The 140,126-nt window shown below is 51.4% G+C and overlaps 5 protein-coding genes, 1 long non-coding RNA gene, 1 other non-coding gene and 2 pseudogenes across 13 annotated transcripts; 5 read left to right on the top strand and 4 right to left on the bottom strand.

Moving 5' to 3' along the window:
- Positions 1-17,536: 17,536 nt before the first annotated feature.
- NFILZ (NFIL3 like basic leucine zipper) lies at positions 17,537-40,791 on the bottom strand. Of its 2 annotated transcripts, none has more exons than XM_043911761.1 (3): positions 40,639-40,791; positions 22,522-22,619; positions 17,537-22,195 (listed from the first exon to the last, which is right to left on the bottom strand). In XM_043911761.1, exon 3 carries the CDS (start codon positions 22,178-22,180, stop codon positions 21,323-21,325), a length of 858 nt encoding a protein of 285 aa, XP_043767696.1. In that variant the 5' UTR covers positions 22,181-22,195; positions 22,522-22,619; positions 40,639-40,791; the 3' UTR covers positions 17,537-21,322. The 2 variants fall into 2 exon arrangements, with proteins under 2 accessions (XP_043767696.1, XP_043767697.1); XM_043911762.1 differs by having other exon boundaries at positions 40,643-40,662.
- Positions 40,792-67,362: 26,571 nt separating this feature from the next.
- Positions 67,363-69,821, bottom strand: LOC122700721 (proline-rich proteoglycan 2-like). Its single transcript, XM_043913791.1, has 4 exons — positions 69,771-69,821; positions 69,239-69,529; positions 68,047-68,493; positions 67,363-67,416 (listed from the first exon to the last, which is right to left on the bottom strand). Exons 1-4 carry the CDS (start codon positions 69,819-69,821, stop codon positions 67,363-67,365), a joined length of 843 nt encoding a protein of 280 aa, XP_043769726.1.
- ADAMTS10 (ADAM metallopeptidase with thrombospondin type 1 motif 10) lies at positions 68,231-90,008 on the top strand. 3 transcript variants are annotated; one of them, XM_043911738.1, is made up of 26 exons: positions 68,235-68,357; positions 70,424-70,504; positions 71,942-72,128; positions 72,340-72,686; positions 73,297-73,453; positions 74,609-74,826; positions 76,252-76,335; positions 76,447-76,592; positions 77,003-77,046; positions 77,199-77,304; positions 77,396-77,542; positions 77,712-77,853; positions 82,101-82,277; positions 82,537-82,682; positions 82,776-82,839; positions 83,546-83,648; positions 83,876-84,009; positions 84,104-84,227; positions 85,180-85,260; positions 85,346-85,509; positions 85,625-85,751; positions 85,849-85,978; positions 86,324-86,528; positions 86,787-86,963; positions 87,057-87,216; positions 89,201-90,008. In XM_043911738.1, the coding sequence occupies exons 3-26, from the start codon at positions 72,041-72,043 to the stop codon at positions 89,308-89,310; spliced, it is 3,381 nt and encodes a 1,126-aa protein (XP_043767673.1). In that variant the 5' UTR covers positions 68,235-68,357; positions 70,424-70,504; positions 71,942-72,040; the 3' UTR covers positions 89,311-90,008. The 3 variants fall into 3 exon arrangements, 2 of the variants coding, with proteins under 2 accessions (XP_043767673.1, XP_043767674.1); XM_043911739.1 differs by having other exon boundaries at positions 68,236-68,357; positions 82,101-82,208; XR_006342641.1 differs by lacking the exon at positions 89,201-90,008 and having other exon boundaries at positions 68,231-68,357; positions 86,371-86,528; positions 87,057-87,197.
- LOC122699600 lies at positions 85,972-91,700 on the bottom strand. Its single transcript, XR_006342643.1, has 3 exons — positions 91,572-91,700; positions 88,339-88,400; positions 85,972-86,043 (listed from the first exon to the last, which is right to left on the bottom strand). It is a non-coding gene; the product is annotated as an uncharacterized LOC122699600 (long non-coding RNA).
- Positions 91,701-91,836: 136 nt separating this feature from the next.
- MYO1F (myosin IF) lies at positions 91,837-131,762 on the top strand. The gene is made up of 28 exons (XM_043911740.1): positions 91,837-92,115; positions 102,949-103,086; positions 103,544-103,633; positions 103,719-103,813; positions 104,184-104,271; positions 104,393-104,482; positions 107,383-107,514; positions 107,681-107,815; positions 108,081-108,213; positions 108,426-108,622; positions 110,324-110,404; positions 110,498-110,584; positions 111,534-111,620; positions 112,105-112,272; positions 114,083-114,168; positions 117,731-117,812; positions 119,365-119,471; positions 119,966-120,064; positions 120,266-120,410; positions 127,574-127,688; positions 127,784-127,953; positions 128,252-128,397; positions 128,731-128,877; positions 129,071-129,219; positions 129,666-129,749; positions 130,341-130,536; positions 130,617-130,786; positions 131,330-131,762. The coding sequence occupies exons 1-28, from the start codon at positions 92,113-92,115 to the stop codon at positions 131,404-131,406; spliced, it is 3,297 nt and encodes a 1,098-aa protein (XP_043767675.1). The 5' UTR covers positions 91,837-92,112; the 3' UTR covers positions 131,407-131,762.
- On the bottom strand, positions 99,685-99,792 carry LOC122701111. The gene has a single exon (XR_006342959.1). It is a non-coding gene; the product is annotated as a U6 spliceosomal RNA (small nuclear RNA).
- LOC122699599 lies at positions 105,557-106,842 on the top strand (annotated as a pseudogene).
- LOC122701155 lies at positions 109,241-109,328 on the top strand (annotated as a pseudogene).
- Positions 131,763-135,572: 3,810 nt separating the features above from the next.
- On the top strand, positions 135,573-139,247 carry ZNF414 (zinc finger protein 414). 4 transcript variants are annotated; one of them, XM_043911757.1, is made up of 8 exons: positions 135,573-135,699; positions 136,391-136,703; positions 137,034-137,141; positions 137,256-137,361; positions 137,906-138,252; positions 138,335-138,385; positions 138,802-138,975; positions 139,072-139,247. In XM_043911757.1, exons 1-8 carry the CDS (start codon positions 135,697-135,699, stop codon positions 139,143-139,145), a joined length of 1,176 nt encoding a protein of 391 aa, XP_043767692.1. In that variant the 5' UTR covers positions 135,573-135,696; the 3' UTR covers positions 139,146-139,247. The 4 variants fall into 4 exon arrangements, with proteins under 4 accessions (XP_043767692.1, XP_043767693.1, XP_043767694.1 ...); XM_043911758.1 differs by having other exon boundaries at positions 135,580-135,699; positions 136,136-136,703; XM_043911759.1 differs by having other exon boundaries at positions 135,595-135,699; positions 136,248-136,703.
- The last annotated feature ends 879 nt before the right edge of the window (positions 139,248-140,126 follow it).

Raw genomic sequence — 140,126 nt, 5'->3', positions numbered from 1 at the left:
ATCCTGTGATGATCCCACTAACACCCTAGGCTGACCCCTGTGTTCTGATTCTCCAACAGCCTCCCCAAAGACACTTTTCCAGGGCTGCCCCATGGTGAGCCCCAGAACACCCACCCTGGGGTTCTCAGGCTCCCCAGAACTCACCCCCAGGACCACCCCCGCAAGGTCCCATCCCTTTAATTGAGACACCAATGGCCAGTGACATTCACAAGAGCTTCCCAGGACAATGTAACCCTGAGGCAGATGCTTGGAGGGGGCCTCCCCCTGGACCCTGGCTCCCTCCTGCCACCCCCATACAAGTCTGCAGGGGCCTATCATCCTGGGCTGTCCATTCCCCATTCCTTCCATTCCACTAGTAATTCATTCCAAGTTAACTCCATCTCGCCAAACCTCTTTCAACCTATTCCTACTATGCCACCCCAGGGACTTTCCAGGGGCCTGCCTGAGGACACCCTAGGTGGTCTCTCATACCCCAGCTGCGGGGGAGGGGTCAGACATTCTCCCCAGAGGGTGTCCTCAGTCCCCTCACTCCACCCTGTCACCCTCATCCTCAGACACCCAGGCCCCTGCTGGAGGCAAGACCCTTTGCCTTTATGCCATCCAGCCTGGTGAATATCAGGACCCCTGGACACACCCTCCCAGTGTATCAACAGAACTAGGCCTGAGCTGCCAGAGCTTTATCCATGTTTACGTTGGTTCCAAGCGATCATTCATTCATTCCTTCAACCAATCATTACTTACTGAGCATCACCGCCTGTCTTTGTCTCTCCCTGAGTCTTTCTGTGAGTCTCTTTGTTTTGGAGTTTTCTTTGCAAACTGGATGTGTCCCTCTGACTCACCGCCCAGCACTACTTCTGTGGTGTTTTTTTTTTTTTTACAGCTTAAAAAATTTTTTTTTACTTATTTGGCTGCACTGGGTCTTAGTTGCAGCACGTGGGACCTAATTTGGGATCGAACCTATGGCCCTCTGCTTTGGGACTACAGGCAGTCTTAGCCACCTGACCACCAGGGAACTCCCAAGAGGTTAGGAAGTGGTGAGGGGAACTGCTCATTCTTTCCACCAGGGGGCAGCACGTCCAAACACAAGGCTACTGGGGAGCGCAGCACGGAATTTAGAACCACAATGACTGCAGCAAACCTGGCACCTTAGACCCACCCACACCACAGTATCAGGGCACTGCCAGGCACAGAGAGAGAGAGAGAAGGGGTGTGGGACAGGCTGAGTATCAGAAACCACAGAAAGTGATGATGCAGAAATCCCCACGACCCTTGGGCTGCTGGGAAACCCAAAGGATTTTCTTTTAGACCAGACTAAGCTTCTCCCAGCTCCAAATCTTCCCTGGGACAGAGATTTGCTCTACAACCCTCTGGAAATGTGCCCCTCCCATTTGCATACTCCTGGGAATGGGGAGCTCACTACTCCAAATCTGTTAGAAATCACAATTCCTCCCAGGAGTCTTAGGTAAACCCCTGCACTCTGCTTGCCACCCTCAATCCAGAGCACTGAGGGCAACAGAGACTCTGAGTTCCCCCCACCTCAGGCGCACAAGCACCCCTGGAGTCTACTCTCTCCCAAACCCAACATCATCAAATTTTCCCACTTCTGGTTTTAAGTCATTCATGCATCCAGTCCAGAAACATTCACTGGCCACCCACTACATGTCTGGCGTTCTGCTCAAATCTAAGGAAACCACAGTGAACAACAAATGCAGTCTCAGCCTACCAAACCCTCCTTGGAAGGTCCTACCAGAGAAGGTGGGTTGATCACTGTCCATCAGTTTCCCACTGACTGATATCTGTTCCACAAGTCCTTCCCTTTTTTTTTTTTTTTAAGTAATTTATTTATTTATGGGTCTTTGTTGCTCTGCGTGGGCTTTCTCCAGTTGCAGCGAGCTGGGGCTGCCCTCAGGTTGCAGCACATGGGCGTCTCACCACAGTGACGTCTCTTGCTATGGAGCACAGGCTCTAGAGCAGGGCTCATAGTTGCAGCACATGGGCTCTGTTGCTCCAAGGCATGTGGGATCTTCCCCAACCAGGGATCAAACCCCTGCCCCCTGCATTAGTGGGTGGATTCCTAACCACTGGACCACAAGGAAAGTTCCAGTCCTTTCCTTCTTGTGGCTTCAAAACCACCCACTTCCTTCCTTCGCACCCCAGCCCAGGTCCCTTCATTGCTCACTTGGAAGATCAGGGGAGCCTCCTCACTGGCGCCTCGCTCACCCCTCTCACCTTCCAGAAGACCCTGCAGAGGAATTTTGCAAAATGCAACTTAAAACACTCTGGTGGAAAACAAAAAACCAAGTTCTCACGACAGCTCTGAACCCTCTGCCAACCTTTCCAAACTTTTCCTTGGCTTTCTTTCCCACCAACTTCTCCTTCTAGGCTTCCAGTTGGCACTAGTGGTAAAGAACCTGCCTGCCAATGCAAGAGACACGGGTTCTATCCCTGGGTCAGGATGCTCCCCTGGAGGAGGCAACCCACTCTAGTATTCTTGCCTGGAGAATTCCATGGACAGAGGAGCCTGGCGGGCTACAGTCCATGGGGTTGCAAAGAGTCATACATGACTGAGCACATCTTCATCGTTACCACACCAGTCACATTTTTGTTCTTCAAAGGTGGTACTTTGTGGCCTGCAATGTGACACCCCCCACCAGGCAAAGTCATATGTTGGAACCCTAACCCCAGCACCCCAGAATATGACTGTGTTTGGAGATATGACCTTTAAAGATATAATTAAGATAAAGCCATTAGGGTGGGCCTTAGTCCAATATGGCTAGAGTCCTTAAAAAGAGGGAGAAATTATTATACCACTTGGAGAAAAGAGCCTGTGAGGACACAACGAGAAGACAGCCATCTTATAAGCCAAGGAGAGAGGCCTCAGAAGAAAGCAGCCCTGCCAACGTCTCAATCTTGAATTCCTAGCCTCCAGAATTGTGAGAAAATAAATGTCTGAGGTTTAGGCCACATAAGCTGTTAAGTGTTTTGTTACGGCAACGCCAGGTGACTAAGAGAAATTTGGTACCAAGGGTGGCTCGGAAGGTAGCTATAAATATCAGCTACAACCACATGACGAGTTACACAAGAAATGACTATGATTGTCATGAGAATTTCTCCCCTGTTTTGTTATGAATATGTGTGGATAGTACAAATTTACACATATAATTGCTTCCCAGGTGGCTCAGATGACAAAGAATCCAACTGCAATACAGGAGCTGTGGGAGAAGCAGGTATACAAATTAAACAAATACCTTTGTTTTCCTCCCTTTTTTATTTCCATATCATGCAACGTAGATGTGTTGACTTTATAACATAGTGTTTAAGTGTCATTAATTTCACATCGTAGCATTTTTTAATTATTCATTTATTTTTGGCTGTGCTGTGGATTCGTTGCTACGCACGAACTTTTCTCCAGTGGTGTAGAGCAGGGCTTCTCTAGTGGTGGCATACAGGCTTCTCATTGCGGCAGCTTCTCACTGCGGACGGGCTCTAGGGCATGCAGGCTTCAGTAGTTTCAGCTCCCAGGCTCCAGAGCACAGGCTCAGTAGTAGTTGTCCATGGGCTTACTTTCTACACATCATATTGGGATATTTCCAAACCAGGGATTGAACCTATGTCTCCTGTCTTGGCAGGTGAATCCTTTACCAATGAGCCACCAGGGAAGCCCCTACATCATAGCTTTAAATTAGGAAATCAAACAGAAGGGTAAACATCACTCAAGGACTTTATCTCCTCTTCTGAGGCAAAGGTTAGCGTGTTTTCAGTCATTTGCGGGACAGTTTTATCATACTAGGTGGAAGTATTATCTTGTTACTGCCTTTCTTTGCAGATTAAGTATGGTTTAAGGAGTTTGTGTGTATCAGGTTGGCATTGGGTAGATTTGTGATGGCTTATTTTATGTGTCAACTTGGCGAGGCCATGATGCCCAGAGGTTTTCAAAGACCAGTCTAAATGTTGCTGGGAAGGTTGTGTTTTTAGATAAGATTATCATTTAAATCAGCAGACTTTGAGTAAAACAGATTATCCCCCCCAATAATGTGGGTGAGTCTCATCTAATCAGTTGAAGGTCTAAGGAAACAACGACTGACTGCTCCCAAGAAAGGAGGAATTCTTCAGCAGACTGCCTTCAGATCAAATTGCTGCTCTTCCAGGGTCATTAGTCGGCTGGCCCATCATGCAGATTTTGGATTTGTCAGCCTCCACAACTACACGATGAAAGGGCAGAGTGAAAAAGTTGGCTTAAAGCTCAACATTCAGAAAACTAAGATCATGGCATCTGGTCCCATCACTTCATGGCAAATAGATGGGGAAACAGTGGAAGCAGTGGCTGGCTTTACTTTTTTGGGCTCCAAAATCACTGCAGATGGTGATTGCAGCCATGAAATTAAAAGACACTTACTCTCGGAAGGAAAGTTATGACCAACCTAGATAGCATATTAAAAAGCAGAGACATTACTTTGCCAACAAAGGTCTGTCTAGTCAAGGCTATGGTTTTTTCAGTGGTCATGTATGGATGTGAGAGTTGAACTGTGAAGAAAGCTGAGCACCGAAGAGTGGATGCTTTTGAACTGTGGTGTTGGAGAAGACTCTTGAGAGTCCCTTGGACTGCAAGGAGATCCAACCAGTCCATCCTAAAGGAGATCAGTCCTGGGTGTTCATTGGAAGGACTGATGCTGAAGCTGAAACTCCAATACTTTGGCCACCTCATGCGAAGAGTTGACTCAGTGGAAAAGACCCTGATGCTGAGAGGGACTGCGGGCAGGAGGAGAAGGGGACGACAGAGGATGAGATGGTTGGATGGCATCACCAACTTGATGGACATGAGTTTGAGTAAACTCCAGGAGTTTGTGATGGACAGGGAGGCCTGGCGTGCTGCGGTTCATGGGGTCACAGTCAGACACGACTGAGCGACTGAACTGAACAACCACATGGGTCAATTCCTTAAAATGATGCTCCATCTCTATGCACACATCCTATTGGTTCTGCTTCTCTGGAGAACCCTGACTTACATACCTCAGGATCTTTGCACCTGCCATTCCCTCTACTCAGAATGCTCCTTTCCACCTCCTATCTTATCAAAGGAAGGCCCCCCTATCAGTATAACACAAAGCTCCAATGCCATAAAAGGAATAACTAAAACAGTTATCTCATGTAAACATCAAAAAAAAAAAAAATCTGGTAAAAATCACCCTGAACAATGTTAAGACAAAGGACAATTCAAAAATAATAAAATCTTAAAAGGCAAATGACAAACAATAAACAAAGGGACGTAACACAAAGGGACAATGTCCTTAATATATAAAGAACTCTTAGAAACAATAAGAAAAATATTACAACAGTCCACAAAAATGTTAACAAAGGATATGAACTTTGAGCTCACAGAGGAAGAGAAACAAATGGTTCTTAGTCACAAGAGAAGATTCTCAACTTCATAAGGGAAGTGAACATTAAAACTACACCACAATACGATGCTTAACCCATCAGACTGGCAAAGATCAAGGGGTTTGATAACACCTCCTGTTGGTGAGGTTCTGAGGAAAGTGGCACTCTCTTATTCTGATGATGAAGAAGGAAACTGGTACAGACTCTATGCAGAACAACTGGTAATATCTACCTAAATGACAAATGCACACACCTTCCAAGCCGGTTATCACGTTTCTAGGAATTTCTCCTTCAGATACAATCACTTGTATGTGAAATGATGCAAATGCACTTGTCCATCATACACTGCAGCACTTTATTGTGGCAAAACATTGGAAACAACATCATGTGTTGCCAACATTATGTGAGCATCCATGAGAACATAAATTTCATTCAAACATGGAGGAATACTACATTACTCTAAGAAAGGGACCAGCAAGCTCTGTTCACTGACATGGAGTGTTCACCAAGATATACTCTAAGTGGAAAAACAGAAAGCCGCAGGATGGTTTGTGACCATTTATGCTAGAAAAATAAATCAATAAAGAAGGGGCTTTCCTGGTGGTCCAGCAGTTAAGAATCCACCTGCCAATGCAGGGGTCACAGGTTCAATCCCGGGTCCAGGAAGATTCCCACATGCCTCAGAACAACTGCCTCCATGAGCCGCAACTACATGAGGAGCCCATTTACCACAACTACTGACGCCGTACAAGAGCAGCGATTGCCACAAGAAGCCTGCACACCCCAATGAAGAGGAGCCCCCACTTGCCGCAACTAGAGGAAGACCGTGTGCAGAACAAAGACCCAGCGTGGCCATCAATCAATCAATCACTCTTTTTTTAAAAAATGAATAAATGGAAATGTAGGTATTTGCTTGAAAATGCCTAGAATATCTCTGGAAGTTCTCAGAAAAAAATCTGAGTAGTGGCTGCTACTAGATCAGAGGTGCTCAAACTTTATTTCATTATTACACGTTAAGGAGCAATCATTTTTAGACATTTTTTAATTGCCCTGTATAAAAGTTTAATGCCTCAGAACCAGTATGTATCTACTAGATCTAAACATAAACAGTCTATGTATGTCTGTGCACATATCCCCAAACCACTTTTCACTCCTTTGAGGATAATATCAGGCTGCTCAGATGGCTCAGTGGTAGAGAACCCGCCTGCCAATGCAGGAGACATAAGAGATGCAGGTTCGATCCCCGGGTCAGGAAGATCCCCTGGAGGAGGGAATGGCAACCAACTATAGTACTCTTGCCTGGAGAAGCCCATGGACAGAGGAGACTGGCAGGCTCCAGTCCATGAGTTCCAAAGAGTCAGACACGACTAAAGTGACTCAGCATTTCACAGGCCAGAGACGGAGCCACAGGACACCTGGATTTGATCCCCGGGTCTGGAAGATCCACTAGAGGAGGAAATGGCAACCCACTTCAGTCTTCTTGCCAGGATAATCCCACAGACAGTGTTCATGGGGTTGCAAAGAGTCAGACACAACGTACTGACTGAACAACAGTCTGAACAACTGAAAAATCGCATCTTAAAATTTGACACCTGGTCTATCATGGAATTTTTTTGCATTAATGTTGATTTTTTTACATGCATTGATGCTAGGAGCTGAGGGTAGGGAGGGATACAGAGTGATGTCTATGGGTATGGGGTTTCTTTCTGGGATGATGAAACAATTCTGGAGGAGACAGGGGTGATGGCTGTACAACCTCATGAATATACTAACAGCCTCCGAACTATACACTTCTAAAGGGTGAATAGTATGGTACAGAAAACACTCTTAATTAAAATCATTGCACTGGGACTTCCCTGACAGTTAAGACCCTGCTTTCACTGCAGGGGGAGTGGGTTCAATCCCTGGTCAAAGAACTAAGATCCCACCTGCCACATGGTGTGACCAAAAAAAACCCAAAACAAACAACAAAGAACATTGCACTGAAATATTATTTACTTGATAAGCTCTAGAGATTTAATGCACAGTCTAGAGCCTATAGACAACCATACTGTAATCATTAAATTTGCTGAGACTGGATCTTTATTATTCTAACCACTAAAGAGAAATGATAATAATGGAACAGAGGTGATAATGATAGTGATGTGTGTTTGTGCTAAGTCACTTCAGTCGTGTCCAACTCTTTGGACCCCATGGATTGTAGCCCACCAAGCTCCTCTGTCCATGGAATTCTCCAGGCAAGAATATTGGAGTGAGTTGCCATGCCCTCCTCCAGGGGATCTTCCCCACCCAGGGATCAAACCTGCATCTCTTAAGTCTCCTGCATTGGCAGACAGGTTCTTTATCATTAGTGCTACCTGGGAAGCCCCAGTAATAGTGACAGAGGTATAAATATTACTACAATGGCAATCATGTTACAATATAGCAATATGTCCAATTACCATGTGGTACACCTTAAATTTACACAATGTTATATGTGAAACGTATTTCGAGGTTTATTCACTTTGACTACTGAGTTGTCAGGCAGAACACCTCACTCACCTCACCCTAATCTCAGCTGTGTGGATGAAGACAGAGGAGGCGGTGAGGCACTGAGACAGTTTGCATGAGGCCGGCCCAAGAAGGAGAGACTGGAAGATCAGGCTCCTGGAGACGCTGGCCACGGGGCGTGCTTCCCATGGAAACCAGGAAATCACCGACACCACCGGCCCTACCCACGGTGGGACACCTGCAGCTGCTTCTCGGCCCCCGTCCAGCTCACTGCCCCAGGATTAGAGGGACACAGCCAACACCCACCCCATCCAAGCACAGTGTGATTAAATTCTGGTTTTAGCAGGACTGTTCACACAATCACACATGTATTCTCACCCCTGTTACCTGGGGTCTCTTGAAACTTTGCATGCATAGACGTGGCTGCCAGATGGGGGTGGGGAGGTGGGGGGTGCTGGGCCAGGTGACAGGTTCAAGGTCAGGGGGACTTTCCCTCCACCCCAGGACCTTTGCACGAGGTGTTCCCTCCACCCAGAGCACTTTATTTTCTCCTGTCTTTCCCAAGTTAATGCTATGCCCCTGCTTCAGATCTCAGCTCTGGGAAGCCCTTTGTGACCACCCAGGCAGGTCAGGTCCACCCAGCACCAGGCTTCAGCCCAGCCTAACATGTATCAGGATTAAACATTATGTCTGTCTGAGCAGATGACACAACTCACTTCAGCCTCCCCCAGCGAACGTGGCTTCTGGGAGGTCTGGACACCGATACATAGTAGGTCCTCAGCCAACACTTACTTAACAGTTTGAGAGCTTTCTGCCCAGTGGAAGGAACAGATAATAAACATGGAAAGAAATAAGACGCATGGTAGAAAATGCCCTGAAGAAAATTAAACAAGGTGATGTAGGACCTCCCTGGTGGGCCAGCAGTTAAGACTCCTCACTATCAATGCAGGGGGCCCAGGTTCAATCCCTGGTCAGGAAACTAGATCCCACATGCTGCAACGAAGACTCGCCACAACCAACTAAATACATATAAATAAATAAGAAAAAAAGAAAATTAAACAGGGTGATGGGATAGGTGATAGGAGAGGAACCAAGAAGATGAGGGAAGAGCATTCCAGACTGAGGGACCCACAAGGACCAGCTTGATGGGTTTGGAGATCACAGAGGAGTGGGTGGGAGGGAGTAAGGGAGGGGTGAGGGCAGGTCATGCAGGCCCTTATGAAGCACAACAATATTAAACTTGACTGAGGCTTCAATACTAACAATATTAAACTGCACTGACGGTACAGTGGTTAACAATCTTCCTTCCAATGCAGGGGACATGGGTTCGACCCCTGGTCAAGGAATGAAGATCCCACATGCTGCAGGGCAAGTAAGCCCACACACTGGGAGGGAACTAGAGAGAAGCCCAGGCATCACAACAAAGACTCAGCACAGTCAAAATTAAATTAAAAGCATGTTTTAAAACAATATTCACACATTATAAATCAACAATACTTCAATGCAAATAATTAATCTTAAAAAACATACTTGGCTGTATGTGGAATAGAACATACTCCAAAACATGTAAAATATTTTTAAAAAAATAAATGTTACCAAAGCTTTGTGATCTTGGGAAATGCTGAAGATTAAGAATCCCCTCCCCAACTTCACATGTTCCACCTTTCATGGTTACTCTAAGGAACCACCCTCCCATATGACTTGGAGGAGTCCCAACAGATAACATGCTCTGATGGTTAATTTTATGTCTCAACTTGACTGGGCCACAGGGCCCAGATATTTGGTCAAACATTATTGTGGGTGCATCTGGGAGGGTGTTTGCATGAACTAACATTTAAATCTGTAGACTGGGTAAAGCAGATTGCCGTTCCTGGTGAGGGTGGGCCTTGTCCAATCAGTTGAAGGCTGACAAGACCAGAAAGCTGATGGTCCTCCTACTAAGACAGAATTCCACCTGCCTGAAAGACCATCTGTTTTCTGGCCTTGGGGCTTGACCTGAAACCTCACTTCCTCCTGTTGATCTCAGTTTGTGCCTATAGATCTTGAGATGTGCTCATCTCCATAATCACACAAGCCAACTCCTTATAATAAATAGATATTCCAGGCTACAGACATATATCTAGAGCTATAGGTAGATCTATAGACAGATATTATATCAAAGTGGATAGATACCTAAATAGATACAGACATACATATGTAGTATGAAGTGAAAGTGAAAGTGTCAGTCACTCAGTCGTGTCTGACTCTTTCCAACTCCATGAACTGTAGCCCACCAGGCTCCTTTGTCCCTGGGATTTTTCAGGCAAGAGTACTGGAGTGGGTAGCCATTCCCTTCTCCATGGGATCTTCTCGACCCAAGGATTGAACCTGGGTCTCCCACATTGCAGGCAGATTCTTTACCGTGAGCCCCCAGGGAAGCCCTATATGTAATATATAGATATATTATGGATATGGGCTTCCCTGGGGGCTCCATCAGGAAAGTATCTGCCTGCAGTGCAGAAGATGTCAGCAATGCAGGAGACTCAAGTCTGATTCCTGGGTCAGGAAGATCCTCTGGAGAAGAAAATGGCAGCCCAATCCAGTATTCTTACCTGGGAATTTCCATGAACAGAGGAGCCTGGCTAGAATGCAGAGGTATATATAGATATCTATATTAAGATTTAGACAGATCTCTAGATATCTCTAAGATCTATAGATGTCTATATTATATAGATATTATCTATATATTTATAGCTATATGAAAAGTGAAGTGAAAGTGTTAGTCACTCAGCCGTGTCCAACTCTCTGTGGCCCCATGGACTGTAGCCTGCCAGGCTCCTCTGTTCATGGAATTCTCCAAGCAAGAATACTGGAGTGGGTTACCATTCCCTTCTCCAGGGGATCTTCCCAACCCAAGAATCAAACATGGGTCTCCCACATTGCAGGCAAATTCTTCACCCTCTGAGCCACCAGAGAAGCTATTATAGCGGTGTAGAAATAGACAGATAGATAGAGATATATATAGCAGATAAAGAGAGACAGATGAAACTGTAAATTGATAGAAAGATGATAGACAGATAGGTGATAGACAGATGATTGATAGACAGATAGATAGACTGATCCACTCTATCGGTTCTATGAATAATTCCAACACAGATTTTCTTGTGTGCCTGTAACAAGACCAGATGCCAACCCTCCAAATTCCCATTCTTTGCCTCCTAAGTGTGTAGCTGGACAGGGTGTCCCCACTGACCAACTAGAACAAAATGCTTGCCAACCAAACTTTGATTAACTCCTCTCCTTCCTTCAGGTCCCAGAACTTAGCCACCAGCAGACAGCCCACTGAGAACAGGCTGGTTCCAGCACAAAGCATCCTCTCATCTGGTATTTCATCCTGACACCCTCTCATCCCCTCCCTACAGCTGGTCCTCTCGGCCTTGTTCATTGTCTTCATGAAAAGAGCACCCTCTGGCCTCACTCTTGGGAGGCTTGCAGACTCCACAGTCAGAGCCTTCTCCCCAGGGCATCATCTTTCTCCTTTCCCCTTGCCATAATCCTTTTGAATGAAGGCTCTCCTTACTAAGTCTGGGCTTTCCTGGTGGCTAAGACAGTAAAGAATCCGTCCGCAATGCAGGAGACCCGGGTTCAATCCCTGGTTCGAAAAGATCCCCAAGAGAAGGAAATGGCAATCCACAACAGTATTCTTGCCTGAAGAATCCCATGGACAGAGGAACATTGTGAGCTATGGTCCATGGGGTCGTAAAGAGTCGGACACAACTGAGTGACTAACACTAACTAACTTACTGAGTCCAGATTTGGGTTTTTTTTATTGACAGCTGCAGGGAAGACTTCAGATTTTTTCTTCTAGGAGCAATAGGGCCCCATGAAAGGCTTGAGAGCAGGGACGAGGCACCCTTGGGACAACCAAGTGGATTCAGGGAAACCATGAAAATGCTCAAGCTGTAGGTCAAGCTGAAGAGTGAACAGATTTAAGCTGCATTTTGGAGGGCAAGTGGGCAGAACTAAGAGAATTAGAGGCAAGTCTCTGGAGGTCCCCAAACCTCCAGCAAGTTAAATTCCAGGAGTTCCACTGCTTGTGGCAAGAACAGCCCAGGAAGGCGGCTTAGCATCAGAAGATAAGAGTAACCCTGAGGCAGGAGAGTACAGGGTAAGGGTGCCCACCAAGGCTGTTCATCAAGGAGGCTCAGAACCACAGAGCATCAGAGCGCACGGGGAAAACAGGCTGCCCAGCGCGCCCTTGTTAGAGCCGGGATTCGAACCCGGGTTTCCTGTCTCCCGGATCCGGCTGGTCCCACAGCTCGCGCTTATTTCCGGAGAATCTGAAATTTGAATGATTCCTAGGTTTCACCCAGGAGACAGGAGAGAGACATTCTGGGTAGGGGACCACCAAGCTTCGGTGTGGAAGCTGGAGGTGGCGGGGAAGTGGGGCGGAGCTAGGGGCAGGAAGTGGATAATAATAGCCTCTAGCCCTTCCTACCTGCCAGACTGCTGCGCTTACCACCCAGTGCGAGTCACCGCCTCCACCTGTCCCTCTGAGGTTGGGACTAACTGATATTATCTCCGTTCTACAGAAGAGAAGACTAGGGCCCCCGGGAGGGGATGCCAAGGTTCCGGAAGCAGTCCAGAGAGCCGCCTCCTCTCGGCCTGGGACCCCGGGGCTAGGAGGGCGTGGCTCCCGGCCGTTCCCCCTGACCCCCCTTTGGAGCCCCCCACCCAGGCCCCAAGACAGGAAGACAGTGGCCAGGGCAGCCCTGCTAGAGGGCGGGGGAGGGGCCGCGCCAAACCGCGGACAGGATTTCTCAGAATTTACAGTAGGATGGGGGGAGGGGACGCTGGGGCTGCCCCCAGGGCCTGCGCAACCACAAGGAGAGTGGGTGCTGGAGAGAGGGGTGATGGGGGTGGGGAGGCCCAGCTCAGGCCTTATGAAAAGGGCCTCCTCTCGCCTCCATCCCTCCACCTCACCCCCCACATAATGAGGAGACTTGCGGGGCCCCCTTTACACTAGGCATTAGCCTGTGTGTGCATGTATGTTCATGTCTCCACGGTGGCCCCGGTACACAGGTATACACGCATGTCATGTCACACATGCACACCCATGTCAGAGCGTGTAGGTGGGTGTGTGTGTTTGCACGCACGCACGCACACGCAAGCGCGCACCTGCTCAGCGAGTCAACTCAGGTAGACCCAGGCGTTTCACCCCCAGTCACCCAGGCACACCACAAAACCCAAAATAGATAGGCCCCCAAGCTGCGCAGCTGCAGTTCGTCCCCTATGGACAGAAACTCCAAAATAGCAGAAGCTAGAGCAGAGTTGAGCCTTGCCCAGATAAGAGACAGAGACCACAGATTTCTCATTCTGGAAGTCAAGGAGACCTTCCTGATCACACAAGTGCAGAAAGGCGCCTTGGAGGTCAGAAATGGAGTGATGTCAGCCTACTCATAGGCCTCTTTGCTGGAATCCACCTTGGCGAAGAGATGCGCAGGCGCACAGGAGGACCCTGAGATCACCCAATATGGGCTCAGAGCCAGGAAAAGCAAGGTGGGAGGCCAGAGGAAACCCGGAAGACATGCCCCATAAAAGTGATGCAGACTACCAGCAGGGCGCGACTCTTCTCTCCACGCCCACCCGTGTGTCTATCAACACGTACCCTTTTTCCTCCTAATAAACACTTTGCTTGTTTCACTACTTTCTGTCTCGGTGTGGAAATTCATTTCTGCACAGCTGACGGGCCAGGGGCCTGGTCACTGGCCAGTGGTTCCTGGTGGTTTAGTGGTTTGGATTCAGTGCTCTCACTGCCCTGGCCTGACTTCAGTCTCCAGCCGGGAACCAAAACCCTGTTTCGAGCGGCTGCTGGATAAGGCCACCGGAGATCGCCCCTGCCCCCATCTCCCTGGGACCAGACCCAGGGCCATGTCCTTCCTTCCACATCCCCCCTGCAGGTTGAACCCAGTTCTCTGGCCAATCTCTTCCTTTCCATCCCTCAACCGACCACCAGTCCTCTGTGCAGGGCAGACTCCATGGTATTTTTTTTTAACTTGAGGTGCAATTCACAAAACAAGAAAAATTAACATTTTAAAGTGATTGATTCTGAGGAATTTAATGCATTCACCACCACCTCTATCTCAGTCCAAAACATTTTCATCACCTCCAACGGAAACCCCCTGCTCAAGAAGTCATCACTCCTGACTCCCCCCTCCCCACACCCCAGCCTCTGACAACCAACCATCAACCACTATCTGCCTCTGTGGATTGGTCTATTTTGAATATTTCATATAATGGAATCATACAACAGTTGGCCTTCAGGGACTGGCTTCTTACACTTATGCTTTCTAGATCTCAGATCAAATGTCACCTCCTCCAAGGGACCTTCCCTGCCCTCCCCTGTCCCCAGACACCTCGGCCCACAATCCTCAGCAGCATCTGACATGATCTTGACCTTCTAGTTCTCTCAGTGGTGGTCCTTCTCCTCAAAGGCACAGGCTCTAAAGGACAAGGATGGGTTTCATCCTCTCTGGAAAGTTGTCAGTGACTGAATGAATGACCCGTGTGACGCTGTCCTTTCCTGTCTCTCTCTGCCCAGTAACATAGCCTCAGCTTCCTCGTCAATCCTCAGATTCAGTACAATAGTATTTAATCATGTACCTACTGCTTGAGAGGTCCTGTCCCAGATACTGGGCTCCCCCAGGGGAAACAACAGATGGAGTCCCCTTCCCCACAGCACCTTCATCATCCAGATGGAGGCAGTCCACCTGGTGTCACCTTAAAAACTATTCACAACCTGAAAGTTGAGTTATGTTTTATTCAGTGGAAATTTTTAAGACTTTAAATCCAGGAGACAGCATCTCAAATGACCCTGAGAGAACTGCTCCGAGGAGGAGGCAGGGGAGGAGACAGGTTATTTAAAAGTTTTACAATAAAAGGTAAGTGGTCTGAACATCAAAAGATGATTGTTAATTAAGGAAAACCAGATATCCCAAGTTAAGGAATTTAGCACGTCTCTATGTATGGGAAGATGCAAGAGCCTGGGGTCACTGAAATCTTTCCTTTCTTATGTATCTCAGCTCTCCGGGGCCAGTATCCTTTGTTTTCACATCTTGAGCTCCCTTGGTGCTCACTGTAGGGAGTGGCTGCAGTCACTGATGGCTGCTGAACACGTTAGTTGCTCAGTCATGTCCAACTCTCTGCGACCCCATGGACTGTAGCCTGCCACGCTCCTCTGTCCATGGAATTCTCCAGGCAAGAATATTGGAGTGGGTAGCAATTTGCTTCTCCAGGGGATCTTCCCAACTCAGGGATGGCTGCTAGACTGCAGGTATTCTTCTCCTTCCTGAGTGCTATTAGGGCTCACTGGCTCACCTTGGAGGGCTGCAGTCGCTAATGAACTATGACATCATTGTTTACTGATATGGCATAAAATATTCCATTTCTCACTGCCAACACAGGATTTAGCTGCAATCAAAGTTGTTACTAGGAGGATCAACTGTTCCTATCCAACTTGCTTATACATTCAACAGATATTTATGGAAAACTTACTGTGTGTAGGATTGACATAAATATTAATATCTTGTATTTTACAATGGGTGTTGAGGGATAGTCTTTCCTAAGAGGGCAGTGTTTGGGACTTCCCTGGTGGTCTAGTGGACTTCCCTAGCGTCTGAGATGCTGCACTCCCAATGCAGGGGGTGGAGGTTCAATCCCTAGTCAGGGAACTAGATCTCCCATGCCACAACTAAGAGTTTGCATGCTCCAACTAAAGATCCCACATGCTGCAACCAAGACGTGGACAAGCCTAAGTAAACAGATAAATAAAATTTTTTTCAAAAAAGTAGTGTTTGAACAAAGAGAAAGTCATTTAAAGATTGAAGATAAATAAAGCATTATAGGGAGAAGTAATAGAAAGGACAGGGACCTGAGGATTTCAAGGAGGAGAAAGTTGTCTATGACACCACTGCAGTGATGAGGGGGCGAAATGGCCCATTCACTGCTGGCTGTTTGAGGTTAGGCAGCATACAGATAACTGCCCCAAGCCTCAGTTTCTCTGTCTGTTCATGAGGATATAACAATGAAGCCTTTTGCAGAAGATGAAACAAAATCCAGTGCACCAGGACCAGCTCAGAACAGGCAGCCAAGAGATGAGCCTACTTGTCCTGGGTGACACACTCCAGGGAGGTCACAGCCATTGGAGGGTAGGTGTAAACCTCTGCCTGCTCCACCCTTTGGTCTTGCAGAGCCAGCCTCCCACTGTTGCCAGCTGGAGCCAATTATCTCCAGCTTATCTCCAGCCCTTCCAATTTACCTGAGCCCCCTCCACCTCAGCTATTCCTGCTCACCACCTTGCTGACCTTTCCCCAGCCTCAGCAGGTCCTTCATCTTTCTGGCATTGCACCCCTCCCCCCACGCCAACACACACACACACACACACACACGCCTGATAGCCCACCCTCTCACACTTGCCCTAAATGGGTTTTTGTGGAAGGCAGTTTTACAAAGCAGAAAAGAAAACCACATGCATTTCCCTTCCATGAATCCTCCTCATGGAGCAGCTTTACCTGCTTCACCCCCTCACAGCTCAGAGAGTGTCGGAAACAGGGATAGATGAGCAACTTGGCAGGGGGCTGGGGGGGAGGGGCAGCCTGTGGCCACTCGTGGGAAGATGAGTCACAGCAAGGCTGTGGTCAGTCACCCCCTTTCTCAAGATGATGAGCCAGCCAGCTCTCCTGTGCTTGTATGGTGGCTTTATTTATTTTCACTCAGTCTCACACACCACAGGATGGAGTGGGGTGGGAAAGAAGGACAGTTATAGCAGAAATACACTCAGAAACTCCCCCGGCACCCCCACCTCACTCAGAGAGGAAACCAGAGTCCTCACCTCGACCCACAGGCCCTGCATGACCTGTCCCCCATCACCTCCCTGTCCCCACCTCCTCCCACTCTCCCCCTCCATCACAGCCTCAGCCACATGAGCTTCCTCTATGTTTCACCAACTCTCCCAGCATGGTCCCATCTCCAGACCTTGGCGCAGACCGTTCTTTTCACCGAAGGAAGGGGTCTTCCCCCAGTACACATATAGCTTCCTCAAGTCTCTGTTCAAATGTCACCTTCTCAGCAGGGCCTTTCCTGATCTCTCAATTTCAATTTTTATAACTCACCCAATGCTACCTCTCCCAATTCCCTTACCTCTTTGTTCTCCATGACATTTATCACCACTGACCCTACTATACATTTTTTCTTGTTTATTTCTTTTATATGTCTCCCTCACTAGGCTGCTGGCACTACAGAGTCAAGATTGTTCATTGCTCTTTCCTCAGTGCCTGGAACATGGTATCCAATCAATAAATATTTCCTAAATGAGTAAAGGAATTTTCTAAGTGAATGAATGAATGAACGGTTATGATGACTGAGCTGTAAGTTTAGCCCCAAGCCCCCTGGTGGCCAAAGCAGAAAGGGAAACAAGATTAGTTACATTCTCTGTGAGGATGAAGGGCTTTCCTGGTGGCTCAGAGGTAAAGAATCTGCCTGAAATGCAGGAGACCGGAGGTTGGATCCCTGGGTCAGGAAGATCCCCTGGAGAAGGAGATGGCAAGCCACTCCAGTATTCTTGCCTGGGAAATCCCATAGACAGAGGAGCCTGGCAGGCTACAGTCCATGAGGTTGCAAGGGTCGGACATGACTTAGGGACTAAACCACAACCCAACACAAAATGACACACACACATACACAAAGAGATGGATTAAGCAAAACTTGTAAACATTTATGGGAACATTTAGGAGACTATCTTCATGACCTTGAGGTATGGAAGGATTCTTAAACAAGACAGAGATGTACAACTGCAATAGAAAAGAAGGATACATTTGGCAACATCTGATTTTAGAACTTGTCTTCAACAAAATCTGCCAGAAAAAAGATGAAAAGACAAATCAGGCAAGAATGCTGCGATGTTCACATGTGACAGAGGATGTATATCTGGAATATATAAAGAGCTCTGAGAAATCAACAAGAAAAAGGTAAATATCCCAGCAGAACAGGCAATTCATAGAAGAGGAAACCCAAGTGGCCAACAGATTTTGGCAAAGATGTTCAGCAGATGAATGCAGGTTAAATTCATTTTACACTCACCAGATTGACAAAAACCAAACAGTTCAGAAAAATCATCATATGTCAGCACACACGGACATCCTCTGCATGCAAAGGAATATGGATTGGTAATACCACTCAGTGGAACACTTTGACAATGTCAAGGATGAAGACAAACACCATGCAGGTCTGCAATTTCTCTCCTGGGTATATACCAACAGTAAACTATGGCCCTTGGGCCACTTCTGGCTACACCTGTTTAGGGAAATAAAGTTTTATTGGAACACAGCTATGTCCACTTATTTACATACTGTCTTTGGCTGCTTTCATGCTACAATGAAAAGATGGAGTAGATGCAACAGCAGCCATCCCACAAAGTCAAAAATATTCACTCTGTGACTGCTTCGTATAGGAGGAGTTTGCCAACTGCTCTGGGTCACTGCTTCTCCAACTTCAATGGGCATACGGGTCTCCTGGGAATCTTGTTAAAACACAGCTTCTGACTCAGCAGTTCAGGGAGGAGCCTGGGACTCTGTATTTCTAACAAGCTCCCAGTGATCCTGATGATGCTGGCTCATGGATCATGACTTGAGCGTCAAGGATCCAGGTGGCACAGTGTTCCGCCAAGATGTGTCTGTTAACCCTTGCAGACAAAGCAGAGAAATGCAGCCTCATCGACATCTTCAACTCATTTTATCTCTGCCCCCAGCATTCACCAATCAGGTGGGCAGAAACTTTCATTCAATATCCGTTGCACATTCGATATGAGCCAGGCACACCCGAAGCAGGAAGGGAATCTCATGCATTGATAGCCGAAGAAATCTCCCCAGCCTACAAGGATGGGTGGAAGAGGAAACATAACATGTGGCTGCACAGTGTCCTAAAATCTGGTCCCCAATTCAATCCCGTTGTTGCAGACATGACCCAAGGGGCCCATGGATGCCCCAGGGTGGAACATGGCACTGGATGGTTCTTACAGCAGCAACTCCCAGGCAGCCACATGGAAGGCTGCAGCCGCCCACTGGTTGTCAGAGGGTAGAGGCCACACCTATGGCCCCAGAGCCCACCAAATGAGTAATTGACATGTCTTGGGTGAACAGTTTAGACATTTGTGCAAGTTTCCACTTGCAAACACTTCAGTGTGGAATACTTCTTCCCTCATCCAGTTCCTGTTTGACACACAGTAGGAGATCAAAAAAATATTTATTGAAAAAAAAATATTTGATGAAGAAATGATTCATATTCAGTCCCAACAGCCATCATATATAAATGGCATTGACAAAAAAAAATAGTAAAGAGCCAGGTTAGGGTGAAGGGAAACAATTTTGAAGAATGAGAGGACATTTCCCCTGAAGACAGCACTACTCTGGGGTTGGGAGCATGAGTGCTTTCTAAAAAGGAAAAGAAGAGAGAGGAGTTAACATCTGTCAAACACTTGTGTATGAAGTGCTATGCACACAGTAAATGAGATTTAATCTTCTCAGACCATCTGAGGTAGGTGTGGTGGTCTCTACTTTGGAGAAGAGGAACCGAGTCTCCACAGGCCACCTCCAAGTAGAGGGAGGGGGCGGGGGGGCGGTCTGAGTGGTCCCCTGTGGTAAGAATAGGATCAGAGGTAGAAGTTTGCAAGCAGTGGGTTCTGGCTCTAGAGAAGGAATGGTAATGGGGTTTTGAAGGGAGTGAGTTCTCCATCCCTAGAGGAATTCAGGTAGAGACTGGATAACCACTCATCACTAGATTCTTGGAGCCCCTCCTGATGTTGAAATTCTATGACCTGTTTTAGGCAGATCCTTCTCTGGGCTTTTCCAACTGGAGCTGGAAGGTTAAAAGGGACTTGAATGATCCAAGGGCCGCCAACCCCCATTTCCCTGAGTACACGAGGGGTGAGTGAGCTGGGCTCAGACACTTCAGACACACCAGGTGAGTGGACTCACCAAGAGGAAGCACCAAACTACCCACATCTCCCAGAGGTGGTATGCTATGCCCTGACTTCCTTCTTCTGTCTGCTTGTTAGCATTTTTTAACATTTCTAGGGCCAAGCCTGCATTTAAGGCCTCTGTGCATGATCAGCCACAACTATGTGGCATCTTTGTGTTGAGAGCCAACTTCTCTGCACCCCCAGTCTACCCCTTTCTAACAGTGGGCTCTGGCTAAGAAGGGAACGGGCTAGAGCTGCCACTTCCAGGCAGCCCTCCTTCCTGCCTCCTCGGGATCTTCTTGGGAGATGTAAGTCTCCAAGCCCAGGATGTGTACTGGGGCTGAGAGGTCTTCTAAGGTACAAGTAGCCAAAGAGAGAGAGAAGACTAACATACACACCCTTAGACACTGAGGGTCTGTTCCAGAGGCTCAGGCCGTGATTCAGTGAACAGAGGGAGCCACCTGAACTGGGTAAGTCTGACCTCCACACCAGGTGGTAAGTACACACACCCGCCCCTGCAGGAAGTGAGGAGTCAGACATCCTAAGATGTTACCTCCTCCTTCAGTATGGCCCTCAGTATGTCTGTTCCCAGTACCCACCATCCCCCTAGAATAGGAACCCCAAAGCCAGAAATGTGTTCTCATGCTTGTTACTAAGCTGGGCACTATGAATTGTAAATAAATGAGTGAGAGAATGAATGAATGATCAACTGAGCACATGAATGAGTGATTAAATGTATAAAAGAATCAATGAATGGATAGACATATGGGTAGGTAGATGAATGGATGAATGGATAGGTGTGTAGACTCAGAGCAAAGTGATTGGGTGGATGGATCAATAGATCTAAGGATGGATAGATGGGAGGAAGGGAGGGAGAAAGGGAGGATGGGTGGGTGAGTTGATGTGATTAGATGGCTGAGTGTTTAGATGAAAGAATAGACAGAAGGATGGAAGGAAGGAAGGATGGATGGATAGATGGATGGACAAATGCATAGATGGGTGGATAGATGAATGGGTGGGTGGGTATATGGATAGATTGATGCATGAATGAAAGGTAGGATGGATGGGTGGGTGGATGGATGGGTGGACAAATGCATAGATGGGTGGATGGATGAGTGGACAGATGGACACACGCAAGGATCAGTGAATGGATGGGAGGGTAGACAGAAGGATAGATGGGTGGATGGATTGATGGATGGATGGATGGATGGATAAATGGAAAGAGGAAGAAAAAGTGCCTACCCAAAACATATTTCAGGCAGAATAGGAACCATGGTATGACCCAAGGTCCCACAGACTCTCCTCTTAAAAATCTGGTCTGGACACTAAAAAGTGGATTCTACCCCCAGCCTTGCCCAGTATTTGGAGCTGGGTCAAAGCCAAGCCACTCATACTCCCAGACAAACACATGATCAGTCCCCACTACACCCTTGCAGGCCTGGCCTTGCCCAGGGGAAGCTTTCAGATGGGGCTCCCATCACCTTCCCAGCCCCAAGGTTCTCTGCTGGAAGCTCGGGACTTGATTCGCAATTTGTGGGGCAGGGAGGCCTGAGCCAGATCCTCCTGGGGATGGTTCTCCGGGACCGGGCAGGCCACTCTGGGAGGCAACCCCATGGGATCAACACCAGGTGTCAGCAACACCTCTGAGGACCCTGAGGCCCGGCACGCGGTGGGTATGGGTGACCACAGCCCCCAGCAGGGCCTGAGCTCTGGTCTGGGGCCCCCATGCCTATCCAGGAGGTGACAGCTAAAGAAGGCAGCTGGCAGGGCAGCCTGCAAGGCTATGTCCACTCTTTTGGAGGCAGGGTCCTGGAGGGACCTGGGGGGAGTGGCCAGGCTAGTCCACCTGTGAGCCACTAGGCAGCGCCAGCATCCCGGAACGCCAGCGTCCAGGGAACACGGTCTCAAGAGGCAGCCGTGGGAGCCAGGTAGAGTCGGGGTCTGATCAGCCCTAGGACTGGGGTCCCCAGGCCAGGGGGAGTCCCATAGCAGAGTAGGCAGGGTCCGGGTCCCACCCGTGGCGGGAAGGAGGCCAAAGCGATGCTTGAGCGCCCGCAGCTCAGCCCTGAGCAAAGCGTTCTCCTCGAGCAGGGCGGCCAGCCGGCCCTCCAGGGCCGCGTCATTGAGACGGCGCTTCTCGCGGGATCTCTTGGCCGCCTCGTTGTTCTTCCGGCGCTTCTCCCAATAAACCGTGTCCTTCTTCTCTTCCGGCATGAACTCCCGCTGCCGGCGCACGGCCGGACCTCGGACCCGCGCTCCCGGCAGAGTTTTGCGGTGACCCTGGGGTACGTCCGGGAGGACCAAGAGACCCACATCCATGGTCGCCTGGGAGCCCTGGGGGAGGAAAGACGAATTCTTGGACTGGAAGCAGGAACCTGCCCTGAATGACTCCTTCCTCTAATTTATCCCGTATCTCCACCACCCCCAGGGGAGGGGCCCAGGATAGAGTGGAAATTGGGCTGGAGAGCTGGGTGTAGGCAGAAAGGAGTGTAGCAGAAAGAGTGGGGAGCTGATGGGATGGTTTGATGTCTGAGGGAGAAGTGGGTGAGGCTGCCAGAGAGCAGAGATTTCTGGCTTAAAAGGAAGCCCCTGGAGTCAGGGGGAGTAGGTTGGGTCCCATATCCTCAGGAAGGCGGAGGCTCCTTCCCAGGAGTTCTTACCACTGAGGAGGTCAGCACACAAGCCGAGGGCTCAGTTCAGTCTGAGCTCCAGGGTAGGATTCTTGGAGACCCAGAGAGACATAGGAGGAAAGCCAAACCTAGAAAAAGAGAATGTGTGTCCGTGGAGTTAAACTGAGCCAAGGTGGGGTCAGAAGATAAGCCACTACTCACCTGAAAAGTGCCAAGGTTGTACACCAAGATCTCCATCTGCAGCCAGAGGTTTCCACCTGCCCATCCACCCTCCTTATATATATTCATAAGGTCTTCTCTTCACCCACCCACTCAGTCATACACCCTTCACCGACCTACCTAGCCAACTCCCATTCCATCCATTCATCCCTTCATCCACCAACCACCATCTATTTATCCATCCATCCCGGTCCCATCACTTCATGGCACATAGAAGTGGGGGGGGGGGGTAGTGAAAACAGTGACAGATTTTATTTTCTTGGGCTCCAAAATCACTGCAGATGGTGACTGCAGTTATGAAATTAAAAAACGCTTGCTCCTTGGAAGGAAAGCTATGACAAAACTTCACAGTGTGTTAAAAAGCAGAGACATCAAAAAAAAAAAAAAAAAGCAGAGACATCACTTTGCCAGCAAAAGTCTGTATAGTCAGAGCTATAGTTTTCCCAGTAGTCATGTAAAGATGTGAGAGTTGGACCATAAAGGAGACTGAGTGCCAAAGAAATGATGCTTTCAAATTGTGATGCTGGAGAAGATGAGAGTCCCTTGGACTGCAGGGAGATCAAACCAGTCAATCCTGAAGGAAATCAATTCTGAATATTCATTGAAAGGACTGATACTGAGGCTGGAGCTCCAATACTTTGGCCACCTGATGAGAAGAGCCGATTCATTGAAAAAGACCCTGTGCTAGGAGAGATCGAAGGCAAAAGAAGAAGGAGGTGGTAGAGGATGAGATGGTTAGATAGCATCACTGACACCATGGACATGAATTCCATCTTCATGGATATGAATTTGAGCAAACTCCAGGAGATAGTGAAGGACACCCATCCATCCCCCATTTGACTGTACAATCCTCTGTCTATTTCCTGCCCACTCACTCATCCATCTGTCAATTCATTCACTGTTAGCTTTATTTTTAAAGTAATATTGTGCCTACAGGAAAAACAAAAAATAGACAAATTGGACCTCACGAAAATGTTTAAATTTTGCACAACAAAGGACACTATCCACAAAATAAAAAGGCAACCCACAGAATAGGATAAAATATTTGCAAATCATAAAGCTGATATAATTTGCAGATTACATAGGTATTTGTATCCAGAATATATAGGAAAGTCCTAAAACTCAACAACAACAAACACCAAACAACTCAATTCAAAAATGAACAAAGGACTTGAGTAGATCTCTCCAAAGAAGCTATATAAATGGCCAAAAAGCACATGAAAAGATACTCAGTATCACTAATCATTAGGGAAATGAAAATCAAAACCACAATGAGATACCACTTCACACCTCCTCAGATGACTACTATCAAAGCAGCAGAAAGTAGCAAGGGTTGGCCAGGATGTGGAGAAATGGGAACTTTTATGAACTGCTTGTGGGAATGTAAAATGGTGTAGCCATTGTGGAGAACAGTATGATGGTTCCTCAAAAAAAAAAAAAATAGAATTACCACATGATCCAGCAATTCCACTTCTGGTTATACCTGCTAAGTCATTTCAGTCATGTCTGACTTCTTGTGACCCCATGGACTGTAGCCTGCCAGGCTCCTCAGTCCATGGGATTCTCCAGGCAAGAATACTGAAGTGGGTTGCCATACCCTTCTCCAGGGGATCTTCCCAATCCCAGGTATCGAACCAACCTCATCTCTTACATCTCCTACACTGGCAGGTGGGTTCTTTACCACTAGCACCACCTGGGAAGCCCACTGGATATATACCTAAAAGAATTGAAAGCAGGGTCTCAAAGAAACATTTGTACACCCATGTTCGTAGCAGCATTATTCATAATAGCCAAACGGTGGAAGTAACCCAAGTGTCCATCAACAGATGAATGGATAGGCAGTCCATCCAAACTGCAGAATATTGTCCAGCCTTTAAAAGGAAGGAAATTCTTAAAAGGAGACCCTGCTTTCAATTCTTTTGGGTATATATCCAGTGTATAAGGCTTCCCAAGTGATGCCAGTGGTAAAGACCCTGTCTGCCAACGCAGGAGACATAAGAGATGTATTTTCCGTCCCTGAGAGTGGCTTGGCAACCCACTCCAGTATTCTTGCCTGGAGAATCCCATAGACAGAGGAGCCTGGAGGGCTACAGTCCATAAGTCACAAAGAGTAGGACACGGCTGCAGTGACTTAAGATACACACGCATAAGTATAACCAGTTCACTTAGTTGTACACCTGAAACGGACACAATGTTGAAAATATACTACAATAAAAAGAATTTTTTTTAAAAAAGGAAGAAAATTCTGACACATGCTTCAATGTGGATGCAACTTAAAGGCATTATGCTCACTGAAATAACCCAATGACTAAAGAATAAACGCTCCTTTCGTGTGGTTCCACTTATTGGAGGGACTTAAGGTAGTCAAGAACTGTAGCCCACCAGGCTCTGTCCATGGGATTCTCCAGGCAAGAATACTGCTGTGGGGCGCCATGCCCTCCTCCAGGGGATTTTCCCAACCTAGGGATTGAACTTGGGTCTCTCTCACGGCAGGCAGATTCTTTACCATCTGAGCCACCAGGGAAGCCCTGAATAGTCAAAGCTGTAAAGACAGAAAGTATTGATAAAATTGTGGTTGCTGGGGCTGAGGGAAAGAAGTGAGTTAGTGTTTAACGGATACAGAATTTCAGTTTTAGAAGATGAGAAGAGTTATGAAGAAGGATGGTGATGATGGCTGCACAATCCATGTCAAGTGAATGTATTTAATACCACTGAATTGTATGCTTAAAAATGGTTAAGGTGATAAATTTTATGATATGTGTATTTTACCACACTAGGAATATTTTCATAATAATAATTTTGTGCCTTTACTAAGGGCCAGGCGCCTTTCCATCCATATATCCATTTACTGGTCCCACTCACCCACCTTCTCTTCCTCCATTTTCTCATTCATCTAACACATCTTTCCTATGTGCCAGTCATCCTTCCACAAATCCATGTATTCATCTATATATCCTGCCATGAGTCCACCCATCCATCCAACTAATAAGAAAGCAATTGATAAGAACTTCCCACATGACTAGTGTTGAAGAACTAGGATGTTAAGAATAGGAGCAGGAGACTTCCCTGGTGGTCCAGTGGTTTAGAATCCACCTTCAATGCAGGGAATGCGAGTTGGATCCCTGGTCAGGGAGCTAAGATCTCACATCCCCTGGAGCACCTGCTGAGCCCATACGCTCTGGAGCCCAAGTGCCACAACTCGAGAGCCTCCGTGCTCTGGAGCCCCGCACCACAGCTGGACATCCTGCATGACTCAACAAAGGTCCCACGTGTCACAATGGAGGCCAGATGCAATCAAATAAAAAAAATTAAAGAAGAGGAGCAAATGGGGACTTCCCCAGTAGCTCAGCAGTAAAGAATCCATCTACAGCGCGAGTTCAATTCCTGGGCCAGGAAGATCCCCTGGAGGAGGAAATGGCAACCTCCTCCAGCATTCTTGCCTGGAGAATCCCATGGATGGAGGAGCCTGGCGGGCTACAGTCCATGGAGTGTCAGACACAACTAAGGGACTGAGCACAAGGAGCAGACAGAAGCAGCAAAGTCGTTAGATTCCCAACCCCCAGAGTGGAACTCAGAAAAGATGCCCCGGGGACACCCCAAGGATGGGGAACCACCTCCTTTACCATAGCCCATTTTCCCATGTTGGTTTTCCTGAAAATTCCGATACAAAGATCTGGTCTCTACTGAACCCCTGGGTTCCCTGCACCTAGAATGTCATCACCTTCTATGATTCTGATGCAAAACAGGGTGAGAGGAAAACCAGAGCAAGGTATGAGCGTTCTGACTCAGAATGGGCTCAAGGGAAAAGTGGACATTGAGGGCTGACAATTTTGTTCTAAAAAACCACTGAATAACCTCCATGAGGACAGCATGTGCCTTTTTTTTTTTTTTTTTTTTTTTGGTTTACCATTGTATTCCTGTGCCTGACATTGGGTTCATAGATCAGTTCAGTTCAGTTCAGTCGCTCAGTCGTGTCCGACTCTTTACAACCCCATAAATCGCAACACACCAGGCCTCCCTGTCCATCACCAACTCCCGGAGTTTACTCAAACTCATGTCCATCGAGTCGGTGATGCCATCCAGCCATCTCATCCTCTGTCGTCCCCTTCTCCTCCTGCCCCCAATCCCTCCCAGCATCAGGGTCTTTTCAAATGAGTCAATTCTTCGCATGAGGTGTCCAAAGTATTGGCGTTTCAGCCTCAGCATCAGTCCTTCCAATGAACACCCAGGACTGATCTCCTTTAGGGCTCATAGATAGTAGTGGGTAAATAAATATTTGTTGAATGAGTGAATAGACACATAAATGAATAAAAACAGAATCTTGTTCACACATAGAGAATGTTTGGCCCTCCTGCTGAACCGCCAGTCTAAAACTGTGAAATCCACTTCATCAGCCTCCTTGCTTTGGCCACCAGGAAACTCAGCACTGGGTTTTGAGATGAACTCTAGTGGCTTTCTTGAGTTGGGAATGCAGTTTTTCTCCTCTAATGTTATTGTTTGAAGTTAAATCTTTTATTCTGTGCTCTTGGCCATGTTTGAAAAAGCATGGCGGCATAAACAGTCAAATAACAACAGTCCTAGGAATTCTGACCATAATCCTAGACCCACATTTTGCAAAAGTTTATTCTCAAGAATCCCAGTGGCCCAGCTTCCCTGATGGCTCACGGGTAAAGAATCAGCCTGCCATTGCAGGAGACAATGGGTTTAATCCCTGGTCCAAGAAGATACATGTCGCAGAGTAATTGAGCCCATGCATCACAACTATTGAGCCTGTGCTATAGAGCCTGGGAGTCGAGATGCAACTACTAAGCCCACTCGCCCTAGAGCCCATACTCTGCAACAAGAGAAGCCACTGAAATGCGCAGACCAAGCACTGCAACTAGACAGCAGACTCCACTCACCGCAAGTAGAGCAAACCCCGGGCAGCAACCAAGATCCAGCACAGCCACAAATAAATAAATGAAACTATTTAAAAAAAAAAAAAAGAACCCCAGTGGCAACAGTGGTCTGTCAAAAGAAAGAGGTACAAATATATTTGAAAAATATTGCATTCTTTGTTCTTATATGAAAATCACAAAGACATGAGAATCATTAAAGGCCCTGACGAGTCCTGCAAAAAGGTTTAACTTGTGTTTGACTTGGAAGTTCTCAAATGTATTTGGCCATGAAATATTAACTTCACAAAACACCTTGGGATATATATTCATTCACTCATACAACACTGTGCCAGGTTCTAAGGTGGTTACTGGGACAGCAGAGGAAAACTGAACAGTCTCCCTGCCCTCACAAAGCCAGGAGATGACGGGTGTCAAAGGCATATCCCAGGACCCTGGGACCAGCGTCTGGAGGGCACTATTCTGGCTCAGGGAAAGAGGATGGGGGCCAGCTGGACTGGAAAGGGAGGAGGACAGCCTAAGGGTCATCTAAGCCCAAGTCAAAGCCAGCAGATGCCCAGGGAAGAAGGCGGTGCGTGGGCTGGTGGTCAGCTAGAGGAGGAACCGGAGGCTCTCACGCTAAGCCCGTGAGGCCGACAGGGTTCAGCTTCACTGTGCGGAGTCCCCTCCTCCCTGTGGCTTGGCCAGAGGCCCCCCTAACCACCACCCCGACACCTCCACAGGAACCCAGAGGGAGATGGGGCAGTAGATAGCTCAGCTGCCTGAGTTTATTTAGAGAAGGCACAGCAAGCGCTGGGCTGGGCCTTCCTGTGGTCGTGGAGGAGGTGCTGGTGGGGGCGGGCAAGTCAGGGGACACTTCCCATGAATCGGCCAGTGAGGGGACGAGGAAACCGGAAAATCTCCCTCAGAGATGGCCCAGTGCAACTCCACCCCAGCCCCACCACCCTCCACTGACTCCCTGACTGGTGGCAATTAAGGCTCTTCTCGGTTCCCCCAAGTGACGAGGAACTCATTCACTAAAGTCAGCCGCTGCAAGGCTGGGTGATGTCTCAGAGTCAAGGTCTTTCTGACAAATACCATATGGTATCACCTATGTGTGGAATCTAAGATACGACCCCAATGAACTTATCTGCACAATGGAAACAGACTCACAGACATGGAGAACAGATATGTGGTTGCCAAGGCAGAGGGGTGGGGGACGGAAGGATTGAGAGTTTGGGATTGCCAGTTGCAAATTATTATAATACGGGATGGACAAACAACAAGATCCTACTCTAGGGGCTTCCCTGGTGGTTCAGTGGTAAATATGGGTTCAATCCCAGGTCTCTAGAGTCTGGGAGCCACAGCTACTGAGCCCACTCACCTTAGAGCCTGTGCTCTGCAACAAGAGAAGCCACGGCAAACGAGAAGCCTTTACACCAGAACTAGAGTAGCCCCTGCTTGCCTCAACTGGATAAAAGCTCATGCAGCAAAGAAGACCCAGCACAGCCAAAAATAAAAATAGATCAATAAAAAGATATTTTTTAAAGATCCTACTGTGCTTGCCTGGTGGCTCAGATGGGAAAGAGTCTGCCTGCAATGCAGGAAACCTGGGTTCGGTTCCTGAGTCAGAAAGGTCCCCTGGAGGAAGGCAAGGCAATCCACTCCAGTATTCTTGCCTGGAGAATTCCATGGACAGAAAAGTCTGGTGCACTATATTCCATGGGGTTGCATAGAGTCAGACATGACTGAGTGACTATCACTTTCACTTTTCACTGCATACCACAGGGAACTATATTCAGTATCCTGTAAAAAAAAAAACAAATCATAATGGAAAAGAATATGAAAAAGTATATGTGTATAACTGAGTCGTTTTGCTGTACAGCATAAATTAAACACTGGAGAAGGAAGTGGCAACACACTCCAGTATTCTTGCCTGGAGAATCCCATGGACAAAAGAGCCTATCAGGCTCCAGTGCATGGGTTCACAAGAGCTGGACAGACTGAGTGACGAAACCAACACCATAAATTAAACACAACATTGTAAATCAATTATACTTCAATCAATTTTGTTTAAAAAAAAAAAAAGAAGAAGAAGATAAAGAAGGAGAAGGGGAAGAAGAAAGAGGAGGAAGGGGAGGGGAAGAAGGGGAAGAATGAGAAGGAGGAGGGGGAGGTCTTCCTGGTACAGAGCAAAATCCACCTTCACTAGACTTTTTCCCTGTTAGAATGTGTTCTCTGTGTGAGTGTTCGAGAAGCTTCTCTCTCCGGCCCCTAAGGATCTGATGAATTGACATTCACATTCCTCTACCCCTATTCCAGTCTCTAAGGAAAGTGGTAATGTTTGCTGAGCACCTACTGCATGCCAGGCATACGCAATATCTTACTCTGCACTCACCACCACTCAGAGAGAAACGCTCAGTTATTATCCTCATTTGAAAGATGAAAACAGCTGAGAGACCCAGTGACTTACCTGAGTCAGTCACCTGCCTCCAGGTGCAACAGACACTAGAGCCCACACTTGAACACATCAGCTGACTCTTCCTGGCTTTTCCCCTACTTCTTCCACTGAGGACAGAGTTTTGAGTTTGTTTAGCACCTCTGAAGAATAGAGGTCAGTGTCCACAGAGGACAAAGGGGTCCAGGTACGGAACAGCTGGTAATGGGCAGGGCTGAGATGAACATCCAGGCTGTCAGAATGATGCACAGGACGGACAGAGGAAAGAGCTTCAGCCAGTTCTCCCTGGGTTCAGATTCTCCCTCCCAGCTGAGTGTGTGGGGCAAGTCCTGTCACCCCTCTGAGCTTCCAATGCCTCATTTAAAATGAAGGTAATAGTGGTACCTACTTCATTAGCTCTACAAAGAATGAAATCATATGTGTGAAGAGCCAGTACATAATAACAGTACAAAATGAGTCACAGGGCTGTTTTTTATTTGATGGTGGTGGTAGGGTTAGAATCCTCTCCCACTAAGCTTCTGCTGCCAGACGCTAATGGTTATCTGAGTTGAAAATACCCACACAAAACGGAAAGATTCACAGACCTAGAAGACAGACTCTGGTTGCCAATGGAGGAGTAGGTGGGGGAAGGAAGGATTGAGAGTTTGGGATTAGCAGACACAAACTATTATATATGGAAAGGATAAACTCTTACAGTCCATCCAACACAACGGTATCAGTTTATAGATGATGAAATTGGACTTCCATTCGAGACAGCAGACCGAGTATACACAGAGACCTCCCTCGTTCCTCCTCCAAACACTTGGACAGAGAAGCGCCAACGTGAACCAGAGATCAAAGCAGAGACGCCCAATGACAAGGATGCCCCCACCCACGGACGTGTAGGGCCCCCTAATATATGACGTCAAGGACACACATTCTCAGAAGACACAGAGGACGGGGGAAGAGATCCTGAAGAGATGAGGAATTCACAACCACTTCATGAAGTTGCCACAAACTCCCCAACTGGAATAATTTACATCTGCAGAAACAGAGATAATCAGGGCAATCTTCAAAGAGTTTTACAATGAATAGATAAAGTGATTCAAAAAGATAAAGGACGGAATACTAACCATAAGACCAGAACAGGAGGTTATAAAACAAAAGGAAGTAGATATTTTAAAAGAATGAATTGCTCAGCTATGAAAAATATAGTTACTAAGAAAAAAAAACAAAAAAACTCAAGACATGGGTTGCCTAGTAGAAGCAGAAACTGAGATCCAGATTTGGGAACAGACTTACCAAGGTCAGATGGAATTTTAGTGGCCAAAATTGATAGTACTCAGAGCTCAGTTTTGAAAAGCCCAGAACTGCAGTCTAGCTCAGGACCTGAGCCCTGAGGCCATCTATGACTCTCCAAGGGTGTTCTATGGCTCCCCTCTCTCCCTTTTCTGTTTTTCTTTCCTTACCCTGTGTTATAAGGTTGCTGCTGAGCTGAACTTCAAAGTTCCTTCCTGATGAGAAGCAGGGCTTCCATTCTCTGACTGGGCAGGGTGGGAACGAGGGGTATGGAGCAAAGCACAGCCCTCTCCTCACAAATTAGAATTTAATTAAACAGAATCTGAATGTCAGAAGAGGAATAGCCAGTATTGACCATGGGATGCTGGTCTCTGAGCCTCTGATTCTTCGTCCATAAAATGGGTTCACTTTGCCGACAAAGATCCATCTAATCAAAGCTATGATTTTTCCAGTAGTCACGTATGGATGTGCGAGTTGGACCACAAAGAAGGCTGATCACCAAAGCATTGATTCTTTCAAACTGTGGTGCTGAAGAAGACTCTTGAGAGTCCCATGGACTGCAAGGAGATCAAACCACTCAATCCTAAAGGAAATCAACCCTGAACATCCATTGAAAGGACTGATGCTGAAGCTAACGCTCCAGTACTTTGGCTACCTGATGCGATGAGCTGACTCACTGGAAAAGACTCTGATGCTGGGAAAAATTGAGCACAGGAGGAGAAGAGGGTGACAGAGGATGAGATGGTTGGATGGTATCATTGACTCGATGGACATGAATTTGAGGAAACTCCAGGAGATGATGTAGGACAGGGAAGGCTGGCATCCTGCAGTCCTTGGGGTCTCAAAGAGTTGAACAGGACTTAGCAACTTAACAACAACAATAAAAATGGGTTCAAGGGACGCTATCACATGCAGATGTTTTGAGAATTAAATAGTAAGTTGTGTGTACAAGACACCTGACATGTCCAGATGGTCTCACACAGAACACCTTCCTGAAGCTGAGCAAACTCCTTCTTTGAGCCCAAAGACACCCCAGGTAAGAACAAACTACAGTCACTTGGGTCTCAACCACCAAGACAGAAGAGAGAAAAAAGTTTGAAAGGAAAATTTTAAAGGTGAGAAAAAAAAAAAAAAGATGAATCAAAGAAGAGAGAGTAAGCCCATAAATTCCCCACCTATGTGGCCAAAAGGAGCCCACAAGCTGTTCCCTTGTTCCGTGCTAAGTGGAGAGCTACAAATGACCACAAACTCTCCAGTGGGTGTAAGACTTCTTAATACCTAATGGCAAGAGGTGGCATTCACGTGGGTGATGCATCTCCGGAAAAATGGTTTGCCCCCATCCCTTATAAGAGGAATACTCATTTGTTTTCATTTACACAATGAGATACTGTTTTTTTCCAACTGAAATTGGCAAAGATTTTAAAAAACGATAAAACCCAATGCTAGCAAGGATGCGGTGAGATAGGCACTTCTATATCTAGAAGGCGGAGGTGTCAATTGCTTCCTGGCAAAACAGTTAGGCAATATGAAACACAGTTAGGCTTAAACCGTGTCTGAGGAGTAAAAGTGCCCCTTTCTTTCCACCTGGACCACTGCCTCAAGCATCTCCCTATTTTGCCCTCAGTAGCCCCAATATCCCTCCTCAAATACACCATTCCAGCCAGTTACAACCTCTTTCATTTACTGAAAAGATGTTCTCTCATCTCTACATGCTGTTCCTTCTGCCTGAAACATTCTTTCTCTTCCCTCACCAATTCCCTGGCCAAATCTTATTCATCCTTCGGAACTGAGCCTAGCTGTTACCTCATACAGGAAGCCCACCAGACTGATCCCTCTATCTAGACCAGGAGCATCTTCTGGCTCCCCGTACCCAGGGGCTTTCACCATCACCTCCACAGGGATCACTCTTGAGTCTGCCTCCCCATGTCCACAGATCTCCAGAATTTGTCACCCTTCAACTGCTAAGTTGTGTCTGACTCTTTTGTGAACCCATGGACTGTAGCCCACCAGGCTCCTCTGTTCATGGGATTTCCCAGGCAAGAATACTGGAGTGGGTTGCCATTTCCCTTCTCCAGGGATCTTCCCTACCCAGGGATTGAACCTGTATCTCCTCATTGGCAGGCGGATTCTTTATCACTGAGCCACCAGGGAAAACCCAATCTCCAGAACAGATGTTCAGTAAATGCAGGAGGAGTGAAATATTTGGAGAAGGGGTATGCTCTGTGTAGTCCCAGAAGGCAGAGAAAGGACCACAGAGAGGGAGAAATTTTTCTAAAAATCCCAGCAGAGGCTATCTCGAGTGGTAATGAGCTGCCTGTCACAAGAGCTATGCAATGGGGGGGGGGGGGTCGGAAACTGCTTCTCTCAGTCCCACTCTCTGACTTCTCCACCCTTCCCTTCCCAGATTCAGGGCCTGGGGATCAAGAAGGCCAGATTCAGGGCCCCGGGATGCCTTCCTCCCCAGGCTGTTCATGCGGCTCTCCTCTGACTCAGAAGGTGACCCAGGGAAGAGAGGATTCACAGGGGCTGTTCCCACAGCCCTAGCGCAGCCCAACCCATTCCACCCAAAGAGTCGCAAGAGGCTACATCCTCACAGGGTTCAAGGCGGCGAATGGCGCCTCCGGGCCGCGCACTCTCGCTCTGAGAGAACCCTACCTCACAGAAGCTCCAGCGAAACCTACCTCTAAAACCGAGAACCCTGTGCGGGAACTCAGATTTCAAGGCGAAACAAGCAAGGCACTCTGGTCTGCGGCCGGCCCTCCCCTCTCCCCTCCTGGGGCGCAGGGAGTGGCCGGAAGCCGTTGGTACCTCTGCGCCCAGCCCACAAGCCCAGCTGGAGACCCCGGAGCCAGGACCTGGCAGGAAAGGGGCGGGGAGGATGGGGGAGGGGTGTCAGGAGCCAGGCCACGGGTTCGAGCCTTCAGGTGGCAAGGCACATATCCTGACTTGACACAAATTCCTGGTCTTCGCCAAGCCTGTCTATTCACCTGTCAAATGGGTGCAAGGTTGGTGCCTGGGTTGCTAAATAACCCACGTACACACTTAGTCCCAAAAGGTAGTGGGTGTTGTTTGTCAACGCCAAGAGCTTCAGGGAGGCACCCAGGTCCCACGGAAGGGTGTGGGGAGGGCAGGGAGGGTGTCTGATCCAAGGGCAGGTTGGCTGCCTGTGAGTGACGGCCCAATGTTAATTCACCTCCTGCAAGTCACATGGAAAAAATCCACCTCCGGTACCTAAAGCCTTCCGCCCCTGGCCAGACAAATCCCTCACGCCCTGCCTCCCCATCTCTCCAGCCCAAACCAGAGCAATGCCCAAAACAAGAGGAACCCCAGCTTCCCGGTGCCTGGCAGGCTGGGGTCTGGCTGCTGGGAAGAAGCTCCAGGCGCCCTCCCCAGCCCGGAGGTGGTGTCCCTGGGAGGGGCTGAAGGCACCTGGCCTCAGTCACCACTCACACCATGTCCAGCCAACGCCAGGACCCAGCCAACCCCTGGTCCCACTCAGCCTCCTGCCAGGAGGGTCTCTCTTCCAGGCAGCCAAGTCTGCAAATGACTCTGCAGGTGGCCAGACCCCACCCAGGCCCACCAGGGCCTACACACACCTACACCGAGCCTAGTAGCTCTGACCCCCCGGCTCACCCTGCTGTAGCCACACAGGCCTCCTCACTTGTTCCCCCAACACACCAGGCCCGGTCCTGCCTCAGGGCCTTTGCACAGGCTGTTCCCTCTATCTGAAATGCTGTTCCTCCAGATACACACGTGGCCCCTCTCTCACCTCCTAGTAGTTCCTCAGTTCCTCAGCAAGATCTACCCTGACCGCCCCCCCCCAGGTTAAACTGCCACCCACACCCCCATTCATTTTCTCTCTTGCTTTGCATTTATTGGATGAACTTATCACTCCTTTCGTTGTTCAGTCACTCAGTCGTGTCTGACTCTTTGCGACCCCATGAACTGCAGCACACCAGGGTTCCCTGTCCTTCATCTCCCAGAGCTTGCTCAAACTCATGTCCACTGAGTCAGTGATGCCTTCCAACCATCTCGTCCTCTGTCATCCCTTTCTATTGCCTTCAATCTTTCCCAGCATCAGGGTCTTTTATCACTCCCTTATTATAACTTCTTTTTTTTTTTGGCCATGCCATGCAGCATGTGAGGTCTTAGTTTCCCAACCAGGGGTCAAACCTGTGCCCCTGCATCTTGCCTTGGAAGCATGGAGTCTCAGCCACTGGATCACCCAGGAAGTATCTCCCTTACTTTTTCATTACCGACTGATTTGCTTAGTGTCTTTCGGTTTCTAGAATGCCAGCCCCTGGGCACCCTTCTCTGTCCCCAGGGCCTACACCAGCACCTGGCATGCAGTATGTGCCGAATAACTATTCATATAACTATTTATTGAGTGAATGAACCAACGTGAACAATCTTGCTTCATTCTCATAGCTTCCCTGGAAGTCAGGTTCTCCCGTTTTTTCCACAGAGGCTCAGAGAGGTACAGTGTCTTGCCCAGAGTCACCCAGCAAGTCATGGGTGATCTGGACCCTGGAACCCACTCTCTGGAGCCTAAGAGACAGCTGGGGGTGGGGCATGGGAGGTCTCGAGACACCTTGAGATTGTTACACGGCTCCTGGCTCAGGATTCAGTGTCTATGGAGCCCCAGGGCCTTGGTCTCCCTACTGAACCAGGCCCAGGAGCGTAATGAGAGCAGCAGCTTCCGGCCCTGGGAGGCCTGCCCTCAAGGTCAGGGGTACCTCTCCTCCGCCATCTCTGCAAGTGCCCTCAAAGCAGAGACACCCCACTTTCCCAGCCCCCACCCAGAGCTGGATACTCTGTGCTTCCCAGGGACAGGCTGGAGCTGTCCCTGGGGACCTTGACACAGGCAGTGACTGGACCCTGTGACTTCTCTGGGTTCCCCAAACCCTCAGTGGCATCATCGGGGGCCCTATTTGGGTGCCCAACCCTGCCTGTGCTAAGCATCTTACAGCCACTATCTGTTGGAGCAATCTCTTTCATCACACAAATCAGATTATGCCACTTTCCAGTGAAAAACCCTCAACGGATCAAGACCAAAGCTCCCACGCCCCACCCGGGGACCCTGTGCAGTCCAGATGGAGCTGGTCCCCACCAAGCTCCCACCACACTGGCCTTCTGACCTCTCCAACCCACCACAGGGTCTTTGCACATGCGGCTCTTCTGCCCAGACCACTCTTCCTTGGTTCCCCTGCTTGCCCTTTTCTCATCCTAGGATTGCAGCCTCTCTGAGAAGCCCTTGCTGACCTCCCAGGATAGTTCATGTCCCCTGCTCTGCACCTACTAAAACAAGGTGTTTCTGCCACTTAGCATTTATCACATTCACTTATATAATTCATTGGCTCACATCTCTCTTTCTCCTTTGAGACCAGGGCCTGGGTTTCTTCTCCCCAGTGTTTTCCCACCCCTGGGCCAGGCACGTAGTAGGCACTTGATAAACAACTTGTCGAATGAATGAGTGTATGTACTGAATCCTGGCATCTCTCCCAGGCTTCCATTCTACCAAGGCTTGATCACCTGAGGCAGTACTAGGACTCCTGACTTTTCTGCAAAGCCTGCCCCACCCCCAACCCCACAGCATCCTCTCACCTCCCACTCCTGCTTTAGGACAGTGGTTCTAAACCCATGGGATGTTTGTCAATGTCTGGAGACATTTGTGGTTGTCATCACAAGGGGAGGGTGTCTCTGGCATCTAACGGCAGAAGCCGGAGATGCTAAACATACTATAAAACACAGGACAGAAGACTGTCCGGCATCAATGTCAATAGTGTGTGTGGAGAAACCCTACTTTAAGGGAGGTGCCCACATCCAAGCCTGATTTATTAAGACCAGGTAGGTCTGGGACTTCCCCGGTGGTCCAGTGTTTGAGAATCCACCTGCCAACTCAGGGGACACAGGTTCCATTCCTGGTGTGAGAAGATCCCACGTGCATTAGAAGCCACAACTACTGAAGCCACGCATCTGGGGCCCGTGCTCTGCAACCAGAGAAGCCAGCACAACGAGAAGTCTGTACACCACAATGAAGAGTAGCCCTTGCTCGCCACAACTAGAGAAAGCCTGCCCACAGCAACGAAGACCCAATGCAACCAAAAGTTAATTAATTAATTTAAAAAAAAAGCCACCAGGTCTTGTCCCAGGGGCTATTTTATTGGATCAGCAGTGGCGCTGGTCTGGTTGGAACTCTGCGCTGTGCTAAGTCATGTCCGACTCTGCAACAACCCCATGGACTGTGGCCCACCAGGCTCCTCTGTCCATGGGATTCTCCAGGCAAGAATACTGGAGAGGGTTGCCATTTCCTTCTTCAGGGGATCTTCCTGACCCAGGGATCAAACGCATGGTTCTTACTGTCTCCTGCATTAGCAGGTGGATTCTTTTCCACTAGCGCCACCTGGGAAGCCTAGGGCCCCAAGATAAAGCTCACCTGGACCCAGCATCCCAGGTGGCTCAAGTGATAAAGAATCCATCTGCCGATGCAGGAGACACGGCTTCGATCCCTGGCGGAGGAAATGGCAACCCACTCCAGTATTCTCGCCTGAAAAATCCCATGAACAGAGGAGCCTTGCAGGCTACAGTCAGTCCATGGGGTTGCAAACAGTTGGCTACAACCCAGCACGTAACAGTGGTGCTGGTGATAAAGAAGCCACCTGCTAATGCAGGTTAGACGGAAAAGACAGAGGTTCGGTCCCTGGGTTGGGAAGACCCTGGAGGAGGAAATGGCAACCCACTCCAGTGTTCTTGCCTGGAGAATCCCACGGACAGAGGAGCCTGGCGGGCTGCAGTCCATAGAGTCACACAGAGTCAGACACAACTAAAGTGACTTAGCGTGAGCATACGACAGCAGGCACATGCACCCAGCTTTTGTGTATCAAAAGACACTATCCACAGAGTAAAAAGGCGACTCACAAATGGGAAAAAACATTTGCAAGTCATGTATCTGGTGAAGGATTAATGTCCAGAATATATAGAGAACTATGATTCAACAACAAAACTCAATTTTAAAAATGAATGAAGAGCTTGAAAAGACATTTCTCCAAAGAAGATAAATGGTCAGTAAACACAGGAAAAGATGGTCAACATCAATCACCATTAGGGAAATGCACAGTAAAATCACAATGAAGTCCTGAAACTAACACAACTTTGGAAATCAAGTATACACCAATAAAATGTAAAACAGAAAAAACCACAATGAGATACCACTTCATACCCATTAGACTTCTATCGAAAGACAGAAAATAATAAGTTGGCTAGGGTGTGGAGAAACTGGAACCCTTGTACCTTCTTGGTGGGAATGCAAAATGGTGCAGCCACTGTGGAAAACAGTCTGGCAGTTCCTCAAAAACTTAAACATAGAATTACCATACGATCCAGCAATTCCACCTCTGGGTATATAGCAAACAGAATTGAAAGCAGAGTCTGGAAGAGATAGTTGTACACCATGCCCTTAGCAGCATTATTCACGATATCTAAAAGATAGGAGCTACCCAAGTGTCTATTGACAGATGAATGGAAGCGTGACAGGGGATCCACACACACAATGGAGTATTATTCAACCGTGAAAAGGGAAGGAGATTCTGACACTTAGAAAACGTGGATAAACCTTGAGGACATGATGCTCAGTGAAAGAAGACAGACACAGAAGGACAAATAGTCTGATTCCAGTTACAGGAGGTGCCTAAAAGAGTTAGATTCATAGAGGCAGAAAGTAGAGCCCCTGTGGAGACAGGGGCTGGGAGAGGAGACCTTTTATAAGGTGAAAAGAGTTCTGAAGATGGATGAAGTTTATGGGACAAAGCTTGCCCCGGGGTGGGAGAAGGTCTCTGAGACACAAACCTCCAGCCCATTTGCTCCAAATGAACATGCGATTCCACACTCAGTGCCCACCATTAGCCCCCGGGCACCTACTGTGGCCAGATGGTAGCCACATCATCAAGTGTGTGGATCAGTGTGGACTATGGCGGGACAGAGAAAGAGGAGGAGAAAGAGATGGACAGACGAGGCAGAGAGGGAAGGAGAGACAGGGCAAGTGAGAGAGCTGATGGCCACCAACCCACAAGCTGCAACCCCACACTCCACAGACCCCAGCAACCAGCCACCCATATCTGCAAGCCGCCCATATCCATCCTCCACAGCTGCTGGAACCTCATCGCCAACACGCCAGAGCCCAGGGACCCTCAAATCCTTACAATAACTGGCTCCCCAGAGTTATTACCTAGTCAGACCCCACAGCACACCAACCCTGAGCACAAATACGCACAGGTCTGCACTGCCTCTAGAGCCGCTTCACCACCAGATCCCAGAACACAGCCGGACTCCTGAGAAACAAACCTGACCCTCCCCTACAGCCAGACCCCTTACAAGACCACGCAACAGCAGACCCTCCCTGGTCCCTGAAGCAGCCTCTTCTGAGACCTCAACGCCCCACCCAGTCTCCTGCCCGCCCACCCCCATCCCCAGGGGGCTGCAGTCTCCCTTAAGGACCCACGTTCTTGGGTCCTTTATGGATATGCATGGAGTCTGTGTTTTTTCATCGCATTAGAGCTGACCAGGCTACAGCTAGCCAGACGTCAGCCATCAGCAGTTGCACCATGTGGGGGACAGAGACTGGGTTTTGGGGGGTCAGCAACACCCACAGAAGGAGCAGAGACACACGACAGGAGGCCAGGAGCCCTGTGATGGGAGAAGCGGCAGGAAGCGAGGAGAAAGGTGGGCTTCGGAAAGAAGATGGCTGCAAAATGGCCCCCAAAGCGAATATCAGCCTCATTCAGGGTCTGAAGCCTGATGCCCCCACACCCGGCTCTGCGGGGCCTGGTCCTGGATGCCGCCTGCACCAGGCAGCCCTCCCGGCCCTTTCACCAGGACGACACCCTCCACCTTTGCTCCCCCTCATGGGCAACAGGGGCAGAGGAGGCAGAAACTAAGAAGGGAGAGGAAGGGGACCCTCGGATGGGGGGAAGCCTGTTCTTCCCCACCCCCACCGGCCGGAGAGTGGGGACTGGACGGGACAGAAGGGACAGCGGCAGACAGAAAGAGACACCAGGGCAGGGTCACTCAGAGAAACCCGAGGAGCCACAGACCCCCAGATCCAGAGACCCAGAGAGAGAAAGAGAGGGCGTGCTAAGACAGGGAGAGACTCATTAAGTGCCGGCGCCAGGTAGGAAAGCTGTCAGAGGGAGAAATCTCAGCCAGAAAGGACCTTGTCCAGAGAGGGGCTGAGATGCCAGGGGGAGGTGGTCCCTGTGTGGGTTCCCGAGCCCCCTCACCAACCCGGTCCCGGGACGTTCACCAGCCTGGCTGGGCCGCTACCTGCCTGCGAGGATCACCTCCGGGTCGCAGCATCCGCGGCGAGTCCCCCGTGAGCCACATCGGCCGCGCGGGGTCTCAGACTCCGCCGCGGAGGAGTCAACCAGGGCTTCCGTCGAGGCGACACCCGGCCGCTGCCTGCAGTTAGCTCGTGGCTTTCCCTGCAGGGCTGTGCTCCCCCACACACCTGGTGTCTGCCCAGAGAGCAGGTGCTGGAGGCTGGCTCAGGCTGGGGTGGGGGGAGGGCTAGCACCGGGGAGCAACAGCCCCACCCGGAGGGCACGCGGGGAGGGGGCACCCGCTGATCTAGCCACGGGAACCAAGGCTGGAGAGAATATAAGGCTGGGCAAAGTTATGGCCTCTCACTTTCAGCCCCAGGAGACTCTTCTAAGTTAGATCAACGGGCACCCGATCTACCCGCGGGGACACTCTCCTGCTCAAGCACCTTCTGTGGCTCCCCAGTGCCCTGCAGGTCTTCTGACTCCTCCCTTTGGACGTAATTTCTCTATCCAGGCTTCCCATGAGAAGAAACTGGGGCACGGAACACCAGGAGAAAGTGGATCTAGGGACTGCCCTGGCAGTCCAGTGGGTAACACTTTGCCTTCCGCTGAAGGGGATACAGGTTCGATCCCTGGGTGGGGAGCTAAGATCCCACATGACTCACGGCCAAAAAAAAAAAAAAAGAGAGAGAGAGAGAGAGCAATATAAACAACAGAATCTGTATTGTTCTGCGTTGAAAGTGGTCCACATTAAAAAAAAAAAAAAAAAAAATTTTTTTTTTTTAAGGGAGTGGGAAGGGGCCTTCCCAGGCGGTAGTCCAGCGGTTAACAATCCACTTTGAAGTGCAGGGGATGCGGGTTCAGTCCCTGGTCGGGGAACTAAGATCCCACATGCCAAAGAACAACTGACCTGGGGGCCACAACTAGGACCCGATGTAACTTAATTCATAATTGTGTGCTTAGTCACTCGGTCGTGCCCAACTCTTTGCGACCCCGTGGGCTATAGCCCACCAGACTCCTCTCTCTATGGGATTCTCCAGGCAAGAATACTGGAATAGGGTCCCATTCCCTTCTCCAGGGGATCTTCCCGACCCAAGGATGGAACCTGGGTCTCCTGCATTGCAGGCAGATTCTTTACCATCTGAATCACCCTGGAAGCCCCCAATTAATTAATTAATTGTTTAAAAAGAGAGAAAGTAGGTCTAAATCTTTCCAGTATGAGTTTTCTGAGTGAGCATCAATAAACAAGAATAAAAAACATTCCAGGAAGGGGAAATAGCTGGGCAAAGGCTCAGAGGTAAGGATCAGCAACTATACATTCAGAGAGTCCTGCAAGGTGAAGGGACGTGGGCAGACCTGCTTGTGGGAAACATCTCGTACGTGGCCTCTGGAGGGGAATGAACAGAGTGCAGAGGCAGGATGGGGGCCTGGAGGGGGCGAAGCATCTGAGGCTCCCTCTGCATTCTGTGTGTGCATGTAAGTGGCTCAGTCACGTCCGACACTGACACCCCAAGGACTGTAACCCGCCAGGTTTCTCTGTCTTTGGGTTTCTCCAGGCAATAATACGGGAGTGGGTTGCCATGCCCTACTCCAGGGCAGCTTCCCTACCCAGGGATGGAACCCGGGTCTCTTATATTGCAGACAGATTATTTACCGTCTGAACTACCAGTGAAGCCCTCTCCACCCTGTGTAGGAGCCCAAAACCTGGCCTGAGGGAGGCAGAATCATTCCGCGGTGGAATTGAGCAAGCCTTGATTTGGAAACAGCGGCACCTGGTGGGAGAAGTGTGAAACTGCACCCTTATTCATGGGTTCCTTTACAGACGTTTATTGCAAGCCCAGCGGCCTTGGAATGAAAACTGACATTTTCCAGTCCTGTGGCCACTGCTGATTTTCCCAAATTTGCTGGCATATTGAGTGTAGCACTTTAGCAGCAGCATCTTTTAGGATTTGAGAAAGCTCAGCTGAAATTCCACTAGCTTTGTTCATAGTAATGCTTCCTAAGACCCGCTTGGCTTTGCCCTCCAGGATGTCTGGCTCTAGGTGAGTGACCACACCTTCGTGGTTATCCAAGTCATTAAGATCTTTTTCATACAGTTCTTCTGTGTATTCTTGCCACCTCTTCTTAATCTCTTCCACTTCTGTTAGGAACTTTCTGTCCTTTATTGTGCCCATCTTTGCATAAAATGTTCCCTCGGTACCTCCAATTTCATTGACGAGGTCTCTAGTCTTTCCCATTCTATTGTTTTCCTCTTTTTCTTTGCATTGGTCACTTAAGAAGGCTTTTTTTATCTCTCCTTGCTATTCTCTGGAAATCTGCATTCAAATGGGTGTATCTTTTCCTTTCTCCTTTGCCTTTCACTTCTTTTCTCAGCTATTTTTAAGGCCTCCTCAAACAACCACTTTGCCTTCTTGCATTTCTTTTTCTTGGGGATGGTTTTGGTCACCACCTTCTGTAGATGTTACGAACCTCCAACCATAGTTCTTCAGGCACACTGTCTACCTGATCTAGTCCCTTGAATCTATTAGTCACTTCCAGTGTATAATCATAAGGGATTTGATTATATTTCATATATTCATATATTCAATATATATTCATATATTTCATACCTGAATGGCATAGTAGTTTTCCCTACTTTCTTCAATTTAAGTCTGAACTTTGCAAAAATAAGCTGATGATCTGAGCAACAGTCAGCTTCAGGTCTTGTTTTTGCTGACTGTATAGAGCTTCTCCATCTTTGGCTGCAAAGAATATAATCAGTCTTATTTCAGTATTGACCATCTGGTGATGTCCATGTGTAGAGTATTTCTTGTGTTGTTGGAAGAGGGTGTTTGCTATGACCACTGTGTTCTTTGTTAGCCTTTGCTCTGCTTCATTTTGTACTCCAAGGCCAAACTTGCCTGTTACCCCAGGTAGCTCTTGACTTCCTACTTTTGAATTCCAGTCCCCTATGATGAAAGAGAAAGAAAGAAAGAAAGTGAAGTTGCTCAGTCATGTCCGACCCTTTGCAACCCTGTGGACTGTAGTCTACCAGGCTCCTCCATCCATGGGATTCTCCAGGCAAGAGTACTGGAGCGGGTTGTCATTTCCTATGATGAAAAGGACATCTTTTATTTGGGTTATTAGTTCTAGGAGGTCTTGTAGATCTTCACAGAATTGTTTAACTTCAGCTTCTTCAACATTAGAGGTTGGGGCATAGACTAGGATTACTGTAATGTTGAACGGTTTGCCTTGGAAAAGAACAGAGATCATTCTGTTGTTTTTGAGACTGCACCTAAGTACTGCATTTCAGACTCCTTTGTTGACTATGAGGACTGTTCCATTTCTTCTAAGGGATTCTTGCCCACAGTAGCAGATATAATGGTTATCTGTATTAAATTTGCCTACTCCCATCCATTTCAGTTCACTGATTCCTAAAATGTTGATGTTCACTCTTGCCATCTTTTGTTTGACCACATCCAATATACCTTGATTCATGGACCTAACATTCCAGGTTCCTATGCAATATTGTTCTTACAGCATCGGACTTTACTTTCACCACCAGACATATCCATGGCTGGACATCATTTCCACTTTGGCTCAGGCTCTTCATTCCTCCTGGAGCTGTTTCTTTGCTCTTCCCCAGTAGTATATTGGACACCTACCAACCTAGTGGGCTCATCTGTCAGTGTCATATCTTCTTGCCTTTTCATGCTGAAAAGAGATGGAAACACCAGATCACCTTACCTGTCTCCTGAGAAACCTATATACAGAACAAGAAGCAACACTCAGAACTGGAGATGAAACAAAAGACTGGTTCAAAACTGGGAAAGGAAACAAAACAAAACAAAACAAAACTGGGAAAGGAGTATATCAAGGGTGTATATTCTCACCTTGCTTATTTAACTTCTATGCAGAGTACATCATGCGAAATACCAGGCTGGATGAAGCACAAGCTAGAATCAAGATTGCCTGGGAGAAATATCAACAACCTCAGATATGCAGAGGAAGTGAAAGTGAAAGTGAAGTCACTCAGTCGTGTCCGACTCTTTTCAACCCTAAGGACTATAGCCCACCAGGCTCCTCCATCCATGGGATTTTCCAGGCAAGAATACTGGAGTGGATTGCCATTTCCTTCTGCAGGGGATCTTCCCAACCCAGGGATCAAACCCAGGTCTCCTACATTGTGGATAGACTCTTTACCATCTGAGCCACCAAGGAATCCCTCAGATATGCAGGTGATACCACTTTAATGGCAAAAAGTTAAGAACTAAAGAGCCTCCTGATAAGGGTGAAAAAGGAGAGTGGAAAAGCTGGCTTAAAACTCAACATTCAAAACACAAATATCATGGCACCTGGTCCCATCACTTCATGGCAAATAGATTGGGGGAAACAGTGACAGATTTTATTTTCTTGGGCTCTAAAATTACTATGGATGGTGACCACAACCATGAAATTAAAAGCTGCTTGATCCTTGGAAGAAAAACTGTGACAAACCTAGATAGCATAATAAAAAGCAGAGACATCACTTTGCCAACAAAGGTCTGTATAGTCAAGCTATGGTTTTTCCAGTAGTCATGTACAGATGTGAGAATTCAACCATAAAGAAGACTGAGCATCAAAGAATTGATGCTTTCAAACTGTGGTGCTGGAGAAGACTCTTGAGAGTCCCTTGAACAGCAAGGAGATCAAACCAGTCGATCCCAAAGGAAATCAAACCCGAACATTCATTGGAATGACTGTTGCTGAAGCTGAGGCTTCAATACTTTGGCCACCTGATGCAAAGAACTTACTCATTGGAAAAGACCCTAATGCTGGGAAAGACTGAAGGCAGGAGGAGAAGGGGGCAACAGAGGATGAGATGGTTGGATAGCATCATTGACTCGATGGACATGGGTTTGAGCAAACTCAGGGAGATAGTGAAGGACAGGCAAGTTTGGCGTGCTGCAGTCCATGGGGTCGAAAAGAGTCAGACACAACTTAGCAATGAACAATAATAGCCGTCTTCCTTGTGTGTTAAATTTTTTTCAAAGTTATGAATTGTTATAAATATTGTTGTTCAGTAAGTGAAGGCTGAATGATATAATGTTGAAACAGACTCTCTTTGGAAGGAGACACACAAGCTCCTGAAAGTGCAGCTACTAACTGTCTTGTAATAACCACACAAAGACATCAGTGTTGTCAACAGGTTACGTTTCAGTGCCAGAAACTCTACTTCTTTCATCATATAACCACTCAGTTCAGTTCAGTCCAGTCACTTAGTTGTATCTGACTCTCTGCAACCCAATGGACTGCAGCACATCAGGCCTCCCTGTCCATCACCAAATCCCAGAGTTTACTCAAACTCATATCCATTGAGTCAATAATGCCATCCAACCATCTCATCCTCTGTCGTCCCCTTCTCTTCCCGCCTTCAATCTTTCCCAGCATCAAGGTCTTTTCCAGTAAGTCAGTTATTCGCATCAAGTGGCCAAAGTATTAGAGTTTCACCTTCAACATCAGTCTTTCCAATGAACATTCAGGACTGATTTCCTTTAGGACAGACTGGTTGGATCTCCTTGCAGTCCAAGGGACTCTCAAGAGTCTTCTCCAACACCACAGTTCAAAAGCATCAATTCTTCAGTGCTCAGCTTTCTTCATAGTCCAACTCTCACATCCATACATGACTACTGGAAAAAACCATAACCTTAACTAGACAGACCTTTGTTGGCAAAGTGATGTCTCTGCTTTTTAATATGCTGTCTAGGTTAGTCATAACTTTTCTTCCAAGGAGTAAGTGTCTTTTAATTTAATGCTGCAGTCACCATGCGCAGTGATTTTGGAGCCCCAAAAAATAAAGTCTGTCACTGTTTCCATTGTTTCCCCATCTATTTGCCATGAAGTGATGGGACCAGATGCCATGATCTTAGTTTTCTGCATGATAAGTTATAAGCCAACTTTTTCACGCTCCTCTTTCACCTTCATCAAGAAGCTCTTTAGTTCTTCACTTTCCGCCATAAGGGTGGTGTCATCTGCGTATCTGAGGTTATTGATATTTTTCCCAGCAATCTTGATCCCAGCTTGTGCTTCATCCAGCCAGGCATTTCGCATGATATATTCTGCATATAAATTAAATAAGCAGAGTGACAATATACAGCCTTGACGTACTCCTTTCCCAGTTTGGAACCAATCTGTTGTTCCATGTCCAGTTCTAACTGTTGCTTCCTGACCTGCATACAAATTTCTCAAGAGGCAGGTCAAGCGGTCTGATATTTCCATTTCTTTAAGAACTTTCCACAGTTTGTGGTGATCCACACAATCAAAGGCTTTGGCATAGTCAATAAAGCAGAAATAGATGTTTTTCTGGAACTCACTTGCTTTTTTGATAATCCAGTGGATGTTGGCAATTTGATCTCTGGTTCCTCTGTCTTTTCAAAAACCAGCTTGTGTTGGTCCTTTAATGGGCCGGAACCTGGTGGTCCGGAGTCGATGATAAGAAAGTAAAAGAGAAAGAGGCTGATATTCCCTGGTTTACATGGAGAACCAATAAAGCTCTTTGCACAGAGCTTGCACTGCTTCATGCAGGCACCAGGCGCCCTCTTGAGAGGGTCTTAGAAGCCCGGGCAAGAAAGTGAGCTCAGCGGGCCTCCGCTCCAAGGAATTAGCCTGAAAGAGAGAGAGAGAGAGAAGGAAAGAAAGACACAGGGACCCAAGCTCTGATGGAGCAAAGGTGTTTTATTCAACATGGTGTGGGTATATATACTGTCTTACAAGGTAGCTATTCTCAGCAAAGATAAAGATTAAAATTCCAGACTTGCAAAACATAAGGCGATCCATGTTAAAGAGAGAGTTATAAACAATCACTTTTACCCTATGGTTCATAAAAAGGAAGAGGGTACTTATCACTGTATAGAAAAACTAAGGAAGGAAATGCATGGATTCCTCAGCCCCAGGAGAGGCTTGCCTCTCCTCTTAATTCCTGAATATTCAGGAATTAATAAGGAACAGAGGATTCATGACAAAGCCAAAACAGCACAGAGGAAGCCTCCTGTTAAATGCTTCCTGACAAGCTTGAACATCTGGAAATTCATGATTCACGTACTGTTGAAGTCTGGCTTGAAGAATTTTGAGCATTACCTTACTAGCATATGAGATGAGTGCAATTGTGCAATAGTTTGAACATTCTTTGGCATTGCCTTTCTTTGGGATTGGAATGAAAACCGACTTTTTCCAGTCCTGTGGCCACTGCTGAGTTTTTCACATTTGCTGGCATATTGAGTGCAACACCTTCACAGCATCATCTTTTAGGATGTGAAATAGCTCAACTGGAATTCCATCACCTCCACTAGCTTTGTTTGTAATGATGCTTCCTAAGACCCACTTGACTTCGCATTCCAGGATGTCTGGCTCAAGGTGAGTGATCACACCAGGTTGATTATCTGGGTTATGAATATCTTTTTTGTATAGTTCTTCTGTGTATTCTTGCCACCTCTTCTTAATATTCTGCTTCTGTTAAGTCTATACCATTTCTGTCCTTTATTGTGCCCATCTTTGCACGAAATGTTCCCTTGGTATCTCTAATTTTCTTGAAGGGATCTCTAGACTTTCCCATTCTATTGTTTTCCTCTATTTCTTTGCACTGATCACTGAGGAAGACTTTCTTATCTCTCCTTGCTATTCTTTGGAACTCTGCATTCAATGGATATACCTTGCCTTTTCTCCTTTGCCTTTCGCTTCTCTTCTATTCACAGCTATTTGTAAGGCCTCCTCAGACAGCCATTTTGCTTTTTTGCATTTCTTTTTCTTGGGGATGGTCTTCATCCCTGTCTCCTGTACAATGTCACAAACCTCTGTCCATAGTTCATCAGGCTCTCTATCAGATCTAATCCCTTGAATCTATTTCTCACTTCCACTGTATAATCAGTCGTAAGGGATTTGATTTAGGTCATACCTGAATGGTCTAGCGGTTTTCCCTACTTTCTTCAATTTAACCACTAGGTGGCAGGAATTCTTTATCTGCCAAACTTCACTTAAGCTAGAAGTACAGGCTAAGGAATCAATTTGTACTTCTACTTAAAAAAAAAACAAAACACTATTATCTTTATGTTGCAAATCATTATCTCAATTTTGCAGATGAGGAAACCAAAGCATAAGGAGATTACATCTCTTGCTGATAAGGGATGGAACCAGAGCTTGCATCCAGGCAGACTCTGCAATTAATAATTACATTGGACTGACACCCAGCTCTATCAGATTTTCTGGGTAACCCTGAGCAAGGGTTCTATGCTCTTGTGCCTCTGTTTCATTTCATGTAAAATGAGAGAAACAAACTAAAATCAAAAGTTCCTAACCTGGAATGAACAATCATGATGACACATAACTGTCCAAGAGACACAGACGTAGATACCAAGGGGGAGAGAAGGGGGTGGGATGAGTTGGGAGACTGGGCTTGACATGTATACACTATGGATACTATGTGTAAAATAGATAACTAACGAGAACCTACTGCATAGCTCAGGCAACTCTGCCCAGGGCTCTGCAGTAACCAAAATGGGAAGAGAATCTAAAAGCAAGGGGATATATGTATGCATGTAGCTGATTCACTTTGTTAGACAGTGGGAACGAATATGGGCTTCCCAGGTGGCGCTACAGGTAAAGTACCTGCCTGCCAGCGCAGGAGACATAAGAGATGTGGGTTCCATCTCTGGGAGTAGCATGGGGACCCACTCCAATATTCTTGCCTGGAAAATCCCACGGACAAAGGATCCTGGAGGGCTACAGTCCATCGAGTCGCAAAGAGTCGGACATGACTAAAGCAACTGAGCACGCACAGATGGAAACTAACACAACATTGAAAAGCAACTATATTCCATATACGTGTGGCCAAGTCTCTTCATCATTCACCTGAAATTATCACAATATTGCTAATCAGTTGTACCCCCATATAAAATGTTTTTGGTGTTTAAAAAAATATTTTAAAAACTGAAAAAAAAATAAAGCAACTATACTCCAATTAAATTTTTTTTAATTTGGGGGTAAATATATTTGGAGGTGGGGGGAGTGGGGGTCAATGGATTGGAGGTTGTCTTTAAATTCAGTTAGATTTCCAAATATGTCTGTGATCCAGAGAGGGTTCAGAAACATTGCATGACATCCTCTTCAATTATTATTCCAGATGTCAGGTTCCTATTCGACTTGATACCAAAAGCTACAATTACAATTGTGCAGAAACCAAGCAAACCTCACAGAGAACAGTCTCAGTGACAATGTACTGTGGTCCATGACTTAGCAGTGCTGAACTGCGGTCAAGGCCAAGCATGACCCTGGTCTTAATTTCAGGCTTGAGTAGAATGCTTCTTTCTAATACACCCTCTATTCTTATGTTGGAACTTAACCAGTTCTGGGCTTCTCCTCTGTGTCATGGTTGGGGGCGGGGGGTGGGGTACAGCGAGGGGGATCGTTCTCGCCCCGCCCCACGCAAGGTTCTGTTGCTGCAGCTTTAACCTCTGAGCCCTACATCCGTACCCACACCCAGAACCAGCAGTTAGTGGTGATCACGTGCGGCATGCTGAGTCACTGTAGCTCACCAGGCTCCTTTGTCCATGGTATTTTCCAGGCAAGAATACCGGAGTGGGTTGCCGTGTCCTCCCCCAGGGGATCTTCCTGACCCAGGGATGGAATCCACGCCTCTTACATCTCCTGCATTGGCAGGTGGGTTCCTCACCACTAGCACCATCCAGCAAGCCCCAGTGATGATCACAGGAACTACCAAAAAAAAAAGTCTATAGCAGATTCTGTCTGAAGCAGCCCTTGCCCAATTTTCCAGGGGTCTAAAGTGAAGCAAAGTGAAAGTCAGTCAGTCATGTCCGACTCTTTGCAACCCCATGGACTATACCATCCATGGAATTCTCCAGGCCAGAATACCGGAATGGGTAGCCTATCCCTTCTCCAGCAGATCTTCCCGACCCAGGAATTGAACCAGGATCTCTTGCATTGCAGGTGGATTCTTTACCAACTGAGTTAGCAGTCCTGGAGTCTGACTCATTGTAAATGTTTCTGGTGGCTTGATATTTCCCCAGAATAAGCTGCTCTCTCTCACAGCTCACCGCCCACCCCCCCATCCCCCCAGCCTCCTCTCTGTTCTGTGCCTGCTCCTATCTGCTCCTGCCTTGACTTCAGACAGCCAACTTTGGTCTTCCTACCTGCCTCAGGATCTTCACACCAACCTGACATCAGAAGCACCTACAGCTGTTCACAGCCACTGGCCTTAGGTGTCCCCCGCGAGATCCCCCTCTGCCGTGACAGCCCAGTTCACTGGAAGTTGCTCATAAACTCTGCTCTGTGGTGCAAGAAGCGTGCAGACTTTTCCTCTGGGTGGTGGAATTTTTGCCAAGCAGTGTCCTACCAGAAACTCAAACCCTGCAAGAAAGTCTTTGGGATGGCAGGATCTCAGGGAGAGCACCCCATCTTGCAGGGGAAGGGGTGGGGCACCCGCAGGCAATCAGGTAAGTATGCAGAGATCCCACGTGGGTGGTCTGTGAGAAATCAAGAAAACAGAACTGGTTCCCCTAAAGGGGTGGCCCCAGGGAAGGTGGGTTCCGCGGGGCAGAAACTCGGGCCAAGAAGCAAGCAGGAGAACACAGGCCCTGGGAATTTGCAGAAATCTACGGGGCAGGCTTGGGCTCCCTGCAGGTTGTGGGACTGAGGCAGGCACCAAATCTCTGAGGCCTGAGTAACCCTGGCTGACATCTGGGTAACAGCTGTTATACAAAAGAGCTGGTCCCAGCCAGAGAGCAATAACCCCAGCAGGGCTTTCAAACACCCAGTGCAGTGTGTTTTTTTCATTTTTTGTTTTTTTAATAGGTTCAGAGAGATTCTTTCACAACAACAAACTCACTAGGAGCCACTCGGCTCAGCTGCAGGGCAGACACACCCCGAGACACACAAGTCCACCACATATAATGATAACCTAATGTTTCACATGTGGGCAGCGTGCATCAGATTCTGCACTCTCTCTTTACACATGGTAATTTATGCAATTCTTTTTTTTTTTAAGGAACCATTTTTTAAAATATTTATTTCTTTATTTGACTGAGCCGGGTCTTCGTTGTAGCACATGGGGTCTTCAGTCTTCACTGGGGCATGCAAAGTCTAAGTTACAGCATGTGGGATCCAGTTCCCTGACCAGCAATCAAATTCAGGGTCCCCTACATTGGGAGCATGGAGTCTTAGCCACCACTGGCTCATCAGGGAAGTCCTTCATTCATATAATTCTTTTTTTAATATTTTGGTTTTTTCTTAATTTTATTATTTTGGGCTGTGCTAGATCTTCGTTGCTGGACACGGACTTTCTCTAGCTGGGGTGAGGGGTGGGGGGGCTACTCTTCCTTGCAATGCGCAGGCTTCACATTGAGGTGGCTTTTCCTGCTGCAGAACATGGGCTCTGGGCTTCCTAGGTGGCTCAGTGGGTAAAGAATCTGCCTGCAATGCAGAAGACATGGGTTCAGTCCCTGGGTTAGGAAGATCCCCTGGAGAAGGGCACAGCAGCCCACTTCAGTATTCTTGCCTGGAGAATCCCATAGACAGAGGAACCTGGTGGGCTACAGTCCGTGGGGTCCCAAAAGAGTTGGACACAACTGACCACACACACAGGGCCTCTAGGTGCACAGGCTTCAGGAGTTGCAGCACACAGGCCCAGGGCTTGCTGGCTGAGTTGCTCCACGGCTTGTGGAATCCTCCCAGACCAGGGTTCAAACCCGTGTCCCCTGCAATGGCAGGAGATTCTTAACCACTGGAACACCAGGGAAGATCCTAATTCATATAATTCTTATAACAACTCCTTGGAGTCAATGCTATCATCATCCCCGTGGCAGGCAGGGGACTTGCTTCAACACCCTCCCAGGGTGAAAGCCCAAGCCCCCCTTCCTTGCCCATAGAGACCTGCATGAGCTACCATGTCCCCTCCCCGCCCTCACCTCCTCTCACTTCCCTCCTCACTCATTCTGTTTCACCCACATGAACTCACGGAGCTAACTCCTGCCTCAGGGCCTTTACACATGCTTCTCCCTCTGTCAGGGGGCTTCCCAGTGGGTAAAGAATTCATCTGCCAATGCAGGAGACATGAATTTGATCCCTGGGCTGGAAGATCCCCTGGAGGACAGAGGAGCACCTAGATGCCTCCACTGGTCCCCACATCCCAGTCCCTGGAGCCATTCATTCCTTGAATGAATGCGTGCTGAATGCTTTTTTTATTTTCTCTCTTTTAAAAAAATCTTAATTGGTGGGTAATTACTTTATAATATTGTGATGCTTTTTGCATACATCAACATGAATCGACCATAGGCATACAAGTGTCCCCTCGCCTCTGAGCTCCCCTTCTACCCCCATTCCCCGCCCCATCCCTCCGCGTTGCCACAGAGCACCAGCTTTGGGTGCCCTGGTCACACTTCAAGCTGTTGAGTTCTTACTGTGTTTTAGATCTGGTGTCAAGGATAGGGGATGAAGAAGCAATCATAGTCTCTGCCCTCTTGAAGATAACATCCAGGGGAGAGACAGGAGTGCAATGTACATGGAAGAGACAAGAATCATAATGACAGATTGAGGAAGGTTCCACCAAAGAAACAAACAAGGATCAGCGCGAGGGAAGACAGGTGGTTGTAGTCCAGTGTCATCTTCTCTGAGAATGCTAGAGCTCACTGTTTAAAAAGCCAGAGGTGGGGCTTCCCTGGTGGCCCAGTGGTTAAGAATCCGCCTGCCAATGCAGAGGACACAGGTTCAATCCCTGGTGGGGGAACTAAAATCCCACGTGAAGGGGGCAGGAGGTTGCCAGGGGTTGAGGGGGCATGGGAGGGTGGGGGCAACTAGGACCACGCCCCACAACTAGTGAGCACATATGCCCTGGAGCTCCTAGTCCACAACAAGAGAAACCACCACGGTGAGAAGCCAGACCACCTTAACTAGGGAAAGCCAGCATGCAGCAACGAAGACCCAGTGCAACCAAAAGTAAATAATAGAAACGTAAATAAAGGAACTTCCTTTAAAATAAAATAAAAAGGAATGAAATGATGATACGCCACGACCAGCAGTGAATCTCCAATGCATTCTGCTAAGGAAACGAGGCCAGACTCACAAGCCTATGTATTGTGTGATTCTGTGTGTACAATATTCTGGAAAAGGCAAACTGGAGTAGCAGAGCTCAGACCAGCGGTTGCCAGAGGCTGTGTATGGGGCCATATTCTGTATCTTGACTGAGGTGGTGTTTTTACAACTGTTGTTGTTCTGCTGCTAAGTCATGTCCAACTCTTTGCTACCGCATGGACTTCAGCACGCCAGGCTCCCCTATCCTTCACTATCTCCCAGAGTTTTCTCAAACTCATGTGCATTGAGTCAAGGATGCCATCCAACCATTTCATCCTCTGCCGCCCTCAATCTTTCCCAGCATCAGACTTTTCCAATGAGTCGGCTCTTCGCATCAGGTGGCCAAAGTATTGGAGCTTCAGCTTCAGCAACAGTCCTTCCAATGAATATTCAGGGTTAATTTCCTTTGGGATTGACCAATTTGATTTCCTTGGTGTCCAAGGGACTTTCAAGAGTCTTTTCCAGCACCACAATTTGTTTTTTTGTTTGTTTTTTTCCCCCATTTATTTTTATTCGTTGGAGGCTAATTACCTTACAATATTGTAGTGTTTTTTGCCATACATTGACATGAATCAGCCATGGACTTACATGTGTTCCCCATTCCAATCCCCCCTCCCGCCTCCCTCTCCATCCCATCCCTCTGGGTCTTCCCAGTGCACCAGTCCTGAGCACTTGTCTTATGCATCCAACCTGGGCTGGTGATCTGTTTCACCCTTGGTAGTATACTTCTTTCAATGCTGTTCTCTCTGAACATCCCACCCTCGCCTTCTCTCACCGAGTCTAAAAGTCTGTTCTGTACATCTGTGTCTCTTTTTCTGTTTTGCATATAGGGTTATCGTTGCCATCTTTTAAAATTCCATATATATGCATTAGTATACTGTATTGGTCTTTATCTTTCTGGCTTACTTCACTCTGTATAAGGGGCTCCAGTTTCATCCATCTCGTTAGAACTGATTCAAATGAATTCTTTTTAATGGCTGAGTAATATTCCATTGTGTATATGTACCACAGCTTTCTTATCCATTCGTCTGCTGATGGGCATCTAGGTTGCTTCCATATCCTGGCTATTATAAACAGTGCTGCGATGAACATTGGGGTGCACGTGTCTCTTTCAGATCTGGTTTCCTTGGTGTGTATGCCCAGGAGTGGGATTGCTGGGTCATATGGCAGTTCTATTTCCAGTTTTTTAAGGAATCTCCACACTGTTCTCCATAGTGGCTGTACTAGTTAGCATTCCCACCAACAGTGTAAGAGGGTTCCCTTTTCTCCACACCCTCTCCAGCATTTATTGCTTGTAGACTTTTGGATAGCAGCCATTCTGACTGGCGTGTAATGGTACCTCATTGAGGTTTTGATTTGCATTTCTCTGATAATGAGTGATATTGAGCATCTTGTCAGGTGTTTGTTAGCCATCTGTATGTCTTCTTTGGAGAAATGTCTGTTTAGATCTTTGGCCCATTTTTTGATTGGGTCATTTATTTTTCTGGAATTGAGCTGCAGGAGTTGCTTGTATATTTTTGAGATTAATCCTTTGTCTGTTTCCTCATTTGCTATTATTTTCTCCCATTCCGAAGGCTGTCTTTTCACCTTGCTTATAGTTTCCTTTGTCAGCACCACAATTTGAAAGCATAAATTCTTTGGCACTCAGCCTTCTTTTATGGTCCAAATCTCACATCCGTACATGACTACAGGGAAAATCGTAGCTTTGACTATACGAACCTTTGTCAGCAAAGTGATGTCTCTGCTTTTTAATACACTATCCAGCTTTGTCATAGTCCAAGGAGCAAGTGCCTTTTAATTTCATGGCTGTAGTCACCGTCCGCAGTGATTTTGGAGCCCAAGAATATAGAATCTGCCACTGTTTCCACTTTTTCCCCATCTATTTGCCATTGTACAACTATATGTATTTGCCAAATATCAGAACTGTATACTAAAATGGATGGATTTTACTGTGTGTAAGTTATTCTTTATTTTTTTTTTTTCATGAAAGGGGGGGGAAAGAGCCAGTAGGATAGACACACTATCCAGTGAAAATAATGGCTGAATAGGAAAAGAAAGGCTATCTGTACTCCACAGACCCACTCCCTCTCCCCCATCCTCTTGTCCAGGCCCATAGTCTATTCAGACCCTGTTACCTTGACTGGTTGTGCTTATGCTTAGTCGCTCATCATGTCTGACTCTTTGAGACCCCATGGACTGGTAACCCACCAAGATCCTCTGTCCATGGGATTTTTCAAGCAGGAATGCAGGAGTGGGTTGCCAGTTTCCTCCTCTAGGGGATCTTCCCGACCCAGGGATCGAACCTGCGTTTCCTGTGTCTCCTGCATTGCAGGTGGATTCTTTACCCACTGAGCCATCGGGAAATCCCTCCAGCTATATGGTAGGGCCATCCTCTCGCCCTGCTCGTTCTCCTTGCCCTTCTTGTTGCTAAGTCCCATGGATGCTGGTGAATACTCTCTCCTGCTTGAGACTCAAAGCTCTCTAGGGTCCTTATGCAACTTCTCCAGCTTGCCTCCTCCATCAGCGACAGCTCTGGTTCTGTCTCCTCCCCCAGCTCCTCACCGCCCCCCCCCCCCCCACCCAGCCTGGGCCATCCTGTTTGTGGCTTCACAAATTACCAACATACCAACACCCAGTTCCTCCACACCCCATCCTGGTGTCTCTGGAGTTTAATTTGTACTGACATCACCTCCTCAGTTGTCCATGGCATATCTCTATTAATATGACCTGGGATCCAGATTTGACTCACATTGTGCCCTGTGGTTGGCCAAACTCCAAGTCTGTTCCCCACATAATCTGTGCTTTCAAGTTTCAAGATAATGTTTGCCAAGTCTTTCCTGAACTTTCCTTGCTCAAAAACCTCCCATGGGATTAAAGACCTAGAATTAAGAGTTAAAACTATAAAACTCTTAGAAGAAAACATTGGGGGGGATTCTTAGTAACATTGTGAGAAATCATGACATTGAGTTTGGCAAATATTTCACATATCAATGTGCCTGCTTAGTTGCTGGGTCCTGTCCAACTCTTTGAGATCCCCATGGACTGTAGCCCATCAGATTCCTCTGCCTATGGGATCTTCCAGGCAAGAATACTGGAGTGGGTTGCCATGCTCTTCTCCAGAGAATTTTCCCAAGCCAGGGATTGAATCCTGGTCTCCTGCATCTCCTGCATTGGCAGGTGAATTCTTCACCACTGAGCCACCTGGGAACCCCAGTGTATCAAAATATAACATTAAAAGCACGGTAACAAAAGGCAAAAGTAGAAAACTTGAACTTCATCAAAACTGAGGACTTTTGTGCATCAAGAAACACAAGAAAGCAAAAAGACAACCTACAAAATGTGAGAAAATATTAGCAAATCATATACCTGATAAGGAATTAACATCCAGGATATATAATGAACTCTTACAACTTGACAACAATAACAAGAATTCAAAACTGGTCAAAGAACTTGAACAAACATTTCTCCAAAGATGGCCAGTAAGCACATGAAGAGATGTGTAACAGCATTAGTCATTAGGGAAATGCGAATCAAAACCACAATAGGATACAACCACACCTCTACTAGGATGGCAATTTTTAAAAAAGCAAGTATTGAAGATAATGTGAAAGAGGGGAGTGAAAAAGCTGGCTTAAAACTCAACTAAGATCATGGCATCTGGTCCCATCACTTCATGGCAAATAGATGGGAAACAATGGAAACAATGACAGACTTTATTTTGGGGGGCTCCAAAATCACTGAAGATAGTGACTGCAGCTATGAAGTCAAAAGACGCTTGCTCCTTGGAAGAAAAGCTATGACCAACCTAGACAGCATATTAAAAAGCAGAGACATTACTTAGCCGACAAAAGGTCTGTCTAGTCAAAACTATGGTTTTTCCAGTAGTCATGTATGGATGTGACCATAAAGAAAGCTGAGCGCCAAAGAATTGATGTTTTTGAACTGTGGTGTTGGAGAAGACTCTTGAGAGTCCCTTGGACTGCAAGGAGATCAAACTAGTCAATCTGAAAGGAAATCAGTCCTGAATATTCATTGGAAGGACTGATGCTGTAGCTGAAGCTCCAATACTTTGGCCACCTGATGCAAAGAACTGACTCCTTAGAAAAGACCGTGATGCTGGGAAACATTGAAGGCAGAAGAAGGGGATGACAGAGGATGAGATGGTTGGATGGTATCACCAGCTCTATGGACATGAGTTTGAGCAAGCTCTGGGAGTTGGTGATGGACAAGGAAGCCTGCTGTGCTGCAGTCCATGGGTCACAAAGAGTTGGACACGACTGAGCGACTGAACTGACTGACTGATGTGAATGTGGAGAAACTAAAACTCTCACACATTGCTGGTGAGAATGGAAAATGGAAAACGATGGAACACAGTTTGGTGGTTCTTCAAAGAATTAAACTGAGAGTTACCCTATGACCCAGTAATTCTACTCTCAAGTATATACCCGAAGGAATAGAAAGCAGGAACTCAAAAAAAAAATCTGGGGCCTTGCCTGGTGTTCCAATGGTTAAGATGTTATCACTGCAGGGGGTACGGGTTTGATCCCTGGTCAGGGAACTAAGATCCCTCACGCTGTGCATGACTGTTCATAGCCGCATAACTCACAGTAATCAAAAGGTGGAAACAACCCAAGTGTCCTTCAACAGATGACTGGGTAAATAACGTGTGGTCCATCCTTACAATGGAATAGTATTCAGCTTCCAGAAAGAATGAAATTCTGACACATACTACATCACGGTTAAATGCTGTAAACATGTAAAGTGGAAGAAGCCAGACATAAAGGACAAATAGTGTATGATTCCTGGTGCTAGTGGGAAAGAATCTGCCAGTGCAGGAGATGCAAGAGATAAAGATTTGATCCCTGGGTCAGGAAGATCCCTTGGAGTATTCTGGGCTTTCCTAGTGGCTCAGATGGTAAAGTATCTGCCTGCAATGCAGGAGACCTGGGTTCAATCCCTGGATCGGGAAGATCCCTTGGAGAAGGAAACGGCAACCCACTCCAGTATTCTTGACTGAGAAATCCCATGGACAGAGGAGCCTGGCAGGCTACAGTCCATAGGGTTGCAAAGAGGCAGACACAACTGAGTGGCTAACACACACACCCCACTTACTTGAGGTCCCTAGAAGTGTCAGATTCACAAAGATAAAAAGTAGGGTGGGGGGACCAGGGGTGGGGGAGGGGATGAGCCATCCGTGTTTAATGGAGACAGTTGGAGTTTGGGAAGATGAGAAAGCCCTGGAACCGTACAGTGGGATGGTTGCCTGGCCCTGAGAATGTACATAACACCAGTGACTTGCACACTTTAAATAGTCACAATGGTAAATGTTAAGTTAAAATTGTTAAATGCAATTTTACAATTTAAAAATTTTCTGATTCCCTGGAGGTTCAGTGATTGAGACTCTGCCTTCTAAGGCAAGGGGCACTGGTTCAACTCCTGGATGGGGAACTAAGGTCCCACCTACCTCAGTGTGCAGCCAAAAAAAAAATTTTTTTTAAGAGCCTGCCGTGACTCCCTCTTATCACTTCATTGACTCTTAAACACCTCAACCCTCTACTCCAGCCTGCTCCTTGCCTTCCCTCTAACACCGGCTCCCCACACCTTTGTCCATGCGGTGCTCTCCCTGCCCTCCTCTCTCTCTTCCCAGATCAACCAGCCCTGCCTTGCAAACCCACAGACCTGCTCCCTCCCGGGGAATGAGGGCAAGGCAGCGAGGTAGGGGCTTGTCCTAGGATCTGAGAGTAGGACACTGGTGTCGGGGCAGGAAGTTGAAGCAGGAAACCATCCGGAATGTATAGTTAGAGACGCTGCTCCCCAAGACGGCCGCAGATGCAACTTGAGAAGCCAGAGGTGCAGAAGGCAGAGACAGGGGCAGGGGCGGACCCTCCGAGCCCTGGCAAGGGCCCCCAGGTCAAGGCATCCTGGAAACCATGCATTCTCTCTGCATCCGGAACTGTGTCCCAGCATCTCTGTCTCACTGGCAATAACAGCGACGACAGTAATCATAATAACAGCCCCGGGGCAGCCAGCTCTGCATCTGCCTCCGCTTCCCTGTGCCTTCCTGGACGGCGCTCCTCAGGGGCACCCAGGGCCGAGACCTGGAGTGGCTGAGTCCCCAGGGTCCCCACAGCCAGAGATGGTGGGAGAGGCCAAAGGGGGTGGGCAGAAGGAGGTGGAAGGTGAAAGGCGGGGGGTGGGGGGCTGACCCGCCAGAAGGGCCGCAGAAGGGGGCCGGGCCCAGGTCTAGCGGCTGGACCGAGGGGGGATCCAGGCCAGCAGGGCGTGTTTACTTTCTGTGGCCTCCCACTGCGACCCGGGATTGGGGGCCCGCGGGGGACCAGATGTTTCTCTCCTGAGCTAATCTCTGGGCTTCGTCCCAGGGGACTCTGCCGGTTTCCCAGAAGACACGCCCACCTGGAGAACCCTCCCGACACCCAGAGCCACGAGCCGGTTCGCAATCGCGCCTCTCCGCCCGCCCCGCCAGGAGCCCGTTCCGCCCCCGCAAGTCCAGCCCCCAGTCCCGCCTGGGCTGACCCCGTCCAGCCTCGTCCTGAGCTCCTAATTTGGCTGCCCAGAGTTTGCAACCCCGCCGGGCCACCCCAGAGAGAGCCGCGGGATGCCAGCCTTGTTCTCAGGTCCTGGGAAGAAGAGGAGGGGGAGGAAAACTCTGATGCTCGGCCAGAGCCTGTGCCTGAAATTCTGCCATTCAAGTTTCCCCTTTGGGTTAAAGCAGTTGTTTCCTTTACCTATTTCAGGGAAAAACCCTACAGTCCCCCCCCCAAAAAAAATGCTTCCGAGGGGAAAAAAAATGCCAAGGGGCACATAGGTTGTGGAAAGCTGTGAGTGAATGAAAGGCTCTGAGAAGACCTGTGTGGAATGGCCCCATTTAGCTCTGCTAATCACCACACTTGGCTCCAGTTCCACAAAACATGCTCTGGACGTCCACAGCCCCAATTAAATGCCCACTGTGAGAGCCGAGAGGGGCGGGGAGCCATCAAACTGCAGAGAGGAGGTCAGTTTGACTGGACCTGGAAGAAGGGAATGTGGGGAACAAAAGCCCAGAGTGCCACCCTCAGTGAGAGACCGGAAACGACCCCAGAGCGCAGGAGAGGGGCTCAGCCCTCCTGGGTCCTCGCTCCAGCCCCTGGCTCTCTGATCAAACGCTCAGTCCTGCCCCCGAGATCTGAGATTCCCCCAGTGCCTCCTGCTGTCCCTACACCCACGTGGCCGTGGCGGGGGCCACGCTGCCTATCCAAGGCATGGCAGGTGTTGTCAGCACCCAAACTCCATGAGGGCACATCATGAAGACCTGTGACAGCAGTTAGACTTTAACAAACACCCTCATCTCATTCCTGACACCAGCACAGACAGGTGTGGATTTGAATTGTGGATGGAACATGATCGATCAGGCAAGAGTTAGCAGCTCTGTGATCCTGGGGCCGCAAATTAAATCAGTTGTCAGGCCTCATCTGGAAAATGGGGCCAGCAAATGAGTCCATCACTGGATGAGGACGAGGGCTCTGTGAGATACGGAATCTGCTCTTTGCTATTTCACCCTTGTGTGGAGTCTCCTGTTCCTTCTCTACCCACAGCCCCCCAGGGCTCCCACCTCCCTTGGAGTGAAAGCCCAAGTCTTTTCCCCCCTTCCTCTCCCCACCTCACTCACCCATGCTCTAGACACCTGTGTTAATCGTTCAGTCATGTCCAACTCTTTGTGACCCCATGGACTCTAGCCCGCCAGGTTCCTCTGCCCATGGATTTTGCAGGCAAGAATACTGGAGTGGGTGGCCATTCCCTCTTCCAGGGGATCTTCCCAACCCAGAGATAGAACCCCAGTCTCCTGCATTGCAGGCAGATTCTTTACCATCTGAGCCACACATTGGCCTCTTAATGATCCCAGAACAAGTAAGTCACACAGTCCAACCTCAGGGCATTTGCACCAGCTGTTACCTCTGCCTGAAACACTCTTGCCCCAGATCTCCCGCACTTCCATCAGGTCCTGTTCAAATGTCACCTCCTCCAGGAAGCCATCCATGATGTCCCACACTGAAATAGCCCCTAGATTAGGTTGGATAGTTGTTGTTGTTGTTGTTATTGTTTAATTGCTCAGTTGTGTCTGACTCTTTACTACCCCCGTGGACTGCAGCACACCAGGCTTCCCTGTCCTTCACTGTCTCCGGGAGTTTGCTCAAACTCATGTCCATTGAGTCGATGATGCCATCCAACCATCTCGTCCTCTGTTGCTCCTTTCTCCTTTTAAATGTGTGGCTTCTAATATAGGCCTGGAGGAGGCCAGACTCCCACTGATGGCCAAGACAGGAGGTTTTGCCAAGAGAAAGAGGTAGTAGATGGCCAGCCTGGCTGGATGGGAGACAGGCAGGCCAGAGGGTGGTCAGGCACATGGTTCTAGGAGTCTAGACAGACTCCTAGATAAGCAGGAAGGCCATCTCAGCCATTCAAGACACTCACACTGTCACACACTAGCCTTTCTGAGCCTCCAGGTCCCTGTCTGATAATGGTTGTTGATGGAAGTGCCAGTGGGGCAGGATTTTAAATGTTCACTAATGATTGTCTGATGCTAGGGTTTTCCAGTTATCAAGGCTCTTCCTTCATTTCAGTAACAGCTAGGAAGATACCTTGAAGAAGGAAATGGCAACCCACTCCAGTATTCTTTCCTGGGAAATTCCATGGACAGAGGAGCCTGGTGGGCTACATTCTGTAGGGTCGCAGAGTCGGACATGACTGAGTGATTTAATCACCACCACCACTACTGGGTTCTGTTCTAAGTGGTACGAGGATGGCCAGTCACCTGGATAAGCCAGGGGGCAGGATGGAAGTCCAGGACAAGAAAGGAGGCTGCATTTGAAGTTGACATCAAAGTGACAGAGTGCTTGAGTAGGATCGCCCCCCCACCAGCTCTGAGGGTGGCAGAGGAGGACAGCTGAGACTTCTGTGTCCCAGGAGCAGAGGGGAAACTGAGGCCAGCCCTCAAATCCACACTCTAGGATCAAGAGTGATGTCCCCCACATGCACGCACACTAAGTTGCTTCAGTTGTGTCCAACTCTTTGCGACCCCATGGACTATAGCCCACCAGGCTCCTCTGTCCATGAGATTTTCCAAGCAAGAATACTGCAGTGGGTTGTCATTTCCTTCTCCAGGGGATCTTCCCAATCCAGGGATCAAACTGGCATCTCCTGCAATGGCAGGTGGATTCTTTGCTACTAGCAGAGGGGCAAGGGACCTGTATTGGGGGTGACTGGGGAGGAGGGGGCGCTGGGGAGGCAGTGGGAGGGAAATCCCCCAGAGCTCATTGGAAACTGAAGGGGAAGGTGAGAGGGGTGTGTCACCTTTACAGGGCAGACTTTGGGGGTTTGGAGTTGTTTTTTTTTTCCTGCAGCTTTTTAAAAGTATGACAGTGCTTTTTTAAAAATAATTTTATTTATTCATCTATTTATTTTTGGCTGTGCTGGGTCTTCATTGCTGTCCAGGCTTTTCTCCAGCTGTAGAGAGCAGGGGCTACTCAGCAGTTGTGCTAGTTGTGGTCCTCAGGCTTCTCACTGAGGTGGCTTCTCTTGTTTCGGAGCACAGGCTCCAGGGTGTGCTGACTTCAGTAGCGGTGACTCTGGGGATCCAGGGCACAGGCTCAATAGTGGTGGTGCACAGGCTTAATTGCTGTGTGGCATGTGGGGTCTTCCCACCAGGGATCGAACCTATGTCCCCTGCATTGGCAGGCAGATTCTTTAACGCTGAGCCCCCAGGGAACCCCTCCCCCAGCTTTATTGAGATATAACTGACATGTAACACTATGTAAGTTTAAGGTGTACAACTGCAATAATGTGATACAATTCTATGACATTAGCTAACGCTTCCACCACAACACATGATTACCATTTCTTTCTTGCAGTGAAAACACTGACGGTCTACTCTCTTAGCAACTTTCAAGTACTCAGTACAGAGTTACCCGCAGTCACCACGCTGTCCATTACATCCCCAGGGCTTATTCATCTTATAATCAGAAGTTACCCCCTATGACCAACATCTCCCCCTTCCCCCAAGCCCCAGCCCCTGGCAACCACTATTCTACTTCAAATTCACACGTATTGAGATTGTACAGTATTTGTCTTTCTCTATCTGACTTTTGGGAAGGAGTTTGAGTAAATATTCGCTCCAGACACAAGAGGAATCCAACATGCCCTTCCTTCTCCCACCCGAGGCTCTGCGCTTGCTGTGTCCTCAGCCTGAACTCTCTTACTTCTTCGATTGCCTAGTCATTCTACAGATCTCTTATTGAATGTGGTCTCCAGAACCTCCCAGTGGTCAAGAATCAGCCTTCCAATGCGGGGGACATGGGGTCAATCCCCGGTCGGGGAACTAAGATCCCACATGCTGTGGAACAAGTAGAAAGAAGCCCGAATGCTGCAGAGAAGATCCTGCATGTCATAATTAACACCTGACACAATCAAATTAGATACTTTAAAGAAGAAGAAGAAAAAAATCCACTTTCAATGAAAAATATATATGAATACGTATGGCTGAGTCCCTTTGCTGTTCAGCTGAAACTGTCATGACGTTGTTTGTTAATTGGCTATACCTCAATACAAAATAAAAAGGTTAAAAAAGTAAATCTGTATTTTAAAAAATTGTGGTTTCCTCTGGAAAGCCTTTCGTGACCCTCCAACTTAGGAGCAGATGGTCCTTTTGTCAGTTTCAGCTGACCTTGCGCAGGTTCGATTTGTCTCAACACTTAAGGGGATACCAACCACGTGGCTGGGAAAAGTATCTGGCAGGCGAGCTACAGATGGGGGCTCCAGCCCCCATGATCCCACTCTTCCACCTGGAAGCTCACCTGCCTTCCCGCTGGATTGTCAGGTAACCGGTGATTTGTACCTTGGTTCTGTTCGGGTTCTGCCACTCCTCGGTGAGCAACCTTGAGCAAGATACTCATCCTCTCCGTGGCTCAGTTTTCTCCGTTGCGAAGTGGCTAGGATAATAGTGCCCACTCCCCTGGACTGATGTGAAGTTAAAACGATGCTTCAGCATCGCGGGCGTCGTCGTTATTTTCCTCTCTTATCTTCCCGGTTCCTACAGTCCAACGGCAACAGTGAGGATCCACTGCGCCCTCCTGTGGCAGCACTTGAGTACTGCATCCCTCCAGGCCCAACTCATTACATCACTCCGGATTCTAAAGGTTGCAAGTTACCAAAAAAAAAAAAAAAAAATCTTTTAAATCAGTCCAAGCTGGTTTAAATCAAAAGATGATGTACTGGCCATAACAACCCCTGCACTTGCTGTGCCCTCTTCCAAGAATGCCCTCACTCCCCGCCCCCACTTCCTCCTCTTTAACATTCAAACCGCGATGTCAATGCCACCTCCACAGGGAGCCTTTTGCCAGCTCCCGGTTTAGTCAGTACTGAGCAGCAACTCTGGGCCAGATCCTGTTCCAGGCCTGAGGGATACTGCTGTGGACCACACAGATGAAGATTCCGTCCTCAGAGCTGACATTCTGATGAGAAAGATTGAAAATCAACAAATACAAGTATTCCATAGAGCATGTCAGGCGGTGACTCACGCTGAGAGTGAAATGTCAGGAAACGGGAGAGGAGGCGTGGGGGGAGGGTGTAATCTTGAAGTGAGACGGGGCACAGTGCAGGTCTCACTGAGGGGGCTATACTTGAGATTAGACTTGAAGAGTAAGATGCAGTGGGCATCCCAAGCACGTGGTGGTTGTCCAGTCAAAGTCCTGCCTGACTCTTTGCAGTTCGTGAACTGCAGCACGCCAGAGCGTCTTTGTCCTTCACTATCTTCCAGAGTTTGTTCCAAGCATAGAGAACAGTAAGTGCAAAGGCCCTGAGGCAGATCAGTTACCTCTGGGGGATGGAGATTGTCATTGCGCCTGGCTGTGTCCCCAGTACCTGGAACAGCACCTTAGCACAAAATAGTGCTTAATAAAGATTCCACGAATGGAAGCCCAGCTATGGGTTTCAGGAGCAGCTGTTTCAGGGCTGAAATGAGGGCCCTGAGGCTATTACCCCCTCTGCCTTGGTGGCCCTAGCCGTGGTTTGTGTGTTTGTTTTTAGTTGAAGCATAGTCGATTTAGGCTTCCCTGGTGGCTCAGGGGTAAGGAATCTGCCTACCAATGCAGGAGATGTGGGTTCAATCCCAGGGTCTGGAAGATCCCCTGGAGAAGGAAATGGCAACCCACTCCAGTATTCTTGCTGGGAAATCCCATAGCCAGAGGAGACTGGTGGGCTGCAGTCCATGGGGTTGCAAAGAGTCAGACAACATAGTCGATTTACAGTGTTGTGTTAATTTCTGCTATTCAGCAAAGCAATTCAAGTACACATACATACATTCTTTTTCATATTCTTTCCCGTTATGGTTTATCACAGGATATTGCGTATAGTTTCCTGTGCCATACAGTAGGACCTTGTTGTTTATCAATCCTATACAAAACAGTTTGAATCTACTAATCCCAAACCCCAATCCCTCCCTCCCCCATTCTTCTCCCTTGGCAGCCATAAGTCTGTTGGCTTCAGTCTTTGAAGATGTCTCTCCCGTTGTATACGATGGGGTTGTTGTTCAGTCCCCAAGTCACGTCCGATTCTTTGCAACCCCATGGACTGCAATGCGCCAGGCCTCCCTGTCCCTCACAGTCTCTCAGAGTTTGCCCAAGTTCATGTCCACTGAGTTCATGTTCCCTACAATGGGGACTCAGTCTAAAATGCTACAGAAGTCTGTTTCCCAGGATTCCACACAAAAGCCCTGACATAGCTTATTAAGGGTGGTTTGCAAGCCCATCCTCCCGTCAGTCCAGGAACCCAGGAGATGGGATGTGGGTGTGGCGTACGGCCAAGTTACCCGCTCTACTCAGACCACACCTAGTGGGCAGAGAGAGCACCCAGAGGACATGGGGGCCTGTGGCATGGATGCAAGAGCCCGTTTCCCAGATAATTATGAGGTTTTACAGCTAGTAAGTGGCCCAGCCTGGGAACTCTCCCGGCTGAAAGCAACTCAGAAATTCTCCATGCTGTCTGGTGGCCACCCATCAGCAGACGAAGGGCCTGTGGCTGGACCAGACTGGGCTGAAAGGAGGAGCTTTTAGCATCAGGGCAAACAGAGAAGACAAAGGCAGCTGCCCCCCACCTCTGGATGGAGAAAGAGGTAAACAGAAGGCAGCGCAGGGCGGGCTCCCAACAGGCCCACGAGGGGAACAGAGGGTCAGGCTGGCAGAGGCAGAGAGGGCTCATTTAGACTTGCTCCTCCCTCCCGGGAGTGGGTAGCAAACAGGAGGATGGGCTGCCCGCCCCCTCTGGCGGGGTGGGTGGTGGGGCAGGGGGGACAGGATGGGATGGAAGTGAAGGGTCAACTTGGTGGGAGCTCCAGGAGGACTGTGGTATTTACAGAGCACCTACTGTATGCAGGAGCCCTGATATGTCATTCTAAGTTCAAGGCAAAAACAAGTTTGCTATGGAGAGAACCCCTCCCCCAGCGGCCCTGTAAAGGTTACTACCGGCCCCCTCAGCCACCCAGGGATGAGGAAGCCGAGAAGGCCAAGGGCAAGGCCAGCCCAGCCTCTGCATAGCTCCCTGGGGGCCAGGCCTGGAAAATACCTGGAATGGTGAGGTCTAGGGGTCACCGCCTCATCCTGTCCAGGAGCTCCAGCCTCCTGGACGGGCGCCCAGAGGCCTGAGGGGGAGCCGGCCACGTAGGGTTCGAATCCCAACCTTGCTCTGACCTTCCAGGTCACCCGTGTTCATGCATTAGCTCATCTATGGCGCACTGACCCAGGGCTGTCCAAAACCCACAGGACCCCTCCTCTCAGGGAGCGTTCACTCTCCCCCCACCGTCTGGCCTCAGTTTCCCCTTCTGTGAAATGGGCCCAGTCAGGCCACGCCCAGGCTCAGGGCTGCTCAAACTCCCAGGGGGGAGAGCTGAGAGGGCTGGAGCAGGTTGAGATGGATGCAGGCTCCCTGGGCACTGTGCCTGGCACACGGGAGGCGCCCAATAAATGCTTGCTTGAGCGAGGAGGAGCCTTCAATAAATAACAGCTGTTGTGGACGCTGCGGATGCTGGCGAGGGAGTGGGCCCTCCCCTCCCCCTCGCTGTTCCCCCTTCCCTGCCTCTGATCCCCCCACCCGATTTGCCTCCTTCCCCCTTGCCCCGCCTCTTTCCCTTCCATCTCCCCCTCCCCCGACCACCCCCCCAGCTCCCCTTCCCCCTTCCCCTTACCCCTACCCAATTCTCCCTCCCTCCCGATACCCTGACCCTAGTCTTCCTCCCCTCCCCCACTCCCCCGCCCACTATCCCCGCCCCCACCGGGTCGCCCCCCCTGCCCCCACCCCTCCCCCGCCCCCCCGGCGGGGCGCCGGTCCGGGCGGGGCCGCCCGAGCTCCCGGGGCCCTGGCTCGGGTCCAGCCCGCGGCCCAGGCCGGGCGGCGGCGGGCGGGGTCCTGGCGGCGCGCGGTTTGGGGGTTTTTTTATAACCCTGGCAGGCGGCTCAGGAAGTGCCGTCCCCGCGCCCCCTCCCCCGGCCACGCCGCCGCGCTCGCTCCCTCCCTTCCTGCGCGCGGGCCGGCGAGACCGCGGCGGGACAGCAGGCGGAGGCCCGGGCGGGCGGCCGGCCGCGGGTAACGGAGCGGGCGGGGCGCGGCGGGCCGGGGGGCTGCGGGCGACCCTGCGTGTCCGCGACGCAGCCCGGGGGTGGCCCGGGGCCGCGGGGCCGGGGACGCCGGGCCGTGGGGGCCGCGGCGGTGTGCGATGCCCCTGAGCGTGCGCGACACGCACCGCGCCCCTGAGGTCCTGGGAGCTCGGGTCTGGGTTTGTTTGCTCCGGGTGTGCGTGTTTGTGGATGTGGATATCCACGTCTGTGTAAATGCCGTGTGTCAGCGCCTGTGTGCCTACGTGAAAATCTGAATGTCTGGCTGTGTTTGAACTTGTGTGTGATGTGGGTGTTGTGTGTCTGCGGAAGTGTGCGTGTAAGCCAGTGTGTGCATGGAGTTCAGGGTCTCCTGGGTAAGTGTCCGGATGAGTGTGTGTTTGCACACATCTGCCGGCGTGTCTCCCTGTGTGTGTCAGGGTGTAAGGAGTATGTAGACGCTTGTGGATACAGACATCTGGTGGGTCTCAAGGTTTGCAGGACTGTGTGAGTGTGTTCTGGTCTGTTCTGAGTGTGTACGTGTCTGTGCACGTAGGCCCGGGTGTGTGTGTGTGAATGAGTGTGTGTGCACGTAGGTCTGGGAAGTGTGTGGTTGTGTCTCGGGTGTTGGGAGGTGTGAGTGTGTGCTGAGTTGGGGGGTGTCTTGTGGGTCTGGGGGTGTCTGGTTGTTGGTCCCCCGGCTGCACAGGTATGGTCACCCTCAAGTCTCCGTATATGTGTGTGTGTGTGTGTGTCTGGGTGTGGGAGGGGCGCCGCCCACTTCCCCTGAGTTGGTCACTGGGGCCTCGGAGGTCTGTCTCCGGCGTCTCCAGCCAGGGGCTCAGGGCCTTTAATTAGCGGCTGGCTGCCTACCCAGCGGGGGCCTGGGTGCCGGCCTCCTCCCGGGCTGGGCCTTTGTCTGCTCTCCTCTCCAGGCAGGGAGTCGTGCCCCGGGGCAGCCTCCATCTCGGCCTTGGCCTCCACAGGGAGGCTCTGTGGCCCTGGCCCCCAGCACGGCCCTGGAGTCTGGGTGTAGAGCAGCGGGGGTCCCCCCAGGATCCCCAGGGTGGGATGGAGTCTCCATAGTAGCGGCGGTTTCCGTCCGGCATTTCCTCCCCCAGCCTCCAGCGAGCTGGCACCCTCCCCCACGCCGGCCACCTCCCTCTAGCCTTCCAGGAGGAGGAGCTGGGGGGAAGGCCAGGCCTGGGTACACACACACACACAAACACACTCCTGCAGCCGCGCGCAGGGTCACATGGGCAGACACACACAGTCACATGGGCGACACCACACAAAGTCACACAGTCGCAGACGTGTGATCACCCCCCACGTGCAGCCTGGGGGAGACCCCCTGCTGACATCCTGTTGCCCCCACCCCTAGAGGCTCGGGCCCGGAATCCTCTACCTGTCCCCAGGCCTCCTCTCTTCCCTGCTCCAGAGTCACCAAGCTGTTCATGGCCCGCCCCCCACAGGCTGTGCCCCTGTTACAGATGCTGGCCTCCCCCTGGTAGACACCTCGTACCTGATCCCCCCTCCAGGCTCCTCCGACCCCACCCCACCCATCACCTGAGCTGGGTCCTCCACCCTCTCCCCGACATCCCCTTGAGCTGGAAGCACCAGAGGCGGGTGAGGTTGTTGGGGGGAGGGGCCGAGCTTCAGAGGAAGGAGGTGAGGACTGAACCCGGCCTGGCAGCGGCTGGAGGAGGAAAGAGACAGGACTGGGGGAGGCCCGGGGGCTCCAGCCTCATTTGCAGGGAGAATACTGCCTCCTGGACATGGGGAGGTGCTTAAGGCAGGAAGGGACTCAAGGGACCCCACGCAGGGAGGGCTTTAATCCCAGAGCTAGTCAGGGATGGAATGGGAGAGGAGATGGGAGTGGGGTGGGAGAGGGGGACAAAAGTGGGGGAGAAGGGAACTTTGGGGGATTGGGGGCTAGGAACCGAGGGAGGATAAAAGCCAAAAGGAGGTTGACCAGGGCGGGGGAGAAGGTGTCCTCAGTGACCCCTGAACTCCAGCCCCAGCTCCGCTCTCCTCACTGCCCCTTCCCACCCTGTCCAGGCTCCCAGAAGAGGCACTGAGGCCCAGAGGGACCCGCACACAAGGGTTCGACACCGCGCCACCAACTGAAGCCCCCAAAAGGTAAACAGGAGGGGGAGAAAGAAACCCCCGGGGTGAACATCAGCCTGTCTGAAAAGAGCAACACAGTCAGAGTGAGAGTGAGCTCCCCATCACTGGGGCGGGGGGCGGGGGGGCTCCAGTCAGAAGAGGGGGAGAGGTCAGCTTCTAAGTCAGCATCTATCTGGCTTCATCCCTCAGGAGCTGATCTGCCCTGTTTGGGGATCAACTCTCAGACTTGGCCAGGCTGCAAAGAAAACAAGACAGTGTGTGATTAAGGGGGGAATTGCACAGAGGAGGAGGAGGAGGGCGGAGACAGGAGGGGGTGGAGGGCTTGGCACGGGGTGGTGGCCCAGAGCGGTGTCTGTGGCAGGCTGGCCCAGGGTAGAGGCTGGAGAAACCTGCCCCGCAGGCCTGAAGCTTCGAGGAAGAATCGGAAATGAGAGGAAGCAGGACTAAGGGCCAGGCTGGAAGGCTAGGGTGAAGAGAGGTCATGGGGACAGAGACCAGGATGCAGGGTGGGGTGAGTGGTTCTACCCGTGGCAGAGAATCCCAAGGCGGGACCCCTCACCCAGGGTGGGAGGGGTGCCAAGCACTGGCCTTGGGTTTCATCTGGGTTGAAAATTCATGCTGACTGACCTTCACATGTGTCCCAGGCCAGTCTCCCTCTCCCCATGTGGTCCTCCTGCACTGGCCCTCGGGGTCATGGGTCTGCACCAAGCTCCTCCCTGCCCCCAGGACCTTTGCCCCTGCTGCTCCTCCCCCTGGCACACCTTCTCCTGTCTCTTCATCCTCCCACCTCCACTTCCAAGCCTCTCGGTTACTTCTCATAAAGAACATGTCTTGATCTGAATCATGTGTCTCTTCATTTTCTGGTCTGTCATCTTGCTCCTGGGAGACTTGAGTCCCATGGCTTGAGGGGGGAGTGGGGCAGGGACTGTATTCATATTATCCACGGACTGTACCCCGCCAGGCTCTTCTGTCCATGAGATTCTCCAGGCAAGAATACTGGAGTGGGTTGCCATGCCCTTCTCCAGGGGATCTTCCCGACCCAGGATTGAACCTGCGTTTCCTGCATTGCAGGCAGATTCTTTACCGCCTGAGCCACCAGGGAAGCCTATCTTATATACAGTCACCACCTGATGAATGAATCCTAAGGGTTATCATGGAGATGAAATGAGATGGCATGAATGTGCTTGGCCAGTAGCCGGCACATAGTAGGTGCTCGTGGAGTTAAGATCCTCAGCTGTCCTAAGAGGATAAGGAGGATGCTGGGGGCTTGGGGGGTGGGCAGGAGGAGGGAGTTTACTGAGCTAGAAATGGGTTCAGTCTTCAAACCTGGAGTGGGGAGAGGGTTGGCTGCAGGTGCCCTTGTCCACCTGGCAAGGGACCTTGGCACTGCTCCAGCCGGCAGTAGGTCCAGGCCCCCCTGACCCAGCTTCCCACCCCTCCGCCTCCCAGGAGCCCGGTGATGCTGCCCAGGCTGTGAACAGGGAAGGCAGCGCTGCGTGGGCTGCCAGCAGCCGGGGCTGGGGAGAGACATGTGGACACGTGGCCTCTATGGCTCCCGCCTGCCAGATCCTCCACTGGGCCCTCGCCCTGGGGCTGGGCCTCGCATTCGAGGTCACACACGCCTTCCGGTCTCAAGGTAGGCCCAACCCAGGGTGGGGGGTGGCAGTGGGAACTGAACGGGGATCGTGGTGGGGGGAGGCCCATGGGGTCGGTGAGGCCAGAGTCTTGCGGTCAGTGACCCAGATTCAGGGGCCACTGAAGCCAGCCTCACTCACCCGGCAGCCAAGCAGGCAGCACACAGGGCTCCTTCCCGGGGCCCACCCCAGGCCTCTAACCCTCACCCACAGATGAGTTCCTGTCCAGTCTAGACAGCTATGAGATCGCCTTCCCCACCCGAGTGGACCACAACGGGGCACTGCTGGCCTTCTCGCCCCCGGCTCCCCGGAGGCAGCGTCGGGGCACGGGACCTCAAGCAGAGGCCCGTCTCTTCTACAAGGTGGCCGCACCCAGCACCCACTTCCTGCTAAACCTGACCCACAGCCCTCGCCTCCTGGCGGGGCACGTGTCCGTGGAGTACTGGACTCGAGAAGGCCTGGCCTGGCAGAGGGCCGCCCGGCCCCACTGCCTCTACGCGGGCCACCTGCAGGGCCAGGCCAGCAGCTCCCACGTGGCCATCAGCACCTGCGGGGGCCTGGTGAGTGGAGGGTTCTGGGAGAGAGGGCGGAATGCCTACAAGCTTGGGAGTTAAGAAACACACTTATATAGGTCACAGAAGAAATCACAGCGGCAGGGTTTTTTATTATTCCAATTTTTCCCCCCTCTCTTTCTTCCTTTCTGTCTTTATTCAGCTGCACCGGGTCTTAGTTGCAGCACACGGGATCTTCAGTCTTCCATCTTGCATGCCGGATCTCTAGTGGCAGCATGCAAACTCTTCGTTGTTCTGTGTGGGATCTAGTTCCCTGACCAGGGATCAAACCCGGGTCCCCTGCCTTGGAAGTGCAGAGTCTTAGCCACTGGACCACCAGGGAAGTCCCCCTCAGTGGGAGATTTTGAAACATTTTGAGCTAATCAAGAGGATTAGCTATTTTAAGATGCAGCTAAAGCAGTACTTAGAAGAAAATGTGTAGCCTTATGTCAGGCTGAAAATTAATGAGCTGAACACCCATCTGAAGAAACTGAAAAGGCGGTAGTAACGTAAACCAAGTAAAACAGAAGGAATGAAATCAAAACGACTGAGATAGGGTCCCAGGGGTCCTGGGAACCAGAACCTGACCGAACCTTCTGTCCCACTTCCCAACCCCCAGCACGGCCTGATTGTGGCAGATGAAGAAGAATACTTAATCGAGCCCCTGCAAGGGGGGCCCAAGGGGCACCGGGGACCGGAGGAGAGTGGCCCCCACGTGGTATATAAGCGTTCCTCTCTGCGTCACCCTCACCTGGACACAGCCTGTGGAGTGAGAGGTACAACTGGCTGTCTGGGGCTGGGCAGAGGGCCTGCACAATACCTGTGCCTCGAGATAGAGGTACATGCTGGTGTCCCTCCATCTGGAAGGTCAGCTGCATGCAGGGAGCAATGCAGACAGTCAGCAGGGCCGTAGGCAGTGGAACCGCCCATCTGTCACTTCCAGAGTCCGATGGCCCAACAGTGAATGAGACAGGCAGCCAGATAGCCAGCCAGGTGCTGTAAAACCATCCATCTCTGGGATTATCATCTGATCAGACAATTAAGCAGTGGGATAGTGGTAGCAGATACTGGAGCAGTTGCACAATGGAAAATGTCAGGAGAAATTAGCCACCATTCGGAAGATCAGATTTACAACCAGATGTGCAGGGGGACGGTTATAACATCAGATATTTAGGGGATAGGAAAGGAAGTAAAGTGTTAGTTGCTCAGTCATGTCCAGCTCATTGCAACCCTATGGACTATTGCCTGCCAAGCTGCTCAGTCCATGGAATTCTCCAGGCAAGAATACTGGAGTGGGTAGCTTTTCCCATCTCCAGGGGAATCTTCCCGAACCAGAGATTGAATCCAAGTCTCCCGCACTGCAGGCAGATTCTTTACCATCTTGAGCCATTGGGGGAACCAGCTGGACAACAAGGATTCACCAGGATAGTCACAGAGCTAAAAAAAATAATCTCTGTCCAATGAAAATGCAGAACCACTGGAATGTTGTTAGTTGCATATCTGACAGTCTCAAAGTAGCAGCATATCATAGCAGACACACAACCACAGTGGGTTGTCCTAACAGAAAAGGGGTGTCACAGTTGGATGGTCAGTGAGACTGTCAGGCAGGGGGATTATTCTGCAGCCAGACAGTTGGGCTGCAGGGTGAGTAAAAAGTTGCCCAGTCGGAAGGCCAGGGAGTCATACCAGCACACAGTTCTGGCAGTGTAGCCGGCTGCTACACACCTCGATTCCGGCAGTAGAATTGTCGGGAAGTTGCATGGTCATGTTGATTGTCGTGGGATGCTGGGTGGCTGTTCGACCAGTGAGTTTGGCAGTAGGGCAGCCTCACCATTGTAGAACCAAGAGCCAGATAACGAGGTGTTTGACAGCCAGATGAACCATCAGACAGCTCGAGCAAGCAGCAGAATGACCAGAAATTGTCCATCCAGATGAGAAACCGTGGAAGGGGCGGCCGTGGTGGCTGCGCACCCTGAAACCGCCACCTGCCCGGCCCCTCGGCAATGAAACAGAGCGTGGCCAACCAGGCCTGAAGCGCTCTGTCAGCCGAGAGCGCTACGTGGAGACCCTGGTGGTGGCTGACAAGATGATGGTGGCCTACCACGGGCGCCGGGATGTGGAGCAGTACGTGCTGGCCATCATGAACATTGTAAGTGCCTCCCCCTCCCTGGGCATGGGCCCCCCAAAATGTGGAGCCCACCTCCAGAGTCAGGAAAAGGGCTGTTACCATCCCCCCATCACTGATCAAATGCCAGTGAAACAGAATGGGAAGGGGACAGGGTGAGTTAGAAAGAAAAGCCTGCTGGTGACAAGTAGCCTAGCACGGTGGCTAGGAGCATGAACTCAGGAGCTAACCAACCTGGGCTTAAATCTCAGCTTTGCCAATCTTTGACTGTGTGCCCTTGAGCAAGCTACTTAGCCTCTCTGCCTTGGTTTACCCACCTGTAAAATGGGTTTAATAATAGTACCAACTTCATAAGGCTAAGTGGATGCAGTGAATTGCTAAAGTGCTCACAGATGCACCTAACTCACAGCACTTACCCTATAATTGTTTGCTGTATAAAATTAAACAGGCAATTTGCAGGTACTTGTTGAGGTTAGCAGTACACTTATGGGCGTGCATCTGTCTGCATGCAGGGCTTACCCGAGCGCCTTCCTGTAAATTCATACAAGATGAGCTGGCTGACTCATACTCAGAGTCAGTGCCCATCTTGGATCTTGATCAAGACTCTGGACCTCTCTGAGCCTCAGTTCCTGCCTCTGTAAAATGGGATTATAATAGTACCTGTCACGAAACTGTGGTGGGAGGGAAGACAGCTAGACAACTTGGCACGTAGTCAGGGCTTGGTGAGTGATGCTGTTGTTCCACTGAAGCAAAAAGGGAAGAGAGAAAGTTTAGCACAGACAGATGACCTATTATGTAGACATAATATCAGGCCTAACCCCACTGTTTTCTGCCCAGGCTCTGCCTCCCTTCCTTGGGCTTCCAAGTTTCCTCAAACCTGCCAGGGTTTCTGGGGAGTTTCCACATGGGATGGTGATGGCTCAGGGCTTCAAGGTCATTGCACAGAGTGGCCTCCGTCATCCACCTCTCCTCTGACCACTTCCTCCTTCTCTCTGACCACTGTCTCCAGAGCTTCCTGCCTCCACACATCCACTTTCCAGTGGTGATGCTCAAATTGGTGCCTTAAAGACAGTATGGAATGAGGCCAGATGTGCACATCTTTCAGGCCGCCTCTGGGCAGAGGCAGCTGTTGGGTGGGCATTGAGGATGGAGGACAAGTAGACAGGCTGAGCTAGAAAGACAAACACTAGCAGGCAGGCTTAGCCAGACTCGAGTTCCACTTTCGGCACCTACCAGCTGTGTGTCCTGAGCTCTCTGAGCATCGGGTGGCTTATCTGTAAAATGGGAATACTAATACCTACTTCTGTGAAGATCTGGGCAGCAGGCATAGTCTGAGCCCCAGCACACAGTAGGCACTTGATTGATACAAGTTGTTGTCCTCATTTCTCTTAAAGTTTCCTATTCTGGGCCCCTCTTAAGACTCGGTCTCTCTTGTTTCTTGGAGGTCAGGTTGCCAAACTTTTCCAGGACTCGAGTCTGGGAAACATCGTTAATATCCTGGTAACACGCCTCATCCTGCTCACGGAGGACCAGGTGCGGGGGAGGGGGGAGGTTCCCCCACCTTCCACCACCACAGAATTCAGCACTGCCTGCATTGTCCCCTGGGTGGCTGCTACCCGTGTACCTCACTCTGTCCATCCTCAGCCCACCCTGGAGATTACCCACCACGCCGGCAAGTCCCTGGACAGCTTTTGTAAGTGGCAGAAGTCCATCGTGAACCGCAGCGGCCATGGCAATGCCATTCCGGAGAATGGCGTGGCCAACCATGACACGGCAGTGCTCATCACACGGTGAGGGGCAAGGGAGACTCCTGGGGGGCCTTCTGTGGGGGAGGGGGCCGGGGGAGGAGCGAATGGTCCAGGGGATTGCCCAAGTCCAAGCAGAGGTCACTTGTGCTGGGAGATGGGAGAGACCAGGACTGTCCAGTTGCCCTGTCGGGGAGCCAGGGAAGGGGAGAAGCTGCTGGGAGCCTGAGAATGTGGGGAGGCAGGTGGGGGTCTATTTGGGCACTGACGCATCCTTCACTCTGTCGTTTGTTCAGTTGGCCACTCATGCACCCCAGCATCTCCAAGGCTGGCTGGGGGAAGAGCATGAGGTTTCGGTTCAGGGGCAGGACTCGACCGTGAGAGGGGCGGGGTGGGGGAGGGGCGGCCCTTAGGGAGGCAGCCCAGCCTCCTGACTCCCCCGCCTCCTCCCACAGCTATGACATCTGCATCTACAAGAACAAACCCTGCGGCACACTAGGTACCCGGGTCCCCTGGGTTTCAAGCACCTCTGAAGGCGGTGGGCTGGGTAACACTGGCCCCGGTGGGGGTAGGGACCTGGCAGAGTGGACAGAACCGACAGACACAGCCCTGAGCCCCCAGCCCCACCCCACCCCCATGCCCATTCCCCAGGCCTGGCCCCTGTGGGCGGGATGTGCGAGCGAGAGAGAAGCTGTAGCATTAACGAAGATATCGGCCTGGCCACGGCGTTCACCATCGCCCACGAGATCGGACACACGTGAGGCCGGGGACAGGGGAGGCAGCGGGCAGGCGGAGCGGGGAAGTGTCGCCCGACACCTGGTGGAGCTGCTCACTTTTCATGTCCCCAGGTTTGGCATGAACCACGACGGCGTGGGCAACAGCTGCGGGGCCCGTGGCCAGGACCCAGCGAAGCTCATGGCGGCTCACATCACCATGAAGACCAACCCGTTTGTGTGGTCCTCCTGTAGCCGCGACTACATCACCAGCTTTCTGGAGTGAGGATCTGCCCGCCCAGGGTCTCACACTCATGTTGGGGGGAAAGGGGGTGCCTCCAAGGAAGGTGATCGGCTCAGGGCTGCTCTCCAGGGCCCCGCACCCAACTGGGGCCCGTGTGCTCTTGGCCTGCAGCCCTCCAGTGTGACAGCCGCTCTCTTCTCTCCACAGCTCGGGCCTGGGGCTCTGCCTGAACAACCGGCCCCCCAGACAGGACTTCGTGTACCCAACCGTGGCCCCTGGCCAGGCCTATGACGCGGATGAGCAGTGCCGCTTCCAGCATGGAGTCAAATCGCGTCAGTGTAAATACGGGGTAGAGAGAGCCTTCCTGCTTTCCTTCCTGGGAGGGGAGGGGGCCCGCCACCACCAGGGTCAGGGGTGGGGTGGGGACAGGGGGTGGGGATGGGAGAGCTGGGAAGGGATATGAGCCTCAGTGGTGGTTCGGGCACAGAGATGGATGGGAGGGTTATTCAAATGTCACACGCAATCTCAGTGCTCAAGGACAAGAATGGGATCCCCTTGCTTCTCCAGACCCCTGTTTTTGGGGCTGAGCTGGGGAGAACCTGGGGGTACCCCTTCTGTTGCAGCAGGACCAAAGCCCCAAGATCCCTAATGGGGCCATTTTTAACCAAATATCCAGACTTGGTGGAAATAGTTTCCCACGGGATGAACCATCTTCCCCACTTGGCAAAAAAATGGGACGGAGGCTTCCAGGGACACCCTGTCTTCATTCCCTGCAACCCCCGCTGATTTGTTCACAAGATAAGATCTCTTGGCCCCAGTCCTTAGCTGGACAACCTCTGAGCCTCCTGGTCACGCCCCACTCTTTCTTGAGGCTTAGGCTTAGCTCCCGAAGCCCCATCCGCCCAAGGAGAAGTGAGCTGAGGGTGCCCTCCCAGCTCCTCCCAGGAAACTGGTGCCCCACTTGCTTCCCTCTTCAGCCACCAAGGACCCCTGGCTTATCTAGGGCCTGCCCATCCCCTGCCCACCTTCCCCAGTTCCCTGAACATGCTCCCCAACTCGTTACAGCTTCACCCCAAATAGCCCAGCCGCAGCCCTTCACATCTTCAAGACTCAAAAAGATCAGTTTGAATGTCCAAGCTGAGGCCGTGTTAACTCAAAACGAGCAGGGAGGTGTTAAAAGCCCTCACTTTATTCCAGTGCAAGACAGGGAAAGAAACCCTCAATCCATTAAATCTTTTTAAAGATTTATTTTATTTACTTATTTAGTTATTTTTGGCCATGCCGGATCTTCATTGCTGCACACAAGCTTTAGTTGCAGAAAGCGGGGGCTACTCTTCGTTGCAGTGTGTGAGCTTCTCGTTCTGGTGGCTTCTCTTGTTGCAGAGCACAGGCTCTAGGCACATAGGCTTCAGTAGCTGTGGTTCCCAGGCTCTAGAATGGTGGCTTAGTAGTTGTTGCTCACGGGCTTAGCTGCCATATGGCGTGTGGGATCTTTCCGGACCAGAAATCAAATCCATGTCTCCTGCATTGGCAGGCAGATTCTCAACCACTCTACCACCAGGGAAGCCCCTTGATCCAATTATATTTAACCCACTCTTGCCACCTCACTCTACCCAACTTGGCTCCCTCTAGTGAATTCCTAAAGAATTCAGAAGCCACTTGAGCCTCTGCCGTGTCCCGGGTGTCCTAACTGGGACAGTGATGGCAGACACTTACTGAATGCTCACTACAGGTCCAGCATGCCATACCTATCATCTCAGTTAAACTCCTGACAATCCTAACAGCCACACATTTGCAGGGGGAGGGACTGAGGCATAGGAAGAATGCCAAAGTCACAGTTAGAGAACATGATTTGAGTCGAGGTTTTTTTTATGAATCCAAATTTTATAATGAGGTAGGGAGGTGGAGGAAGTGCCAGATTATCAAGCACGGACCACTGCTGGTTGTATGTTGAATAGACTTTTCCTTTTATTTTTCCAAGGAACATCTTCTGGGCCCTCCTGGCAAAGGGATAAATAATTGACTACATGTAACTCAGTTAATACGTGTAAAGAGCTGGGTCTGATGCATGGTCTGGAGGTAGTTGTGGCCTTTATTACTCCGTAACAAGGTGTTTGTGCAAGCCCTTTCGTATTGACTCTGTCGTCATACACCTCTCAGCCATATGTAGGCAAGGCCCATCTTACAGACAAGGCCTGGAGAGGGGGAATGTGTTGCAACTCAGTGCTGGAGTTAAAGTCTCCCAGAGTTAAATGAGACCCAGGACTCATTTCTTACAGACCATGGCAACTCCTTGTGGAAAGGAGCATGAGCAGGGCTGGACTAGGCAGCTCTCTTTAAGAGGTGTCAGAAGTGGGATCTGTCATATTTTAACAAATGGCCAGGAGGATATAACCCAAGTGAAGCCAGAGAACCAGGCTGAAGTTGTGTTTTTTTTTTTAATAATTTTATTTATTTATTTATGTATTTTTGGCTGTGCTGGGTCTTCATTGCTGTGTGGGCTTTTCTGTAGTTGCAGCGAGCAGGAGCTACTCTTTGTTGCAGTGCCCAGGATTCTCATTGAAGGCGCTTCTCTTGTTGTAGAGCACAGGCTGTAGGGTGAATGGGCTTCAGTGATTGCTGCACGTGGGCTCAGAAGTTGTGGCTCCTGGGAACAATAGTTGTGGCCCACTGGCTTAGTTGTCCCAAGGCATGTCGGATCTTCCCACATGGGAAGGGATCAAACCCATGACTTCTGCATTGGCAGGCAGACTCTTTACCACTGAGCCACCAGAGAAGCCCCAGGCTGAGTTTTTAGATGAGAAGTATCCTCTGAGGAAGCAAGTTTGAGGACCACCTTGTAAGCTTCTCATATGTGTGCAGTTATCTCTCAGAGGCTGACACGGGAAACGTCCCTTCCTGCAGCCATTGATGGGTCCAATTCCAAATCTTCAAAGCTTGGGAGGATCGGGTTCAAAGAGAAGAGTACATGTGATTGTAAAATGAGGCGAGGATTTCCACATCTCAGAGGCAAGATTCTGGGAAGTGAACAGGATGTAGGCTAGAGGGTCAGATTTGGCCACACCTGAACCCAGGAAGGCTTGTCCAGGGATATTAATTAACCTGGACCTAAAGGGTCAGAATGGCTCCCTGGGACTGATCCAGCTTCCTGCCATGGACAGAACCTGCTGCCAGAGTCTTTGTCTTATGTGTTTAGTCGCTCAGTTGTATCCAACTCTTTGTGACCCTTTGGACTGTAGCCCACCAGGCTCCTCTGTCGATGGGATTTTTCAGGCAAGAGTACCAGAGTGGGTTGCCAGGGTCTGAGCCAGCCCAAGTAAGACTCAGGAAGAAGATGGGCTGATTTTTCACTGGGAGAACTAGAGCAGCTTTCCACACAGACTCAGCCTGGCCTTATCCTCTCTCAACCTTTCATAGATTAAAACTTTGGGGAACTTCCCCAGTTTAGGTTGGGGAAACAGTAAGAACCACCCGCTGGGGAAATAAATAAAAAGTTAAAGGCGGGGCCCTTGACCTGAGCCATCATCAAGCCTGGATTTTTCAGAACCACAGCTCTTGAGGTGGGCTGCTTTGCCCACTCTAAAAAGAAATCCAGCATCCTTCCTCCTTTTTCCTCAGCCAGTCCCAAGTTTCCTTCTAGAAACTTGGGAGGTGCCAGGGGTTGAACTCCCAGGAAGATCCCCTGGGGAAGGAAATGGCAACCCATTCCAGTATTCTTGCCCGGAAATCCCATGGATAGAAGGGCCTGTGTGCTAAGTCACTTCAGTTGTGTCCAACTATTTATGAACCTGTGGACTGCAGCCTGCCAGGCTCCTCTGCCCATGGGATTCTCCAGGCAAGAATACTGGAGTGGATTGCCATGCCCTCCTCCAGGGGATCTTACCAACCCAGGGATTGAACCTGTGGCTCTCACATCTAACCTGCATTGGCAGGCAGGTTTTTTATGGCTAGTGCCACCTGGGAAGCCCAATCCATGGGTTTGGGCTACAATCCATGGGGTCAGACAGGACTTAGCTTCTAAAGAAGGGGCTGAACTACAGAGAGATTAGATCGTAGACCCTGCGATCGATTGAAGTTCTGGGATAGAATCCAGATTGCCTCCTTAGTAGCTGTGTGACCTCTAGCAAGTGACCCTACCTCTCTGATCCTTGGTTTTCCCACAGTAAAATGGAGAGTATAGTGCCTAAGGGAGTTTGAGGCTCTCCTAGGTGTTTGATAGGACTTCCCTTGTAGCTCAGCTGGTAAAGAATCTGCCTGCAATGCGGGAGACCTGGGTTTGATCCCTGGGTTGAGAAGATCCCCTGGAGAAGGGAAAGGCTACCCATTCCAATATTCTTGCCTGGAGAAGTCCATGGACTGTATGTATAGTACGTGGGGTCCTGGAGAGTAGGACCGGACTGAGCGACTTTCACTTTCACTAGATGTTTGATAAGTGCTGCTTATAGCCCGAGAGGAGGTCCCCTCCTATACCCTGCAAGTGGTTGCAAAAAGAAACCCAGGAAAGGAAGGCTGGAGCCCCACTGAGCGGGTCGCCTGGGTTCTCCCAAGGAAGGTGGGAGGGAGGGTCCGAGCCTGAGCGGGCACCTTGGCCCGCAGGAGGTCTGCAGCGAGTTGTGGTGTCTGAGCAAGAGCAACCGGTGCATCACCAACAGCATCCCGGCCGCCGAGGGCACGTTATGCCAAACACACACCATCGACAAGGGGGTGAGCCTCGACCGGCCTGGGCCACCGTCGGGGCCCTCCTTCGGCTTTGGCCACGCCCACTGCCTGCAGGTCCCGCCCCCTGCCCGAGGCCACACCCCTCCCAGGCTACGCCCTGCATGCTTGGCCCAATACTAGCTCCGCCCACTGCTGGGGACTGTGTGCTTAGGCCACGCCCCTACATTACCCTGTCCTATCCTCCATCCTCCCCCCTTTTCGCCCCACCCCCGGAGGGCTTAGAGCTGTGGGGCTGGGGAGAGGGTGGGAATGATCGCCAAGGCCTCGAGACTGCAGAGTCAGACTCACCCCCGCTTCATCATCCCACCCGCAGTGGTGCTACAAGCGGGTCTGCGTCCCCTTCGGGTCGCGGCCGGAGGGCGTGGACGGCGCCTGGGGCCCGTGGACCCCATGGGGCGACTGCAGCCGGACGTGCGGCGGCGGCGTGTCCTCCTCCAGCCGACACTGCGACAGCCCCAGGTCAGCCCTCAGGCCCTTCTGCCAGGAGAGGCGGGCGGTCCCTGCCCGCTATTCCCCCTGCCCCATTTCTCTCCTGTCCGCCCCCGCTTCCAGGCCGACCATCGGGGGCAAGTACTGCCTGGGCGAGAGACGGAGGCACCGCTCCTGCAACACCGAGGTGAGTCCCCTAGGACCTCAATCCGGGTAACCGAGGCCCCTCTGACACGAGGAAAGAAAGGCATAAGTCAGTTTCCAACGAGCTCTGACCGGGTGGCCACCATCTTCTTTGGAACCTGCAGCTGCCACCCGCTACTTTCCCAGCCCTCCCCACACCTGTCCTGTGTCCCAGCTCCTTCCAGCTCACACGTTTGCAGTAGATGCGTCTCCCACCTGGAGATAATTGCTTGGCCCTGACAACCCTCTCCAGCCACAAGGGGCCCCTTCCTCTACTGCCCAATTCTGCTCCCCCCCAAAGCCCCACCCCTGCCCCAAAGCTGACCCTGTGCTCCTTGCCAATCCAGTGGCCAAGTTTTCATTGCACTCCTTTCTGACCAGGGACCACTGTCTCCTGTACAAAACTCCCAGCCACAAGTCCCACACACTCATGAAGAGGGTGCTTGACTCCTTTCTAGGCCCACTCTCTCAAGAAAGGCCCCATGGTCTGAAACCAGAAACCCAGGTGTCATTCTTAGCTTGCCCACAAACTGGAATGAGTCACCTACTCCCATCGCAGAGGCACCTGTCTATCCGGCCTCCTCCCTGGCCTCCCTGCCTCCAGTCTCCAGAGCATGAGTTCTCCAACCCTGGGGCCTCTGCCCTAACTACATCCCCCCCCACTCTGTACCTGGCCTCCTGACTTCTCCCTTCTGGTGCCCCCCCCCCAGGACTGTCCCCCAGGCTCCCAGGACTTCAGGGAAATGCAGTGCTCTGAATTTGACAGCGTCCCCTTTCGTGGAAAATTCTACACATGGAAGACGTACCGGGGAGGTGAGCAGGGGACTGAGACGGTCGTGGGGCGGTGGGGGTGGGGGGTGGGCAGCCGCAGGTGGAGACAGGATCATGGGTTTTGTCTTGAGCAGCCCCTCTCCCAAGGAACCAGAGTGCCTATGAGTGCCTGGACTAAACAGCGGGGACCCCCACTTCCTCTGCCCAGCCTGCCCAGCCTCGCTGGGTCTGGGGTCCGGCCTTTGGTCTGACGGGGCTGTGCCCCCCAGGGGGCGTGAAGGCCTGCTCGCTCACCTGCCTAGCAGAGGGCTTCAACTTCTACACCGAGAGGGCTGCGGCCGTGGTGGATGGGACGCCCTGCCGCCCGGACACAGTGGACATCTGTGTCAGCGGCGAGTGCAAGGTGCAGGGGCCTCCCGGAGACAGGAGGGGAGGCGGGTGGCTGCAGGTGGGAGGTGGCTCCCCGACACCCGCTCCCCCACCACTGCCCTCCCCAGCACGTGGGCTGCGACCGCGTCCTGGGCTCCGACCTGCGGGAAGACAAATGCCGCGTGTGCGGAGGTGACGGGAGTGCCTGCGAGACCATCGAGGGGGTCTTCAGCCCAGCCTTGCTTGGGACTGGTGAGACCCCAGCTTCCCTCCCACACTCCCCCATTTAGCAGCTGGGGGCACAGCTCACCCCAGAAGATCCAGGAGTGGTGCCCCAGGTCACAGTCAGGAACTGGCTTGGGCTCTGGTGCCTAAACCTTTGCAGTGAAAGCATCCCAGGGGGTGGGTACCTAAATCTCTCCCATGCCCCATCCTGAGGGTCTCATGCCGTCTTGAGGAGCCAGTAGCATGACTCTGCAAGTGGGCTGAGGTGATCTCTGTGCTAAACCACAAAGCTTACTAGGGGCAAGGGTAGCGGCAGGGTGTGGTGAACTCGAGGACTTCCCAGCCTTGGGCTGAAGGAAGGAGACCCCAGGGAGTGTTTGGGGGGCAGTGAGAGCGGGAAAGTGTTAAGGGCCAAAACAGGCACTGAAGGCCAAGTGTGGTTTCCAGGGGACAATGTGGGGGTCCAGGCAGATAAACCAGTATGCATGGGGGATGCAGGTGGGCAAGGATAGAGGGTCCACAGGGGCCCAAGATCATCCAGGTCATAAGTGATGGAGCGCACGGCAACCTGACTCTGACTGCTAAAACCATCAAGTCACCACATGTGGCTCAGGAACCCCATGGTACCCCCTCCCCTCTGCCCAAAGCTCAGTCCTGCTGCTTGTCTTAGGGTAGGCTGGGTTGAACCATTTTAGTGGTTTGAGAGGTAAGAAAGTTGGAGTTCAAATCCCAGCTGAACCACTTCCTACCTATAAAACCTGGGCAAGCTGTTTCATCTCTTTGAGCCTCAGTTTTGTCATCTGTAAAGTGGGTATAATGATGCATCTACTTCACAGAGCCAGAGACACAGCGGGCGTCTCTGTAAGCACTTGGCACAGTAATGGTTAACTGCTGTCATCAGGGACCAGGCGTGGGGGTGGGGTGGGCAGGCAGGTACAGGGCCAGACCAAACCAGTGACACCTGATCTCCCCCGTCCAGGGTATGAGGAAGTCGTCTGGATCCCCAAAGGCTCTGTCCACATTTTCATCCAGGACTTGAACCTCTCCCTCAGTCACCTGGGTGAGCCAGAGGTGGGGGAATGAGGACTGGGGGTTAGCGGGGGTATCAGCTTGGCTGGGGTTCTGACCTCTCTGCTGTCCCCCAGCCCTGAAGGGAGACCAGGAGTCCCTGCTGCTGGAGGGGCTACCTGGGACCCCCCAGCCCCACCGCCTGCCCCTGGCTGGAACCACCTTTCAGCTCCGACAAGGGCCGGATCAGACCCAGAGCCTAGAAGCCCTGGGACCCATTAACGCATCTCTCATCGTCATGGTAACAGCAGGGCTGGGAGCACAGTGCAGGAGGACGTTAGCATCCTTTTGGGACCTCGAACTTGGCTTCTATTTGATCCTCCCCCGCCCCCCACCCCCCGCCGCTGCGACCCCAGGTACTGACCCGAACTGAACTGCCCGCCCTCCGCTACCGCTTCAATGCACCCATCGCCCGTGACACACTGCCTCCCTACTCCTGGCACTACGCGCCCTGGACCAAATGCTCAGCCCAGTGTGCAGGCGGTGAGACCCAGGCCTGGGACGGGATGGGGCAGGTTCTGGTCACCAGGCTGACCTTCTGGGCCAGGCAGGGCTGAGCGGGCCTGTCACCCGCCCCCAGGCAGCCAGGTGCAGGCCGTAGAGTGCCGAAATCAGCTGGACAGCTCCGCCGTGGCCCCCCACCACTGCAGCGCCCACAGCAAGCTGCCCAAGAGGCAGCGTGCCTGCAACACGGAGCCCTGCCCACCTGAGTGAGTGCCGGCGGAGATGCAGGGTCGGGGTGACGAGCTCCTGGGATCAGAGGAGTCCAGGCTCCCTAAGGTGCAGTCAGGGGTGTCTCAGAGTCAGACTCAAAGCAGTGGTGCTTCCTGGTCAAGTCCAGGTCATCGTCTCTCCTTGGGGTGATGTGCCTCCCTGCCCCCAGTGCAGGTCCAGAGTAAAGATGTTCTGAGTTTGGGGTGTGGGGTGGCGGGAGCAGCAGGCATTCCGGTGCCAGTTTCCGTAAGGATGCTCGTTGTTAGGCAGGATGACCTGCTGGTGCCCGAGGTCAGGGTGCTGCCCGGCCTACTGTCTCAGACCGCCCCCTCCCCCCGCAGCTGGGTGGTAGGGAACTGGTCTCGCTGCAGCCGCAGTTGTGATGCAGGCGTGCGCAGCCGCTCTGTCGTGTGCCAGCGCCGCGTGTCGGCGGCCGAGGAGAAGGCGCTGGACGACAGCGCTTGCCCGCAGCCGCGCCCCCCAGTACTGGAAGCCTGCCACGGCCCCGCCTGCCCTCCGGAGTGGGCCGCCCTCGACTGGTCGGAGGTCAGCCGCCCCTTCCCGCCCGCTGCCCACCCACTACTCCCTAGGCAGAACAGGGAGGGGCCGGGGTGGCCCCACATCGGGCGCCAATCCCCCCGCCAGGCGCCTCCCCACTCCCGCTGGCCCTAGTGGGCGCCCCGTGATTGGTCCGAAGTTAGCTATACCGTCCTCCGTTCCCACTGAATCGGCATCCACCCCAGTCCTTGTTCAAGCGGGAAGCGGGGCGCCCACTGAGCATGAAACGCCCCCTCCCAACTGCAGTGCACCCCCAGCTGCGGGCCGGGCCTCCGCCACCGCGTGGTCCTCTGTAAGAGCGCAGATCACCGCGCCACGCTGCCCCCCGCGCATTGCCAGCCCGCGGCCAAGCCACCAGCCACCATGCGCTGCAACCTGCGCCGCTGCCCTCCGGCCCGCTGGGTGGCGGGGGAGTGGGGCGAGGTAGGCGCGCGCCCCCTGCGAGCGGGGACCCAGGGCAGGGGTGGCGGGATGGGCGGCCGTGCCAGGCTTCCGCTCATCGGCGACTCCTCACAGTGCTCCGCGCAGTGCGGCTTCGGGCAGCAGCAGCGCCCCGTGCGCTGTTCTAGCCACACCGGGCAGCCGTCGCGCGAGTGCGCCGAGGCCCTGCGGCCACCCGCCACACAGCAGTGCGAGGCCAAGTGTGACAGCACGCCCCCGGGGGACGGCTTGGAAGGTTTGTGGGGCTGGGGGGCTGAGGGGGACCGGGAGGGCCCTGTCCAGAGGATGCCATAGATAGGAGTGCTGAGGGTCCTGACCCTTGTCCCTAGAGTGCCTCCAAACACTGACATCCCTTTCTCTGCCACCTCCAGACCATCTTTCATCATCTCCTGCCTGCCAGCATGTATTGGGTACCACTGTGTGCCAGGCGTTGTAGGAACCTGATTTTTCTGGGGGCCCAAACTCAGGTCATTCCTTCAACCACCTCCTTGACTCTAACCCTCCCTGTTCATCTCCATCTATGACATTTGCTGTTGTTCACTCGCTAGGTTGTGTCTGACTCTGCGACCCCATGGAAAAATTGCCCTCCACTCTTCCCCAGTGTGAGCTTCTCTGGTGGTTCAGACTAGTAAAGAATCCACCTGGTTGAGAAGATCCCCTGGAGAAGGGAATGGCAACCTACTCCAGTATTCTTGCCCAGAAAACTCCATGGACAGAGGAGCCTGGCAGGCTTCAGTCCACAGGGTCACAAAGAGTTGGACAAGACTGAGCGACTAACACTTTCACTTTCACTTCCCCAGTAGCATCTTGATCTGGGGGGCTCATTTCCCGTGTCCTCTGTCTTTTTGCCTTTTCAAACTGTTCATGGGGTTCTCACGACAAGAATACTGGAGTGGGTTGCCATTTCCTTCTCTAATGGACCACGTTTTGTCAGAACTCTTTACTATGACATGTCCGTCTTGGGTGGCCCTGCACGGCATAGCTCATAACTTCATTGTTATACAAACCCCTTCGCCATAACAAGGCTGTGATCCATGAAAGAGAGCTCCTACATTATCTGCCTGATGTTATTCTTTCTGTCAGTTTCTCAGCCTCAGGCACTACTGATGTTTGGGGCCAGATGGTTCCTTGTCTCGGGGGCTGCCCTATGCATTGTCAACGGTTCGGCATCCCTGACCTTGCTAGATGCCAATGGTACCCCTCCTCCCAGTGGTGAAAATCGAAAAATTGCCTCCAGACATCTCCAAACATCCCCTGGGAGGCAAAACCACCTCCCTTGGAAACCAGTGCTCTAAATATACACACCTCTTTCTACCTAAGTAAATGTATATTTCATAGAGAGCTATAGGTTACTTACTCTAGGCACTGGAACCAAACTGCCTGGATTCATCTTCCATCTCTGTGTCTTGGTTTTCTTATCTGTCAAGAGGCGGAGGAGTGGCGGTATGTGTTAATATATTCACTGGAGGTAATACCACCTTAAGCTGCTGCTGCTGCTAAGTCCCATCAGTCCCATCAGTCATGTCCGACTCTGTGCGACCCCATAGACGGCAGCCCACCAGGCTCCTCTGTCCCTGGGATTCTCCAGGCAAGAATACTGGAGTGGGTTGCCATTTCCTTCCCCAATGCGTGAAAGTGAAGTCACTCAGTCATGTCCGACTCTTAGCGACCCCATGGACTGCAGCCTACCAGGCTCCTCCGTCCCTGGGATTTTCCAGGCAACAGTACCGGAGTAGGTCGCCAGTGCCTTCTCCGTACCACCTTAAGGAGACTAAACCCACGTGTAGCCCAGGCTCAGTCATACATCAGTGACTACTAAGTGGGAACCCTGGTCCATTATCAGGAACAGACTGTCAGTTACCCTTGAACACAGAATACACATATACCCTGAGAGGAAGGACCACACTGGAGTTTATGTCCCCAGTCTGTTACAAAGGGAAACGAGCAAGGGTTATATACGCCAGACGGGTAATTGGGAAGGAACACTTTGCTCGTGATTTTAACACGGTGTCCAAGTCCCAGACCTGCACTCTCTTTCAAAATTCTCCGAGAAGCCTAGTGACATGGTTACTGTTAGAAGCCCCCCGTGGAGAGCTGAGAAGCCGAGGCACAGAGAAGCTAGGAAGCGGTGTCCAGCCCTTGGTCGCACCGCGACGGGGGGAGGGGGGAGGCGCTGAGACCAGATTCCCCTCCCCTTCCTCTTCTCCCGCCCCTTTCAGAGTGCAAGGATGTGAACAAGGTCGCCTACTGCCCCCTGGTGCTGAAATTTCAGTTCTGCAGCAGAGCCTACTTCCGCCAGATGTGCTGCAAAACCTGCCAGGGTCGCTAGAGGGCGCTCGGCCTTCGGAGCGAGTCCTGGATGTGCGCGGGCTGGGGGTGGGGGGAACCAGACCTGCAGCTGACCAGCCTGAAGGAGCCCGAGGGGGCAGGAACTGGGAGTGAATGGTGAGATGGAGCTGGAAGTTATTTATTGGGAACTCCTGCAGGGCTCCTGACTGGGGGCGGGGGGGGGGGGGGTGGTGAGGGAATGGAGAGGGGCTGGCCACGCCCACGGCCCCTCCTCTGCTCACCTCTCAGTTCACAGAGAGACCCCCGCTCCTCCAGGGTGAGCTCGAGTTGGGAACAGTTGCTCTCCCTAGAACTCTTGCCACCCACCTTTAGGGAGCCCCCCTACGCAACACCCGCCTTTGATCGGAATATGTACTGTGAAGAGTGGGGGTGGGGAGGGGGTCAGCCGGTGCCCTGCCCCCCCCAGCACTGCCCTGCCCCTCCACTCTGAGCTGGGGGGGAAATCTATGTCCGCTATGGGGGAGGGGATTAGCACCACCTCCCTGACACCCTGCCCCCGACCAGACCAGCTAGAGGGGGGAGGCAGAGCTGGGAAGACCCACCCCATTCTCTGCCTTGCCTGCCCCAGGGGGACCCCGTCATCCAGGCCACCCCCACGATGGTGCTACAGGCCCTGCCCTGGGGCCCACACACCCCCTCACCAGGAAGCCCTACATCAATAAAGTTCTGTCTTGTGTAGATTTCCGTGCCTGGCTGTGTGTGTGTGTGTGTGTATGTGTGTGTACGCGCACGCGCGCGTGAATGGGTCCCACTCAGCTATCCCCCCGCCCTGGAAGGGGCCACAGCCCCTCACAAGTCGGCCCCAACAGCCCAAAGGGGACTTATACCAACATAGACTAGAGCCCAGTAACTAGGTCAAAAACACAGTTGCTTCTTGGACTTCCTTGGTGGTCCAGTGGTTGAGCATCCGCCTGCCAATGCAGGGGACACAGGTTGGACCCCTGGGCCGGGAAGATGCCACAGGCCCGTGGGCCAACTAACCCCGTGTACCACGAGTCCTGAGCCCGTGCTAGAGTCTGCATGCTGCAACTACAGAGGCTGAGCAGCCCCATACTCCGCCAGAGACGCCACCGCAATGAGAGGCCCACACACAGTAAGGAAGAGTAGCCCCCACTCGCGGCAACTAGAGGAAGCCGGGTGCAGCAAGGAAGACCCAACAGAACCTAAAATAATCTTTTTTTTTTTTTAAATACAGCTTCTCACAGAGACTCCCAAAGCAACGCAATCTGGCACCTGTTACCCCAGCCACCACACTTTCTGCCACTCTGCTGCCTCCAGCGCACTGCACTCCTGAAATTTCCTCAAAATACCCACCATCTTCCCATCTTAGGGCCTTTGCTAGAGCTGTTTTCTTTTGCCAGGTGTACCCTCCCCTTCCCCCTTCACCTGGTTAACTCCAGCTCACTTCGCAGTCTCAGCAAAAAAAAAAAGTCTCCTCCTCCCAGAAGCCTCCCCTGACGCCCTCAATAAGGTTGGGGGCGGGGGTGTCGTCCTGACTGTTCACGTCTAGTGCCCTGGAGACAATGCTGAGGTTTGCAGGCACCAAGCCCGTCGGTTGAGAAACGGGCTGCTCCCCAGATGTGGCCACTAGGGGGCGCCGCGGCACGCCAGTCTCCGCGCTGGATGCGGTGTGTCTCCTGGAGCGCTGGGATACCCGGGTGTGCAGGCCTTCCTGCCAGGCTCTCCCAAGGTCGGTTTCTGCCTCCGCCACTTCCCCACTGTGTGGCAGACGACAGCCTCTCGGAACTGCCATTTCCTCAAACGTCAGGAGGAGACCAGCACGTGGCCTGCTGGTCTCCCAAACATCAGGAGATGGGCCAACATTTGATGAATGCCATGTGCTTCCCTGGTGGCGCAGACGGTCAAGAATCTGTCGGCAATGCTGGAGACCCGGGTTCCATCCCTGGGTTGGGAAGATCCCCTGGAGGAGGGCATGGCAACCCACTCCCGTATTCTTGCCTGGGAATCCCATGGACAGAGAGGCCTGGCGGGCTACAGTCCATGGGGTCACAGAGTCAGACACAACTGAGCGACTAATACTGATGTGCGCGCCAGGCGCCCCCGGCAGGATCCCCAGCCCCACCGCCGCCGTTTTAGGATGAGAAAATGAAGAGAGCTGGGGCGGGGGTGGGGGGCGCAGTCATTAATTCTAGACGTAACATCCAAAGTCTGGGACCTTCCAAATGCCCCTGGCTCTCGGGACCCCCCACTCCCACTGCTCTCTCCCTGGCAGAAACGCACCTGATTCTTCCCTCCTGGAAGAAAGACCAGCGGAAGTGGCTTCGGAAGTGGGAGTTTGCCCCGGGATGCCCAGAGCAGATACACATCTCAAGTGGGTCTGGAAGACTCCTGAGCAGCCCAGGACAGAACAATCAGTCCGCAGCCAGCTGACCCTTGTCCCGCTTGCTGTAGCCGAGTCCCCGGGGAACGGGGGGCGGGGGGCGCGAGGGGGTTGGAGACGCGGTTTCCTGGGGTCTGGCAGCTGCTGCCTTCCATCCTTAACCTCTCCCTTCAGGCTGCGGGCCCCAGACCCGCAGCTCCCTCGGGCCCCGTCTGGGCGCTCTCCCCGCCCCCAGGCTCAGCTTCCCTCCCCGGTAGCCGCGGGCCCCTCCCGCCAAAGGAAGTGAGAAGGGGGCTGTTGTAAGAGGAACTAGGGCCGGGAGTCTGCCGGAGGAGCAGGAGCAGGGCCATGCCCGAGCTGCCCCCAGGAGCCTCCTGAGCCTGTACCCCTCCCACGACCCCTCCAGGCACCTCCCCAGGGACCCAGACACCAGCCCCCACCATGGTAAGTCATTCAGGGTGGGCCCTGAAGTGCCGCAGTCGGGGGCACCAGTCAGATGGAAGTGTCTAGAGGCCGCCACCAGAAAGTGGGACCATGGGAATGGGCACAGCAGACCCTCTGGGATTCTGCCGTACAACTCAGGTGCTCCAAGCATCCCACACCGGGCACCAAGCTCCCACTGGATGGTGGACAAGATGCCAGGGTGGGGATGGGGCACCAAGGACGGAGCAGTAACCGGAGGACAGAAGATGGTTTTGAAGGCTCACACAGTGCCTGCAGGTGCAGGGACAAACCCCTTTCCTGGGGTGTGGGGAACCCAGTTCCCAGCCGAGTTTGGTGCCTCATCTCCCTGTGTGGCCTTGGGCCAGTCACTTCCCCCTCTGCAGGCCTCAGTTCCCACGCATGTCATATTTGGAAGTCTCTCAGGATGTGGAAGGTGTCTGGGGGAACCTTCAGAGGGTCTTGGGATCCAGCCTCTCTGAGCCCACCACAGTTGGGAGAGAAAGCTGGGTCAAGTGGGTGGTGGGTTGCCATGACGGTGGCATGCCGGCGTCCCAGTGTGGGTGCCAGGGTGGTTTGGCGTAGTCATCACAGAAGCGGGAGTGGGTGAGATGAAACCTGTCCATACCACCATGCTCCTGCTGGAGGGTGGCAGGGAAAAAAACACTGCACCCAGAAGCATCACCGCCTGGTGAGACTGAGGTCTGATGATGACTGTGGTGATAAGGTTGTAGAGACAGTCATGGTCCTCGGTCTAGATCCAGTAGCATCATGTCACACGCATGAAGAGGAGACTTGGCTGGCTATAAATGTCACACCTCTGTCCCCCGCAGCCAAAGTTCCATGGTTCTGCAAGCCACTTCAGCTTTCATTTTTTGTCAACCTGTCCATTAGGGCGTGTGGCTGGGGACAGTCACAGGGCTAAGAGTGACAACTGCAGGGTTCCTGGCAGTTGCTGCAATGTGGAGGCAGGGATTGCGAGATCACCCTATTTCAGAAAGCCAGTGATAAATGGGGCATCACGGGCCACGGACCCCTCTGGTTAACCCACAAGCAAACCATCAGCTAGAGCTCTGGGCTTGAGATGGAAGCCCTTCCAAGACTGAGCGGGGCCAGGAAGACTCCTTGATCAAAGAAACACAGGAAATAATTTGCTACTTGAGAGAAAAGCAACCCCTCCCAAGGAAACCGTGTGAAATGCTGAGTCAATGATTTGCTTGGCCAACCAGGTCTGGGAAGGGAGAAACTCACCCAAGAGGATCACAAATTAAAAAAAAAAAAAAAAAAGAGTGTAATTTATCCATGAGGTTAATACCTCTGTCTAGGGGTGCTGGATGCCAGAAAGAGTGTTGAAAGAGTCAGTGAAATGATGTTTGTCAAGCGCTTCACAGAGCACATAATATGCTCCATACGCAGCAGCAGCCATTGTGGGTGATGCATATTCATGATGGGAGTTAGCCATGGTGATGGATGGATGTGGCTTCGTTCTTGGTTCCTGTGGAAGAGTTGGGTTGTTGACGTCATTGTTCATGACAGTGGTTGCTGTCTGCTGTCCCATGTCGGTGGTGTGGTGGTGGCAGGGATGGCTGCTTTTAGTGCCAGCTAGTGTTGAATATTGGTGGCTGGCGGTTGCTTGTTTTCCTCTGGAGGGTTGATCTCTAGAATAATGGCAGTTGGTCATCGTTTGAAGTTGGGTGGTGACAGTGATGTTCATTTGCTCTTGGTCATTCATTGATGATTTGGGTGACTGTCTTGGGACTGGTGGTGATGCACTGTTGGTCTGGAAAGGGGTATGACTGAATGCTGAACTTCCTAGGTGGCTCAGTGCTAAAGAATCTGTTTGCCAACACAGGACACTGTGTTCGATCCCTGGGTCAGGGAGATCCCCTGGAGAAGGAACTAGCAACCCATTCCAGTATTCTTGCCTGGAAAATCCCTTTTACAGAGAAGCCTGGCAGGCTACAGTCCACAGCGTCGCAGAAGAGTCTGTGACTGCTAGTTACGATTTAGTGACTAGAGAACAACTGACCGCCGCTTCAATGGTGGTAGGTTACATGTGGTTGTTGACGGCTACTATTGTGATTGTGGTTGTTACTGTCGATGGTGATTGGTTATTATGGGTTGTTGGTGCCGGTGGTAATGATTGCTGATGGTGGTGAGTGATGGTAAGGAAATGGGTAGTGGAATCCTTCGTTCTTCTGTTTGATGTTAGCTGGCATTAAGGTTATCAGCAGTTTCTGTTCGACTTCGGCTCAGGGGCAGGTAAAGGCAGCAATTGGTTGTCCTCAGTTGATAATGGTGGTGACATGAGAGTAATGGTGGTTGTTTTGAAAGTATAGACGTGAAGCCGAGAGACCAGTAATGTGGCTGCTTGAGCCAGGGGCGGCAGTCACGGGGATGGACAGAAAAGGCTGGAGGCCAAGAGAGAGTGAAGGAAAAAGATGCTAGGAGGACAAGGACCCCCAGATGTTGGAGAATGGCCTCTGGTTAGGGCCAAAGAAGCCTGAGACACCCCTCCCAAGGGAGGGGGAGACCTGAGAGCCGTTGGAGGTGAGAATGTTGGTTGCATAGGGTAGAGATACAGGGTGTGTCCCCAGAGCCCCACAGAGCAGGACCCAGGTGCCAAGGGCACAACAGGGGGCCAGGGTGGGGCCAGGGGCTGAGGGCGGCTCCTGCAAGCCCCTGCCACAGCAGCTTCACCTCACCACCAGCTGGCAACCACAGCACGCAGGACCCCGGCGAGGAAGGAAGTGGCTGCTTCGTTGTTCTCTCCAGTCTGAGGCTCTGCTCATCACCACCCAGGAGCAGGGAGGCCAGAGCAGTTGGTGCAGATTGCAAAAGCTCGCTCCTCCAGCCCTTCTCCTCCTGGCCTTGTGTCCCGAGCCTGTGGGATTGGCCAGCTTAAGGTTGCTGCTGCTGCTGCCACTGGCGATGGGGAGAGAGGCTAGTGTTTCCTCTTGACAAGCTTCGCCTCGTTGAATCTGCACAGCTGCCCATGAGGCCCATAGTCCTCAATATTCCCATTTGCCCAATGAGAAAACAGAGGCAGGGAGATTCGGCAAGTGGCCAGAAACCCCAAGATAGTAGAGGATTTCAACCAGTGATCCCCAAGGTCACACTTTGTACAGCCACCTTGATCGACAACCTCTTCCTCCTCCGTCCAGGTGAGAGGCCACCTGAAGGTGTGGGCTGACTCCTATAGCCTAGCTTTTAATTCAAGCAACTAGAATCCTGGTGTCCCACATGCACCCAAGGCCTTCTGGCCCATTGCTCCTGCTGCCACCACTGACAACATTCTGAAACATTCACATTTCAAGGTCTGTCTCCTACAGGAAGCCTGCTCTGATTGCCTCAGCCTCCTACAGGAAGCCCTCTCTGATTGCCTCAGTTCTTCTTCGTGCAGTCTGATTGGGATCACTGTCTCCCCTGCACAACTCGTTTCTGAGCTACTCAAGAGCAGAGTCTAGTCCTGGTCCCCACAGACCTCCATGCATAGTAGGAGTTCAGAAAGTGTTTTCACTACAGGGCTCCAATTCCCCAACCCTTGGTTCTCCCTTCTTTGGCACCAGGGAAGCTGCAACCCCATGCCCCCTCTGCTGTAAGGGGGGAGCCTCTCTAAAGAGCTGAAGTTAGAAAATATGTTCTCTTTTCCGTCCCAGTCACCTCACGCCCCTGACTATCTTTCACAAGAACTCCAGCCTGTTGAGTCATATCTGACTTGTGGTCAACTGTGACCACAGCTCTCTGTTACACCCTCACCCCCAAGGGAGGAACAAACAGCTTCAACTTGACCCTCGGAGACTTGGGGGACACAAAGAGATGGATACCAATGGCACAGGGTAGGAGGTAGTCTTATCGAAATGACACTTCATTCATTTATTCATTCAACAAGGCTATGTTGACCAGCTCCTCTATATTATCAAACACTGACCACTTTCACTAAATGCTCTTGGGGACACTGGCTACCATTTCCTGAGGCAACCCAGTGGATCTTTTCTCAGCACTGGCTTGTTTATTTTCCCCAGCAAGCCCACGGAGGAGATTTATTATGGCACCCGTTCTACAGATGGGGCAACTGAGGCTTGGAGATGTGAAGTGGCCTTCCTGGAGTCCCATAGCCAAGTGTCAAGCCAGGCCTCACACCCAGTTCATCCCTTGCCAAAATTCTCAACTCTCCTCCCTCACACTGTACCCCCTTGAGCAAAACCTCTCTCTCCGTCACAAACAACCCATGGGTTTTTTGTGTGATGGTGTAGAACTCGGCTGGATCCGGGGGTCCCAGCTTCCTGGGGCTGGACACAGAAGGAGGGGCTGCTAGAGGCAGAGGCCCACTCCACTGGGTGGGGAAAGGAGGGAGGGACAGGAAGAGGAACCAAGTTCTAGGGGCCAGGAGAGCCAGCCAGACACAGCCGGCCTCAGGGCCTCTGACCTCAGAGAAAGGAAGTGGCCTGTAGTCTCAGCTGAGCCCAAGGGGGGTCCCAAGAGTATGGAGATCAGGATGACCCCAAAAAGGAAACCCTGGACAGGACCATACATGTCTCCTCCCCATCCTCATCTGACCTATATAGCACCAACCCTGGCCATTCCCAACACAGACCCGGCTTCCCTTTCAGCTGTGTGACCTTAGGGAGGACACTTAACCTCTCTCTCCGGGCCATAGTTTTCTCTTTCGCAAGATGGACCTAATCAGAGTACTGACCCAGGCGTGTGCCCAGAGGATGCGATGAGATAATTCACGGAAAAAGCTTAGACCAGTGTCTGGCACAAAATAAGTGCCAGTGGGGTGTGAACTTTTGTTACGTATTGTTGTTCCCGGTTACCATAGTTACCACCCACGCCTCACCCTTTGAGGTCTTCAGAGAGAGAATCCACTTCCAGTTCACCCACCCAAACTCCCCACCCCGACTCAGGAAAACTGCAGCCCCACCAGGTCCCTGAATGACACCACTTCATCCCCTGTATTTAAAATTTCATTTAAAATTTTGCTTTTCTCACCAACACACTAGCTGGTCTCCTTATTTTAAAAACAGAAAATACACTCCCCTGACCCCTCCTTTCCCACAAAGCCTCTTTCCCTCTTCCCGTTCTTGGCCAGACTGTCCAAAAGCAGTCCTCTCTCCCTGTCTATACCTCCTGACCTCCCAAGTTGACTCCTGACCCTGAGGTGTCCATGGGGGGACCCTCTGAGCCTCCAGTGAGCGTGAAGTTCTTTAGCAGCTGGGGGTCCAGTCGATAGCTCCCTGCTTCTCCCAACTGGCCATCCCAGGTCCTGGCTGCCTCCAAACTCAGCCTCTGCTGTGGGATGCTTGCTAACCCCTCCACGCTGCTGTTTCCGAAACCTTGTCCTCCCCCACCTACCCTTCCTGCTGTATCCCAGGGTTCTCAGAGCATCACACCCAGTTGCTGTTGCTCAGTCGCTGCCTTGTCCGTCTCTTTGTGACCCCATGGACTGTAGCCCACCAGGCTCCTCTGTCCATGGGGTTTTCCAAGCAAGAATACTGGAGTGAGTTGCCATCTCCTTCTCCAGGGGATCTTCCCAACCCAGGGAGAGAACCCACGTCTCCTGTATCGGCAGGCGGATTCTTTACCACTGAGCCACCTGGGAAGCCCATCACACCCAGCACCTGCTTCTTGTACCAAACATCTCAGCAGGCCCCCTTGAAACACTGAAATGAAATTCACATGCAACAAATCACACTAACTTCCATCTTTCAGAAACATTGAATGTGGTCCCCTGCAAGGCCAGGAGAGAGTCATTTAGGATAAAATGTGCATGGAAAGATGAAAGTGCTCAGGCCAGTGGCCCAAGAACTCTCACCAGAGTGGCCAGGTGCTAACACCTCAACACAGGTGTGTCCCAGCCAGCGAGACAGCCCCACCCCCCACCACCCCAAGTAGGACACATTAACCTCACGAGCAACGTAAGCTTCTAAACACTGGATGCTTCTTTCTTTTTCTTAAATTAATTACGCTACCTATTTATGGCTACGCTGGGTCTTTGTTGCTGCTTGTGGGCTTTCTCTAGTTGCAGTGAGCAGGGGCTAATCTTCGCTGAGGTGCACAGGATTCCCATTGTGGCCGCTTCTCTTGTTGCAGAGCACAGACTCTAGGGTATGCAGACTTTAGTAGCTGTAGAGCGAGCTTAGTTGCCCCACCGCAAGTGGGATCTTAGTTCCCAGATCAGGGATCAAACCTGTGTCCCCTGCATTGGCAAGCGGATTCTTAACCGCTTAGTTAAGAATAGTCCTTAGTCCTCCCACAATTCTTAAAGCACCCTGAGGAGCAGTATAACCCCAGATAGCACTCACAACATCTAGATCGGGGATGGGGTTATGGAAAGGGATGCCCAGAGAGTTGGCAGATCTAGAGGGAGCACTTGACCTGGCCTGGAATCAGGGAGGTCTTCTTGGAGGAGGTGTCACCTGAGCCGCGTCTTAAGGCAAAGATTGGCTTTTCTTTTTTTTTTTTTTTGGCTGCACTGAGTCCTTGCTGCTGCATGTATGCTTTCTCTAGTTGCCACGAGCGGGGGCTACTCACCAGTTGAGGTACAAGGCCTTCTCATTGTGGTGGCTTCTCTTGTTGCAGAGCACAGGCTCTAGGCACACAGGCTTCAGGAGTCGCAGCAAGCAGACTCAGGAGTTGTGGCGCACAGGCTGAGTTGCTCTGCAGCCTGTGGGATCTTCCCAGGCCAGGGATTGAACCTGTGTCCCCCACATTGGTTGGTGGGTTATTAACCACTGGACCAGTAGGAAAGTCCCTAGACTGGCATTGTTAACCAGGCAGGAAGGATGTTCTGGGCAGAGGGCTCAACATCTGCAAAGACTTAGAGGCAAGGGAGTGAGGAACTGAAAGAGTTCTTCCTAAAGTCCTAGGTTACTGGCACAGACTAGGTGCTCAAGAAATCTCTGTGGAGTGGCTGCATGGGGACGGCAGTGATGGGAAGCCGCCAACAGAGAGATGGGGTCATAATTGCCATTGGAAAAATTCACACTTGGGACTTCCCTGGTGATCCAGTGGTTAGGACTGCACTTCCAATGCAGGGGGCATGGGTTAAATCCCTAGTCAGGGAACTGAAGTCGCAGATCTGCATGGCACAGCCAATAAATAAACTAAATAACAGTAAGGATAATAAAATAGTGTTCTTTTTTATTTATTTTTTATTTTTTTTAATTAATTTATTTTATTTGGAAGCTAATTACTTTACAATATTGTAGTGGTTTTTGCCATACATTGGCATGAATCAGCCATGGGTGTACATGTGTTCCCCATCCTGACCCTCCCTCCCACCTCCCTCCCCATCCCATCCCTCAGGGTCATCCCAGTGCACCAGCCCTGAGCACCCTGTCTCATGCATCAAACCCGGACTGGCGATCTGTTTCACATATGATAATATACATGTTTCAGTGCTATTCTCTCAAATCATCCCACCCTTGCCTTCTCCCACAGAGTCTGAAAGACTGTTCTTTACATTTGTGTCTCTTCTGCTGTCTCGCATATAGGGTCATCATTACCATCTTTCTGATTCCATATGTGTGCGTTAGTATACTGTATTGGTGTTTTTCTTTCTAACTTAAAAATATGGACTGCTTCACGAATTTGCGTGTCATCCTTGCACAAGGGCCATAGCTAATCTTCTCTGTATCGCTCCAATTTTAGTATATGTGCTGCCAAAGCAGGCACTCCATATGTATCTTTTTATTTACTACATGTGTGTGCTAAGTTGCTTCAGTCACATCCAACTCGTTGCGACCCCGTGGACTGTAACCCATCAGGCTCCTCTGCCCATGGGATTCTCAAGGCAAGAATACTGGAGTGGGTTGCCATGCCCTTCTCCATGTTCTTTTTTAAAAAAGAAAGAAAAATTCACTCTCAATAATCAGGCTAGAAGCAGTCTCAGGGGCTCCAGCCCTGCCCCTTCCTCCCCCCTACCCTCCCCGAAACACTCCCTCCTCTGCTTTCTCTTCCTGCTTCAGTCACACCTCTGTACTTGCCCTGGCAGTTCACTCTGTCTGCTGAACCTTTTCTCTCTGTACTTGATCAAAACCCTTCTCAGCTTTCACACACCATCCCCAAAGCCCCCTGGAGCCCAGCCACTCACGAATGTAGATGCAAAAACCTGGCCTTTGCTGTCAGATGACCCGGGATTTGAACCCCACGTCCTTGGAACCAGGTTAGCTGCATCCTTAGTCAAGGGTCAAATCCCTCTCAGGCCCCAATCTCCTTCCCAGACTTTACGGCACTGAGCTAGACGATTGCCAACAGTATGGGTGACATCTTGCAGGGCTGAGTCCCTTCACTGCTCACCTGAAACTATCACAACATTGTTTGTTAATCAGCTATACCCCAATGCAAAATAAGTTTAAAAACAAAAAATTAGCAACACCTGCCTCCAGCATCGGGCGTGTCATAGATGCTCGGTGAATGTTAATTCTGTCAAGTGTCCCTCTTCCGGGAACCCTTCCCCTTCCCCACTTTGTTCCCCCAAAGCAGTTAATCTCTCTTTTCAACCCTGGGAAGTAAGGCTGCTCCTCCCATTTTACAGATGAAGTCATTGAGGCTCAGAGCAATGTTAGGTCACACAGGATCAGAACCCAGATCTAACCCACACCCAAAACTGGGCTGATTTAATGTCTCTGGATATTCTTCCATGAATCCCTGCCCCACCCCCCCACCTCAGAGACTGTCAGCATGACCAGAATCTGAGCTAGCACCTCCCCTGCTCAGGAACCTTCTATGGCTCCCCAGTTCCCCCTGGGGAGCACTGGGGAGAGACTGGATTCTCATCTACCTCTGCCCTGGAGTTGCCCACACTGACCCTCCCGCTTGATCTCCGCCTGAATCCCCTCCCAGATGGGCCCAGCACACGATCTCCACTCCCCTGGCAAGTCCTGGTCATCTTTGAAGACCTGACTTTGGTTCCCAGTATCTTTGCTCTTGAGTTTCCCAAGTGGTGCTAGTGGTAAAGAACCTGCCTGCCAATACAGGGGACATAGGGGCTGCAGGTTCGATCCCTGGGTCAGGGTGATCCCCTGGAGGAGGGCTTGGGAACCCACTTGAATATTCTTGTCTGGAGAATCCCATAGACAGAGGACCTGGTGAGCTACAGTCCATAGAGTTGCAAAGAGTCGGACGTGACTGAAGCGTCTTATCACATATGCATCTTTGTTCTTGGGGGCTTCCTCTGAAGCTGGGTTTCTTTCTTTGCCCTTGTCCCTTGCCAGGTCCTCCCTGCGGGGGCTGAGAAAGGACTTAGTCCAAATCCCTGCCCTCCAGGGGCTCCAGGTCTGGTGGGTGTGGGGATTCCTTCAGGAGAGAGACCTTGTCTGAGCATGAGTTACCAGCTAGGAGAGCTCCACCACTCTGTGCCCGATCCCTCTGTGACAGGGTATATTGAACAGAGGCAGAGAGTGCCTGAGAGAGCCAGTGTGCTGAAGTGTTTAAGGTGCTGGATGACCTCAGCTGGTCTAAGAGGAGAGAGCATTCCTGGCAGGCTTCCTGGAGAAGGAGTTTAAATGGGGAACTTGTGTCTGAGTCTCCTCCTTGCCTTGAGACCGAAGAAAGGTGTCAGCTGATGAAAAGCTGAGGGAGAAAATTAAAAGGGAAAGTGGGAGCTTGGAATGTGCCGGAACTGACTCTCTAAGGATGGAGACCATGGCAGGGGTGGTGGGAAGCCTGGGGGAGCTGAGGACCAAGGTCACAGCAGGGCACTGAGGCAGAGATCACAGACACATGGTGACTGAGAGAATCTCAGGGCGACGGGCTAGGAGGACCCCAAGGTAGGAGGAAGCAAGTGGGGGGAAGAAGGTCACCTTGAGGTGGAAACATTGTTGTTCAGTCATTCAGTCATGTCTGATTTCTTTGTGACCCCATGGACTGCAGCTCACCAGGCTTTCCTGTCCTTCACTATCCCCCAGAGTTTGTTCAAACTCATGTCTGTTGAGTCGGTGATGCCATCCAACCATCTCATCCTCTGCCGCCCCCTTCTCCTTTTGCTTTCAATCTTTCTTAGATCAGAGTCTTTTCCAATGAGTCAGCTCTTCACATCAGGTGGCCAAAGTGTTGAAGCTTCAGTTTCAGCATCAGTCCTTCCAATGAATATTCAGGGTTGATATCCTTTAGGATTGACTAGTTTGATCTCCTTGCTGTCCAAAGGATTCTCAAGAGTCTTCTCCAGCAGCACAGTTCGAAAGCATCAACTCTTCAGGACTCACCCTTCTTTATGGTCCAATTCTCACATCCATACATGACTATTGGAAAAACCACAGCTTTTGACTATACGGAAATTTGCCAGCAAAGTGATGTCTCTGCTTTTTAATACACTGTTCGTCATACCTTTTCTTCCAAGGAGCAAGCGTCTTGGGTCAAATGCCAGGGAAAAGTCAGGAACTCAGCCTGGGCCAAGGGAGGGAGAGATGGGCTGGGGATGTGAGAGAGAGGGTGGGTGAGCTCCCCCATCAAGCCTTCCCTGATGCCCTCCTCCCCTCCCACAGTTGCCAGATCCCCAAGCACACTCTGCCCCACTGGGCCAGGCATCACCCTCTGCTCCATGGCAAGGGGATACAAAGTGGAGGGATGCTGGTACCCAAAGAGAGAGGACTGAGAGACATATCCAAGCTGTCATTCTGTCTGTCCTCCTCTTTTGGGACTAGACCTTGTCTCCCTCTCCTGTAGTCCCTGAGATGGGGAAGGAGGGAGGGAGGTGGCAGGTGGGCAAGGGGACAGCATCAGAAGCTGATGATGCAGGTGAGCCAGGTGGGAAGGGGAGGAGTGCTGAGGCACCAGCCCCCGCCACGCCCCCTGCAGGGGCTCACCGTCTCCCACCTCCCCCACCCCCAGGGTAGCAAGGAGCGCTTCCACTGGCAGAGCCACAATGTGAAGCAGAGCGGCGTGGACGACATGGTGCTTCTACCCCAGATCACTGAGGACGCCATCGTGGGCAACCTCCGCAAGCGCTTCATGGATGACTACATCTTTGTACCCTGGGCCGTGGGCGGGGTGGGCAGATGCAGGACTCAGGGACAGGAGGATGTCTGACCAGTGGATGGAGGGATGGTGGGTGGATGCGGGCAGGGGAAGATGAAAGAGAGGCTGTAGGCCGGAAGGGACACGCCTACCTGACCACAGGAAGAGTGGGGGTGGGCAGCAAGAGCGCGGGGCGTTAGGACCCGGGTATAGCGGAGTGGCAGGGGGGCTCCCGTTGGGAGTGGCCGCGGTTCTCACTGCTCCCTCTGCTCTGGGGTAACTCAGGCACAGCACCCGCTGTTCCCCTCTTTCTGGATCCAGCTCAGTTTTTTCCTAAGACACCTGGAGTATCTCCATCTCTTCCTCCAAGTCATGGGGAGGCCCCAAGGGAGCAGGAGGAGGGGACAGGGCCCCTTGAGGGACACAGCTTGCCAGGACGCTGCATGGCCCTTAACCACCTCCACCCCAGACCTACATTGGCTCCGTGCTCATCTCCGTAAACCCCTTCAAGCAGATGCCCTACTTCACAGACCGTGAGATCGACCTCTACCAGGGCGCGGTGAGGCGGGGACTGGGTGGGAGCCACAGCCCCAAGGCTTCCCCCTGACCTTAGCCCTAGGCTGAGCCCTGATCTCTCCCACCAGGCCCAGTATGAGAATCCCCCACACATCTACGCCCTCACCGACAATATGTACCGGAACATGCTTATAGACTGTGAGAACCAGTGTGTCATCATCAGGTACAGACTGGGAACCCCAGACCCTCCTCCCCAAAGCCCCCCAAACAGCATCACCACCCCAGGGAGGTTTAATTGGAACTCTTGATCCAAACAGAGCCTCGCTGTCCCTCTCCACCCCCATCCCCACTCTACTTAGCTTCTCACCGTCTGATCCATGAAGCATTTTAGGCATTCATTCTGTTATTGCCCACCTGTTCCATCTAAGTGTCAGGAGGATAGAGTTTTAGATCCGTCTTGTTGGCTATGGTATCCCCTGGGCTATTGCCTGGCACCCAATAGGCGTCAGTGAATAAACGATCAGAGCCCCAGCTAGAAAGGGCACTTCCTCCACCCCTGGTCATTCATCATCCTTTCTCTCCCCCATCCTCAGTGGAGAGAGTGGAGCTGGGAAGACAGTGGCAGCCAAATATATCATGGGCTACATCTCCAAGGTGTCGGGTGGAGGCGAGAAGGTCCAGGTAAGGCAAAACAGGAAGAGAGGCTGAGTCTCCCCACACGGAATTTCATCCCCTCACCTCCAAACTCCCACACCCCACCTCAGTCTGACCTCTTCCCACCCCCACCTGCCTCTTTCCCCAGCACGTGAAAGATATCATCCTTCAATCAAACCCACTGCTGGAAGCCTTTGGCAATGCCAAGACAGTGCGCAACAATAACTCCAGTCGCTTTGTGAGTCTTGTGGCCTCTATACTGTTTGTCTCTGTCTCTTTCCTTTACCTATACGCTCCAGAGTATGGGAAATACCTGCTCCTCAATGGGAGACTGGCTTCCTGTTCATGATCCCTCTGAAAAAAAAAGTTCCCCATCAGCAGCTCTGTGGAGGCCAAGACATGTTCGCGTACCATTCTTGAATACTCCTCCCCTGGCTGCAACTAGGCTATGTCTGTTCCTATTTGCATTTCAGGTCCCATTTATTCCCTCATTCATTCTTTCTTTCATCAAACGCTTCTTGGAGTCCTTCTTTGTGTCAGGTGCTATGCTGAGCCTAATGAAAGACAGAATAGGTAAACGGATTTGGGTTTGTCATCATTTTCTGTCACTGTTTGGATGTGTGGCTTGGACAAAAAAAAAAACAATGTAACCTTGTGGGTCTCCTCTGTTGGAATGGGATGGTGTGGTGGCTTAGATGGTAAAGAATCTCGCTGCACTTCAGGAAACCCAAGTTTGATCCCTGAATCGGGAAGATTCCCTGAAGGAGGGAATGGTTACCCACTCCAGTATTCTTGCCTGGAGAATCCCATGGACAGAGGAGCCCAGTGGCTACAGTCTATGGGGTCGCAAAAAGTCAGACACGACTGAGTGACTAACACTTTCACTTTCATAGACTTCAATAATTTCAGTAAATGCTTGAACATGGAAATGGCTTAATGAATTCTGACACTAATGAGATTTTTTCCCTAGATATTATGTATAATAATAATTATATTTTATTTTCTAATATATTTCAATATAATTATATTTAAAGTATTTTCTCCAACATTTTATTTTAAAAATTTTCATATACATGGAAAAGCTAAACACTGCAGTGAACACCTGTATGCTCATCTCCCAGATTCTACCATTAATATTTTACTATTCTTGCTTAATCATATGTGCCTCGATCATACCTTTCCCTCAAACACTTGAGCATTCAGATGATTAATCAGAGTCCAATATAAATTTGCAGCCCTCTTTCATTTCTTTTAAAGTTAAATTTGCGAGCCCGCCTCCCACCGCGGAGGTGCCTGGTGAAGTCTTGGCTTGTGCACCCAGGGTTGCAGGGGGTTAGGGGCCCAGGAAGTCGGGGACACCGTGCTGTGCTGCTGTGTACGCACCCTCGTCTGTCAACAGCAAGACTGCTCGAGACAAGGGTGTCCTTTCTCCTTTCCCTTGTCATCTCCCTGTCCCTGGCCCAACATGATACTGACCAAAGCCCAGTATGACGAGATAGCCCAGTGCCTAGTGTCTGTACCGCCTACCAGGCAGAGCCTGAGGAAGCTGAAGCAGAGGTTCCCCAGTCAATCACAGGCCACTCTGCTGAGCATCTTCTCCCAGGAGTACCAGAAACATATTAAGAAACATATTAACATGCCAAACATCATACTTCAGAAGTGATTGAAAGTTATTACCAGAGGTATCTGAATGCAGTGGGGGGAAATGGAGCTGCCCCAGTGCTCCTGGAGCTAGCCAATGAGGTGGAGTATGCACCCTCATTAATGGCTCGGATCATACTGGAAAGGTTTCTACAAGAGCATGAGGAAGCTCCACCCTCCAAGTCTGTTATAAATAGTATGCTACGGGACCCTTCTCAGATTCCAGATGGAGTTCTAGCAAATCAGGTCTATCAGTGCATCGTGAATGACTGCTATTATGGACCACTGGTGGACCGCATCAAACAGTCCACCCACATGTTATTTTCCTGCCACAAGTTATATTCACAGACACAAAAGGTGTGAGAAACCAGCCGCCTCAACTTTCCAAAGTGTGACTCCAAGACAGAACTGTTAGACAAAGACCTGAACTGTGGAACAAGGAAAGATAATGATACAGAAAGCTTGAAGTGCTGTGGTTTTCACTCCTGTACCATCAGTTTCATGATTCAACATTTTAGATGTAAATAATTCACAGCAATAAAAGTGAGAGCACAAAAAAAATTTAAAAAATTTAAAAATAAAGTTAAATTTGCATACAGCAAAATATGTAAATCTAAAGGGGACTATTCATTAATTTAGACAATTGCATACACCCATGCAACCAACACTCCTATCAGTATACAGAATATCACCATCTCTGCAGAAAGTCTCCCCTTGTCTCTTTCTAATCAGCCTCTACTTCTACCTTACCCAAGAAGAAGTCACTCTAATTTTTTTTTTGGCACCATAGATTAGTTTCAGCAGTTTTAGGATTTCATATAAATAGAATCACACAGTCTGTGTTTTCAGACTACTAATATACAGAAAAACATGAATGAACCACAAGAACATTTAATTCTATTTTATTTTATTCTATCCTATTGCTGTTGTTGTGTTCAGTGGTGTCCAACTTTTTTGTGACCCCATGGACTGTAGCCTGCCAGGCTCCTCTGTCCATGGGATTTCCCAGGCAAGAATACTGGAGTGGGTTGCCACTTCCTTCTCCAGGGGATCTTTCCAATCCAGGGGTCAAACCCGAGGTACTTATGTCTCCTGCATTGGCAGGCAGATTCTTTACCACTGGTGCTACCTGGGAAGCCCCTTATTTTATATAATTTTGGTTCAGATGGTAAAAAATCCACCTGCAGTGCAGGAGACCCACGTTCGACTCTTGGGTTGGGAAGATCCCCTGGAGGAGGGAATGGCAACAGGGCTAGAGGTCCCAGGTTAGGGCTTGAATCATCAGGGAGGGAGGAAAAGGCATTTCTGGCCCAGGACCCAGCTTAAGCAAAGGCTGGAGGGAAAGAGCTGGTGAGAAGAACAGTAAGTGGGAGTTGGGGAGAGAAGAGCTACTTGAGGTCACTTGGGAAAGAAGGCTCATAAGACCCATCCCCAGTCCTTCCTCACCTGTAGCCCTAGGGCTCTGGGCGGGGACTGATGTGGCTTTCTCGGGTTCAGGGCAAGTACTTTGAGATCCAGTTCAGCCGAGGTGGGGAGCCGGATGGGGGCAAGATCTCCAACTTCCTGCTGGAGAAATCCCGCGTGGTCATGCAGAATGAAAACGAGAGGAATTTCCACATCTACTACCAGGTGCAAGGAAGGTGGCCATGCGGCTGGGGCAGAGGGAGCCCCACTGGAGCCCAGGGTGGGATACCACGGGAGGGTCGGTGTTGGGAGCCCGTGATGGCGAGGACTGGGGGGTTACAAGGGCTGCACCCATCCACCACCACGTGAATGAGCTTCACTTGCCCTGCAGCTGCTGGAAGGGGCCTCTCAGGAGCAGCGGCAGAACCTCGGGCTCATGACTCCCGACTACTATTACTACCTCAACCAGTCAGACACCTACAAGGTGGACGGCACCGATGACCGGAGCGACTTCAGTGAGACTCTGGTGAGCACCTGTTGCCACTTCAGCCCCCAGAAACCTTCTTGTGTTACAAATCGGGAAACCAAGGCCCGGAGAGGGACAGGGACTTGCCTAAGGTCACACAGCAAAAAAAAAAAAAAGCCAGGAGAGGGGTCCAGGTGTCCGGACCGTCCCCCCACCCTTGCCCCCCCTGCCCCGCATGTCTGTGCTGTGACCACTGAAGCCTAACCCGTGGGTCGGCTGGAGGTCGGGCTTTGCACCAGAGGCTCTGTGCCCCATGTGCTTACAGAGCGCCATGCAAGTCATCGGGATCCCGGCCAATGTCCAGGAGCTGGTCCTGCAGCTCGTGGCGGGCATCTTGCATTTGGGAAACATCAGCTTCTGTGAAGACGGGAATTATGCCCGGGTGGAGAGTGCAGACCGTGAGTGTGGGTGCTGCAGAGGGTATGGTGGAGGCGTGTGGGTGTGTGTGTGTGTGTGAACTGCTTCCTCCCAGTTGTGGCCCCCGGCGGCTGAGGACCTAAGCGAACAAGATCTATGTCAAAGGGCAAAAATGGAGAGAGATGGGAGCCCCTGTGTGAGGCCCAAGAACCTGACGGGCTGTTCCCTTTCTCTCCACCCCACCACCTGGCAGTCCTGGCCTTCCCCGCCTACCTCCTGGGCATTGACAGCGGGCGGCTGCAGGAGAAATTGACCAGCCGCAAGATGGACAGCCGTTGGGGCGGACGCAGCGAGTCCATTGACGTGACCCTGAACGTGGAGCAGGCAGCCTACACACGGGATGCTCTGGCCAAGGGGCTCTACTCCCGTCTCTTTGACTTCCTTGTAGAAGCAAGTGGGGCTCTGGGGACAGGGGTGGGGGGAGAGGGGCTCTGGGGCAGCAGGCCCAGGGCTTGGACCAGCCAAGAGGGGGAGGGGGAGCATCTTGACTGTCATGACCTTGCTAATGCCCAGCTGTGGGAGGTACCACACCGAGCAGGAGGTGATTTGATGGGAGATTTAAGGTCTATCTTAAAGACTTTAGGTATTCCTTAAAAACTAATCTGACGGCTTCCCTGGCAGCTCAGACAGAAAAGAATCTTCCTGCAAAGGAGTGAGACTCAGGTTCGATCCCTGGGTAGGAAAGATCCCCTGGAGAAAGGAGTGGCAACGCACTCCAGTATTCTTGCCTAGAGAATCCCATGGACAGAGAAGCCTGGAGGACTACAGTCCAGAGGGTCACAAAGAGTTGGACACAACTGAGCAACTAATACTTTCACTTTCAGTTTGGCTGTTGCATGGAGCCCAAGCAGGAGGGGGCCTATCAGAAATGTCCAGGCCTGGATCAAGATGGGGGCTGCTGGAATGGAGAGGGGTGGGTGCCTTAGAGAGAGCCATGAAGGCGGCTGTCAGAAGGACCAAGTGATGGACCAGGTGATGGTGGACGAGAACAGGATGTGACAAGGTCAAGAACAGTGACTAAACATGCAATGGTTGCAAACAGCAGCCTCCTTGGTAATGTAGGTGGCCTGTTGCCTAAGGGGTCTTGGAGACAGTCCTTTCCAGGGGACATTCATGATGGACATGCTGCCCCCCAGTCTAGGCTCCAGACAGGTGTGCAAGGTGCCTTTGGAAAGCCCCAGGGCCCAGTGGCCAGGGTCCACCCTGGCCAAGTCATGATGTCCATCCGCACCAAGGAGCATATGTTTGAGGCCCTCCACAGGGCCAAGTTCAAGTTCCCTGGCTGCCAGAAGATCCATATCTCCTAGAAGCGAGGATTTACTAAGTTTAATGTGGATGGATCTGGAAACATGGTGGCAGAAAAGCAGCTCATTCCAGATGGCTGTGGGGTCAAATACAGCCCTAATCACTGCCCCCTGGGCAAATGGTGGGCCCTGTGCTCATGAGAGCCTGGGCACTGTCCCATCCTTACTTGGGCATGCTAAGTCGCCTCAGCCATGCCTGATTCTTTGCAACCCTATGGACTGTAGCCCACCAGGTTCCTCTGTCCATGGGATTCTCCAGGCAAGAATACTGGAGTGAGTTGCCAGTTCCTCCTCCAGAAGGTCTTCCCAACACAGGGATCAAACCTGTCTCTTGCACTGATAGGCAGATTCTAGCGCCACCTGGGAAGCCTGCTCTTTACTCATGTCCACCAATAAATCCCACTTTCCTGTCATAAGAAAAAAAAAGGATTGTGACTGTAGTAGCCAACACTCCATAGCAATTAATACATGCCAGCTATGGTTCTGTTCTTCATGCACCGATTTATTTAATTCTTAAGAAAAAGCCCTCTAAGAGAGATGCTACTGTGAACCCATTTTAAAGATGAGCAAATAGAGGTGCAAAGTGGTTAGTTAAGAGGCAGAGCCAGCTCCCAAGGCAGGAACCCTAATGTCCTAACACCTGGTTTCTTGTAGGAATGATGGACAGGGGTGAGGGTAGGCACAGTAATGGAGAAGGCAGGAGAGACACTGGTGGGAGGGGACAAGAGCATTTCAAGACAGTGGTAGGCCTGTGTAGCCACTCACCTAGTGTCCCTGTGCATCACAGGCCATCAACCGTGCCATGCAGAAGCCCCAGGAGGAGTACAGTATCGGCGTGCTTGACATCTACGGCTTTGAGATCTTCCAGGTATGACCCTGCGGCCAACCCATGCCCACCCTGGGGGAGGGGGACCTCCAGCATCAACCCGCTGAAGGAGGCATGCTTTTCCTCCCTTGGCAGAAAAATGGCTTTGAGCAGTTCTGCATCAACTTTGTCAACGAGAAACTGCAGCAGATCTTTATTGAACTCACTCTGAAGGCTGAACAGGTGGGCAGGGGAAGACAACTGGCCAGGGCCAGGGGTCACTGGGGAGGAGGTGTGGGGCCATGAAGGTTGCCAAGGAACCAGGGACACCCCAGCCCCACATGGGCACTTCTCAAGAGGTTTTCTACCTCTAAAGCTCTGATGAGGGCTGGAGCATTGCCTCTTTGTTCAAACCTTCAATGGGCTTCCTGGTGGCTCAGACAGTAAAGAATCTGCCTGCCAATACAGGAGGCATGGGTTCGATCCCTGGGTCAGGAAGAGCCCCTGGAGGAGAGCATGACTACCCACTCCAGTATTCTTGCCTGGAGAATTCCATGGACAGAGGAGCCTGGTGGGCTACAGTCCATGGTGTTGCAAAGAGTCGGACACAACTGAGCAGCACGTGCTGTGTAACAGGCACTGTTTGCAGTGCTGAGAAGACCCCCATGAATGGGATGGACAAAATCCTGCTGTTTTCATTCTACCCATCCTGCAGAGGCAGAGCCTGAGACTAGGATTCAGGGAAAATACCAGGAGATGACTGAAGAAGTGAGAAAGGGATTTTTTTTTTTTTAATTATTTATTTATTTTTGGCTACACCACACTGCGTGTCAGATCTTAGACTCCCACCTGGGATTGAACCCATACCCCCTGCAGTGGAAGAACAGAGTCTTAACCACTGGCCTTTCAGGCTCTGAAAGGGATTTTTTTTTTAAGAGCCAAATGGGATGTGTTCACGAAAAGGTCACACTTCAGGCAACTGGGCCTCAATTCTGGGGCCCCAGGGGGAAGGTCTGACCTCCAGGGAAATGAGATTTGTTATGGGAGACAGTCCTAAGTGATGAGATGGGAGGGACAAGTTATGGGGGGGACATCTGTCACACCTCCTCCACCCATGCTTATGAAGCTAACATTCTAGAAACACTCATATCTTTGTGCCCGGTCTCATCCCTGCCCCCTTTGCCACCCCCAGGAGGAGTACGTACAGGAGGGTATCCGCTGGACCCCCATCCAGTACTTCAACAACAAAATCGTCTGTGACCTCATCGAAAACAAGCTGGTGAGGGCTGAGCCAGATTTAGGGGTTCTCGCTGGGCCCCAGTCAGAACGAGGCTTGGGAAATCACTGTGCTCCTGAGCTTGGCTTGGAAAAGCTGGGAGAACCCTGGAGGCTCTGGACCCCCATAGACCCTTCTGACCCACACTCCCCCTTAGGTAGCTGGAGCCCCACAGACATACCCATCAGCCAGCACGTCCATTCACTCTGCTCACCTGTCACTTATTCACTCCACAAACATCGCCCCCAAGGCAGGCTGCGGGAGAGAGAGGGGTCAAATTTGACAGGTCCCCTTCATCTCCATCTGGGGAAAGGATAGAGGCACGGATCCCTTATGGGCTTCCCCACCCCATCCTGTACCAGCCAGCTTCCACAGCATCCCCACACATCGGAGCTTCCCATCACGTCCGCTCCCTCCCAGGAGCGGCAAGGGGTTGGGGCCGGGCCGGGCTGAGCCCTTCCCCACCTCCTCACCCCCGCCCCCACAGAGCCCCCCAGGCATCATGAGCGTCCTGGACGACGTGTGCGCCACCATGCACGCCACCGGCGGCGGCGCCGACCAGACGCTGCTGCAGAAGCTGCAGGCGGCCGTGGGCAACCACGAGCACTTCAACAGCTGGAGCGCAGGCTTCGTCATCCACCACTACGCCGGCAAGGTGCGCCCCGCCCCTCGGACCCTCAGACTCCGCCCCTCAGGCCCGACCCACCCATCAGACCCCGTCCCTCGGACCCTCAGACCCCGCCCCTCAGGCCCGACCCCCCCATCAGACCCCGCCCCTCGACCCTCAGACTCCGCCCCTCAGGCCCGACCCCCGCCTCAGACCCCGCCCCTCGGACCCTCAGACTCAGGCCCGACCCCCCATCAGACTCCGCCCCTCAGGCCCGACCCCACCCATCAGACCCCGCCCCTTGGGCACGCCCCCTCAGACCTGACCCGGCCCCTCAGACTCCTCCCCTCGGTCTCCGGCCCCTAAGACCCATCCCCGCCCATCAGATCCCGCCCCCCTCTGGCCCATCCCCACTCCTCAGACCACGTGCCTCGAACCCCGCCCGTCAGGCCCCGCCCCTCAGACACCCCCCCGCACAAACTTCCAGAGGCTCCCCGCTGCAGCCTCCCAATCTCCCAAAAGAAGGAATCTACCCAGACACCAGCCAGTACTAAAGAACACTGATCCCCTTCTCGAGCCCTTCCCCTACTGACTAGAAACACGATCCCCCTCTCCCACTGACCCCCAGGAATTGGCCTAGCCCGGCCACTATCACGGTCTTTCAGCAGGGCTGGTAAACCCACTGTCCACTCCCCCATCAAGGCCACAGCACTCCCAACTAACAGGACAGCGACCCCTACCCCTTACAGACTCCTTGGGTGGCTCAGTGGTAAAGAATCTGCCTGCCATTGCGGGAGATTCGGGTTTCATCCCCGCGTCGGGAAGATATCCTGGAGAAGGGGATGGCAACCCACTCTAGTATTGCCTGTAGATTCCCACGGACAGAGGAGCCTGGTGGGCTACAGTCCAAAATGACTGAGCACCCCTCCCCACCTTACAGGACACAAACTCCCTCCCATCAACCCCAAATTAGGCAGCAGAGCCCCCGAAGCCCCAATCTGAGCTATAAGCCCCAGTGTCCCCCTGACCCAGAACATGGCCCCGCTTCTTCTGATCCCAACTTGGAGACCCCTGGATCATGCTGCAACCTACCGCCTCAGACAGACCCCCTACAGACAGACCCCTACCCAAAGTTTCAGAAACCCACTGTCCTCCCACCCTGGCCAAGGTCCCTCTCCCCAGTTTACAAGACTGCACACTCTCTCTTTGACCTTATCATGGGCAGTAAACAGCCCCAGTGGTTCCCTGACTGTGCTGCAGCCCACCATTCCTAAAGTGGGCTGGGGCTCTGTGCTCCTCATCCTGAGAGTAGCCTGACCAGAACTATAGGGAGCCTGCACCTTGGATGGCAGACCCAGTCTACAAGCCAGGCTGAAACCCACTCACCCACCCACCCACCAAACTCCAGCCAGTGCTATAACCCTCCTGACACATACCCCAGGCCCCCGGTCGACCGGAACACAGAGGCTCAATGTGACCTTTTGATTCCAAATTAATTAGCAGACGCCCAGGGACTGCTCTGCCCTACCCAGATTACAGCCCTTTACTCCCCAAGCTGGGATATGTCATCTCCTCCTTCCCCTGATCCAGTCTGCAGCTCCCTCCCCCAATCTGGACTGTAACCCTCCATCTTCTCTCCCCTCTGACCCAGACTGCAGTCCTAACCCTCCAATCTAACCTTGAACATTAGACCTCCAGCCCCACCCCAACCCCAACCAGGTCCATGCTGCTCCTGACTGCCTAATATGAACCATAGGTACTGCCCAGTCTTCTCACCCCAGGGTGGGCCCCCATGGGATCCCTGATCCCTCACTTCAGATTCTTATTACCCCCCCCCCCCCATGCCACTTTCCTCCAGGTCTCCTATGACGTCAGCGGCTTCTGCGAGAGGAACCGTGATGTCCTCTTCTCTGACCTCATAGAGTTGATGCAGACCAGTGAGCAGTGAGTGGTCTCAGGCGTGGAGGTCTCTGGGCAACTCCCTGTGGGGATGGGGGAGGCCCAGGAACCACCTAACCTTCCCCAGAGCTCCCATCACTCCATGGAGTTTGTGGGGGCAGCTGTTTCTAGTGAATTTTGCTGTTCAGTGGCTCAGTCGTTTCTGATTCATGACTCCAGGGACTGCATGCCAGGATCCCCTGTCAGTCACTGTCTTCCAGAGTTTGTTCAAATTCATGTCCATTGAGTCGGTGCCATCCAACCATCTCATCCTCTGCCACCCCCTTCTCCTGCCCTCAATCTTTCCCAGCGTCAGGGTATCTTCCAGTGAGTCAGCTCTTTGCATCAAGTGGCCGAAGTATTAGAGCTTCAGCTTCAGCTTCAGTCCTAATGAATGCTTAGGGTTGATTTTCTTTAGGATTGACTGGCTTATCTCCTTGCAGTCCAAGGAACTCTCAGGAGACTTCCCCAGCACCACAATTTGAAACCAAATGGAACATAGCACAGGGTGAATGTTCTAAGACAGTGGTTCCTAAAGTGCTAATAGTGTGGTTTCTAGAATTGTAACATGAACATCTTCTGATACAAGAAGAATCTCAGGCTCCACCATAAACTGAATGACTCAGAGTCTGCATTTTAACAAGATCCCAGGAGCCATGTGTACATTCGAGTTTGGGAACCACTGATTTAGAGCAACTCTGTCCAATATTATTCCACATCCAATAAAACTGAATCTACATATATACTTATTTTTAAATGGCCCGACTCAGGTCTAAATTGCATACCATTAAATGCATCCATTTTTAGAAATGATTTTTAATAAATGTACAGAATTGTACAACCATCACCACAATTCAATTTGAAACATGTGCATTACCCACAAAGATCCCTCATGCAAAACTGCAGTCAAATCCCCATTCCTATCACTTGTGTGGGCTTCCCTGGTGGCTCAGCAGTAAAGGAACCCGCCTGCAATGCAGGAGACACGGGGGTTTGATCCCTGGGTTGGGGGGAGAAGATCCCCTGAAGGTAGAAATGGCAACCCACTCCAGTATTCTTGCCTGGAGAATCCCATGGAGAGAGGAGCCTGGTCCATAGGGTCGCAAAGAGTTGGACATGACTGAACACACATGTATGCAAACACATCAGTTCAGTTCAGTTGCTCAGTCATGTCCGACTCTTTGCAACCCCATGAATCGCAGCACACCAGGCCTTCCTGTCCATCACCAGCTCCCAAAGTTGACTCAAACTCATGCCCATCGAGTCGGTGATGCCATCCAGCCATCTCATCCTCTGTCGTCCCCTTCTCCTCCTGCCCCCAATCCCTCCCAGCATCAGGGTCTTTTCCAATGAGTCAACTCTTCACATGAGGTGGCCAAAGTACTGGAGTTTCAGCTTCAGCATCAGTCCTTCCAATGAACACCCAGGACTGAACTCCTTAAGGATGGACTGGTTGGATCTCCTTGCAGTCCAAGGGATTCTCAAGAGTCTTCTCCAACTCCACAGTTCAAAAGCATCAATTCTTCGGCGCTCAGCTTTCTTTATAGTCCAACTCTCACATCCATACATGACCACTGGAAAAACCATAGCCTTGACCAGATGGACCTTTGTTGGCAAAGTAATGTCTCTGCTTTTTAATATGCTATCTAGGTTGGCCATAGCTTTCCTTCCAAGGAGTAAGCGTCTTTTAATTTCATGGCTGCAGTCACCATCTGCAGTGATTTTGGAGCCCAAAATAATGAAGTCTGACACTGTTTCCACTGTCTCCCCATCTATTTCCCATGAGGTGATGGAACCAGATGCCATAATCTTAGTTTTCTGAATGTTAAGCTTTAAGCCAACTTTTTCACTCTCCTCTTTCATTTTCATCAAGAGGCTTTTTAGTTCCTCTTCACTCTCAGCCATAAGGGTGGTGTCATCTGCATATCTGAGGTTATTGATATTTCTTCCGGCAATCTTGATTCCAGCTTGTGCTTCTTCCAGCCCGGGGTTTCTCATGATGTACTCTGCATATAAGTTAAATAAGCAGGGTGACAATATACAGCCTTGACGTACTCCTTTTCCTATTTGGAGCCAGTCTGTTGTTCCATGCCCAGTTCTAACTGTTGCTTCCTGACCTGCATACAGGTTTCTCAAGAGGCAGGTCAGGTGGTCTGGTATATAGTCTGCATCTACTAAGCAGTCCACTCATTCTAGATTATAGCCCTCAGGGAAGATCTCATCAAAGAGGAATGTAACAATGAACATAACAATGTTGCCAAAACAAACTCAGGCCTGCCCACCAGACTCACTGCAAAGTCAACCTCCCAACACTATGAGGCGGTGAAGGAAAGTACATTAATTGCAGGTACAAGCAAGGAGAACAGGTAGCTCTACTCAAGACCCCAAACTCCCCGAGGGCTTTCAGGGAAGGATCTTTACAGATTGTGTGCGAGAAAGGGTCACAGGGTGTGATCCTGTCACAATTTCCTGATCAGTTGATGGTGAGGTAACAGGGTGATGTTTCAGGAATCTTAATCATCAACTTTCTGGTTCCAGCTGGTCTGGGGTCTACATGCTGGTGGTCAGAATTTATTTAACTTCTTCTACCTGGCAGGGGTTTTAGTATCTGCAAAACAGCTTAAGGATTTGGCTCAGGATATTATCTATAGCCCTTTGTTGTTAGTCGTCAAGTCATGTCCAACTCTTTGAGACCCCATGGAACTGTAACCCCCGAGCCTCCTCTGTCCATGGGATTTCCCAGGCAAGAATATTGGAGTGGGTTGTCATTTTTTTCTCTCCAGTGAATCTTCCCAATCCAGGGATTGAACCCTTGAACCTCATCTCCTGCATCGGCAGGAGGATTCTTTAGCGATGAGCCACCAAGGAAGCCCTCTACACCCACTGAGGAAGAATTGAAAGTCTTTAACTTTCTTTTACAGCTAAACTATCATTACTTTGTCCTGCTTGACTGCTTTCCTTTGTTTCTGTATTTTCTCACTTTTCTGATTAAATTTGCCCTTTGGAATTCAGAGAAGGCCTAGGAGGCTAAAGCTTTCCAACAGAAAATGGGGGGGGGGGGGTGGACATGGGAAGGAGGAGGAATTGTCTGTCTTTGGGAAGGTCCCCTCAAGGGTCCTGCTCAGTTTCACCAAAGTGAATTTAACCAATGCCCTGTTGATAGACACAGATGTTGTGCCCATCTGTGGCTACCACCCATGGGGCCGCAGCAGCAAGGTCTTTGTCTGTATTTCCCTGCACGCATGTGCAAGCCTCTGCCTGTAAGACAGTTCCTCCAAGGGGACCTACCTGTGATGCCAGAGATGCCACATCACTTAGTCGAACTGTTTTATTTTACTTGCTACCCAAGTCATGCACAGTCACAGAGCAAAAAGTAACAGTACAAATAAATCAAGGAACCAAAAGGATGAAACCCACTCTCTGGTTCGCATCATCACACCTGCCGACATTCAGGGAGAACCACACATGTGCAGCATGATCTCTGGGTCCCAGACCTCAACAGCCCCACCTCCAGGAAGGCACCCGAGGTTCACCTGCACCTCCAAACTCCTTCTCTTCCCCCACCCAGGGCCTTCCTCCGGATGCTCTTTCCTGAGAAGCTGGATGTGGAAAAGAAGGGCCGCCCCAGCACCGCCGGTTCCAAGATCAAGGTGGGCATGGGGAGGGATGCGTCCAGTTCTCTCATTCCTATGTCCATCTCTCCCCATCGCAGAGCCTCTGCCCCTCCCTCTGGCATCTTCTATGCTCTGGAGGGCTTCTTCCAGCGCTGGGGTTGGGGAGCTTGGACCAGCTTCCTTAATGTCCTCCTAACCCCCTAAATCAAGACATGGGCCATCATCCTAATGATTTATTTTTTTTTCTTTTGGTCTTTTGGTCATTTGTCACTTTCTTCTTCATTATGGTAAAATGTACATAAAGTGAAAGTGTTAGTCGCTCAGTTGTGTTCAACCCTTTGGGATCCCATGGACTGTCATCAGCCAGGCTCCCCTGTCCATGGGATTCTTCTCCAGGCAAGAATACTGGAGTGGGTCACCATTCCCTTCTCCAGGCTATCTTCCTGACCCAGGGATTGAACCCGCACCTCCTACATTGTCAGGAGGATTCTTTACCGTCTGAGCCTTAACCATTTTTAAGTGTACATCTCAGCGGCATGAAGGACATTCACATTGTTGTGCAACCATCCCCACCATCGATCTCCAGAACTGTCTCACCTTCCCAAACTGAAACTTTGTCCCCATTAATCACTAACTCCCCATCCTCTCGCCCAGCCCCTGGCACCTGCCATCCTGCTTTCTGTCTCTATGGGTGTAACTCTTCTGGGGACTTCCTATAAGTGGAATTGGACACTTATGTGGCTGGTTTATTTCACTGAGCATAATATCTTCAAAGTTCATGCATATGTCAGAATTTCCTCCCTTTTTAAGGCTGAATAATATGCCATGGATACAATGGATATTTTCTTATCCATTCCTCCACTGATGGACACTTGGGCTGTTTTTACCTTTTGGCTATTGTGAAGAGTGCTTTTATGAACATGGGTGTACCATCATATTAATACTTTAATAACAGTATCTTGGACACTTCTCAGTGCTGGCAGCAAACACGAGACACTTTACAGACAGGAGATTAGTCCCACCTGGCAGATGGGAGGCCAAGGCTCAGAGGAGTGCAGTCACTGGCTCAGATCACACAGCAGAAATGTGATCCATGCCAGGGTCTCTCCTCCCACTCCTCTAGTCTTCCCCCTTGGAATGATTTCCTTTCTAGTCTCCCCTGCAGGACTAAAATGCACCACCCTGGCCTCTCAGGCACACACATATGATTCTCTGCTTTTAAAATACCTGTGCCCCAAAGGACAGGCAGAAATAACCAGGCAGTGTGTGCTCCCACATGCTCAGCTATTCCATCAACAAACCTTCACTGAGCACTTACTCTGCGCCTGGCTAAGCGGTGAGTGCGGCAGACATGAGAGCTCCTGGTTTGGAGTTCAAGGGTCAGGTACACACACAGGATATGAACCCCATGTGGTACATGCTAACAGAGCCACATAGGGACCAGGGATACCTGAGTCCATCAGGTGCTGCCCCCCACGTACCCGTGCAGCGTGTCTCAGTCTCTTGGGGCTGTATTCAGAATGGGAAGCGAGAGGGGCCAGAGGGTTCCATCTGTGCCCCCCTATCCCCATCTTCTCTCCCCCCTTAGAAACAAGCCAATGACCTGGTGTCGACGCTGAAGAGATGCACACCCCACTACATCCGATGCATCAAGCCCAACGAGACCAAGAGGCCCCGTGACTGGGAAGAGAACAGGTGACCCCCACCACCGCCCCACCTAAGCCAGTCCACACTGCCTGTCCCCGAGACTGACCCTCCCTCGCAAACCTTCCCCCCCACCCACCCAGGGTCATGGAATTCATCACAGGTCTCACCCAGGCTAACCCCTAGGACCAGCGCAAAACCTCTCAGGGCCCCGGGGTTACACCTAGCACTGACCGAGGTACCCAGGGAGGATCCCAGACTGTCTGTGGAACTAATAATATAGTCCCCCTCACTCCCCAGACCCCAGGACCCACCCCTAGAATTGACCTTAGAACTGACCACGCAGCAAACACCGACCCCTCCCCCTAGAACCCAGTCCCCCAGTGCACAGAACTAACTCCCAAGTGGAAGTGGACCCCCTGGACCAGCACTGAACCCCCTCCCTAGACCTCAGAACTCACTCCCTAAACTGCTCCCAGCATGAATCCAGACAGCCCCGGAGCGGTGAGGCCGCCACCAGGGGACTCAGGCTGCCCTCTCCCCAGGGTCAAGCACCAAGTGGAGTACCTGGGCCTGAAGGAGAACATCAGGGTGCGCCGCGCGGGCTTTGCCTACCGCCGCCAGTTCGCCAAGTTCCTGCAGAGGTGAGGCGTCCCTGCCACTCTCACCCACCTCCCGCCCTGCCCACCCGCCCACTGCAGGCGCCCCGCCCACTCGCCCACTCCAGTCGCCCCGCCCACCACGCGCCCACTCCAGGCGCCCCGCCCACCACCCGCCCACTCCAGGCGCCCCACCCTACCCGCAGCCCCACTAGCCGCTCAGACCCTCCCCTGCCCCGGCCTCAGGTACGCCATTCTGACCCCTGAGACATGGCCGTATTGGCGCGGGGACGAGCGTCAGGGGGTCCAGCACTTGCTGCGGGCAGTCAACATGGAGCCGGACCAGTACCAGATGGGGAGCACCAAGGTCTTCGTCAAGAACCCCGAGTCCGTAAGTGTGTGGGAGAAACACAGACACCAGCATCACTTGCATGGTCCCGTTCTTCAGGCGCCTGGGTGACCGTGCGCACGTTTCCTCCCCGCCACCCTCAAGCCTCGGTTTCTCTATTTGGAAACTGGGGAGAGTCCTAGTCACCCTGAAGGATCAACGTGAGAATTAGACAACATGGGAAGTCCGAGGCACGGTGCCTGGCCTCTAGTAGGTGCTCAGGAAAACTGTATTAGTGGGACTTCACTTGTGGTTCAGTGGTTAAGATGCTGAGCTTCCGTTGCAGGTTTGATCCCTAGTGGAGGAACTAGGATCCTTCATGCCATTGGACATGGCAAAAAAAAAAAAAAAATTAGCTAGAGGGTCCTTGGTGGCCAGGAGGCAGGTGGAGAAACACATAGCCACCTGTGGTGATAGCCCCTTGGAAGGGACCTTCCTTTCTTTATTCTTTTCTCCATCTCCTTCTTCTATCATCCTCATTTCTTCCTTTGCCTTCCTTCCTCTTGTCCTGTTTTCTCTCTCTTTTCTTATTTCATTCCTTCTTTCATGAGTACCTGGACCAGAGATTCAGGTCAAAGTGGCAATTTTCTTAATTTATTTTTATGTATTCTTTGGCTACGCCACACAGCTTGCAGAATCTTAGTGCCCTGATCAGGGATCGAGCCCGTGCACCCTGCAATGGAAGAGCAGATTCTTAACCACTGGCCTGCCAGGGAAGTCCTAAAGTGGCAATTTTCTTGTTACCAGACAAACCTCATTTCACATCCTCCAATATAGAAATAATCCTTCTAGCACACTGTCATCAGCTCCGAGCCTTTTATCAAAAGGCTGGAGGCACCCCAAACTTTATGCTGCCTCTACTTTCAGGAGCAAAAGCAACAATGACAATAAGTTCTAGGGATCTAAGGTACAGGGCGGTGTGGTCATTAAGGCTGGCAGTACTGTATTATATACTGGGGGCTTCCCTGGTGGCTCAGACGGTAAAGAATTCGCCTGCAATGTGAGACCTGGGTTCGATCCCTGGGTTGGGAAGATCCCCTGGAAGAGGTCATGGCAACCCACTCCAGTATTCTTGCCTGGAGAATCCCCAGGGACAGAGGAGCCTGGCAGGCTCCAGTCCACGGCATCGCAAAGAGTTGGACATGACTGAGTGACTAAGCACAGCACATTATTAACTGGAAATTTGCTTAGGGAGTAGATCTTCAATGTTCTCACCACAAGAAAGACATGGTAATTGTGTGGTAATTATGTGACAGGACAGAAGGGTTAGCTAACCTATAGTGGTAATCATTTTGCAACATAATACGTGTATCAGATCAACAAGTATGTGTACACTTTAAACTTACACAGTGCTGTATGTCAGTTGTAGCTCAGTAAAGCTGGGAGGGGGCAAGTTTTTAAAAAAGCAACTAGAGCCTCCAACCCACTCTGTTATGTTTTTGCTTTGATGAGAGAACAGTTACTTGTGAGTTACAGTAACATCAAGGGAATCATGCAGACAATCCCCTGGTTGTCTTCATAAAGTCCTTGAGAGGCTATGGAGCAGGTGACATGATTATGCACGTGATGGGCACCCAGCTGGGCCTGGCTGTGACAAGAATAACAAAAAGAAAGCAAGGTGAAGAAGCCCCTAAGGGCCTGTCTGGCCACCTGCTTTGGTGTGAGGACTGGAAAGTACAGAGAGATGACCATCTCAGTGAACTGTGCTGGTTCACCAGACTTCCAAGGGAATCTTAGGTTCCAGAGAAGCTGAAGCATGGGGCAAGGTGTGCTGGGGGTGTGGGCCAGGCCCAGCTGGGTGCCCATCACGTGCATAATCATGTCACCTGCTCCATAGCCTCTCAAGGACTTTATGAAGACAACCAGGGGATTGTCTGCATGATTCCCTTGATGTTACTGTAACTCACAAGTAACTGTTCTCTCATCAAAGCAAAAACATAACAGAGTGGGTTGGAGGCTCTAGAGATTCCATAGCTACAAAAACAGTCTCTTTCTTGGGAGGTCCAGATTCTTCATCCCCCAGATACGTTGGCATCTACCTCCTAGAGCTTTTCGCTATGGATGTACTTTGCTCTAAAGAATAAAAATAGTGTAGAATCACATTCAAAATAGATATTGTTAGTGATAGAAATTTGGGCTGCTCTGGTGCCTCTGATGTTAAAGAATCTGCCTGCAAAGCAGTGAGACCTGACTTCGATCTCTGGTTCGAAGGGAATGGCTACCCACTCCAGTACAAACCAAAACTGTCTGAGGCTAAAACCACACCTGGAAGAATTTAAGTGGTAACACATAAGAAAGAGAAGAGAGAGGGAGGGGTAGAAAAAAAGAGGAAAATGGGAGGGTGAGAGAGAGAAAGAGAATCCATCTTGCTGGTTACTGGCAAATTGGAACGTATGACTCTGAAAGGAAAAGACAAAAATTGACACACACACACACACACAGACAAAAGAATGCTCAGTTCAGTGCAGCTGCGTCCAACTCTTTGTGACCCCATGAACTGCAGCACTTCAGGCCTCCCTGTCCATCACCAACTCCCAGAGTTTGCTCAAACTCATGTCCATAGAGTCAGTGATGCCATCAGCTATCTCATCCTCTGTCATCCCCTTCTCCTCCTGCCTTCAATCTTTCCCAGCATCAGGGTCTTTTCCAATGAGTCAGCTTTTCCCATCAGGTGACCAGAATATTGGAGCTTCAGTTTCAGCATCAGTTCTTCCAATGAATATTCAGAGTTGATTTCCTTTAGTATTGACTGGTTTGATCTCCTTGCTGTCCAAGGGACTCTCAAGAGTCTGCTCCAACACCACAGTTCAAAAGCATCAATTCTTCAGCATTCAGCCTTCTTTATGGTCCAACTCTCACATCCGTACGTGACTACTGGATGAACCATAGCCTTGACTATATGGACCTTTGCAGCAAAGTAATGTCTCTGATTTTTAATATGCTGTCTAGGTTTGTCATAGCTTTTCTTCCAAGGAGCAAGTGTCTTTTAACTTAATGGCTGCAGTATGAAAAGAATGCTAGCACTGGCTAAGACAATAAAATGTAAAATCAAATTTTGACCAAAATTGCACTCTGCACATTTTGAGGGGGTAAAGGGGAACTAGCTGGAAATAATGAAGCTCATAAAAGTAAAAGCTTGGTGGGAAAGTTTTTAAAATTTAGTTTATTTAATATTTGGCCCCACCCTGCAGCATGTTGGATCCTAGTTCCCCAACCAGGGATCAAACCCACACCCCCTGCATTGACAAGTAGTCTTAACCACTAGACAACTGGGGGGGTCCCTGGTGGGAAAGTTTCATAAGGAAGAAAAACAGAAACTAAAAATCTGCACAGGGGAAAAAAAAACAAACCCTAATTTTAATGAAAACAATTTTAGTAAAATGGAAACAGTTTAACTGTGGTTTCTCAAAAATTGATCAAAGAATTAAGTTAATTAATGGAGTTGGAGCTTTTCTCAACTACAGATGCACTTATTTAGAGTTGGGTCTTGTTTCTTGTAATCATGAATTTGAAATGCCTCAAATGTTTTATACACCTATTGGTAACCCATCACCTCAAGCTTCCCAGGGCTGCTGTAAGACAGTATCACAAACTGGCTGGCTTAACCTAGTAAAAATTTATTTTCTCACATTTCTGGAGGCTTGTGCTTATGCTCAGTCATGTCCAACTCTTTGCGATCCCATGGACTGTAGCCCACCAGGCTCCTCTGTCCATGGGATTCTCCAGGCAAGAATACCAGAGTGGGTTGCCATTTCCTCCTCCAGAGGATCTTCCCAACCCAGGGATCAAAGCCAAGTCTCCTGCATTGCAGGCAGATTCTTTACCTTTGAGCCACCTGGGAAGCCCATTTCTAGAAGCTAGAGATTCAAAATAAAAAAAAAGAAAACAAATTCAAAATCAAGGGTTATGAGCCCTCTGAAAGTGCCAGGGAAGAATCTTTCTTTACTTCTCCCTGAATTCTGGTGGTTATCAGCAATCCTTGCCATTTCTTGGTATACAGATGTATCATACCTATATTGTTGGTGTATAATCTCTGCCTCTGGCATCACATGGCCTTCTTCTCTGTGTATCTGGGTCCAAATTTCCCTCTTTTTTATATTTTGACACACCATGGAGCATGTGGGATCATAGTTCCCTGGCCAGGGATCAAACCCATACCCCTTGCATTGGAAGCGTGGATTCTTAACCACTGGACCACCAGGGAAGTCCCTCCTTCTTCTTATAAGAACACCAGTTACATTGGATTTTAGATTCACCCTACTCCAGTCTAACCTCATGCTAACTTGATTACCTCTGCAAAGACCCTCTTTCCAGATAAAGTCACATTCACAAGTGCCCACCCAGTGCACCTAAGTTTGGGGAGAACACTATTCAGTGCACTACACCAGGTCAAGCTCAGATCTGGGGTGTGTGTGTCATCCACCTTGAGCACATCCACCCCTGCCCTTAGCAGCACGAAAAGAGATGCCTTTAATACTGTGGGAAAAGGAAGATTTATTTCCCAAGCTGAAACCAAACCCTCTTCCCTGGGCAGAAATAACAAGGTTGGAAGACACTTGTCCTGGTTGACTGGTCTGCCCCTAGTTCTGCATGGCTGGTCTCCCTTTAATCAGACCTGCCATTCCCTCAGCAAACCACAGAATGCATGTACATACCCTCCAGGCACCCTGTACAGGCGTTACTTCACAAGATTTGCACGCGAACTCCTGGATCCACAGAGTACGGGTCTGAGAAACAAAAGAATATGTAAATACCACTCATTGGAAAAGACCCTGATGCTGGAAAAGATTGAGGGCAGGAGGAAGAGGGGATGACAGAGGATGAGATGCTTAGATAGGCAGGAATTTGAGTACTCTCTGGGAGACAGTGGAGGACAGAGGCGCCTGGTGTGCTGCAGTGCATGGGGTCACAAAGTGTCAGACAGGACTTAGCGACTGAACAACAACAAAATACCCCTCAATGCCTGCAACCTGTCGGCCTGAGATGTTTTTTCTCTCTGGTGAGAAAGAAGACCCACTTTTTATGATCAGTTATAAACACTGTTGACTTAATAGTCACAACCTAAATGTTGAGAGTTATGTTTTATTCGGTGGGAATTTTTAGGACTTAAACCCGGGAGAAAGAATCTCAAGTGACCCTTAGAGAACTGCTCCAAGGAGTTAGGGGGAGGAGTCAGGTTACATAGAAGTGTGCAACAAAGGGCAGGTAGTCTGAACATCGAAAGGATTTTGTGAATTAAAGAAAACCAGACACCCCAAGTGAAGGAATTTAGCGCTTTTCTATGTATGGGAAGATGCCAGAGTCTGGGCTCACTGAAATCACTCCTTTCATATGCATCTCAGCTATCTGGGGCCAATATCCAGTGTTTTCATATCCAGAGTCCCTCAGTGCTCACTGTAGGGAACGGCTACAGCCTGCTGACTCTCAGGTCACACAAGTATTCTCCTTCCTGAGTGCCCTTAGGGCTCAGATATTCACATTTGGACAGCCAGAATCACTGATGACTGTAACCCTTGTTTACTGACAAGGCAGGAAATACTCCAGTTCTCAACACTCACAGATCTACAAGCCCTCCAAGATATTATGTATTTTTATTTATTTTTTTTTCTTTTTTTTATTTTGCTATATTATGTATTTTTAAAGTGAGGTTGAACCAAGTACCTGCAGAATTCTTTTAGTCCTGCCAGGGAAGTCTGGGGTTTCTAGGAGACATTAGCCATCATTGTCATCAAAATGGCATTCAGGCTTTCAGCAGTGATGTGATGTTTGTGTATTTGAGAAAACCCTCTGGCTGAAGTGCTAATTGTTTTTTTCTAAATAAAGCCCAACTTTATTTTCAATTATTCTCCCTTCGTCACTGATTGACCATGCTGTCCTTTTTGTCACTAAATTTCCATTTTAACTACAGTGTTTCCCAGCCATCTGTCGTGGTCCAAGTTTGTTCTATTCTTTGACCAACACAATTGTTTTTATTACTGTTATTGTTGTTCAATGTCTGACTCTTTGTGACCCCATGGACTACAGCATGCCAGGCTCCCCTGTCCTCCACTATCTCCCAGAGTTTGTTCAAATTCATGTGCATTGAGGCAGTGATGCCATCTAACCATCTCATCCTTTGCCTCCCCCTTCTGCCTTTGTCTTCGATCTTTCCCAGCATCAGGGTCTTTTCCAATGACACTTTGCAGCTGGTGGCCAGAGTTTTGGAGGTTCAGCTTCAGTATCAGTCCTTCCAATGAATATTCAGGGTTCGTTTCCTTTAGGATTGACTGGCTTGATCTCCTTGCTGTCCAAGGGACCCTCAATCTTCTCCAGCACAATTTGAAGGCTTCAATTCTTCAGCGCTCAGCCTTCTTTATGCTCCAACTCTCACATCCATACATGACTATGGGAAAAACCATAGCTGTGACTATATGGGCCTTTGTCGGCAAAGTGATGTCTCTGCTTTTTAATATGCTGTCAAGATTTGTCATAGCTTTTCTTCAAGGAGCAAGCTTCTTTTATTACTGTAGATTTGTAATAGTTTATCCCATAGGTTCCTTCTCTGATATAGTCACTGGTTATTATTCCAGGTGACTTGCTCTAATAATTTATTCTCGATATCCCTTCTGGGTGGAGACTCTTAAAATTCAAATTTTCTCTGCTTTTCTATCAAAGCTTCCTTTCAGGGGCTGCCATGGATGGGTGTGCCTGTTGTATACTGTACAACCACATGGTCACTAGTCACATCAATAGGCCTGTCTGTCCAATTTTCATATCTAAAATACTTTTATTGGTTTTCCAAGATGCACATTGGTTCACATTTCTAACATCTCTGAAACAGATATGGACCTCCCACGGATGGTAGGCCATAGCTTAATAAGGGTGAAAAGTCATCATGTTATAACATTTCTGGCAAAACCACATAGGTGGTAAGTGGCAGAGCAGGGATTTAAACCCAGCAAGACAAATCTACAGTTGTAATTTAATGCAGAAGTTATGCTCCATATTGGGAGGGATTCCTGGGTCTGGTCATTTGGAAGAAGACAAAATTTTGTGTCCATAACGTAAAAGCATGTACGCAGGTGCCTGTCAGCAAAAGTACATGGGTGGGGTGGAAACTCAGAGGAAACCGGAAACTGTGCTCCCCGGGGAGACGCCAGGACCCACCAGCCCTCCTTCTTGTCCAGCTCTTCCTTCTAGAGGAGATGCGAGAGCGCAAGTTCGATGGCTTTGCCCGCACCATCCAGAAGGCCTGGCGACGCCATGTGGCAGTCCGGAAGTACGAGGAGATGCGGGAGGAAGGTGAGAGGCTGCAGGTGGGAAGCTGGGGCTGAGGACGGATTGGCTTGGGGGAGCCAAACCATGACCTCTGCACCCCCGACCCTGTGCCCCCACAGCTTCCAACATCCTGCTGAACAAGAAGGAGCGGAGACGCAACAGCATCAACAGGAACTTCGTTGGGGACTACCTGGGGCTGGAGGAGCGGCCGGAGCTGCGTCAGTTCCTAGGCAAGAGAGAGCGCGTGGACTTTGCTGACTCAGTCAACAAGTATGACCGACGCTTCAAGGTGAGGCACTAGCAGGCAGCCATATCCGGGACCCTGCCCATGCCCCACCAGAGGTACTCTTGCACCTTGCCCAAACACATCTGCCCATGGATATAGGCTCAACTAATGTAGGCACGGCCGTCCACCATATATATCCTTGTATATAGCCCAGACACACTTGTCCATCAGATATATCCTCACCGAGTCAGACACATCTGTCCATATCATCCGTCCAGGGCATCTGGGTTGATGCCCTGAGGCCAGGCTGCCCATGCCCAGGGCTCCTGGCACCAGCCTCTCTGGTCTTGTATCCTCATAGCCCATCAAGAGGGACTTGATCCTGACACCCAAGTGTGTGTATGTGATCGGGCGGGAGAAGGTGAAGAAGGGGCCTGAGAAGGGCCAGGTGCGTGAAGTCCTGAAAAAGAAGCTGGAGATCCAGGCGCTCCGGGGAGTTTCTCTCAGGTGAGGCCCCCCACTAGCACCCTTCATCATCAGCTGCCCTCCTGTCACCCCATCTGTCACCCTGAACATGTTAACCTTCTATACCTGCAACTTTCTCTTGGTCCTATCTGTCACCTTCACTTGCCCTCGCATTCATGGTCACTTGCCAACAGCACCCATCCCCTCTTCTGACTCTTCTCTATTACCACCTTTCCCAGCTCCTTGCCACCTCTCCCGTTTGCCCCCACCTGTGTCACCCCTCACTTGCCCCTCGCCTGTTGCATCTCAAATATCAGCCCTTCTGCCAGCCTCACCTGTCACTCTCACATGCTTTTCCTCCCGCCCCTCCCCCAGCACGCGGCAGGATGACTTCTTCATCCTCCAAGAAGACGCGGCCGACAGTTTCCTGGAGAGCATCTTCAAGACTGAGTTCGTCAGCCTCCTGTGCAAGCGCTTCGAGGAGGCGGTGCGGAGGCCCCTGGCCCTCACCTTCAGCGACACGTACGACCCCCCACCTCCCGCACCATCCTCGGGCTGGGCTTGGCACAGAACCCCCTCCCCCGCCTCACAAACTGACCGAAATGCGCCCTTGCCTTGCCCCCTCCCGTCTCAGCCCCGGTCCGCAAGGAGGGGATGAGGAGGTGATCCCTGCTTGGCGGGTGGGGACAACCACAGTTTCCTCCTCTCCTCACAGACTACAGTTCCGGGTGAAGAAGGAGGGCTGGGGCGGAGGTGGCACCCGAAGCGTCACTTTCTCGCGTGGTTCCGGCGACGTGGCGGTGCTCAAGGCTAGCGGCAAGGCCCTGACAGTCAGCGTGGGTGACGGACTGCCCAAAAGCTCCAGTGAGTCTGCGCAGAACCAGGAGCTTGGAGCACAGGAGGCTGGCCTTGTAGGGGGTGGGATCAGAGACAGGGACCAATCAAGACCGTGGGGCGGAGCCAGTGAGGGAGGTCAAGAGTGGGTAATGGACGAGGCCACGAAGAGGGCAGGGCTAGAGAGGTGACCAATAAGTGAGCGAGAAATATGGAGGGGCGTGGCCATAGAGTAGACCTGATGAGATCTTTGGAGAGGGCGGGGCCCCAAAGTCAATAAGGGGTGGGTCCTGGAGAGGCGGGGCCAATTATTGGGTGGAACCAATCAGTGTTCCAGTAACTAAGAGGCTCTGTCCTGATGAGAGAGCCAGTGAGTTAGGGGGCGGGGCCCGGAGTAAACCGGACTTGGGGGTGGGGCCAAGAATCTAGTGTGGCCACCACTCAAATCCCTACATCTTTTCCCCTTTCCCTTTCAGAGCCCACACGGAAGGGGATGGCCCACGGAAAATCTAGAAGGCCGGGCCATACCGCTACTCGGGCAGCTCCCGGGCCCCCCAGAGGTAAAGAGACACCTGACACTAAATGTCTTCCTTGCCTCTTGTGGGCTCCAAGGCCTAAGACCTCCTGTCAACGGGATCTTACGAAGAGTGGACCACTCTCTTCTTTTTTGTCCAGAACTCTCTATAGCTCCCCATCTCCCATAGAATAAAGGCTAAGCTTAGTTTGATATTCAAAAACCCTTCAGATTCTGACCCCAGCTAACCAGTGACCTCTTCTTTCCTTCCATCTTAAACTCCTGTCATGCAAGCTACATCCTATTTTGCCAATTTACCAAATTTTGGCTTCCCTCTAGGCCTTTGCTTGAGCTGTTTGCTCTGCCTGTCTCCCAAACTCCTATTCCATATGAACTCCTATTCATCCTCTAAGACCCACCCACAAAAGCCCTCCTTCAGAAGTAGGTCGGGGAAAATCTTACCCCTAGCAGTCTCAATCTATGCCTTCATAACCCCAGGGTCTCTTTCTCCAGGCCAGTCCTTATCATACAGGGTTGAGAGTAGCTGCCTCTTCCCTCAGGGAACTTGGAGCTAAATCCTCCTCAAATCCTGCTAGCATCACCCTGACAAATGCTCCCATCCTTACTCTTGCTGCAGGCCTGGACCGCAATGGGGTACCTCCCTCTGCCAGAAGGGGCCCCCTGCCCATGGAGATCACATCTGGAGGGGGCTCCCAGCGGCCACCACGGGGCCCTCCATCCTCAGCCTTGGGGGCCAGCAGACGCCCACGGGCACGGCCCCCCTCAGAGCACAACACAGAATTCCTCAATGTGCCTGACCAAGGCGTGGCTGGGTAGGTGGTGTGGGAGGGCAGCCCCAGGAATGGGATGGGGAGTGTCTGGGGCTGTGACGAGTGCCCTCATGTGCCCACAGCATGCAGAGAAAGCGCAGTGTGGGACAGCGACCTGTGCCTGGTGTAGGCCGACCCAAGCCCCAGCCACGGGTGCATGGCCCCAGGTGCCGGGCACTGTACCAGTATGTCGGCCAAGACGTGGATGAGCTAAGCTTCAATGTGAACGAGGTCATCGAGATCCTTATGGAAGGTGTGTGTGCCAGGGCAGAAACAGAAGGACACCTCCAAGGTCTGGAGGTCACCTCCTAAGCAACCCTGGGAGCCTGGCCTCACTGCATCACACCCAATACCCCAGCCTCATTTTTCCCACCTGTCAAGCACTAGGGCCAATAGCAGACCTACCTTGTGAGTTGGAAATGGGCCTTGTCTGGATGGCCCAGGCCACCTCCCTACTTTGCCCCTGGGTTGCACCTAGAGGAGCTTCAACAGCACCCTCTGCAGGTGGGTGGGGGAACATCTTAGGAGTTATTCCTGGGTCCCCCGTGGGGATCATGGGGAGGGACCTATATAAGAAGGATGAGGGAATAGCAGGAGTGGATGGTCTAGAAAATGAAAGTGTGAGCCAGGGGCAAGGCAAACGCACGTGCAGCTCCATCCCTTCTTTCTGTCTTAGAGAAGACAGTCTCTGCCCTATGCCGGGCCCGTGGAGATAAGACAGACAGACAGAGAGCCAGCATGAAGGCTTTCTCTAGGGCAAGCTGGGCATGGGATCATATCTTCTCCTCTCCCACAGATCCGTCAGGCTGGTGGAAAGGCCGGCTGCATGGCCAGGAGGGCCTCTTCCCCGGAAACTATGTGGAGAAGATCTGAGTGGATCCCACCTGCCTGCCTGCCTGCCTGGATCCTGCAACATGGGTCTCATTTCCCTCGGCTGCATTGGCCAGAAGGTCCAGTTCTGTGACCTCCAGCCCGGCCTAACTCAGGCCCTGGGTCTAGGGGTCACCACTGGAGCCCCTGTCCCCCCGCCCTGGACCCTGGCCTCCCGCAAGTCATACCTGTTTCCTCCTGTGTCAAAAAGGGCTAACAGGACCTACCTCACAGCTGCCTTGTGAGTAGGATATGAGCTGTGTCCCAGGGGCAAAGAGCCAAGCACATTTGGGGGGATCTTGACAAGCTTGACTTCCCTCCTCTCATAAACAAGGCAATAAATGTTTGCCGAGTGAAAATATGAATTAACTTACTGAGCACCAACAAGGACTGCCTTCTCATAACCCTGTGAGGTAGGATCAGCAAACAACCCCATTTTACAGATGGAAAAATGGAGGCTCAGGGAGGTTTAGTCACTCACCCAAGATTCCACAGAGCCAAGTCTTGAACTCGGATACACTCCTGTCCCTCACAAAGCTTGAGTTTGTCTCACTTGCTGGCTTCCAGAAGCTACATGCCAGCTCTCCTGCAGAAAATGTTCTGGTGAGCCCTGTCAGCTTTTGAATCTACACACCTCCCTAATACCAAACCCAGCTGGGACCCTGAGGAAGGAGGCAGGTCCCACATGTCCCCCCATAATCCACTCAGAGTCATCCCTGGACCCTGCCCCCACCCCATATCTCTTTCCTTAGCTCTCACTCACCTGGAGTATGGACCGGTTCTGACATTTGAGTGCTTTCTGCACTTATGTCATGGTGAAGGAGTGGTCAGCCTGGCTACCTGTCCACCCCTTCCAGCTGTCCCAAAACCAGTGCTGGAATCTGAGCCTTTCAAACCTCCCCACATGTGCAGGTGAATCCTTGGATCTGAGCCTAAGCATTTTGACTTTCTAAATGAACACCCGCTCTGTGCTCAGCCCCACAAAGAGCAGTCCCTCTGGGAGAGGGAACCAGATGAGTGAGGCCAGGACTGAGCCAGAGAAGGCACTGGGGCTAGAGCAGGGGACAGGGGTGCAGAGAGTGTAGGCGTTGCTGGAGGAGCCAAGAAGGATGAAAGGGTCAGCAGATCTTGATGGCGAATACTACACAGAGTGATCTACACTGTGATGGAAGGACTCCAGATAGAAGACACCTACCCGGTACCTGGAGGATGGGAGATAGGTATTGAAGAAAAACTGGTCAGAAGAGCTTTCTTCAGGATCCACACCTACCTGGAAGGCTGAGCATGGCTGGAGGAAAAAAAAAATCCCAGTTGTGCAACTGTGCCTCAACAGCCCTGTCATTAGTCAATCATTACACAAACATTTAACCTGTCTCTTGAATTGGGGCCTTCCCTGGTGGCTCAGACAGTAAAGAATCTGCTTGCAATGCGGGAGACCCAGGTTTGATCCCTGGGTCAGGAAGATCCCCTGTAGAAGGGAATGGCAACCCACTCCAGTATTCTTGCCTGGAGAATCCCATGGACAGAGGAGCCTGATGGGCTATAGTCCATGGGGTTGCAGAGTCAGACACAACTGACTTTCGCTTTCACACTTCACAATCTCTTCAATGTCCCTGGTTCCCTCCATCTATGATTTTTGTCCCTCCACTGCCCAGCTTCCACTGTGCATGTCTCTCAGCAACACTTAGATTGGGGGACAGACTGCGGGAGGACTGTGTGAGCCACAACATTAGCTGGGCATTTCCTGGTGTTGAAGGGGAATAAAGGCTTCTGTCTCCTTTCTCTGTCTTAGAACTCACCCCTCTTCCCAGTAAGGGGTATAGCTGAGGCCCCACTGCAATAGCCATCACCACATTTGCAAGAAGTAGGGCTATTCACTGGGGATGAAGAAGAGAGTAAGTTTGACATTTTCTAGCAGACAGCATCTCATATCTAGGTTATAGCATCTTTGGACTGCAAACCTCAGTCATCTTAGCCCCACCCATTCAGCAACATCCTGTTGATTCTGTTACAAAGTTTCTTAAATCGGGCCCCTCCTCTCCCTTTCTTGGTTCTCTGTCCTTTCTGAGACCTCACTCCACCCTTCCCCAGATTGCACCAACCTCCGCTGTGTGCACGCACACACACACACACTCCACCCTTCCTAAAAAGAATTTTTTAATGAGTTTTTAACCATATTAATAATAATCAAAAGAAAATTATTTTTTTTAAATTCAGACAGCCCCAAAGTGTGAAAAATCTTCTTCCCTCTCACTGCAGAATTCTGTCCATTCCCCCTCCACCCCAGTTTGTTGATGTCTCCACCCAATGATATTCCTGGCATATAAAAGCAGATAAGTGCATATTATTGGAGTAGAAAATGGCAACCCCCTCCAGCATCCTTGCCTGCAAAATTCCATGGTCAGAGGAGTCTGGCGGACGACAGTCCATGGGGTTGCAAAGAGTTGGACATGACTGAGCCACTAACCACTCACGCACATCTTATGCACACAGACGGAAATACATTGTATATAAAGCCAACACTTGCCTAGAACTCTCAAATGCTTAAATAATGTATTCCAGAGATCTTAGATCAAAGATCTACTTTACTGCCCCAACAATGATGCATCCTCCAAAGGACACCCAGCAATCAGATGGTGTACCTCCCCCTGCTAAAAATTCATCAGCTAGAATAGAGACTACACACCTCTCTTTCCACAGTTCACTAGGTCCCTGAATGACCTTTCTTGAACCCTGTCTACGTTCTGATCTTCACTCCCTGCCTCCACCTGGCTCCAGCAGTGAGCTGATCACGTCATTGTTTCTTGAAAAAGATAAGCTTGTCCCTCCCCAGCTCAGGCCACTTGCACCAGCTATTCTTTCTTCCCACAGCCATATGGCCTCCTGAACTTCTACTGGATAACTCCCTCCTGACAATCAGGCAACAGCTCAGAAGTCATCTCACAGAGAAACTTCCCTGGCCCGTGACCATCACATCCTTCTGGGCTTTCTCCCCCCTGGGCTTCCCCCCCCCCACCCCGCCCCATTTATTGTGCTCAGCCACTCAGTCACCACTGACTCTTTGCAACCCCATGGACTGTAGCCTGCTAGGCTCCTCTGTCCATGGGTTCTCCCCAGCAAGAATACTGGAGCAGGTTGCCATTTCCTCCTCCAGGGGATCTTCCTGACCCAGGGATCGAACCGGCCTCTGTTACATTTCCAGCATCGACAGTCGGGTTCTTTACCACTAGCGCCACCTGGGAAGCCCCTTTTCCTTTATGGCACTTAATATAACCATAAGATCATTTCCCGCATTTGTTGATTCATTGTCTGTTTCCCCATTTTAAAACGTGAGTGTCCCCTGAGAGCAGGAATGTTGGCCTGTCCTGTTCACCTCTGGGTCCCCAGAGCCTGGCACAAAGTAGGCACTCAAGGAACGTAAGTTGGATAGGTGACTCATTTCACACCAGGGCTCTCCACCTATCCTCCTGAAAACACACACCACTCCATCTTTAGGCTACACATGTTTCGGGTGTCCTGAGGACGGATAGTGAACTTGTTTCCCGCCCTTGGCTATCTCAACAGATACATTCCAACTTGTGGACTAAGTGCATTGAAAATGTTACCGTCCGTGGCAATTTCCCTCCAAAGAGGCAGTCCTCTAAACACGACCTTCTCAAAACTGAGAACTGCTGTTTATCCCCCTTCGAGATATGGTGACAGGACAGGAGGAAATGAAGATGCTCATTTTTGCACAGGAGAACACAAAGGCCCGGGAAAATTTTAATCCTAGATCTCTGCACATATTTTCTGGGCATAGCTGCTGCTGTTGCTGCTGCTGCTGCTAGGTCGCTTCAGCCGTGTCCGACTCTGTGCGACCCCGGACGGCAGCCCCCCAGGCTCCCCTGTCCCTGGGATTCTCCAGGCAAGAACACTGGAGTGGGTTGCCATTTCCTTCTCCAATGCATGAAAGTGAAAAGTGAAAGTGAAGTCGCTCAGTCGTGTCCGACTCTTCGAGACCCCATGAACTGCAGCCTACCAGGCTCCTCCGTCCATGGGATTTTCCAGGGAAGGGTACTGGAATCGGGTGCCATTGCCTTCTCCCTCTGGGCATAGCAGGTCGGGAGAATCCAGGATCTCCGGCCCCGCCTCCTCGCCGAGCACTGTGCGCGCACCCCGCCCCCGTTCTCGCGAGAGCTAGGAGCCGAAAAATGGCGCCGACGTGAGCGCGAGCCCACGGCCACCAAAGGAGTCGCCGCAGTCTTAGGTGGAGCCGCCGGAGCCGCGGGAACAAGAGGCTGAACCAGGCTGAGGATGGTGAGCGCTGCACCGGGGACGCGGACGCGGCGAACAAGCAGGGACTGGCGGGGAGCGGCATTCTTAGCCTCCGGCCGACCCCGCCCCCACATCCGGGCAGTCTCCCACCGCTGTCACTCAGGGAGCACCCTACCCCCTACTTCCGGTCCTGGCTTCGACTGGGCCACGCCTACAGGGCTCAGGCACCGCCCCCTGATCTTTATATGTTGGGGTCCCAGCACCTCCAGTTCGCCTGCACAGCTCGAACCCCTCTGGTAGATATATCTCCGTCCTCAAACACCCACTTGGCCACTTCTGGCCCTCCAGAATCTTCCTAGCCGCGCCCTGTTCAGAGCCCCGCCTTTGCCCCGCCCACTCCCTCTGGGCCACGCCCCTGCCTTGTAGTAGGGGCCCCCACCTTTCCAAGTTAGGATCAGAGCATGCTTCTTTCATATAGGGCCTTCCTGTAAAGGTACCCCCTTCTACATTTGGCACACCTGCCAACTCTTCCGAAGGACGGGGACACTGGAGGCAGACGTTCAACCCCCTCACCCACTGCCTCTCCTTAGGATGGTGGCCGACTGGGTGACGTCTCCGGGGCATTCGCTGTTTCAGAAACACCCACTGGTTATGGCGGGGTGAAGGGGTTCCCCTAGCTGGCGCAGGCAGACCCTGGGCCCAGGGGGTTCTCCCCACCTCTTCCTTCCACCAGGATGAGGAACCCTCGGGGCCTAGCCCGGACATGCCGGCTACTGCAGAGCCCAGCTCCAGTGAAACCGACAAGGGGGTGTCCCCAGTTGTGGCTGCTATAGCCAAGTCCTCTTCCATGGAGGAGGAGCCGGGCCCTGACCGGGCAACCACACCCCCAGTGTGGGAACGTGGAGGGCCCACCGGAGGGACCCAGCAGGGTGCCTCCCCAGCCCCAGACAGTGGCCATCCTGGACCTGGACACAGCCTTGGCCCAACCAGCACTGTCTCCGGGACCAGTGAGGACCTGCGGCCTCCCAGACGACGCCCACCACCAGGTGACCTGTGATGGGACCTTCTGGGGGATCACAGGCCTGGAACAATAGAAGTGCAGACTACTGAGTATCTCTAGACTGGGGGCCCACCTAGAGGGAATCACCACTTACTGAGCCCCATTGCATGCCAGGCTGTAGCTCCAACAAGGAGCCAGGGAAACTCAGCCGCTACTTTCTGGTGGGGGAGGCAGAGGGTAAAGGCCCCAGTAAGAAACCATAGTTAGTAGTTGCAGGGTAGTCGCTGCCCCATAAATGCCCCTCTGAGGCAGAGCCCTGGACAGCGTGGATGACGAAGGGACGGTGACCCTCTCCCCGCTTCTATGCATCCTTCAGGGAAGCAGATACCGTGCTCCAGCCCAGGCTGCTGCCTCAGTTTCCCCAGCGTTCGAGACCTGGCACAGCATCTGCGTACCCACTGCCCACCCACACAGTCCCTGGAAGGTAGGGCCAGGGTAGATGGTGGGGAGGCAGGTTAGGGCGGGAGGCGGGCGGAGCCTCTGGGCCAGTCCAGGCCACCCCACTCCACTCCTCTATTATTCATCCCTGCTCCGACAGGCAAGCTCTTCCGCTGTTCTGCCCTGAGCTGCACCGAGACCTTCCCCAACATGCAGGAACTGGTGGCCCACGGCAAGCTGCACTACAAACCCAACCGCTACTTCAAGTGAGACCTGGTCCACCGTGACCTCTGCTGGTGTGGGGGACCAGGCAGCTCCCCCTGACCACCGATTTTGACAGCTACTACCTGGGGTCCTGACTTTTCTCCCTTCCTTTTCCGAGGGGTTGGGTCGGGAAGTGGATGTGATCTAGGGCCAGCCTTGCCCTTAGCTGCCCAGAAGAGACTGGTCCCTAGAGCCAATTCCAGGGACCCCGAGGGCCGGGCTTGGGAGGGAGTGTGTGTGTAGGGGGGCACATACATGGCACGACTCCGCCCAGTCCTCTACCTCCCAAGAGGGCAACTGATCACCTAAGTCAAAATTGAGACTTCCTTCCTCATCTTCCCAGGGTTCCGACCTGGAGAAGTCCAGAAGGGTTGCGACCACTGTGGGCGGCCGCTTAGGGCAAACTCCTCCCCCGCAGATGGGGGAGTCAGGCTTTTTGGGCCCAGGGTCCTTGAGCACCCTGGAGCGGCGGTCTCCAGGTTACCGCGGATAGGCCCCTCCCTGGGTCCCCTGGGAGACCCAGCCCGGCCCTGTGCTGCCCCCCAGGTGTGAGAACTGCCTGCTGCGCTTCCGCACGCACCGCTCGCTCTTCAAGCATCTGCATGTTTGCGCCGAGCATGCGCAGAGCCCAGCCCCACCGCCGCCACCCCCGGCCCTGGACAGGGAGTCGCCGGCGTCGGAGCGCCCCGCGGAGTCTGACCCTGCGCCGGCGCCTGGCCTGCCGTACCCGCTGCTCGAGCCGTTCACGAACCCTGCCCCTGCCCCCACCGGGCCCTTTCTGCCCTACCTGAACCCCGTGCCTTTTGGCCTAAGTCCCCCACGCCTGCGCCCCTTTCTGGCCGCCGCTCCCGGGCCTCCTGCTTCCAGCGCCGCCATCTGGAAAAAGAGCCAAGGTGAGTGTGGGCTATCGGGGCCGCCTTCAGGGTGGGCTGGGCTCCGTCTGACTTCTGACCTTGACCCGCCCGTTGACCGCAGGTGCAGGCGGCAGCCCGCGAAGACCCCAGGGCGGCTCCGACGCGCCCTCAGGTGCGTGCAGGTGACCACAGGGGAGGGTGGAGGGAATTTCTTTCCTGCGCCCGGCGGGACCTGGGGGATACCCACCCCCTTTCCAGGTGACCAGAAATGTCTCCCCCGAAATACAGGATTTTGCCTTAAAAATTGCGGCCCCTGCTCCTTCATCTGCGCCGACGTTTCCGTGTAAAACTCGCGCCCGGATCCGGAGCCCTTCCCCCCCACATGGGTTCAGAGGATGGGAGGAGGGGACTCGGATAAGTCAAGTTTAGTGCCCCCAGACACTTGGGGAAACGTTCGGGAGAAACGGATCGGCCAGGCCAGCGCCCCCCGCCCCACGCCCCGACTCCCAGGAGCTGATGGGGAGGCTGGGAAAGGTCCGACCCGCCCTCGCCCAGGGCCCGGGCTGACCGGGTCCCGCCTGCCCGCAGGGCACGCGGCTCCCAGCCGCATCGTGTGGGAGCACACGCGCGGCCGCTACTCGTGCATGCAGTGCGCCTTCTCCACGGCCTCGCGGCCCGCCATGACCCTACACCTGGAGGACCACCGCCCCGGCGGCCCCGCGGCCCCAGCGCCCGGGCAGCCGCGCCCCGACGCGCCGGCGGGTAAGGCCGGGGGGAGCGCGCGGGTGGGAAGGGCGGGGGGCCCTGAGGCGAGGAGCGGGGCTGAGGCTCAGGCGCCCCCTCCTCTGCCCCACCCAGACCCGGCCCTGCTGGCACCCAAGGTATCGCCGCTGCTGTCTGAGGGGGAGTGTCCGGTTTTCTCGCCGCTCTGAAGGCCGCCGCATAGGGAGCGGGCTGTGGGTAATGGTGTCGTTTTAGGGAAAGCCTGAGATGGCAGGGGTGGGGGGGTCAATAAAAGAGGCAGATGAGCCAGCTGTAGATGAGATGTGCCGTGTGTCTGGGTCCCTTGCTCCTCCACAGCAGTCCTGGGGCACCCCCACCTCGGGAGGAGGCAGGTCCCCCTCGTGGCCCACCTGTGTCCCACCTCCCCTGTCACCTCAACCCTGGGACAGCTGTTGGTGACCTTCTCTTTTGTCCCACCACTTCCAGAAACCAGATGAGATGGCACTTGCCAGTTTTATTTGAAAAGTCCGAGGAGCACCCAGCTGGAACCCCCCAGATCCTGAGGCTTGTGCCAACCCTCAGAGAGGTGACAAGAGCAGTCCTGGCAGAAGTAGGGTGGTGCCAGGCCCCCCAGGGCTGGGTTCTGTGTGGCAGGCTGGGGCTTAGGCCTCATAGCCGGTCTCCTCCTCCCTGTCCTCTGGACTCTCACTGTGGGCTGCCCAGCTCCCCTTTTCTCTCCAGCCCTGAGGATGAGGGTGCATGTCGGCCAGTCCTGCAGAGCCTGGCTGCCTCCCTTCTCCTCTCCACTGTATAGATTCTCTCCTTCCTTTTCTTCCTGGGAGTCAGGTGGGGGCCAGGGTTCAAAATCTGGTCCCACAGCTGCTGTCGCCAGAACCCTGAGGGCCGAACCTCCAGGGTATGGAAGCCCCATCCCTCTGGGCCTGGCTTTACCTCCTGCATCTTTCTCCCTTCCAGCCCTGTGGCCCCCTAGCCCAGACCTCAACCCTTGCCTCCTCCTGGGCACCAGAAGCAATCCTCCACCCCCTGCCCCCGCTTCCATCCAGTCTGAAGACCCCTGGAAACAAGTCTCTTCCAATCGTGCCCCTTCCCCTGCCTAGTACCCCTATGATTCCTCTCAGCTCTCTGGATGAAGACCCTGCCCTCCTAGTAGCCCACAAGGCCCTTGCACA

The sequence above is a fragment of the Cervus elaphus genome, chromosome 9, assembly GCF_910594005.1.
Source record: "Cervus elaphus chromosome 9, mCerEla1.1, whole genome shotgun sequence".
Lineage (NCBI taxonomy): Eukaryota > Metazoa > Chordata > Mammalia > Artiodactyla > Cervidae > Cervus > Cervus elaphus.
This window is presented reverse-complemented; position numbering and strand designations above follow the sequence as displayed.

Coding starts and splice junctions, on each gene's coding strand:
- NFILZ (XM_043911761.1), bottom strand. CDS start 22,180: ATGGATGTGGGTCTCTTGGTCCTCCCGGACGTACCCCAGGGTCACCGC.
- LOC122700721 (XM_043913791.1), bottom strand. CDS start 69,821: ATGAACAGCTTGGTGACTCTGGAGCAGGGAAGAGAGGAGGCCTGGGGA. Junction 68,494..69,238: donor GGCACCCAGGCCCCCGCTGG/GTAGGCAGCCAG, acceptor GCGCACGCTCAG/GGGCATCGCACACCGCCGCG. Junction 67,417..68,046: donor GGGGCAGGGGGGGCGACCCG/GTGGGGGCGGGG, acceptor GCTCCCCCTCAG/GCCTCTGGGCGCCCGTCCAG.
- ADAMTS10 (XM_043911738.1), top strand. CDS start 72,041: ATGGCTCCCGCCTGCCAGATCCTCCACTGGGCCCTCGCCCTGGGGCTG. Junction 84,228..85,179: donor CCCAGCCTTGCTTGGGACTG/GTGAGACCCCAG, acceptor TCCCCCGTCCAG/GGTATGAGGAAGTCGTCTGG. Junction 85,510..85,624: donor ACGCATCTCTCATCGTCATG/GTAACAGCAGGG, acceptor CTGCGACCCCAG/GTACTGACCCGAACTGAACT.
- MYO1F (XM_043911740.1), top strand. Junction 104,483..107,382: donor ACAATAACTCCAGTCGCTTT/GTGAGTCTTGTG, acceptor TCTCGGGTTCAG/GGCAAGTACTTTGAGATCCA. Junction 127,954..128,251: donor AGTATGACCGACGCTTCAAG/GTGAGGCACTAG, acceptor GTATCCTCATAG/CCCATCAAGAGGGACTTGAT.
- ZNF414 (XM_043911757.1), top strand. Junction 136,704..137,033: donor CAGACGACGCCCACCACCAG/GTGACCTGTGAT, acceptor TGCATCCTTCAG/GGAAGCAGATACCGTGCTCC. Junction 137,362..137,905: donor AAACCCAACCGCTACTTCAA/GTGAGACCTGGT, acceptor GCTGCCCCCCAG/GTGTGAGAACTGCCTGCTGC.